At 39.6% G+C, this 144,179-nt stretch overlaps 5 protein-coding genes and 2 long non-coding RNA genes across 10 annotated transcripts; 3 read left to right on the top strand and 4 right to left on the bottom strand.

Annotated features, from left to right (window-relative positions):
* Positions 1-30,100: 30,100 nt before the first annotated feature.
* On the bottom strand, positions 30,101-100,792 carry crppa (CDP-L-ribitol pyrophosphorylase A). 3 transcript variants are annotated; one of them, XM_085423748.1, is made up of 10 exons: positions 100,396-100,792; positions 98,173-98,446; positions 91,579-91,728; positions 77,223-77,327; positions 76,072-76,117; positions 74,007-74,104; positions 64,836-64,913; positions 64,646-64,738; positions 57,357-57,482; positions 30,101-30,809 (listed from the first exon to the last, which is right to left on the bottom strand). In XM_085423748.1, exons 1-10 carry the CDS (start codon positions 100,629-100,631, stop codon positions 30,714-30,716), a joined length of 1,302 nt encoding a protein of 433 aa, XP_085279874.1. In that variant the 5' UTR covers positions 100,632-100,792; the 3' UTR covers positions 30,101-30,713. The 3 variants fall into 3 exon arrangements, with proteins under 3 accessions (XP_085279874.1, XP_085279875.1, XP_085279876.1); XM_085423750.1 differs by lacking the exon at positions 30,101-30,809 and adding an exon at positions 53,131-57,184; XM_085423749.1 differs by lacking the exon at positions 77,223-77,327.
* On the top strand, positions 37,220-40,975 carry LOC146659630 (uncharacterized). The gene is made up of 2 exons (XM_085423751.1): positions 37,220-39,006; positions 39,046-40,975. Exons 1-2 carry the CDS (start codon positions 38,760-38,762, stop codon positions 39,579-39,581), a joined length of 783 nt encoding a protein of 260 aa, XP_085279877.1. The 5' UTR covers positions 37,220-38,759; the 3' UTR covers positions 39,582-40,975.
* On the bottom strand, positions 87,392-88,178 carry LOC146659629 (uncharacterized). Its single transcript, XR_014913667.1, has 3 exons — positions 87,866-88,178; positions 87,595-87,753; positions 87,392-87,507 (listed from the first exon to the last, which is right to left on the bottom strand). It is a non-coding gene; the product is annotated as an uncharacterized LOC146659629 (long non-coding RNA).
* LOC146659628 (uncharacterized) lies at positions 94,437-95,750 on the top strand. 2 transcript variants are annotated; one of them, XR_014913665.1, is made up of 5 exons: positions 94,437-94,673; positions 94,792-94,888; positions 94,977-95,044; positions 95,122-95,678; positions 95,710-95,750. It is a non-coding gene; the product is annotated as an uncharacterized LOC146659628 (long non-coding RNA). The 2 variants fall into 2 exon arrangements; XR_014913666.1 differs by having other exon boundaries at positions 94,636-94,888.
* Positions 100,793-101,540: 748 nt separating the features above from the next.
* Positions 101,541-104,309, bottom strand: sostdc1a (sclerostin domain containing 1a). The gene is made up of 2 exons (XM_085421907.1): positions 104,024-104,309; positions 101,541-102,683 (listed from the first exon to the last, which is right to left on the bottom strand). The coding sequence occupies exons 1-2, from the start codon at positions 104,226-104,228 to the stop codon at positions 102,238-102,240; spliced, it is 651 nt and encodes a 216-aa protein (XP_085278033.1). The 5' UTR covers positions 104,229-104,309; the 3' UTR covers positions 101,541-102,237.
* Positions 104,310-111,383: 7,074 nt separating this feature from the next.
* Positions 111,384-114,389, top strand: lrrc72 (leucine rich repeat containing 72). The gene is made up of 7 exons (XM_085423747.1): positions 111,384-111,398; positions 111,492-111,565; positions 111,666-111,735; positions 111,812-111,893; positions 112,607-112,720; positions 112,847-112,936; positions 113,019-114,389. The coding sequence occupies exons 1-7, from the start codon at positions 111,384-111,386 to the stop codon at positions 113,111-113,113; spliced, it is 540 nt and encodes a 179-aa protein (XP_085279873.1). The 3' UTR covers positions 113,114-114,389.
* A 149-nt stretch (positions 114,390-114,538) lies between these two features.
* Positions 114,539-120,854, bottom strand: ankmy2a (ankyrin repeat and MYND domain containing 2a). Its single transcript, XM_085423745.1, has 10 exons — positions 120,658-120,854; positions 120,157-120,221; positions 119,212-119,350; positions 119,007-119,105; positions 118,437-118,597; positions 117,839-118,053; positions 116,720-116,855; positions 116,400-116,528; positions 116,067-116,196; positions 114,539-115,467 (listed from the first exon to the last, which is right to left on the bottom strand). The coding sequence occupies exons 1-10, from the start codon at positions 120,722-120,724 to the stop codon at positions 115,328-115,330; spliced, it is 1,281 nt and encodes a 426-aa protein (XP_085279871.1). The 5' UTR covers positions 120,725-120,854; the 3' UTR covers positions 114,539-115,327.
* Positions 120,855-144,179: the final 23,325 nt, after the last annotated feature.

The raw sequence follows: 144,179 nt of genomic DNA, 5'->3' as shown, positions 1-144,179 counted from the left end.
TCAAGTACTCAAATCAAAATCGCTGCTAAAAAAAACCCTCAGTACTACTCTGGCCATAATTAATCCATTTCTCATCTCTGCTGTCTGGAAGAAGACCATTTCTGTTCTGTTAAAAGAGGCTCACCTGAGATCCCCCCCCCCCCCCCCCCCCCCCCCCTCCCCCTGATCTGAATTACAATAAAAGAAACCTTTTTGAAAGTCTGTGGTCTGGCTCATGCTTCAGAGTCCTTTGCAAAAGTTACCTGTATTGGTAGTGACACACATGGATCCAAATAGACATTAAAGAATATCAACTTGGACCATTCTTTTATGTTTATATAGAAAGGGGCTCTAATTTTAAGCTAGGTCTTGATATTTACACTTAACTCATTTCTAATCCAAATTAATAGACAGAAAATGCGGCATCGGCTAGTGAGCTCTGGTATTTTTTGTTGTGCACTATGCACGCTTCTCTAAAGAGAACAATATTTCGATTTCTGGCCCTGAGGAGTGGTGGAAAATATTCAGATCATTTACTTAAGTAAAAACACACCACCACTCATCTCAGATTCAACCTTGATAGCAACAAAATTAAAGTTCCTACAGGCACAATAGCCCCTGATAGTATTACAGTTCATTATTTTATCATTTAGACTGTTATTTTTCATGTACAGTTAACTGAATAAGATATTTCAACACAATAACACAGCAATATATGACCCACAATTGAGATTCTTATTCCCCTAGAATTAAATGGAATTTTATTACTTTTGTCAAATTCTGATATAATTATATTTACCTACAGATAGTTATCAGTAGCTACACTAGAATAAAGGGGTAACAATTCAAGTTTTTACAGGAAAGAATAAATAATTGTACTGCATTTCATTTTAAGAAGTCATTAACCAGGTGTTTTACAGGAAAGAAGAAACAAATTACCCCAAAGTTATTATCAGAGTGCAATCGGATAGTCAAAAATCATGCATTCCAAAATAATGCATAATTACAGAGGAAGAGTAGGAAGCTAAATCGATCCATAAGACAAAAACGACCTTATCTACAATGTGACGGGGAAATATTGTCGATTTTTACACTGAAACATATGGAAGTTATGACTTAAGTTACTTACATTACATTTTTTTTTCTTTCCTATAAAACATCTGACATTTCTCATGCTATAAAGTTATTGACAGTCTCATTTGTGTCTGCAAAATCTGAATTGTTACCACTTTATTTGAGTATATCTACCAGTATTAAGTATAGGTATTTGTATGTAAATATATTTTAATATATTAGTCATGGACCGTACTTTAAACTACTACTGAAATGTGCAATTATCCATGAAAATGACTAAGCTGGCTGACGTTTCTTTTGTCTTTCGTTTATGTTTTCAGTTTTTTTGAATTGCTTTCCTTGTTTTTCTTTACACTGAATGGCCCAGCACATAATTTCAAGTCAAGTCAAGTCAACTTTATTTGTCAATTCTGCCACATGTACAGGACATACACAGAATAGAAATTGCGTTACTCTCAAACCCTAGTGATTAGAAAAATGCAAATAAAATAATTAAAAAGTAAAAATTTAAATAAATACAATACAATTTTACGTATAACAAAAAAAAGCTATGCAATATACAATATACAATATTCAAGTAAGAAGGCATAGTGGTGCAAAATAGGCAAATAGTGCAAATGGGGATTTAGTAGTGTACGGTAAGAGATAGTGTAACAACAGAGTCTTATGAGGTCCAATGCTTAAGCAGTCCAATGCTCCACAAAGTGACTGGAGCAGGCCAGTGAGTGCGTCAGAGAGTGAGTGTGTGTGTGTGTGTGTGTGTGACAGAGTTCAGTGAGACCGTGGTGGAGAAGAGGGGAGAGGGGGGCAGAATCGGGAGGGAGTTTAGCTTCCTGACAGCCTGATGGATGAAGCTGTCCTTCAGTCTGCTGGTCCTGGCCTGGAGACTCCGCAGTCTCCTCCCTGACGGCAGCAGCTTGAAGAAGCTTTGCATTGGGTGTGTGGGATCAGCCGCTATGCAAAGGGCTTTTTTAGTGAGACGGGTGCTGTAAATGTTCTGGAGGGAGGGGAGAGAGACACCAATGATCCTCTCTGCAGCTCTCACTATGCGTTGGAGGGATCTATGGCAGGACGCATTGCAGGCTCCAATACCCATTGTATTTTGGGTATAACGATCATTAAAGCGTCTGGACTTCTTTAAGTTGCTTGAAGACGTTTCACCTCTCATCCAGGAAGCTTCTTCAGTTCTGATCCTGAATGGAACTGTTGAAATATTCTTGTCTGTATCCTACGTTCATTATTTATATAGATACCTGCCACTGTAGGCAACATGTCCAGTGTCTGTTGAAGACACTGAAGTTTAGATAGACTGAAACATTATAATTACTACATATTTTAGCATGTGAGAGCTTGTCGTCTCTGTCACAATAATATCAGTGAAATTAAAATGTGATCATAAGCCTAATCTTAAACCCATATTTTAAAAGTAAACGTTGGCTTATTCCACTATATATTTGATGTATTGGATTAGATCTTTTATAATACAATATTTATGTGAAGGTTGCCAATCACTAAAAGTGCAAATTGTTAGATGATTGTGAAGAGATATAAAACGTTCCTCCTCTGGCATCTCCTCTCCGTGTTCTGACTGAGCTGAAATTCCTCACTCTGCTCAGTTTACATCACAGATTGTTTTCTGCTGAAGGCATGTTTAAAAATTCAACACCGTTTGCTTGACATTTATCTGCCTGCAAATAAATAGCGTGTCTCCCCAGCAGCTCTTGAGTCAAGGGTTATTGCTGCTCGGTGTCAGTCTGATTTAACTCTTGCCCAATAGAAACCCCGTGACCTCTGCATATTTTGCACTCAGAGGGGTCACTGGCTGAGCCTCCCGGGAGCCGTTCTGCTCTCGGTCTCCTCTCACGCTGGGAAGTGGAGTTCCCAAGCATTTCCCCTGACTGTGGTCCAGAACAATCCCAAGTCGTCGCCCAATCAAGAGACTGGAGAAACAGCCTTTTAGCTTTGTGGACATGACGCATGGCCAGGACAATAGGAGGATACAGAGGCATGCTGTAAGGGTGCAAATACCAGCAGGGTTAAATAGGTTGTCATACAGCGTAGCATCGATTTCCTGAATTTTATGTGGTGACACTTTAAGCCAGCTGAGGTCCTCTTCATGTTTTGCCCTATTAAAAATGATGACCCATAAAAGAAACCCTGATAATATATAAAATGTGTTGCCCGTGGATCGTTTCCATGGGGAGTCACGCTATAAACTGACCAGAGCTGAGCCTTTCTGTTGCCTGCGTGTCGTGACATCTGTTGAAATCATAGCCCTGTATTCAACAGGACCCTGTCCTCGTCCTGTTTGCAGTTGCTGTGGAAACAGGGTAGTGTGCAGGAGGTAGTGCAGGGTTTGGTCCAAGCTCGCTGGGACTGAAGAGGAGGCGGCGGTTTGGACGGGATGGACTGCATTCAGTTCCAGGGCTTTCCAGAACCTCCCAGGGGCTTCATTAAAACAAAAGGAGGAGGCGGAGGAGGAGGAGGGACTTCCTGTTGGAATGCAAGAGACCAACCATGACCGCATAGGAACTGCAATGTTTAATGTGCACTGAAGGACTACACTCAACAGTAATATGGTATATATCTCTAAAGATAATGATACCTACTCTGAGCACAAACCTGCTGTAATACAGAAGTATAACAACTTTGACCTCTAGTGAGGAATAGTAAGGATTACATAATTATCAATTACACCTATTTCATCTAAATTTAAAGTCATACATAAACTAAATGCTGTGTTGGATATATATGTTGGCTCATAATCGTCTGTCTTTCTCCTTTTAAAGTAATCTCCTGGCACCTCATGCAGACTCATACGTCACCTTTTTTCACCTTTGAAGGCAGGGCTGATTAATAAACTTTTTGTCGTACAATATTTGCAAATTATTTAGCAGTTATTTTATTGTATGCTCACACACTGTTCACATGCTTTTTTTGTTGATTTAAAGCTGCTTCATCATAGCCGCTCTTAAAACTTAAAAAGGACCATTCTTTATTTGTTGTGTCACAAACCACAATCAGCTAATCGTTTCTTTACAATCTCTGTGAGTCTTTGGAAGAATTCAGTCATCAGCTTGAAGATAGTACACTGAACAGCAAATATTTATTTCAGTGTAGTTGTTATAGCAGTAACATGATACTAATTATCCTCTATAACGTTTGTCATTTTATAAACAAGAGGCATCGTTTGTCTAATGAAATGCTGTTAACATTGCATGGCCTTTGTTTACACTTTGTTTGCTTGAGAGATAAAAAGTCTGCCTCAGTGGCATCTGAGCCTAATAAATTCTGGTATTTTGCAGACAGGGAGCCAGGTCCAAAAATGAAACCAGCCATTGGAACACAATCCTGTTTGGGCCCAAGTCTTGGAAAGAGTTTTGTAGAATTCAAGTGAAATGTGACAGTACACTAAGTTTTCCACTAAGCCCTTGGCAACACTTTCTAATCCTGGGGCATTAAATTCTGCCATCCTGTTAGATGCTCCTGGTGTTGTAGGGAAACTAAGAAGATGTTAAGTAGTGCTCTGCCAAATGTAGACACTCATTGATACTGGGTCTATTTACATTAAGCCTTGATTTTACTCTGTTGTGGACTCGGACACAGACAGCTGGATGGCTGAGTAGTGATTCCTGTTATACTTCTTTGAAGTCCATTGTCTGGTGCAGCCTGCACGGTTGTTAGAGGGGTGGATGTGGGCTAAGATAAATGTTGGTGAGTCAAGCGACCATGATTTGTGTTTTGCACTTCATTTCACTGCTTTTTGCTTTTGTCATCACTTGCAGTTTATGTTTAGGTATCACAAAATACTTGGTTAGTTTGATTGGTTGAGTTAAAGTGTGGCCCTTCACAACATTAAACCTACAGGATGAAAAATAATCAGTACCCATCAAATTTAAATGGGATGCCTAGGGATCCTTTAAAGTACAAGCGTCCATAAGTGACAAGCAGAGAGTGAGTTACCTACCTCACTACAGCTCGCTTTTTGTTCACTACAGTGTGAGAATGAATGAGAACAGGCAGGGTGCGGTCACCTTGTTCCAGCGATTTCCTATAATTTATGTTCCAGTGCATTTGGTATCACAACATAGGGCTGCACAGAGGGGAACACACACATTTTAACAGTTTCTCTTTCTGCTTTTTTTCCACCTTCCACTGTGAGCTGGTTCAACTTAGACAGGTGCAACAGCCTGTAGCTGCAAGCCTTCACCAACCATAATTACCCGTTATACACTTTACATGCATTCTGAGGGTGTTCATGCTTTGTTGTCCTGCAGTATTGACCATGTCAGCTTGATAGCTTGATGAGTAGCTTGAGGGGGACAAAAAGGGATTTCATGTTGCTGTTTTCCAAAACAAAATGAGCCAGAAAGTGAGAGGCAGAAACATCAATACAGAGCATTATTTCATGATTCACTGGTGATGATAACTACATATACTCCCTGCAGATATTTTGTAGGACATTTGAGACAGAAAATGTTGCGTGCTTGTGCAAAATGTGATTACACAAAGCTTAAAATGACTCCATACTAAGATAGAAAATGGTGAAAAGGAGAGGAGAGACAGAAAGGGAGAGAAGAAGAGAACAACACCTGGGGTTTGACAGTTGCGTTACTGCAGTTCATCATCCGGCAGGAAACAATGGGGATGTTGTCGGTCTGAAGCAACAGACTCACTCAGGAACCAGAGTGGGAAGCCTGCCACTTTGGATCCCAGATAGTTTTCCATAAAATTGATTTACGTCTCTATTTTTAAAGCTGCAATGTCAAGAAAGTGTAACAAGAAAAATAAAACGGTTCACAAGTCACACTGAAATTAAAAGCAGTGGGTGTAAAATGCCTCGGCCACCGTGACCTGACAATGTTCCTGCAAACCACTGCAAAACCATCAAGGCCTAAAAAAAAAAAAATCCCATCACTGTGACAGAATTGGACATTTGGATAAAGACTGGTCTTGAACAAAAACTCACTGTTACTGTAATTTTGGATGTTCTGTGAAATGAATAAATAAACTCTGAATAAATAAACTCTTTAGTTTAAAATTCATTATGTGTGTTTGCTGCATGCTTCACAGCTATTTGCCAAGTATACAAACAGCTGCATACAATGAATTCCCTTTGAGGTAACTGTTTATTTTTACTTGTCCATCACCAGATAACTTTCTCAGCAATTTGTCCAAAATTCCGCTACATTCTACAAAGACCAAATTATTACAGTGCAAACACAGAGAGGAGGTACAGATTACATGTTGGTGTACACGACACATGCAAGATAGACTTGACTAATACTGTGAGGATAATGTGCTAATACACCATAAGACACCATGTGGATGAAAAAGCGTGCTAAATGCAATGTGAAAACAAATGTTCACCTGACTTTGCATGTGAAGTGAAGTACACTCTCACTGTTTCCATGGAAATTAAGAAGAGACATAGCAGCTGGTTGCTGATGCACATGCATCTTCATTAATTGATCATGAGCATGTGTGTGACTGGCTCTATAAAAGCAGAAGGTTTGGCATTTTGCTGGTCTGGAGCATTCAGGTGTATGGCTTTTTGCTTCTCGTCAATCTGGGAAAGGTTTAAATTTCCAAGAATTTGAAGTCTAGAAGGGAAAAAAGATTATTCACGAGTGGAAAACATTCAAGACAGTTGCCAGTCTTCCCAAGAGTGGATGTCCCTGATACTTCACCCCAAGGTCAGACTGTGCAATCCTCAGAGAAACTGCAAAAAACCCAGAGCTACAGCTCCGATTCTACAGGCCTCACTTGGCATGCTAAATGTTAAAGTTCATGACATAAAGCCCTTTTCTCTCTAAGAAGAACATAGCAGTACATCTTAGATTTGCAAAGTGACATCTGAGCAAACCAAAAGACTTCTGGAACAATGTCCTTTGGGCACACAACACCAAACTGGAGATATCTGGACATAAAGCACAGCGTCACATCTGGTGAAAGCTATCAGTATATTAGCTGATAGGCTGCCTATCAACACAAACACCTCATATGATGATGATGATGATGACGACTGGGGCACATTGCAGTCACTGAGTCAATCATGAACTCCTCAGTATATCACAGTATTCTAGAGTCTAATCTGAGATGATATGTTTGACAGCCAAAGATTTATAAGTGAATAATGAGCATTAATACAGCAGCAAACAGAACAGCTGAAAAAGAAAAGAGTCAAGTCAGTGCAGTTTGACTAGACCATTGTGTGAATGCCTGCAAAACTCAGTTAAGTGAGAGGCTGTCATGCAGAAAACCATAGTTGAAGTTAGTCCTCCCTTTTTTCAAATGTTGCTCTGACTCAACTTAATTATCACAGACATTTTGACTTGAAATGGACGGATGGGGAACTACAACCCTTTACTAAAAACATAATATCATAATCAGTTTGCTATCCAACTTGAGTGTGGGCAACACAGAGACAGGTTACCTACCCCACAAAAAATGGGCACTCTACATCAGCTGATGGCTCAAATGATCTGCATCCAGTTAATGGACACTATTTAAGGCACCTACCAGCCGTTTCTGCTCATTTGCAGGCCGCTTTGCACCGCTACCCCAGCTCCTCATGTTTATGCTGTGTCCGACTTAACAGATGTCATCACTGTCGTCACCGAGGCCCGCTATGTTGCCGTAGATTGAAACAATCTTCTTTTGACTATCAAACTTTAAGGGCTTGGTTGGCGCGGACGGCTGGCATACAAAACGCACAACTCCAACACCCGAGAGCTAGGTTCGCCTCACTTGTGTGGTTAGATTCATGCAACAAAGTCACTATAAATTTTCTAGTTTATGTCTCCATTCCTATTGATTACTTACCCTGTCATTTACAGATATATGTTATCGTGGAAAATGGCCAAAAAGAAGTCCAACAATACAACAACAAAGAAACACAAAAAGTCAGATAGTTAGACAAACGTCAAAGTTAACCAAACATATCTGAAAGCAAAAAACAAAGGCGGACAGTTAAATTATTACCCAAACTATCCAATGTAAACATCCATCCTAGTTTACAGACCAACTTCCTGCTTCACGATCATGTATTATAATAAGGAATGACCGTACTGACAAGTGCAGTTGCTTTTGTTCTGTCTCCAAATGTGGTTAAAATGTGGTTTAGATATTCTAGCTAAACTTGGATTCATTACAACATACCTGATTGTCTGTTTGTGTTTCTTTTCCTGCTAAACCATGTTTCCAAAACTATGAAAACACAACATACGACCCAGTTTATAATGAACCAAAACTATTATTATAGACAGTCTATTAGGAAAATTGCTAAAATTTTCACCCCTGAACCAGAGTGTGAAAGTTAAATGAACATTAGAAATATCACAAAGTGCAGCTGTTTGTGTGATCACAGGCTCCATTTTCTCTCCTAATGAAGTGTGTTACACAACCATGCCATGTTTATCTTCCACCTGATTGATCCTTTATAAAGCGCTGATTACATCCGACTAATTAGGGAGCGCTGAGTGGGAGGAAGATCGCACACATTCACACTCAAACTTGCAGGAACACACACAAAGTTTAAAGACAAAAGCACAAGTGCATGTGCAAACGCACACCGGCGCGCAGATTTATGAATTAACAAATAATGAAAAGTGCACAAGCGTTGCATGGATATATTTGCACTGATTCCCTGCCTCAATCTCACACCCACACAAACACTAACATACACATTCCTTGATTCTAGTTCTCCTGGGATGTGTTTACATGCCACCATCACTTCGTGGTCTGGCGTGAGGCATCGAAAGTGATCAGAAGTGGGACCAACAAAAAGCCGGGCCAAGCCAGAGAGTAAATAAGTAATAAATCTATCCCACATCAGCGGAACGTTTCACTGTAAACACGCTCTTAAAACCGAGCGTGTTGTGGCATCCCGTGCTGATGGGAAGATGGCCGACATTCCTGCTGCTCTCCACAAGAAAGAGCAGGCATAGAAAAAGAGCTGTGAGTTTACGGGGGTTTTGGCCAGTTTCTCCAGAGCATCTGGCCGCTTTAATCACAACAAAGCACAATCAGTCAACGTCAGAGAGATTGAGAGGAGGAGTGATGAGGGGGTTTGGTCCGGGACTTACAACGTGTGAGAAAGAAGGAGAGAGGAAGACAGGCTGTTGTGCCAGAAACTGTGTTGCAGCAAAAAATGTTTTCCTCTGGGATCCCTGCGATTATATTATAATGAGGGAAATTAATGTTCAGCCCACTGTAAACTGAAAGCTTCCACACATAACCAATGGATATGTGTGGTTTATAATAATATCAGAAAGGAGCATGTTTGCGATTTGTTCTGAGGAATCGATTCATCATTTTAATCACAGTTTGTGAAATGTACTCAAAATATTTTTTACTGTTTGAAAAGGGGCATGTTCTGTTTTTTTCTTCGTTTTTTTCCATGGTGACAAAATCAAAGCTCTGGGGAAACGTAAGGGGTAAACAAAATTTTGCACAATGATTTTTCCTGTTTAAAAATGAAAACCACTGATAATTCAGCTGAATTAAACATATTCTATTGAAACAGCACTATTAGTGTTTGCCGCTTCTGTCACATTAGTGAATGGTCGCCTTTTAACATAACCACCAGACAAAAGGAACAATTAGCCTTAGTTTGGAGCCACTTGATGAATCCAAGTCAATTATCCAGCTTTCTTGTGACCGTCTTTTGGTCTCTATCAACTCCTGAGAAAGACTTCTGACTCTTTAGTTGTGTCATATGACAGCTAGTGCCAAATTATTTAGTCTGCTGTGTGGCATGATGGATATCAGCTCATTTGACTCAACGTCGTATGAAAATGTTATGCAAAACATTTGCTATTTATTTAAACCCTAAATCACACGTTAACCATCTTAGTCGTGAAAATCCCCAGAACGTGAGCAAGGTTGAAGCTTTAGCCAATGAACTAAATGTATTCAGTTAATTATACATCATTTATACTGGATCTGATAGCCTATCAACTTGTCAGGAATAGCCAGCTCTAGAGCTAAGTCACATATCTGAGAGCTGTTCGCCATTACGAGGATGTATTTCCCAGCTGGTTAGCAAGTGGTTCCTGTAAATCTGACTGCTGCACCAAAAACCTCCTTACGATTGTTTCGGTCGCTGGCAGGTTGCCATAGTCACCTGCAGTTTGCATGGAAAATACTGATTTTTCTGCAAACTCTCATCAATGACGAGTAATGTTCATGCCTTCAAAATAAAAGTTGTGCCTAAGCATTGATGTCAACTGTTTTCAAAAGTTGCAGCTTGTACTTTGTACTAAAAGTCTGTGTTTCTGGCTTGTGTAGCAGTGGCTGCTAGCGACCAAAGCTGTCCCGAGGAGGTTTTTACCAACTGGTTTGGGAATACAAATTTCCATAATGACCGGTGTCAATGACCAGTCTCTAGGCCTGCGTAGTTGTGGCCTTACTAGTCCTAAGCTGACCTTATGTTGACATACAAGTTCAAGGTCACATGACTGCAAAATCTCAAAAGTGGTTTTGTACATCCTTTTGTCCTTTGTTTTTTCTGGTTTAAGGCTTGAACTGGCCAATGTGCATCAATAATCATAAGGTTTGGTAGGTCTTGGAGGCACCTTGTGTGAGGTTGATCGCACACTTCTGAAAGTGGAAACAGAAATATATCATTGTGTACAGCCAGGCTGCTGAGACAAAGATTAAAAAGCTCATTTAATCAAGAACTTTACATGTAGATTGAAGTGAAAATGATTGATTCATTTAAGAAGCGATTAAAAAGAAATATAGACAGAAAGGTTTAAAAAAATGAAGTAATAAAGAAAATGAGCTCGTAATATTAGGCTATTAACCTACGTATTATATAAAGTTTGATCAAATACAGGACACAAGTCCAAAGTAAAGCAAAAAGAGATAAATAATAACAAATGATTGAGGGAAAAGAAAAGCCTTTATTCACAATATTATTTACTGTATATTTTTTTTCTGTAGTTTGTTTGTCTATTGTTGAATCATGCAGCCTTTGCAAGGAAAGATAAAAAACTCAGCTGACTATAAAAATGTTCTGTTATTCTGTTACGGGTCCGATGTTATTATTCATTTCTTATTTTTATTCTTTACAGTCTCCTCAAAATTCAGTTTTGCTGATTAAACAAGTGATGTTAAAAGAAACCCACAAACAGTTCAATGTTGTCCTTAAAATTGTATTACAGTGTTGCTGCTATTTAATATTTTAAACAATATCATACCATTTAATTTTTGTTGTGTTTCTTTTTTTGAATTCACTTGTACCAAAGCATATTTGCACCACTGAGTACATTTTATTTTATGACATTTCTTTGTAACTGTGAGTGAGACTGTTTAGCAAAATAAGAAAATCTTGACTTAATCTGTATATATACACTTGTTTAATTCTGCCTTTTGGAAATGTTCTGGCTGCGTTTTGCCTCTGTGCTGTAGATAGATTCAAGGGGTCACATATAAGCATAGCGATCATTTTACTGGTCAACATCAGGTCCATTTAATAGAGATGGAAAGAAGCTGGGATTTCTGGGGGAGTTGAAAACTGATCCCTCTCCCACTTGTAAAAGTTGCACACTTAACTGGACGCATGCAAGGAGGTGAAATTGATCGTAGAAGAGTGGGTGTGAAATATATGCGCAGCGCTCAGCCACCTGGAGGTGCACACACATGTGAGTGTGTGCGTGCGCATGCATAAAAACGTGAGTGACATCTAAGACACCTTGCAGGCTACACACACACACCGCTGAGAGCTGGAGGTGAAGCGAGGAGCAATAACCCCAATAACTTCTACGGCTCAAATTAGAGGTGCACTTTTAAAGGGGCCTCCCACGCAGCTATCACCACGTTCACTACTGAAGACCCTAATTATCAGCTTCGTGAGCCCTGAGTTCACTCCAGATACTGAACCTCATATGTCAACAGACAGGCGACCACGCCCCCACCCTTAAGAATGGGAACACTATCATAAAAGGCCTTGATGACATAAAACAAAGCGACTGACTTTGACGTGGGAGGAGATTTTAGCTCATTTGGGGTTTTTCAGAAAAGGGAACCAGCTCTGAATTGATCTCGTGCTTTACGGCCTGCCCCCCCCCCCCACTAGGTTCCCCGGATTTATTTCTGCGTCTGTAGAGAAGGACATAAATCATCCTCGGACTCTCTTTCTTCTGCTCCCTCTTTCTTTTTTGCCCCCCTTCTTTCTCTCTGAAGCGAGGGATGTGGCTGTCTGCAGCACAGAGTCCGGCTCTCTCCCCTCCGGAAGAATTAGGCCCGCAGACATTACCACATTGTATTTTGCAGTGCATAGTTTTTCAAAAGGGGGAACCAGTCTTGGCTCCACCACAGTCCCAGTCCTGCGGGCCCCATGGGCCTCTTTCCCTCACTCTCTAATTAGATTAGCCGGGTCCCCAATCTGGCAACCCAGGGCTCCAATCTGGCAATCCGGCTACCTTTGCGGCGGAGCAATATCTGCTCTTAAGAGGAGGAAATGACCTAAATGTTGGTCAGTATGGTATTCTGTTACACCCAATGGTGTGCTGACAAAACAACTTGGGTAATGAAGACGTTAGAGGGCAAGGGAGAGAGAAGGGAAAAGAAAAAGGATTTACAGCCGAGCTCTATGAAAAGTGCTGGGCCAACCGAAGGCTTGTGGTTGGGACAGCCATTTTGGGAGGAGAGCTGGCAGCTGAGGGAGCCATCACAGGTCGGGTGTGTTCCAAAATAGCCAATTAGGTGCTTAGAAGCTGTTGCATATCAATAAATACCACCAGAGCATGTCGCTACTTGGAGGTGAACAGTCAATTCGCATGTGAAAAGCAAAAGTGGATCTTTTAGACAGGACGAATACTGAAGTCACTGAAATATTACCTTTCTGTCTGTCTTTTCTGTCTGCTCTTGCGCAAGTGCTTCAGCATCTTCAAGTGCCTGACCAGAAGGCCATAAAATATCACAGCAGCATCGGAAAGGAAGTCGTCAAGCCAACTGATGAAGCCAAAGTTAAAGCCAAGGGTATGAACAATTTAGGAGCCTGAAAGTCTTACAGGACACTGTATTTCTGTCAGTACGAATGCTTAACTCACTGCCAAAGGAGATGATTAAGAAATGTAAAGAAAACACGAAGTGAGTCTGTGCATAAAAAGAGGGGGGAAAACTGTTAAAAGCGAACGAGGACAGTCAAACAGCACAGAGCTTCCCGCAGCGAAACACATGTGCGGACAAGACTAATCCAGCAGTGCACTAAATTCCACAGGCAGCCATCTAGATGGGACGTGACAGTATAAAACAGAAGAGAACGTCTGGAGATTTCACTGACAGGAAGTGAGTGCTGTGAATGATTTGGCCTCATAAATCATTTTTTGGGGAGAGATGCAGGGAGCTTCCAAAACCGGGAGTCTTTTTCATGCACAACTGATTAGTTGATCCCTCAAAAGGTGCTGCGCAGAACGGTGTTGGGTGTGCATGTTGCAGCTCCCACGCTATAACACAAATCAAGATGTTATGGCAGGTCGCGATGACTAACTTGCTGTTGTTGTGTTTGAGGTTTTCGTTGTGGAGAAAATAGTTAGAGTCATTCACCGTGGCCCGGAGGGAGCCGAGGGAGTCCTGAGTCGGAGAGACATGTTCATGGGAAAGATCAAGGGGGAATTTGTCTCTACGGTGTACTTAGTCTGTGAATGCATGTGTGTGTGTATGTGTGTGGGAGTGCAGCTGAGTTTGAAATTATGGCTGCAGTAATTCAGATAAATTTGAAAACAAATCATTTGTTCTTTGTTTGGGACAGCCATTCACAACAAGCTTCTGTTTTAGCTTCTTTTTAAAAAATTCTCTCTCTATAAAAGTTTCATATTGTGGTGGGTTTTGTTTTGTTTTAAGCGCAGAAAAAAAACTATATTTAGACACAAATGAACAACCCTGAGACGGACGGGTAAAAGCTTGTCGTTTGCCAGGTAGCACAGATTACAAGGAGAAGAAAGAGCCAGTTTTACAGGCAAATGTTAATCAGGACAATTCAAAAAGACATTGCCGTACAGCTCAGAGTAGATAGGATGCATCCAGATAGGATGATGAATGGAAATATACTGCTCTTTATGGTTGATGACATTGTGAACACTGGAAAGGCAGAAGTCTGAATGCTTTTAGTGGGAAGTTACCAAAACGACACTGCACCTTTACCAATCTAATTTCATTTGGATAGGTTTTGAAGAAAAAGAAATCAGTATATGTGTCTTTACGTCTTTTATTGGGGTTACAAAAATAAGCACCTGATGGTCTGAAAGAGAAAAATAAAACCTATCTCCTCCTTTCATGGAGTTTTTAACACTATGACTATGTCACATTATGTCATATGTATTCCTTTTCTTCCAGATGTTATTACTGCAGCCACTGCTTTCATTCAGGCTTTCCTGTAGGACCAAATCTTGAAAGCTGCTATTTTGGGGCAATTTAAATTGGAAGGCCTTACAAAAATTAGCAGTTCTTGTCAAAAGTAGGAAAACTCTTTATTCCTAGTAGAGTAAGGCTTAGGGATAGCGGGTGTCTGCTTCATCCGGTCTGGGTGAGGGGAGAATGGAGAGAGAAGCACTGAGGCACAATAAACAAACACTGGGCACACTGATTGGGCCAACCACAGATCAGAAACGTGCCGTTTCTGAGGTGGAGAGCTATGGAAAGCAAGAACCAAGAAGAAAAAAAACACAAACAGCAGAACAGAGAGAAGACACAAAGTTAATGATACGGTAGTGTGCATCATTGGAGGTCCCCTGGAAACTGAGGTTAGGAAAGAAAGATTTACTCCTAGTCTTAAAAGTAAACACATCAAAAGAGCTGATTCAACAGGAAACAAGCAGGCCTGCAATCTCATGGTTTGTTTCAGATCAAACATGAAGTGAAGTTTTCTTTTGGTACAAATTCCACGCAAAGGCGCAGTGATGACACAAATATGGCTGTATTTTTGTTGCTCTGGGTGACAACGGCAGAAGTGAATAGAGATCTTGAGTTCCCTCAGACCTCTCTCTCTCTTGCCACGTCCTTCAGCTCTCTTGGTGGAGACCAAGGGTTTCCCAAGACAGCCAAGAGGTGTAATCTCACCAGCGTGTCCTGAGCCAAAATGGGGCCTCATCTCCCTAAGATATCCCTGAAACACCTGACCTAGGAGGTGCACAAGAGGCAGCCAAATCAGATACCTGAACCACCTCAAGTAGCTTCTTTTGACGTGGAGGAGTAGCAGGTTCTACTCTGAATCCTTCCCAAATGACTGAGCGCCTCACACCCTATGAAGAAATCTAATTTAGCCTGCTTGTATCAGCAATTTCATTCTTTCCATCACTCCCAGAGTGCCAAAGGTGAAAGTTGGAACGTAGATCAACCAGTAAATCAGCAGCTTCGCTTTCATGCTCAGCTCTCTGTTCACCACAACAGACCGGTACGCCATCTGTATCACTGCTGACTCTACATCAATCCATGTGTTAGTCTCGTGCTCCACTCTCCACTGACTCATGAACAAAACTCCAAGATAACAAACTCGTCCACCAGGTGGGCACTCTGGCCTTATCCAAGTGAAAACTGTGACCTCGGACTCGGAGGTGGTTTTGCTCCCATCTGTTTCACACTCCGCTGAAAACCACTCCAGCACAAGCTGGAGGTCATGGCTCAATAAAGTTAACAGAACCATATTCATCTGCAAAAAAGGAGAAATGATCTCTCGAACCCACCAAACCCAATACCCTCCACCCACAGGCTACACCTAGAAGTTATGCCCAAGGTCATGAATAAAATGTTAAAATTTATTTCAAAAAACTATTGTGAAACAATAGCTTGATGCTATGAGATTTTCTCATAGACTATGGGGTTTTTATGATGCTACTGATAATAAGAAATTGAGGACTATATAACTGCTGCCAGTTGCCGGCAGCTGGATCTGCTGGATTCAGTTTTGCTTTGTTATAAGAGAAAAAAGGGAGAATTTGAATAAAAGAGAGCAAAATTGTAGGACACTCTGAAAGTTTGCTATTGTTACTTAATTCCAGTTACTTAATTCTTTCCATCACTGGAAAGAAGTAGGTCACCTTTAGCTGTTAGGGCTGAACATTTGGTTCCAAAATGGTACAAAAGAAATTCAGTGACTCTGTTTGCATGAATAACACAAAAAAGCAAACACTATGCCCTCTGTCGCCAATCAGAACATAGTTCTGCTGGAGGTTTCTTCCTCTTAATAGGAAGTTTTATCTTCTCACGCTCACCTAGAGCTTGCTCTCAGGAGGTTGTGTGATTGTTATTGTTGTGTCTTTACAAAGCCCCCCGAGGCAACTATTGTAATAAACGACACTGAATTGGATTGAATTGTGTCCAGTCTGAACACACTGTAAGAACAAAGTGCTCTTTTTGGAATAACATGGTACTTTGAGCTATTTACAAATTCAACGGGGCCTCTCAATTTAGCAGTTGAGTGATTATGAGGATTCTAAAACCAACAAAGTGAAGCTAATATGGTTTCTTTTTCTAGTTCCTGTTAGTTTTCTTACTACAGCATTTTCACCAAGTTGAGCTGTTTCAGAGACATTAGGATATGTTGATTTAAAAATAATTATTGTTATATAACCACAATCAACATAACTCTGCTCCAGGATGTTCCTAATTATAAAAATATTGTGACGGTAAAAGATTTTTGCACATTTGCTGCCTGTCATAATTAGTTACTTGCTAAAAGATGAATGGGTTCACCTTTTTTAGTCCCTCTTAAGGCTGAATTGTTAAAAGGTTAATAGTTGTGCTTGTTGGATTCAAATTACCCACTGCTAATTAAACAGGCAATCCAACATTTATTAATATGGCCATGTGGATTATTACAGTGTGTGTTCACATGTGTGTGTGTGTGTGTGAGAGAGCTGTAATGGATGGACGTCCTGTCTCACCCACTGAAGGTGGGCTTGATTGAATGCCGTCGGAGGAGTTGAGGAGCAAAGAAAACAACCCAGGAGATGAATGCAGAAAGGAGCCACCGAGCCCTGCTGATATTTCATCATCTGAATCATGAACAGAGCTGCAACATGGCTGTCAGCATGATGGAGATCCTATCGAAGGGTGGGGGGGCTGAGCTCGCATCACAAAAGTCAAATCCACAGCTGCTTCCAACTAGCTCGGCTCTGCTTCAGCTTCAGATCCATTCACTGAACTTTACTGGCATCGAAAGCAACAAGAAATCACGTAACTCCAGATAAAGCATCTTTTTGTGCTAACTCTAATTCTGTTCTAATATGAGCTTGTATCAGCAAGTGTTTCAGTAGCTGAACCATAAACAATCAGTTTCTTCCTTCATTCTTTCTTTCTGTCCTCACTGTCTTTCCCCCCTTATTCCTTGTTCCCTCTTCTTTCTTCCCATCATTTCCTTCCCTTTATTCTTTTGTTCTTTCTTTGTCTTTTCTTCTTTCCTTCATTGCTTTTATCTGTCCCTTCTTCCCAGTTACTTTTTTCATTCTTCTTTCTTTCTTCCCCTCTTTCCTTCATTCTTTCCTATCATCATACTTTGTTACTTTCCTTTGTTGTTTTTTTCACTGTTGCTCTTAGCGGCCACCCTCATATGTTTTTTTCCTTCATTTTTTTTTATTTTGTCTTCACTTCCAAATGTTATTGCTTTTCTTTCTTGCCTGCTCCACCAAACTATTAGTATTTCGTGTTTTTTCTTTCTTTCTCTGTTCCCACTTTCCTCGCATTTTTTAATCATCTTTCTTTTGTTTCTCTCTTTTGTGTCTCTTTTTCTTCCCGACAAGCGTTTTTTTGTTCAATAAATGTTTAGGCTTTATTGTTCTGCCCTGGCTTATTTCTTTAGATCATTGCTTCCTTTCCTTTGTTCTTTGTTTTACATTTATTTCCTTCTTTTTCGTTTTTTCAGAAATCTCTTTATTCATTTTTCTTTTATTTATTTTTTGCTCCTTGGATTTGGCGCCACACCCCTGCTTTCTTTTCTGCCAAAATCTTGTTTTTGATTCATTTCCTTCCATCCTTTCCTTGTTATTTCTTCCTTCTTTCTGTCTTTTTATGGTTCATTAAACCTTTCTTCCTCTGCCTATAGTTTCTTTCTGTTTACTCTGCTTGCTTATTATTATTTTCACTACCCAAGCCTTTGCTGTCCGATCACTATTTCCTTTTCCACCCTTCAATTGCTCACTTCACTCATTTTAATCCCTAATCCTCTCATCTCTCTTCTAAATAAATAGTTTTCACATTCTTTCATCTGTCACATTTCACCTGCTCACCATTCTGGACATCCTTGTTTATAACATCAGACCCAGAAGAAACCCTACAGAGATGTACACAGAAGATGAGTCATTCCCTCCTCTGATGGAGCACCCATTAACCCACAGCACCCTCCGCCTCCAAACACAAATAATCAGTGCTGATGTGCGATTGCGTCCTCCCACTGCCATAATTGAAGATAATTGTTGGACCTAATTTGGACCAATTCTCCCTATTGCTAAACTCTTTCTTACATCTAATCCCTCTTTCTGGCACTCGTAATATACACAATGTTTGGATGTCAGACCTGCTGACTGATAGAGTCTGCAAAGAGCACAAGTAAACACTGGATAATGCCAGTTTTTTTGCTTAGTTTAGTTAGAAATGACAGGATCTAAAGATTGTGAAGATTAATATAATCTATTCACGAGTATATGCAAATATAAAATGGAGAAATGGCATCCTAAGAAGCAAATGAAGTTGCACTCCCTTTGTTTGTGCCGTAATCTGAGCCTCTCTATGTTTTGGTAGCTGGTCCGGCCGCCCATGCATGCAAATAACCTTCGCCATGTTTATTAAGAGACTGAAGAGCAACTTTCTACTGGGTCAAATAAATAAATCAGTCAATGCATGTGCACCATTTCTCTTTCTGAGTGTCTGCTGCTTTGTTTTTGTATGGCCGTGGTATGTGATGAGCAGAGGAGATTCAGATGATGGGATTACATTACTATACATGAAATATGAGCTTCACAACAAATATTATTTGGTCTGTCAGCCAGGCGGACACCGAAGGTTTGTGATTTGTAACAAATCACAGCCTTTGAAGGTACTGATCTGTGCTGGTGTGGACTAATGGTTGGGGATGGATTTTAAGCATACTGGCACAGGTCTACACACACTTTCTGGCTGTAAATGAAATGGAAAACAAAGTGTGGTTGATATGGATGTTTCTTTTGCCCTGATGTGCTAGTGCACTTATGTCAGAATGTTGCACAAAAGCAAAAGGCACTCGTCTTTGCCCTTGATGTTTGAACCAATACCAGTATCGGGTCATGGAATTTAGTATTTGTGCTTTTTTTCAAATAAAAACCTGTAATTTTTCTCTCACATCTGTGAGGTCACTGTCACTGTGTTTCAATATACACAATATAAAATAGGAATGTTAAATGATTAATTTTTATGGTTATTTACTAAGGTTTTGGATAGAAAATGTTTGTTTGCTGAAGTGGCGTGCTGACTAGAAATGTCAGTGCAGTCAGCTAAAAATGTTACGTTAAAATGTCAAACAACACAGTGAAAAAGCCTCATTTCTCTGACAAGCTCTCCAACTACCTAATTAATGATCAAAAGAACATATCAATGAAGCTGTTGATGTCTCATTAAAAGTTTCATCATCATCCTTGGGTTCGATTTCTTATATGTTGGTGATATGCTAAAGTTAGCTGCAGGTCCTTCTAGTAAATTTGGCTTCCAGGTCATCAAATACGGAAGATTCTCAGCTTTTAGATACACGTGTGTTTGACAACAGCTTCGAGCTAAATAGCCAGATATTCCCTCCAGGAGTTGGTTGAGGCCAAAACTGAAGCCAAATAGAAAGTAAATACTGAATTTCATCCACTGGACATAAAAAAAACCCACACAAACAAGTGAACCAGGTGAATTTTGTTTATAGTTGTGGTTGGTTTTATGGGTGCTCTACAAACGTTATGCTGCTTTAGAAACACAGGTGGAGTCAGTTCATCTCAATGTCAAGCGCAAAACATAGGATATGCTTTTTTTCAGCTTCAAATAGTTGACATTAGTGGTACATGATGTGTCGCAAACATTAGCAAATCAGTTTGTGCGCTTGATTTAAATATTCTCCTCCCCATCTGAGCCTTGAGAAGGAACTCCTATAAAATACATATGCAACAGGGTCAGTTACAAAAGTAGCAGAGCTGCTACCTCTCACACACAATCTTGGCCTTGTGCTTTTTTTGTTAAAACAGATAAGACTTCTTTTTTTCTTTTTTTTACACCAACGCCTAGTTTATGCTTGTAAATACGGTTTTGTGGCCAAGACATATTTCTGCCCTCTAGTAGTCAAAAATCCCTTTAAAACAGCTTTAAGTACAGACTGGAAATAAAGTTTAGTATTACCTTTTTGAAAGACTTTTCCTGTAAAACATGGTTCAAAAAATTGTTTTTAATTTAGCACAAAACAATCACAGTCAAGTTGCTTATGTTGGAGTTCAGGATTTCACATTCAAAACACACCAAAAAAGGCTAATATCATCTCTCTTTCCATTCTTCACCTAATGTCAAAGAAACAATACCAAATAGAACAAACATCAATTTACAAAGAACATTCAAGTACATTTTATTCCTAGCATTTTACAAAAAGTGTTTTTCCACTCTGCCATCACACACATTAAACTGCAGGCTTTGAGTGAATGCTCCAGTAATAATACTGTAGGACATGACTCAGAACTACTTGTGAATCCAATTTTGACTTTGGCTCTTTCTTTCTTTCTCAGCATTGGATTCTGCTGCATTACCTCTGTGGCTAAGAAAAAAACCTTAATTTGAGCATACTAAGTAAAACGCTCCCTTCATCTGCAGCGAGCTGTGGCAGATCTTCACAATATTGCCACTCAGCACCAGGTGCAGTGGTTCACCACAGCACCGCCATGCAGCCCCAGACCTGTCCACATTCGTGCACCCTGGGTAGCTACTCGAGGCTGCATCGAGCAGAGCATCAGATGAAGCCTCACAGTGACTGACTGAATCTCCATTTCCACCAGGTTGTTTCAGACGTAGCTGTCAGCGAGATCCCACGTCCTGCTGAGTCTCATTTTTAAGGCGAGCCTCAGCTGTGTGTGGAGCAGTGACAGCTCGGAGGGGGAGAAATGTGGAATTCATCTAGCCCTCAGGAACAGTCATCTTGGAGGGATGGAGAAAATATGTAGGAGTGGGTACGGGGGCTGGAGAAGACAGCACAATAAAAGAAATACAATAGAGCGAAACCTGCCAAATTCTACTGTACGGTAACTAAAGACGCAAGACTGAGTGGAAGTTATTCCCCCGCAATGCTGATCGCTGTCACCACTTTTTAATGCTGCAGCATTTGCTTGTTTGCATTCCAGGACAAAGAGGATTAAGATACAGATAATAAATTTCCTGTGAAAGTGCTGAAGAAGATTAGAAAACATTAAAAGACTTAACTCGATTTTTTTATAGTGACCAACAGATCCAAAGATTTCCCTCTGTTCTGCTTACTGAAGTCTTTAAACTAAATTACCAAAAAAATAAATTAACTTAGACTAAACTCAGACTAAATAAATTAGTATTATCTTTTCTGTTAAAGGTTTTGATGATCCTGTAAACGTCTACTCTTCACTCATATTTAAGGGTTTGTTTTTTTATTGCTACATCCATGTTTTTAAAAGGATTTCTTGGCCTCAAGAAAACAATGTATGTGCAATTTTTACAATTAGGAACTCAACAGAGATCAAAATATGTCTTGAAGTGAAACTGTGGCACTGAACAAAAGCAAAAATAAACTCAGAAAGGTGATTTTATCATACACAGGAGAAAAATACAATGAAACAAAATTGCCTAACCAACTTTTTTTTTTAACAGTAATATGCTTTATTATGATATCAGCTGAATCACAGGTATGTTAAACACAAGACAGCATTCATTAAACATTTTCAGAGTGAATTTTAACAAATGAAATACAGATTTTTCTGTTATATGAGACATTGCTGGACATTGGGTGCACAGATATAGGCAATTTGCACAACACCCTAACTGAAAGCTGAATTTGCATCTTGTGCTTTAAAAAATGGGAAAAACTTAAACCAGGATGTCCAAAAGACTTGAAAACAGCTTTGAAAGTGCAACATAAATGCACAGCAATAGTGTCACTGAATTCCCCCGTTCTGGAATTTCCCAAGATGACTCTTTGATGTCTGTAAGCCTCCCCTCAGAGCACCAAAATCACAGCTTAGCTTCCCGGTTTCTTTATAAACTCTCTCCATGATGTTTACGCTGCAGTGTCTCAGGGGTGGATTGTTTCAACATCCGTCTGTTACCGTAGTCTGATGACTCTTTAAGGGAAGCATAATCTGAGTATTATAGCACCTTTTATTGCAGCTTGAATGTGACACAACAAACTTGCATGCAGTTGTTTGCATTTGGCGGTTTGAGCAGGGAGCATTTGTTTTAAATCCACCATGAAATTGAAACATAATATCCAGCAGATGGCACTATTGTCCACAGATGTTCCTCTTAGGGTTCAGGTGCTCTAATGCGAAGTGACTTCATGTGCCTCTAATGTTGGTGTTGCATGAACTAATGGGAAGAAATCAAAGTGCTGCAGCTGCTGCTTTAGGGTTTTTACTACAGCAAAAACAAACACATGTTGAATCCAACAAATCAGAGTTTGCTTTACAGTCCAGGATGCCAGACATTGTGGGTTTGCAGTGACTTAACAAGGTCCAGTTCTTGAACACATTCATGCCTGCATTATTTTACTTGGCATCTCATCTCACGGAGCTTCCTGACCTGTCCAAACCCCTCATATTCTCGGTCTGCTCTTTTGACCTCCTCGCTCTGTTTGTTTTCGAGTATCCAGGAAGGAGAGCTTTTTTTGTACTTTTTCTCTCTGTCTCCGTGGCCTGTGCTTGGATTTGCGGAAATACAATTGTCACTTTTACTCTAATCCAGATTTGGGAATCCTTTGACTGGGATGAACTGAGACACCTGGAACCTAAATTTACAGACGTCCTATTTGCTGTCACACACTGTACAGGCGTTAAGGGGGAAAAAATCTGGTTGTTCAGACGGGTACAAGGCAATAATCAGAGCTGTGGTTGGCTCAGCTGGCTGACCTACAGACAGCCAAACTGTGGGATCTGGATTTGGTCTTCCTCTCTGTAGCACCAGCAGTGGCGCTATCTAAACAGCTCCAGCCAAGGTTTGTGTCTCTGGTTAGCATTAAGTTAACTGGACACAGACAGAGCACATTACAGCAGCTAAAACAACCAGAACTCATCCAGTCTGGCAGCACCTACAACCGTAACACTGTAGGTTAGTCACAGGCTGAAGAAATTAAAGAACTGGATATGTTTTCTTCTCATTTTAAAAAATAAGATGCAAAGGAAATGTTAAATGGATCAAACTATTACAATCTCGATTCAAAGAAGTGTTTTTAGCCTTTCAGTAAAGATTTGAAAGTAGAGAGGGGAGAGCTAATGAGGATAGCTTTTCTGTCCACTTAGTAAAACATCTTTATGAGTTTCAGTTCAAATATCAGCATTAAAATATTGAATATAAACCAGTCAGAGAGACTTAACACAACTGGGACTTAGGTCATATACTAAATGCTAAATTGCTGCTGCTGTTGTTAACTTGTTCTGTTTTTCTGCCTTATCCCTTGTCTGCATCTTGTTTTGCTAGTAGTAATTCATCTCTATGTAATTGTGTTTGACTGTAGTGAAACATATTTTTCATTGGCCTGTTCTTCTTCTTATTTGCAGTTATTTAATGGGCCGTTATCAGAATCAGAATCAGAATCAGAATACTTTATTGATCCCTGGGGGAAATTATTTTTTGTTACAGTGCTCCATTTTAAACCAACATTAAGACAAGACAGACAATACACTAACTAAGAATAGTACAATATATACATATATATACATACATACATACATAAGTCACTTATAAATAAATATTTGGAAAAGAAACATGTGTAGTTGTAGCAGCAAACAGTGTGTTAAGTGGATGCGTTGTACAGGGAGATGGCCACAGGCAGGAATGATTTCCTGTGTCGTTCAGTGGTGCTTTTCGGTAATCTCAGTCTCTCACTGAACGAGCTCCTGTGACTGACCAGCATGTCATGGAGTGGGTGGGTGGTTATGTTTTATATAGTCCATTTAATTAAAAGGGACAGTGGTCATCAAATAACACCCTGAATTAGCCTGCAGGGTTTTTAACTACTATTGTAAAAAGATACACTTAAAGGGCATTTATTCAAGTATTTACACAGGACAGATTCACCAAGTAAACGGTGTAAAAGAATATGCAACAGCTCTCCAACACCATAATAGATTTTATCTGATAAATGACCAAAGTACAGTACAGAAATGCCACAAAAATGTGCAGTTGCAAGTTTAAATAACTAGAAAATCCTCTTTCACTATCACAAAAGTACAGGTTTGTAACAAGCCTGACCAAAAAATCCAGCATTTCTCAGTGAAGGAGGTACAATCTGCCTTTCTGCAGACAGAAAAGTAAATCCAGTGTCTCCCTCTAGTGATGGAAGTATGTCTAAACACCCAGACTGAACTGGTCTTCAAGTTTAATCGCTCTGTCCACCAGGTGTCAGCATACTCAAACAAATTCAGTATTTACACATTAGTTATTCTGTCATCCCATCCAGCTTGGCCTTCTCTCTCCTGCAGTTTCAGTCATTCAGACTGATTTTTCACACTCGGCCTCACCCACCTTCCTCCCACTGTAAGATCAGACCCCCCCTTTTTTTCCACATGTTTCACCACAGCTGAATCATGTGGCCTTTCTCAATAGTTTGATCCTATTGTGTGTCTCTGTTTCAAAAGAACAAAGAAAGTATCCTTTTTGTTTAGGGACTGAACTGAAATTAGGACAGCATGTCTCCTGTGAAGGTGGGAAGTGGTGGCTGTATTAGGAGGAGCCAAAGCTGTCAGTTGTTGAAGTTGATGTAAATGTTTCACCAGCTTCACATCAAAGCATCATTACAGAAAATGCATGTTTTACATTTTCTGTAACAAAAACTGAAGAACTTGATCAAAGGTAACTGATTTTTACAACTAGGGAGAGACTAACATGGTAATAATCATGTAATAAAGTATTTAAAAAAAACTATAAATAAAATACTATTTATAGTATGCACAGCCCTTTATGAGGAAGTGTAGCCCAGGTTATTTGTTACAACTGAAATATACGTTCCCATGAACACATCACATGCAAGCAATTAAAAAACAAGACAGCTTTAAAAACACACACTTGCGTGTGTGTGTGTGTGTGTGTGTGTGTGTGTGTGTGTGTGTGTGTGTGTGTGTGTGTGTGTGTGTGTGTGTGGTTATGTCTGTTAAAAACATGAAGATTGTGGGCTGCAGATTTCACCAACAAACAAGACAACAACAAAAAATACTCACCCAAACAACACAAGTGAAACAGGAAACCATATGTTCTAACCACATTTTTAAAATTAGTTTAAATTAGAACTAGGTTCAGATTATTGTAAGAAAGTGGCATTTGGCTGTGATGGTAAACTTTGGGGTAAAAAGCCTGGCAATACTTTTTGTTTGTCTGGCACACAGCAGCAACGCATGGGTGAAGAACCTTTAGTCAACATTTGAAAACTGCTCATTCAAAATGACAACAAAGTCAAAGCTGCACCTATCCAGGCCCCCGGCAGATAACCTGCCAGGTCTGAAACGCTGAGATAAGTGAAGATAGAGAGTTCTTGAATACTCAGGAGTGCACCATTACTCTACTCACCCAGCACTTAGAGGGATTTCAATTCTACTTCTGCCGCTTCTCTGGATGCAGATTTTGTCTTCATGGAGTTTGATGGTTTCAGCTTTTCAGTGAAAAAGGCTGCCTTCTCCTGCTGGTGGATATTAAGTTGATTGATGAGTGGAAGCTGGAGTGAACCAACAGAATAGAGTTAAGAGATTTAAAACTAGAACAATGAGCCATTAAAAAAGTAAAAAAAAATCTCCAAGAGGCTCAACGGTCCAAAAGAAAAAAAGAAAAAAGGTAAAAATTCTTTGAGGATTAACATTTAAGAAAAAAGAGGGGTTGGTACCTCAGTTTACATGTATTATACATCTTTAGACAAAGGTTTAAACAAGTTAGTGCAGCCATGCAACACTTTAACAATCTTTAATTGGCATAAGGAGAGAAACTCTGTGAACGGGTTCTTTCTGTTCATACATAAAATAATGCTAATCAGGCCCAGATCTCAACACATTAATAATGCATGATCTCTCTGCATCTTTAAAAACATTCTCCTCCACCAAAACACCAAAAAGTGAGTAACTGCCAGAAGATTTGTGTTCATCCCATAATATGAGCTCCAGAGACAAGTCTGGGTTTTCGTACTTTTTGCACTTTACATATTGTAGCTTGCAGCTCTCATCACATGTCACTGCGGGTTACGGTTGCCACTGAACTGAAATATAAGTATATGTTTTGAGGAGTTCATTACAGGGATCTGAACGCAAAGACGGGGCTTCTCTCGCCTCAGGCGACTCTCTATCAACAGCTGGAATTCCAGCGAGCTGTAGAGGAAGGAGAAGTGCAGGAAACTGGAGATGCCCTGGAAGTGTGAGAAGTGTATGCAAAACGGCCAGGTCTTTGTGACGACCTTAGGAATGTTCCGGCTTCGACAGTCTTTAAAGGCTCTTTGATGTCCAAGGTTGTTTTTCCTTCTCGCCACTCTGGTGACAGAGAATGAGCCTGAGAATGACTCACATTTTATATACACATGAACATCCTCTGTGCTTTAGCACATGCACATGAAAACTTTAATGACTCATTTGTTAAATAATCTATTAAATAATATAAACTGTGGTTACTGTGTTTAATATTTTCCATTTAACATTCATTAGTAATGTTTTTGTGCTGTTGCTTGGGGTCCACCGCATTAGGTGCCCTTCCAAACCAACTAGTCTTAAGTGGAGGTGGGTTTAAAGTCCAATGAGGAGTATGCACTAATAACCACGATCCGAGAAGATGCAGCGCCTGTTTTGTGTCTAGTTTAGAGAAAAGTCCATGCACGTGGAAAAATTAATTAATTCAGGATGGTTAAACTAAATGCAGATATTAAAGAAGCACAAGATCAGATTTTGCATGGTTGGATCTTAACACGGTTCCAAGTAGACCTTCAACATGCAACAAGAACAAATGGGAGTGAGAAGAACATTTTTTTGAGCATGCAATTTATTGAAAACAACCCTTAAACTGAAACAGGGTGTTTTACAGTTGTTCAAAAATTTAGGGCCACACCTCCAAAACCCCCCGTAAACCCCCCAAAACAGAAACCAAAGTTCCAAACATCAACTCAGTAACGCCACCATTATTGTTGATCACTTCAAAATTTGCTGCAGCATGCTTGATGCGAGCGTTTCTATGAGGTGACTGGGAACATTTCTCCAAGTGGTGAAGACGGCCGCACGAAGGGCTTCTAATGTCTGGAGCTGTTGTCCATTTTTCAAAACTTCCCTTGCCATCCATCCCCAAAGGTTCTCAGTTGGATTTAGATCAGGGGAACACACAGGATGGTCCAAAAGTTTGATGTTATTCTCCTGGAAGAAGTCCCTTGTCCTGCGGGCAGTGTGTACTGTAGCGTTGTCTTGCTGAAAAATGCAGTCATTACCACACAGGTGATGGCCCTCAGTCATGAGGGATGCTCTCTGCAACATCTGGGCATCGCCAGTGGTTGTTTGACGCACCTGCTCCATTGTTCCACTGAAAGAAAAAGCACCCCAGACCATCACGGCGCCCCCTCCACTGTGGCACATCTCAGGTGGGATCTGCTTGTCATGCCAGTAATGGTGGAAAGCATCAGGACCATCAAGGTTAATTTTTTTCTCATCAGAGAATAAAACTTTTTGCCACCTTTCAATGTCCCATGTTTGCTGCTCTCTTGCAAAGTCCAAACAGTCAGTTCTGTGGCGTTCAAGGAGGCGAGGCCTTTGAAGACATTTTTTGTTTTGAAGCCCTTCAGTCTCAGATGTCGTCTGATGGCTATGGGGCTGCGGTCGGCACCAGTAACAGCCTTAATTTGGGTCAAGGATCGTCCAGTGTCTTGACAGACAGCTAATTGGATCCTCCGGCTCATTGCTGGTGAAATTCTTTGGGTCTTCTGCTTGACTTTTTAGTTCTGTAACCCTCAGGATCATTAAAGAAATTCCAAATGACTGTCTTACTGCGTCCCACCTCAGCAGCGATGGTGCGCTGCGAGAGACCCTGCTTATGCAGTTCAACAACCCAACTGTGTTCAAAAAGGGAAAGATTATTTGCCTTTACCACCAGAACGTCGTGACAGTGTGACTACCTGGCAGAAAGTGACAATGAATCCACATTTTTATACAGATTTGGCCTTTTAAAGACATGTGGTCTTAACTTTCGATCAGCTGTAAAACAGCCTGTTTCAGGTTAAGTGTTGTTTTCAATAAATTGCATGCTCAAAATTTTTCTTTGTCTCATTCCAATTTCTTCTTGTTGCATGTTGAAGCTCTACTTCAAGCCTTTTTAAGATCCAACCATACAAAATATGATTTTTTGCCATTTTTCAAATGGTCTTAAACGTTTGATCGGGACTGTATTATAGACAGTAACTGTATTAGATGTACAAATGTTAAAACTGGACTGTGAAAAGGTGAAGTAAGTAGCCTGGCATTTTTCTTTCTTTCTCTTGTTTATCTGTGGGAAGGAAAGGCAGTAGGATGCACTATAGAAGACATCCTGCTGGGAATTTTTGGGTTCTGGCTTTCATGTGGCTATGACTTTACATACCAGCTACCTGAATGTTTCTTTTAATTGTGCACCATCCTGATGTGAAATTAGCCTCCTTCAGAATACTAACACACTCTGATCCACTATAAATATTGGTCTTTTGAATGGTTTGAGAAACATTACACAGAAAAATGAAGGTGACGACTTAACCTCCAAATTTCCCCGATATCAATCTGATGAAGCATCTTGGAAAACATGCTGGAAAAACATGTCTGATCCATGGAAGTCATACCTAGCATCTCAGAGGATTTAAAGGATCTGGTGGTTACTTTTTGTTGCTTCATATCAAAAGTCATCTTCTGAGGATTTGGAGTCCATGGCCTAACAAATCTGACCTATTACAAGGGCTGTGAGGTGGGGCCACAGGTGGTTTTAATGCTGAAGCTGTTCACTATAAAGGCCGGTGTTTCTGGTTAATCTTGTTAAGGTATGATTTCAAATGGATTTAAGAACAAAGCAAAGATGGAATGAAAATGGAGCAAAGTCAGGGAACATTTTTATGGTGTTTCAGGACAGAAGCCCAGCATGAACACTGCAGCACAAACAAACCCCCAAGATAGGGATCCCAGTACATCTTAAGAGGCTGTGACTCTATTACTGTTCTGTCCAAGAGACAAAATTCAAATTGAATGGCTTTGGAGAGAAGAGGACCTTCACAGATGCACAAAGCAATCTGTCTGAACACAGAAATCAAGACATAAAGATTTTTACCAGCTACAGTATTAACATTACCTTAACTTTTCAACCATTTTGAGCTAAAGAGAAAATCCAAAGGATCCTGTAAGATCTTTTTTTTTTTTTTAATTTTACAGCCAGTAAAACAATACATCCAGGCAGCCTGTATGATACTTAGATGATGAAAGGTTAAATATAAAGAAATACCAATCTGCTGTCATTGATATCTACTCTGTTCTTTATTCCCTGCTGTCAGTTTTCTGTATATATCCATGGAAGAGCAGGGAAGCTCCAGAACAAAGCTGCACTGCATAATAATAACATACTTTTAATGAATGCTAATTATTCCAAAGTCTCTCCAAGAAGAACATGGGATTCCACCAGCTCACCAGAGTTGGCTCACTGAAGGAAACACGAGCTTCTTCTGCACTAAGCGGCTTCACCGGAGGGCGTCACTGATGCATGTGGTCGTAGGCAGACTTCACGGACTTCAATTACCAATCAAGTTTCTCTGAAAACAGTATTAGTAATATCTACTCTCAAATGTTATTTTTTTTCCTGACATCTTTGAATGACTTATGTTCAAGAAAGACTCACAGAACAACACAGATTTGACATATTCATTGTTTTATTCAAGTACAAAAATATTAGCAGCTCCGTGTTCATGTTTCAGTCATAAAAAGCTTCATCCAGTGGTAAAGGCAGCGAATTTGACACCCAGCTTTTTTGGCATACGCGCTGCAGTTCACATTTCCACAGTAATAATTCAAAGCGATGTGGCCTGTTATTGCATATCTGTGACAACCGCAGCAAAATAACTCTTAAAGCAATTAAAAACCAGAACTGAACTGATCCGACAACAAGAATCATCTGCAGCCAAAGCGCCACATATCTTAATCATCAGTGCGACAGAGCGACACTGTTTGTCTGGGGAACACAAACTCTGAAAAATAAAAAATAAGCCAACTGATGACATGGTTCTTTTTTACTATGATGAACCACAACAGTTTTTTTTTTTATATACACATGCACACACGCACACACAGATAAACAGGCCAACAACAGAGAAAAAAGTCTCTTTTTCAGTCTGCTTCTTGATGATCTATACATTTACACATTTAACCTTACAGTAATTGATTCAAGGTTACAAAGAAAAGTCTCAGACGATCTCATCCCAGGAGTGTTCATGAGTCACAGCGTGGTTTCCAGTTGTGCTGATTCCTTCATGCCTGCAGAAGCTGTCCCACCAGGGCAGGGCTCCTCTCCCGAATTAAGGCTGACGCGATCTCGGCGACCCGCGACGCTGACCTCTCCCAGTGCTTGGTGCCAGAGAGACAACAGGAGGAGAAAAACAAAAGACAGTGAGGTCATTTTTTAAAGAACATTCAATTAAAACAAGACAACAACACACTGCTAGTGTGAATAAAGTCCCAACATAACAGTTCAAATAACCATTTGTTCACTTTTATGTCTCTTCTCAGGAGACATGAGTGTGTTTAAGTCATCACAGGGTTTGTAACCTCAAAACTTCAGCCAGAAGCATCCAGTGAGCATTAGCAGCCAATTCAAAACAGTTGGAAACAATGTTCAAGCACACCCATGTTGTTCCAGTTGCAGTAATGACAAAAGAAAGAAACAGATCTGTTAGTTGGATTTGTAACATCAGTGGCTTGGCTGTGCTCTGCTCTACACAGACACGAGTGACAAATTCGATGTTTAAAATTTACACGCACGCTTTCCACAAGAATTCCCCTAACGAGAGAAAAATCTAAACACGGCATGAAGTGCGTGGTATTCTGAATTCACCACTTTAATTTGATATTAACAATCGCAAATTCTGGTGGTGGATTTTCTCGACTAGCGTGTCAGTTTCACAGCTTGTTCAATCAACAGCCGAAAGCAATTTTCAAAAAAGGGCGAAAAGATCAGAACGGAACAGAAGTAAACCAGTTTCTTTTTTCAGAAATGTGGTCAAGCTCTCTTAATGTGAACCGATAAGATCTCCTTTGATATTTATGGTGCATGATATTGGACAGATCTGCAGTAAACCACACGTTCAGACAAAAGGAGACCAGTTTGGCCCTTTAAGGCGGGCTCCACTGTTGTGGTTGTTTTGCTTTCGTGATTCCTCTCGTCTGTATCTGTTTCTTTTTTCTATGCAGACCGCCTGCGCAATGCACTTTAAATGGTTCTCACTCCCCTGATTTCATTCCTTTTAGGCTGCATTGACTCCCTACTTTGATTTAGTTTCTTGATGACGTCAGTGAGTGACCTGTTTTCCATTTTTTCAAAGGGAATGGAGTTCAAGGAGCTTCGCTTTTTTAAAACCATGGCTTGTTTCCTTACACAGATTTATGCTTCATGCTCAACCTGCCCTTTTTCATATAGAAACTGTGGACTTCATTATGGCTTTTGATGTAGCTGATGTAGCATTAAGCATTAAAGACAAATGTGCAACAACACGCAGCAAAGAGTATACTCAGAACACAAAACAGCACACACAGAGAGAGAAAAAGAAAAGCAAAGGTCTGGAAAAGATTAAATTTTTGTAATGCAGTAAAATGTTTTCTACTCAAACACCAAAAAACATTCATGTTTTTTGTTTGCTACAGCACCTGCAGCTTATGGCTAAAAACCACCTCCTTCATATTGCGCAGCTCGCCCTCGTGCTGACAAATCAGCACTGAACTGTTGAGGCTGGGGGTGGAGGCACACGTCAAGACCCCAAAGGATCCAGTGTTTCCCAGCAGATAATTAGACTGTAATGAGATCTTTCAGCTCCTCACTTTAGGGACTGCCACTGCCTTAGTTTCACCAACATTATCTCAAGCGTCACCTCCTGTCACACTAATGCTTTGCATTAATCTTCTCTGTTGTCTTCCTCTTTTCTTTGCATGAAGCTTTTTTGAATTTTTTAACTATTGCCACCATCTATAAACCATGCATCATCCTCTACCTTGACTACCTCTTCTCCTTGCATCTTCACCTTTCCAACTGTACTTTGTCTTGCTTCTACTTTTGTTCCTCTTCTCTCCATTGCATACCTTCAACCTACATACACCATGTTACCATGAGTTGAACAAAGAACAAGATGGCTGCTAGGGTGCAGACACATGGCTTGGCAGGTCCTGTGCGTTTGCCAAAAAACCCACCTAAAAACCCATCTAAAAACCCCTGGATCTTGACATCAACTTGTCTTTTTGTTTTTATACATTTTTATCTTCTGTGGAGTTCGACATGTCCAAGAAAGCTGGATAATTATACCACTTTCCCAGCCAAATGGAGTCAACATCTTTTGTTCACAAGATTCTTGGATTTTGGTCATGCCAGACCACCCCCAGGTAAACATGAACAATCAGATATACCACAACTGTCGCTGGAGATTCTGAAACTTGTTCTGATGCTACTTTTGGCTGGTGATATAGAACTAAATCCTGGACCTAATTCAAACATCAGTGATTTGGACTGGCTACAACTAATTAGCCTAGTTAGCCTAGGCCTGCCTGGGCCTCCATTTCAGCTTCCTGGGCCTCCATTTCAGCTAGCTGGGCTTTCACCTCAGTTACTCGGGCCTCCACCTCGGCTGCCAGGGCTTACACTTCAGCTGCCTGGGCCTCCACCTCGGCTGCCTGGGCTTACACCTCAGCTGCCTGGGCCTCCATTTCAGCTGCCTGGGCCTCCATTTCAGCTAGCTGGGCTTTCACCTCAGTTACTCGGGCCTCCACCTCGGCTGCCAGGGCTTACACCTCGGCTGCCAGGGCTTACACCTCGGCTGCCAGGGCTTACACTTCAGCTGCCTGGGCCTCCACCTTGGCTGCCTGGGCTTACACCTCAGCTGCCTGGGCCTCCATTTCAGCTGCCTGGGCCTCCATTTCAGCTGCCTGGGCCTCCATTTCAGCTGCCTGGGCCTCCACCTCGGCTGCCAGGGCTTACGCCTCAGCTGCCTGGGCCTCCAACTCAGCTGCCTGGGCCTGCATTTCAGCTTCCTGGGCCTCCATTTCAGCTGACTGGGCCTCCACCTCGGCTGCCTGGGCCTCCACCTCGGCTGCCTGGGCTTCCATCTCAGCTGCCTGGGCCTCCACCTCAGCTGCCTGGGCCTCCACCTCAGCTAGCTGGGCCTACACTTCAGCTGCCTGGGCTTCCACCTCAGCTGCTCGGACCTCCACCTAGGCTGTCTGGGTCTCCACCTCGGCTGCCTGGGCCCCCATCTCAGCTGCCTCGGCCCCCACCTGCTGTACCCAAACTACAGTCTCCGGTAAAGGGTTTCTCATCATTAAATGCTCATAGTATTGTCAACAAAAGGACAAGAAATCCTGCTATTAAAATTTACAGAGGAACAAAGATCTGCAAGACATTTAATCAGGCTAAAGTAATCTGGGACACTAAAAATAAACCAAAGGGGCTTCTATGTGGACACATTAACATTCGCAGTATGTTACCAAAGCATGAGCAACTGGAACATATTCTAAGCAATTCCAATATTTCTATTTTGGGTATCTCTGAATCTTGGCTCACAAGTTCTTCTCCTGAGTCTGCGGTTGTCTTTCCAAAGTACACAGTATTCAGAAGGGATAGAATTGGAACAAGAGGAGGAGGAATACTTGTGTATGTAAAATAAACACCTGGATTGCTCTTTACTTAGTTCACCAATAGATGTCGAAATAGAACATATTTCTGTTAAAATCACTCTTTCCCCAGAAATGTCATTTACGTTGATCTGTTTATATCGCCCTCCTTCAGCAAAGAATATTTTTTATGAACAACTACAGATATTACTTAAATATCATGCTATAAATAATAAGTCTAATGAAATAATTGTAATGGGAGATTTTAATGTCAACTGGGACTGTGAAAAGGACAGAAAAACACTCAAGGACATAATGGAGACTTTGAACTTTACTCAACACATTGAACAACCCACAAGAATAACAAGACACTCTAAAACTAAAATAGATCTGGTTTTCAGTAATAAGCCCGAGCGAATTATTAAATCTTATAATTTTATCACTGGTATTTCAGACCACAATTTTATATTATTTTCTAGAAAACTTATAAAATCACAGGTTAAGAATGACTTTCAAAGTTCATCTAATAGGAGATCCTTTTATGAATTCATACCAAGAAGTCAGCGACAAAATGTAGCAGAAGCATTAGCATCAGTTAACTGGGAGCCTTTATTGTGTAGTGATGATCCACAATTCTGCAGCAGTCACTTCACTGACATTGTCAAGGATGTTATATCAACATACTCCATTAGAGCTCGACAAAAAATAAAGACAACATCTAATTTGCCCTGGTTAAACAAAGAGTGCAAGAATTTAATGAAAACAAGAGATCAATTACTAAAGCAGTTCCTGAAAACAGGTCTAACTCTGGATAGACAGAGATTTACTTCAATGCGGAATAAAGTAACAAGAAGTTTGAGACAGGCCAAAGCAAAATTTTTTATAAATATAATTGAAAGAGCCAAAGGTAATGGTAAAATTATCTGGCAACACTTAAATAAATTACTTGGCCGTCATTCAAACAAAAGTAAAAACACAATTGAACTTTATGTAAATAACTCTATTGTTAGAGAGCCTCTATCTATTGCCAGTAACTTAAACACTTTCTTTATTTCATCTGTTAAGGAGATCAGTCAGAGCTTTGACTCAGTCATATGCTCTGATAATGTGAATGATGTTGGTCAAAATTTGTTCACCATCACTCATATTTCAGACACTGAAGTTGCTAAACTAATTACAGGTTTAAAACAATCAAAAGCACTTGATGTATATGGTATTAACACAAACTTCCTAAAGGAACATATGGATTTTCTTGTACGTCCAACAACTCATGTTTTGAATATGTCTTTCAAACACTCCATTGTTCCAACAGATTGGAAAATTGCTGCAGTTACACCAATTTTCAAAGCAGGTGTGAAGACTGACATGGCTAATTATCGCCCCATAAGCATACTCCCGGTCGTATCTAAAATAGCTGAGAAGTGGGTGGTTAAACTCCTCACTGCTCACCTAGAAAACACCCAACCCTCATTACATCCATTGCAGTTTGGCTTTCGGGCACATCACTCCACAGATACTGCCCTGTGTATGTTAGTGGAGAACTTGAAGAGCTTGCTGGACAAGAGTCCCTGTGTTGGAGCTGTATTTTTAGATCTGAGGAAGGCTTTCGACTCTGTAAACCATCAGATATTGTTATCCAGATTGACTCGGTTTAATATCTCCAGTCAGGCTCTTCAGTGGTTTGCCTCATATCTCTCACACAGGAAACAGTGTGTGGTGTTGGATGGGGTTAAATCTCCATATTTAGACTGTGATACAGGGGTTCCTCAAGGATCTGTTCTTGGGCCCTTATTGTTCTCTCTTTTTATCAATAACTTACCTGAAGTCTGTCCAAATATATTTACTCAAATGTATGCAGATGATGCAGTTATATATACGCAAGCAAATAGTGTCCAGCAGGTGGCAAAAGATCTTACAGCTGCTTTAGCATTAATGCATAGCTGGCTGGAGGACTCATGCCTAATGTTGAACACCTCAAAAACTGTCGGTATGTATTTTTCAAAACGCCCCTTAAACTTGAAGCAGTCAAACATATTCCTGGATGGAGTAGAGCTTGAATTAGCTCCAGAATTTAAATATCTTGGGGTCATTCTAGACCCAACATTGTCCTTCAAGAGTCACATAAATAAAGTGTCCCAGGTACTTAAATTAAATAATCTAAATTTTAATCATATACGTAATAATTTAAATATGAATGTTGCAAAAACTTATTTTTACTCAATGATCATCTCTCATATGGACTATTGTTTGACATCCTGGTCACTTGCTTGTCCAACAAGACTTAAAACTATTGAAAACATTTATAAAAGAAGTTTAAAACTACTTGACAAAAAACCGACTTCCCACCACCACTGTCATGTGTTAAAAAAACATAAATTACTGAACTTCAATAACTTAGTGAAACTTAAAAGAGTGAGTTTAATATATAAAGTCTTACACTCCCTTGCTCCACCACCACTAAAGCAGTTCATTAGGCATAAAGAAAGCTCAGACAGGACCACTCGAGCTACAATCCGAGGAGACTTGTTTATACCCCACAGACGGACAGCATTTGGGCAGAACGTCCTTTCTGTCCAGGGTGGCCATCTGTGGAACAGTCTTCCTCAACCCATTAGAGAATGCTCGACATTCAATTTGTTTAAGGCAAAGGTTAAAAACTGGTTATGGACAAATCAAGTGTGTGATCATGTATAAGTTGTATAGTTTTAATGTTTTATTTGGGAACAGAATGGTGTGTATGTGTAAGTTTGGTGATGGAGTTTTTATTATGAATGAATGATGAATTTTTATGAATTATTATGTCTATTTTTATGCTTAAGGACAACAGATGGAAATTAGCCCTTGGCTATAATCTGGTATGTTTACATTCATGTAATTTTTTTTTTTTTACATTTATGTTCATTAAACTGCACTGTCCTAAATAAATAAATAAATAAATAAACCCCTCCATGTTCTCTTCCACCTGCTCAGATCACAATGTTGTCTATGAACATCATAGTCCACAGAAACTCCTACCTGTCCTCAACTGTTCACCTGTCCATCACCATCGCAAAGGAGCTCAGAGCAGATCCCTGATCGAATCCTACTCCCACTTTAAACCCATCTATCACTCCTACTGCACACTTCACCGCTGTCTTACTGTGACTTCCTTGTGCAGTATCACAGTTCCTCACTTGGCACCCTATTATCTGTGCAATTGATTCTGACCATCTCTATACCTCTCAAATACATATCAGATCCATCTATCACTGCTTATCTGGGTTTAGGGGCAGCAGTCTAAGCAGAGACATCCAGACCTTCCGCTTTCCGGCCACCTCCTCCAGCACATTTAGGGGGACACAAAGGCACTTCTGAGCCAGCTGAAAGCATATCCTGGGGGTGTCTCAGGTCCTCTTCCTGGAAAGGACACGACTGGAACATCTCAAATACTCGGAGGTGCCCAGGAAGCTCTGAGTCCCAAATGGCCAGCTCCTCATCCCATCTCTGAGCCCAGACACCCATAGGAGGAGGCTAATTTCCAATGCTTGTATCCACAATCGTATTCTTTCTGACACTATAGTCGAAGCTTATATGCAAACTTTCAATCCATCAAAGACTACATAACACAGTTTGAACAGCCATTCAATGTGATAGCCATATCGGAGACCTGGATAACTCCTGGAAAAGAAGAAGACTTTAAAATAAATGGATATGAATTCCTTCATGTAGACAGGATCAACAAGAAAGGAGGTGGGGTGGCACTTTACATTGATAAAAACCTAAAGTACAAAAGAATGGGAAGAATGACAACTGTTATTGATGGAGTGATGGAATGTTTATCAGTGGAAATAATTATAGAAAAAAGGAAAAACCTAATTGTCAGTTGTATATATAGAACACCAGGATCTAAGATTGAGATATTTAAGGATAATATGGAGGACTTATTTACAAATATAAATCAGAAAAGAATGTTTATTTGTGGGGACTTTAATATTGACTTATTGAATCCAAATCATAATAAGAGTACAAAAGAATTTATTGATTCCATGTACAGCATAGGTTTATTTCCACTGATAACAAGACCGACCAGAATAACATCTCATTGTGCAACTCTATTAGATAATATATTTACAAATATAATAGAAGGAAAGATAAAAAGTGGGCTGTTAATCAATGATATAAGTGACCATTTACCAGTCTTTGCATCGTATAATTGCCATTATAAAGTGAACAACGATGGACATAAGATTATTTACAAAAGAATAAGAACAGAGAAGACCTTAAATTGTCTTAGAAATGAACTTTTAAAGCAAGATTGGAATATTGTATATGAACAAACAGAAGTTAATAAAGCTTACGAAGGATTTTTAAGAACATTTAACACATTACTTGATAAAAACTGCCCAGTAATTGAAATCAATAGGAAACACAACTATGCAGGAAGACCATGGATGACAAAAGGACTACAAAATGCCAGCAAAAAAAAGAATACCTTTGTGGTGGGGCGTGGTTTGCGGTGCCGTGCGGACGCACCTGCACGGCATCCGCAATCACGCCCGCCGTGTTAAAACACGGGGATTCAGGGGTTGGTGGGTGTGTGGTGTGACGTGAATTAAAATAAAGTTGGTTCTGAACGTTGCTCCGTGGTCCCGCCGTGCCTTATTCACGCCACATTGGTGCCGAAACCCAGGAGGCGGCACGGCGGGTCCGTATCGGAGCCAGGGAATGGAGGAGCTGGCCCGGAGGGTGGCCGAAATGGCGGCCGCCCAGCGGGAGCAGGCGGCGGAGGTGCGTCGCCAGCAGGAAGAGCTGCAGGACCGGTCCGAGCGCCACCTGGAAAGGATTGGGGAGCTGGTGGCGCTGCTCTGGGCCTGGGCGCCACCCCCACAAGTGTGTCCCGAGGACAGTGAAGCGGTGGAGGAGCCGTGTGGGGCACCTCGGCAGCCGGAGGTGGTGGACGAGTCACGCGGGGGTCCGAGCCTGCCGGAGGAGGAGGAGCAGCCGGGTGAAGGGCTGCTCCTGCCGGGAGCGGTGGAGGAGCCGCTCCAATCGGAGGCGGAGGACGAGGCGGGCGAGGGTCTACACCTGCCGGAGGAAGAGGAGTCGCTCCACCCAGAGGTGGACGAGGGGCTGTGCCTGCTGGAGGCGCAGTGCGGGGAGCCGCTCCAAACGGGAGTGGCGGAGGCGGTGGCGGAGCAGCCGTGCGAGGAGACGGAGGTCCCTGCTCCAGAGCAGCCTGCGCAGCCGGAGTTGGAGGCAGAGGAGCGGGACAGCCCCGCTAAGCCGGGGGTCGGCGGGCTGGCTAGTCCAGCCTCGCTGCCACCAGTCGATTCTGCGCGCCTGACGTCTGCCCAGCCGCCTGTGTACAGGAGCTCACGGCCATGCCTGTGGGGCCGTGTCCGCTTGCTACGCGGCCGACCTCCGGACCAGCTTCGCCGTTGCCGCTGGATGCGCGGGCGGCCACCAGAATGGACGCTTCCCCGTCGCTTGGGCTGGGGCGCCGATGTTTTGGGCCGAGTCTCGCCCCAGTTCGCGGGGGGGGAGTAGGTTCGGCCAGATTGCTCCCCGGCCTCAATCGGGCGATGGGGGTATGTGGTGGGGCGTGGTTTGCGGTGCCGTGCGGACGCACCTGCACGGCATCCGCAATCACGCCCGCCGTGTTAAAACACGGGGATTCAGGGGTTGGTGGGTGTGTGGTGTGACGTGAATTAAAATAAAGTTGGTTCTGAACGTTGCTCCGTGGTCCCGCCGTGCCTTATTCACGCCACAACCTTATATCGAGAATTCATAAAAAAGAGAACAATAGAAACTGAAATGAAGTATAAAACTTACAAAAATAAATTAACTAATATAATGAGATCCTGTAAAAGAGAGTATTACATTAAAAGGTTAGAACACAATAAAGATAACACAAGAGATATATGGAATGTATTAAACAGAATAATCAAAAATGAATCAAGGAATAATGATTACCCTGGGTACTTTATAGAAGGGACAAGAAGTATTAATAACATGGAGGAGATAGTAAATGGCTTTAATGAATTCTTCGTAAACATAGGGCCAAAACTGGCAGAAGAAATAAAGGTTGATGGAATAGAAAGGGACACTGGTGAAAATATTGAAAGGAATAGTAGCTCAATGTTTTTAAGAGCAGTGGAAGAGAAAGAGATTTATGACATGGTTAGAGGACTTAAGAACAAAACCAGTACAGACTGGAATGATATTGATATGGTAACGGTAAAGACAGTTATTGATGGTATCGTAAAACCATTAAAATATATATTCAACTTGTCGTTTCAAAAAGGAGTTTTTCCACAAAAAATGAAAGTTGCTAAAGTTATTCCCATTTACAAAACCGGTGAAAGACATAATTTTACAAACTATAGACCAGTGTCAATACTCTCCCAGTTCTCTAAGATACTGGAAAAACTCTTCATAAAAAGATTTGACAGTTTTGTGGAAAAATATGAATTAATGACAGATAGTCAGTATGGGTTCAGAAACAACAGATCAACAGCTTTGGCACTGATAGATTTAATGGAAAAGATAACGGAATGTATGGATAATAAGAGGTATGCGCTCGGAGTTTTCTTAGATCTAAAGAAGGCGTTTGATACTGTTAATCATGAAATTCTATTAAAAAAACTGGAAAAGTACGGGTTTAGGGGAGTGGTTTTGGAATGGTTAAAAAGCTATGTAGGGAATAGGCAACAATATGTACAAATAAATGAATATAAATCTAATTTGATGGATATAGCTTGTGGAATACCTCAAGGTTCAGTACTGGGTCCAAAAATGTTTATTATGTACTTAAATGATATCTGCAGAGTATCGGAGATTTTAAAGTTTGTAATATTTGCAGATGACACAAATATACTGTGTGCAGGTGGGGAATTGCCACAGGTTTTGGAAATGATCACACAGGAATTAACGATATTAAAGAAGTGGTTTGATATAAATAAATTATCATTGAATCTCGATAAAACCAAATTTATGTTGTTTGGAAACCAAAAGAAAAACATCGAAGTAGAAATATGTGTTGACAATGTATATTTAGAAAGAGTAAATGAAATAAAATTTCTTGGGGTGATCATTGACCACAAGCTCTGTTGGAAGCCACACATTACTTATGTTCGGGGGAAATTGGCACGGGGCATTGCCGTCCTGGGAAAAACAAAGCATATGTTGGATCAGAAAGCACTGCACATTTTATACTGTGCTTTACTACTGCCATATATGAGCTACTGTGTAGAGGTCTGGGGAAACACATACAAAAGTAACACACAAACAATAACTATAATACAGAAAAGGGCCATTAGATTAATAAATAATGTAGGGTACAGGGACCATACAAATGCACTCTTTGTCAAAATGCAAGCTATTAAATTCCAAGACTTGGTGAAGCTTAAAACAGCGCAAATAATGTATAAAGTCAGAAATAAATTGCTTCCCAAAGAAATCTGTAAATTGTTCATAGAAAGAGAAGGTGGGTATAACTTAAGAGGGAAATGGAATTTAAAAATACAAAGTGCTAGAACAACTTTAAGAACTATGTCAATCTCAATTGCAGGAGTTAAATTATGGAACAGTCTAACAGAAGAAATAAAAGACAGTCAAAACATAAAACAGTTTAAAGTAAAATATAAAAACCTAATTTTAAATAAGTATAAGAATGAAGAAAACGGGGTTAACCCAGGACGGTAATGTTGCTGGTAATGGTGTTGCGGTTCTTTTTTGGTTGTTTTTTTGTTTTTTTGTTTTGTTTTGGTTTGTTGTTTTTCCATAACTTGTGTATCTGCAAATATACACATTCTGTATTTTTCATATGAAAGAAACTATACTGTGGTGGGGCTTGCTAATTTCTTGTTTTTGATTTATGTATGTTATGTTTTGTTTTACTTCATATGTTTATATGTTTCATATGTTGTTTGTTTAATTTAAGACAAAAAAAAATTAAATGAATGAGAGGTAAAACTTGAGGGGGTAGGGACAAATAAGTAAATACTTCAGCCTACTCCTTTTCAAACAAATAATGGAATGATATTTTGTAATGATTGTGAAGGCACATGTTTGAAATGTTTGAAATAAAAATGAACTGAACTGAACTGAACTACCGCGAGGTGAGTGTAGGAGCAGAGCTCAACCAATGAATCGACTGTTTTGCGTTCGTGCTCAGGTCTTTCTTCACCGCTACAGAGTCCACATCATTGCTGACACTGCACCAATCCATCAGTCGATCTCCTGCTTCACTTTCCTCTCACTCATGAACAAGACCCGGTGATACTTAAACTCCTCCAGCTGTGGCAGTAAATTTGTTTTTGGCCTGAAGTGGGCACATCGAACTCACAGAGATTGCAATAAGAAGACATTGTGAGATATCGCCTGGATGTTCCCAAGAAAATATCAGAGACTATACTGGGTCCAGATGTTCTTCTTAATCCTGGTACTCAACTCATGCATAGTGCAGAGGGAATTTTCTGCCTTGGCAGAGGTATGCAACCCTTGTTATAATAAGTAATCACTAGCTCAGCCCTTCAACCTTTAGTTACTGTCTGTAAAGCTTTCCAAAACATTGCACATATTTGCAATGTTTGCAGTGGAAGACATACCACCAAAAGCTATATAATCCACTCAACATATTGTCACTTAGAAACCCACCATGCTTTGTTCAGGAAGTCTTTATCATTATTCCCACTTTCGCTTGTCTTGTTTAAGATCCAAAAACAAACCTATCAAAGTGCAATACTGTCAGACAAAAAGAATGGTCAAACCTACAATGCAGAATCCAGGTTTTAGTAATGGCAAATTATCCCTTACAACAGATTTGAATCAGACTTGCAGTATTTCAGCAAAATAACACCAACCAGGCTGACAGCTATTCTCCTGGGTCTGCAGCCGCTTTCATCAGCCAACTCTCAAAATGAAGGGTTTCTTAGAAAGGAATAAAAACATTTAGGAGGGCTTTTCACAAAGCTTTTAATTTTCTAACACCCACATAGAGGAAAATAAAAATATATTAAAAATATATCCTGCTAAAATGACAAATCATCTGTGATTTGTGATCTGGAACATCCTGTTTAGCACATATTTGGACCTGGCTTCTAAATACATTTAGTATTACAGATTGGTGTCTGCAGTTTAACGCATCTGGAGCAGAAAATAAGCTTTCTGTCACTCTGTCCTTTCTTGACCTTAAAGCCTAGCTCCACTAGCCAGCTTGTGCAGGGCCTGGATGGGAGTGCAACGAGGTGTGAGAGCGATGAGCGTGGAATTGGGCCTGACCGTGGTTAAAGGGAGCAAGAAAACCTGGGATCCAGAGCTCCTAGAGCACTCCTCAATAATCAGAACCAGCAGGAGGAGGAATCAGATGACATTGATTTTCCACACCAAGAAACTGAAGGGGGAACTGAGGTATTGGAGTACAGATCACCAATTTTAGCTTCATTGATTAAAGTAACATAGGTGAAATGGAAGAAAATAAATAAATAATATATGGAATTAAAATATGATGAATGGGCTCCAGAGCCATTCTGTCATATGCCACCGCTTCTTAGTATGCCTTTTGATTTTTCTGAGGAATAAGATCAAGGGTGCCATTTTTCTTTATCGTGTACCCAAGCCATTCTTCTGTGGTTTAATCAATGGTACAATGAAACGAGGAGATTGGGCAGTACATCTGTAAGCAGTCAACAGAATGTGGCTGATAGCACAAAGTTACTCATATAGACTAAGGAATATGCACTGGTTCATCAGTGCGAGAAACCGAAAGTTTTGGTAAATGTGATTGCGTCTTTTCATTGTTTATTAGATGAAAGCATTCCTTCAGTTGTTATCTAAAACCAATTACATGTTCACACGGAAGGTTTTTGAAATGTTACATGTGTTTGGATGATCTGAAATACTGTGGGTATGATAAATGTGATGAGCACGATTATCAGCTGATTACCACCCAAGTGTACGGGACGAGGACCCTGGGAAAGTAGCAAGAATGCCGGGTGTCTCTTTGCAAATGGAAGACAGCTACGGCTATTAAACCACAACTAATCGCTCAATTATAGAAGTCTGTCTTCTAATAGACAAGCAAAAAAAACCCCAAACATTTTAATTTGAACACAAAAACACACAGAAAAAAATCAAGTCAAGATCACCAAGGAGGATCAAAGTTTTAAGCCTGCCTAAGACCCAGTGCTGAATTATTTCCACTCCAGATATGCAGCCTTTGAAATATGAATCACGCTTCATAAAACATCATTATTAAATCCAGTAGTTTTCTTGCACAGTGGAACACAAATACGACTTTAGCTCTTCACTGACTCGTGGCACAGCTTTAAGTAGTCACAACTGCCACTCAGGCTTCAAATGCGGTTGAGGAAAAGGCATAAGAAAAAGGGTAGAATTACTTACTACAACAACAAACTCCAAGCCCTCAGAGACATTTGCATATTAAACTGCTTTCAGGCTGAAATCTATATGACTTAAGTGTGAGGAACTTGCAAACTGATGGAAGAGCCGCAGTTTACTCCAGCAAGTAGATTTTCTTGACATACAAGAGCTGGTATGTCTGTTTAGCTGCCGCTGGCGGGGGTGCCACAGCTCGTGTCTCCTCTTTCCACTGTGGACCATACAGGATGAATAAAGCAGCTCACTGGCTCATTGTTATGGGCACGCAAACATCCATGAGAGGGATTACATGTGTTGGGACAGATGCCTACAGAAGACTGAACACATGCACAGACCGCATAGACACTTTAGTGTGCATGAGCCTATGCATGCGCCCACATACACACACACTAGGAGGTGGAATGTGATCCTGGAGGATTTGCATGTCTCCAGATCTTCATCATCATCAGAACCCATGTCCTCCAGCGTTGACTGAGATGGTTTTCCACTGTTTCAGACCCGGCCTCTCCAGTCGTATGTAGATGAATAAACCAGTTAACTCGAAGCTGAATTTTTCTCACTGTGGCAGAGCTGAGATAAACAGACTGGGAGTGGGCATTTGGACTGACATGAGATGAAACCTCAAGCCAAAGCATAACTGAGCCCCCGTGAGACGAAACCCACAAGCAAATTAGTTTGATTGATGGTCCTTTATGAGCTAATAGGCACTCCTCACCTGTTTACAATGTGGAATTAATCATCAGATGTTCCAAAGGCAGAAAATCCACATGTGCCAAAGTCTAAGTGCAGACAGCAGGAGGGTATTTTATTTTATTTTAAAAGGGCTGGATTTTACGAGATTCACTTTATTATTATTATTCGTGAGGGAACCTCAATTTCCACTTCATAATGATTAACTGCCACAAATCCTCACTTAAAGCCAAAAGTATCATCATTTATTCACATTAGTGGAAGGACGATCGCTAGTGTATGTCATATTAAATAGGAAAGCAACACATTTACATTTTGAAACACTTTTTCCCCCCAACACTGTCTGCTACATCCATTAGTGACACGTCCAATCTCTCGGTGGCCAAAATGGCATTCATGTAGTTTTTCTTCACAGATTTTATATTTTAGAACAGAGAGAAAACAATATATGAACTGGTATCAAGGGGAAAATACCACTGGATACAAACCACAGCTGGAGAGAGTTGTGGAGAGCTTAAGGGTTTTCTTTTAATTTTTAGGCTTGTGCTACAAAAACGCGGATTTCAGCTGCGGCAAGCAGGCCCATTAGAAAATTAAGTTACAGCTTTGTTTTGACACATAAACAATGCGATCTACTGTATAATCCTATGACGGTGCAGTAACTAAAGGGAAAATGTTCCCAATCATTCCCATGTGTACAAATGCAACACATGCAACAGGCCTGTTATTCCACACGGCAACCGCAAGTTTACAGAATGGAACTTCAATCATTAGCTTCTATTTTTGCTTACTGTTTGAAGGAAAGATTTTGACAAGTCGTGAGGTGACAGGTCTTTGAAATACATGGGGAAGAATGGGGGAGGAGAGCATCAGTGGACCACACAATAAGCGATCCTCAAACTCTCTACTTCTAAATGCCACTGATGCAATCAACCTTTCCATCTTAAAGAGCACGCAGCGGCACTTCTGCCACACAAGAAGGGCCAGCTTTGATGCAGAAAGGTTTCAGGCAATTAGGGCTTTTAGCTGTGATAATTTGCACATCTCTGTCATTCTCATGAGAACCTGGGCCCTCTGGTCCACTCATATTCCCTTTATAAAATGCCAAGAACCAGGTCCTAATATAAAAACAGCTTATGGAAAGGCTTGGCACTGACCCCAAGCTAAGAGAACTGGAAAGAGTTGTTAGAGTCACACTAGCTACCATAGCTAAAGTGGCCAAGAACATCAGGAGAGTTTTTATCACCTCTTTTCATCATCCTAATATTTTACTGTCTCTGCATTTTTCTCTGTGACATAAAAGTGCTGTAGTACAAACGGCTGTAGGATCCACTTGAGGGCAGTATCATTACTGGCATTGTGGCCAGACAGCGTTCTCCACTCTGGGAGTCTTAAAAGTCAAAACCATCACCTAATGTGAGCCTCGGTGAGCAATGCTCTTTAATAGAAGTCATTTCTCAGGAAAACTCTTCCCAAACGACCTGCCTTACTGAATCCCAGTGATATAATACTGCTAAAAACACCCAGTGCTTTTAACACAGAGAGGATAGTGTTTCAGGGCTTCTGACAGCTCGTCCCTGAGTGGGTATTGTGGTCCTCTTGCTCTCCCTCCTCTCCGTGTATCATTGAAGACAGGCAGTAGCTAGGGGCTAAACTGAGAAAGGAGAGGGGGATAACAGGTTCAATTACTGGTCAGTCTGATTAGAGCCCTGAATGTTACACCACCAATGTCCTGTAGAGATTCATTGATGTAATCAGGAGCTGTGGCAGAATGACTAACTCCCTCTACTGAAAGCAGCACCAAGCAATACACCAGTACAATACATTTTATCTTATTTTTTATTCTTTGGTGTCAAGTTAATTTTGGAAACTTTGGGATTTCTTTTCGGATATAATTTGACAAAAGTTTCTGTGGATTGGTTTAGTGGATTTGTTTAGCAGCATATAATTAGCGACACATTGAGCCAATAGACTGGTGGGTTATTGGGATTAAAAAAAGTAGATGTAGATGAGAATATTAAAACAGTTAAAACAGTAATAGTGAAGAACTGTGTTACAGAATTTGCATGAAGATTACAGAGCAGTTCAAGAAAAGAAATGTAATGGGAATGTGCACAAAGCAGGAAGAAAACTGAAACGTTTTGCCAAAATGGTAAACTTATATTCAGCTCTAGCTGGAGCATTAAGAGTACTTTTAGTCCAGGCATCAGTATTAAAATGTAGTTTTAGTGTAGTTTTAGGCTACACGTCATACTTTTTTTCTTCCATTTAAACTACTCCCTTTGTTTGATCAACATAACCCACAACAGAGAGTATTAAAAGTCCTGGCATCGTTTTTGCATTCTGTGCTTAAAAAAACAACATAAATCAATTATGAAGATTAATTTATTTTCTTGCACATAACATTTCAGATCCATGGTAAATTTGTGCTCTACAGGAAGTTAGAAATAATACATGGAAGTGATAGAAGAAAGAGCAAGGAAAGGAAATGTATATAATTGTGATCTGTACCAAGACGTGCAGTTTTATGTGAAAGCTAATGTTCAGTTTTGCTGCTTGGAGAAAAGATAGTAAATCTAACTGAAAGACAAAAACAAAATATGCAACGACAGGAGATAAGAAGAAAGGAAATAAAACTAAAAATAAAAGTATTTCATATCAGTAAACATACTTTCCAGATATGATAATGACGGGGATACTGACCGCAGCACATTATGGGACAAACGAACAGAGGCTCTATCTTCAATCTACTGAGATGGAATGAATAAAAGATGACCAATAACTGCCAAACTTCAGTCAGGCACTTGGATTAAAGTGACAGGAGACAGAGAAGAAAGAAAACGCTCACACACATACATCCAAATATTAGATTTAGATCCAAACAGTGCTAATATTTACTGCTGAGCTTCAGGTCTAAACAACTTTCAGAGTATATATCAGGCTTACACTGAAAGTTCAGCCATAAATTTAAAAGCCGTCTGTATCCAAGCTAAGAGACTGGGACCTAAAGCTGACAGAGATGACAGTGACATAAGTATTATTTCGTACTTCTCAGAGATGAAGCGTCTCTAGGGAGTGTGTTTTTATTGAATTTTGCTGAGGTATTTAGTGTTGCTGCCTGAATGTCTGTATTTTAGATATTCCCATCATTCCCATTCTGCCTCACTTCATCTGAAAGGGACTATAATGTAGGAAAAAGAATAAGTCTGTATCCCGCCCTACTTTTGTGAGGCTTCCTCAGACTTTCCAAAAGTCCAAAAGAGCTGACAGGTTAAAAAAAAGAACTTTTGTCCTGATAACTGCCTTTTGAGATCACATTGAGAGAACAACTGCTGCCACACAACCTTTTCACGGTACACTGGAAAAGCTCTTTCAACAAGGGTTTCCAAAATATCCTGTCTAGGGGCATCCGTCGGGCAAACAAAGCAGTTTGTTAGTCATGTTCCATGTGCGACTTCTCCTTCTGTGTACCCTCCAGAGAAAAGGAAAACTCTGCTAAGAATGGGACACTGAGGTGGTCTGTATTTCCACCGGAGCCCTTCAGTGAGAACTTTTTGAACAAGCTCTGGTGAGAGATGACTTTGTTTGAATTGAACTCACCGAAAGACAGACCTCAAAACAGTGTGCAAGAACAATGGATCCTTAGTTGAGGAGGTATGAATGCATGAAGGCATGGGTGGGGAGTTATGAACTGGGACATACCAAATCCTCCGTGCGCTGAGAGAGAAGAACAAGCGCACACACACTCGCCACAGAAGCCTCATTTACTGATCACATTGTATCACTTACAGAAACCCAGGGAGGCTAAATACACTCCATATCGCAGGTCATCTGAGGTCAGCTGCAGGTGCAGGCAGATTTTAGAAAACAAGACATTTATTACTACCTGGGTTTTCAGCAGCATCCTGGCCAAGACTCGGTGCCCTCACTTCCATCGCTAATGCTAAACATGCAAACATAGGTGCAACACAATGTTTTTATACTCCTGTCAAAATACCAGTGTGCTGCAGACTAAACAACAGGGGGATGCTACCCATGTGGTTTGAGAGATGAAGAGTGAACAGAATTGCTACAAGAAACTGTTAAGAAAAATGTTTTTACACAAGGCTTCGTGAGAAAACTCTTGGAAAAACTCATTTTGCCGTTTTAACCAGGCAAATTCAACATGTCAGCTGTGGAAAATCGTCGGTTGGGCACATAGACTGTATATAGAGGATGGCTGCAGATCCAGAGACATAACATCATAGTTTGTGGATTTGCATTTTGATGCTTCAAATGGCCACTGTCATCTTGAGGCTTTGTAGCCAGAAGTGGCCGTATTTTGGTGAGTGGGTTCAGTGCTAGCACCAAGAAAACTGCATCAATTGACTTCATGGGTGCACACAGAGCTAGGCAATAAAACAATAACATAATTATCATGCAAAGGTCTTAGCAATATAAACATAAGTTGTACAATGTTGCAGTATATTTATCATATTTAACTTCTGACAGGAAAAAAATTAACCTTATGTTTATATATCAAATTAGGTTTAAAGGGGAACCTTTAGGGTTAACAGAAATAGTGATTTGATTTATATTGGGATACATATCGATATCAGTTTACATGAGAAAAAGTATTTTTTATTTTTCGGAGGAAAGCAATATGGATTTTAATCCTCGTTTCTAATTTTCCATGAGGACTGATGAGGACGGCCACATTTTTACCAACCTCTTGGGGCTTTCTGCTCTACTTTTTTTGGTCTGAACTTGTTACGTGCTGTTCTACAGCTATTTTCAACCATAAACAGCCACGCAAGCACGTGTGCCAAGGTCTCTGCAAATAAAAGCACGAGTAGAGTAAGAAGGTGAGTGGCACAAAAACAAACCTTGATGAGGTCCGTTAACTGAAAGCATAATTTCAGCAGAGCTGCACTTCCCCACCACATAACTGGAGGTAAACTGAAACCAGGACTACCGTGGGTGGTCAGAAAGGCCTAAAAACCAAGTGGCAAAACAAATATACATGTATGTTCGGCTCTTTCTCTGCGTGACTGAATGTTTACAAACTCATTGTGAAGAACTGGCTTAAACCGATCTTCCATAAGAATAAACTCTCTGTTTCAAATATATTCCCTCTTGGAATGTCATTTTCCAATTGTCTGCAAGATTCTCCCTGATTCAAGACACATCAACCCAAACACAACGCTGCTGGTCTTTTTAATCTATGAAATCAAAGCTGAGTAAACACCGCTTTGGTATGTCTAATTCTTTGAGCCAAACTCCAGCGGTCAAGTTTCACACATACCAACACACATCTGGAGCACTCAGCGTGGAAGATCAAGCTTGATATTCTGCACATGTCAAGGCAGTGAATGGCTCGACCCTAACTCTACAAATACATTACTAAGAGGGGAGTGATCCCAGGCTTCTGTCTTTATGGAGATGTCAGGATTCAACTGAGGGAGCCAAGTGCTCTCATCCACTTTTCCAGAAGGATCTTAAAGTAAAAACGACATAATTGTCAGAAGAAAGACAAGTACTTAGACAACAACAGGGGAAAAATTATGTGAAGGGGCAGGGTGGATACTGAACTTTTACTCTCTGAACCCACTGAAAGACCTGCCAAATGTGTCTCAGAAACATTTTGGTAACAATAAACAGATTTGTGTAATGCCACGTCATTTCTTATCTGTGTTGTTTTCTGCACTGTTTGGATTAAGTTATATGATGTTACTTAGTGTTTATTATTTTAACTCACAATTTATCTCTTATTTTCAACTGGACTAAAATATCAGAGGAGACTACTGCATGCAATCGTAGGTTATAATTGAATACATTTATTAACGTTCCAACAGAAAAATTAACACCAGACACCAGTCACATCTAACAGAAAGGTTAGCAGTGAGCGGAGACAGCAACCATCCTTGATTTCTCTTGACCCTAACAGCAGGCAAACACAGAGATGTCACGAAAAGAGCTTCACTTGTTTGTTTCTAATGTCTGGTGATCCACTTGCTTCTTCTTTTTTTAAACATCAGCTGTAGTTGCCATCCAGTTATTTCAGTAGGACTACTATTAGGCTGGTATTTGTACTAAAAAGTACCAGTAAGAACCAAAGTAGTTATAATAAAATTTGGTATATATTGTGATTTACTGATCTCTTAACTTTTCATCAAGTCAATTAGTCCTGGGTAGTATTATGGCATCTAGCATAGCAGGATTTTTAGAAAACAATTTTATCTTTAAAACCTTAAAAAAAAAAAAACTTAGACACTGTTACTAATGGGCGAAAGTAGGAACGTTTGTGTAGTAAAACAACCCTGCACATTCCTGGCTACATTTACTTCATTTTTTTGACAAGCATAAATACCCTTGTTTGCATCGATCATCAATCATAATAGTTCCTAAACGCTTTGGCTTGATACCAGAGCCACTGCCGCCCCTCAGATTTATCTGAGGGGCGGCAGTGGCTCTGGCGGAATTTACCGGCAGTCATTCTTAAATGATTTTTTCTTTAAAAAATCATTTAAGAACGCAAAGATTTTGTGATATGTGGTTAGTAGAGATATCCAGTTCACTGAACTTGTTTCCTTTTATCCAATGCTCTGCATCGCCATGAAAAACCATTCTTTTATTCGGCACAGAATAACTGTTGGATTTAGGATGTGAAATAGTCAGGAGTGAGCTGAAAACACAGAGACAGCAGCCTTCCCTAATCTCCCCCCGACTTCAGCAGGAGTACAACTCCACGGGCGTCACAGCAAGATTTTCACTTGGTCGTGTACGGTTTCACCTGTCTGCCTTTCAGACCCAGATCTGAACAGGTAGAGGAGAATAGGCCTATAGAGTCCTCTTCTTTTCCTCTTCCCTCCCCTCCCTCTTCTCCTTTCTCTCCCTCTCTTTTCTTCCTGGCCGGCTAATCTCTTCTCAGGTTTAGGGTTCCCGGTTCGGGCTCTTTGAGGAGGAGGAAATATGGGGTTGGGTAAACATCAGGGCTCTCACTGCAGGGATTACAACACCCATATATCACTGAGACAACTCCCTTTTCAACAAATGACAAGTCACCAGGACCCTGTGCGAGAAAGGATCCAATGACACTTCCTATCAACACAGCAGACACCGATAGCATATACCGTCACCGTTTTCACAACATCGTGTTAGTTTATGAGGATCCGGTGTCTTCGCATTCTCAGCCAACGTCTTCAGATCGGTTTGAGGTTTTCACACATTGTTGCACCTGATGTTTGGCTTGTGGGCATCTTCAAAGAGGCAACAGCACAAACGGAAAAGAGCTCTAGAGAAGCTCTTTGATCCTTTCAGAGAGAGTGCTGTTCATTGCCCAAAGACTCCATTTCACTCTCTCCTGTTGACAAAGCGAAGTACCATGCATGGCAACGTGCTGCTGGATGCATTGTGCTTCAGCGGCTGGGTGTTATAAAGTAAAACCACAATCGGGCCTCATTTAAGAAAAACACACTTTTTATCCAAAAAGACATCACCGAAGGTCAATGAGGTGGATCAGTTTTCCAACCTCACTGGGACGAGCACAATTCCATGTGCTCATGCATTTTAGCTGTCAGAAGGTTAAAATTCAATTAGCCAAACAGCTTTTCTTTTCCAAAGCAGCGGGTGCGTCCAATAATTCCTCAGTGCGATGCATAATGAGAAGTGAGGGACACTTAAATGCACTCCCCAGTTGTGCTTTTCACTTGTGTGCAGTTGACAACGAGCAGTCATGACAGGGTAAAGGATGAAATCATTTAGGGAGGAACAAAAGGCACCCAAAATTTATGGACGATTAACAATGATGCGTGTAAAAAAATTGGAAAATAGACACTGTGGTGATGCTACACATGTTTTTACTATTGATGGCAAATTGAGAATAAAGCTACAACATCTTAAATTTATAAAGCGTTGTTACGTTTTTTGTAAAGTGTTTATATAAATATTTTCACTGGAATGTGGCTCTAATATTCACATTTCTCACAGAACAGTATTCTGGTCAGCAGTATACAGCACCACGTTACTTTGTAGTAACATCCTAAAGGTTAAACTCCACTGAAGAGAAATTATAACTAAACACATTCTCATAATGTACCTGTTCAGTTTTTCTATAATGAATCCTTGATATTTTCATTATTATTTTTAATTTTCAAAACAAGCATTAGTGTTTTAACACTATGTCCTTACAGATTGTTTACTTTAAAGGATTTTTTTGATACTCAATGATAATGCATTGAGGAAATTAATGACTGGTTGCGCCACAATTTTCTCCAACTAAACAAAAACAAAACTGAAGTAATAGTCTTTGGCGCCAAAGAAAAACGATTACAGGTCACCAAAGAACTTCAATCCATACATCTAAAAACCACAAACCAGGCGAGAAATTTGGGTGTAGTGATGGATGCAGACCTAAACTTAGAAAAACACATTAAGACAATAACAAAATCAGCTTACTATCACCTCAAGAATATTTCAAGGATAAAAGATCTGATGTCTCAACAGGACCTGGAAAAACTAGTCCATGCATTCATTTTTAGTAGGCTTGATTACTGTAACAGCATCTTTACAGGTCTACCTAAAAAATCAGTCAGACAACTACAGCTCATTCAGAACTCTGCTGCTCGAGTCCTCACTAAGACCAAAAAAGTGGACCACATCAGTCCAGCTCTGAGGTCTTTACACTGGCTGCCTGTCCGTCAGAGGATAGACTTTAAAGTTCTGATGCTGGTCTATAAAGCTCTGAATGGTTTAGGACCAAAATACATCAGTGACCTCCTGACCCAGTATGAACCTTCCAGATCCCTCAGGTCATCTGGATCCGGTCTTTTATCAGTTCCCAGAGTCAGAACCAGACACGGAGAAGCTGCATTCAGCTTTTATGCTCCTTATATCTGGAACAAACTCCCAGAAAGCCTCAGATCAGCTGAAACACTCAGTTTATTTAAATCCAGGCTGAAGACTCACCTATTCTCAGCTGCATTTGAATAAAGCACCAAATCCACACTTTTAAGCTTAAATTTCAAAACTTACACTAACTACTGATCTTATCTATTTCTGATTTTATCTGTTTTGATTTTATATACTGTTTTGTTTGTTTGTTAAGCTTAAATTTACAAACTTACATTAACTACTGATTTTATCTATTTCTGATTTTATCTGTTTTGATTTTATATACTGTTTTGTTTGTTTGTTTGTTTGTTTGTTTGTTAAGTGGGTTTAGAGCTCTGGGTAGCTCCCCAGCTGGGTCTAGACTGGGTCTAGAGAGTATTTTAAATTCAGGGAATTTAAAATAGAAAGTAGCTCGTCCACAGAAGGACTGGTAGCTCTCCTTACGATAAGGGTTCAGATCGCGCGAACAGGTGTGAAATGTGTGTGTTTAGTTAGTTTGTTTGTTTGCTTGTTTTAATCAATTTTAAATCATGCTTTTTATTTGTTTTTGTTTCTAATGTCTCTGTAAAGCACTTTGAATCACCTTGTTGTTGAATTGTGCTATACAAATAAATTTGCCTTGCCTTGCCTTGCCTTGCCTTACTAATTGCAGTATTAGCCTGGCTAATTATCAAGTAAGTAAAACTCAAATTTTTGCATAGAATAAAGAAACGTGTTGACCTATGAACTTAGACTTTGCACTTTGAGCTTTAGAGTTTAGTCATATTTCTACTATTAGGTAAGCTAAGCTAACCTACTCCTGGCTGTAGTTTTAGACTGAACACACCCCTTGTGCTGATCTTCTTTCAGTAAGACAACAAGGAGGCAAAATTAAAATGAAGTAAATTAGTGGTTTTTAGACACCAAAATGAGCCCAAACCTTAAAACAACAGGTCAGCAAAAAAGCATCAGCAGTTTTGTAGTTTTTTCCCCTCCGTGTATATATGATTTTTTTTTACACAATAATTTATTCTGGTTGATTTGCTGTCCCCTAGAGCAGCTATCCATCTTCTCCAGGAACACCTCAGTGCTGATAATACAGGAGTATAATCCTTCATCATTACTGTTACACACATTAACAGTAGTCATAGTTCAAATTGTGACAGATTGTGTATCTGATTTGTACAACATGACCTCATAATACTGCACAGGAAAGCACCAATTGTGAAATTTTGGGTTGAAATCAATACGGATGTGTAAAAATAACAATTTGGACAGTGGCTGAAGAAATACTAATTTTGTTCATCTTAAAGATAATAAAGGACGAGACAAGTCTTTTGGGTCCTTATGTGATTTACTTTGGACATTTAATCAGCACATCAGCCCTACTTGCAATAAGCTGATTATTGGTTACTGGCAATAGTTTAATAAGCAAGATAACCTCCATCCAATCTTAGGATCCAGGACAGCCAGGCATTCTCTTAGCGAGATAGAATTTAGACCACTGAGTTGTTTTGTACAGAATGGAGGGAACTCTTTAGAAATTGCATGGTAGTGGTGAAATTTCTACACATACACAGAGTCATAAAAAGCAAAAAATGCACACTAACTATGTTTAATAATAGAGAGCAAGCTATCAAGTGTCACAGGGAAGATATATGTATAAAGCTGTAGACAGAGGCATAACTAAATGTTTGCAGTCTGCACTGGCTTCCCTTACAAAGACATTCTGAGAAATCCAAACAGGAAAACTTGACCTTTCTTTGCAAGGAACAGAAAATGCAATCCAGACCATGTTGTCATGGGGAAAACACAACATGTTCGTCTTCATGCGACCAAACTGTAGACATCATAATTCTCTGGATGACAAACTTCTGAAAATCATGGCAAAGATACTAACAATAGTTACATGTTCACTCATGTGAATTCATGCCACCCCAGCTTCTTTTTTAATGGCTCTGTTTATTTAAAGACTAATAATCCACGTGGAGCTAATGAATCTTTCACTAATATTAAAATCAAATTAACAGCAATGTTAATAGTGGTGTCTGCTTTCAGTCAAAGACATGCAGCAAACTTAGGTATAAAAGTAATATTCATATAAGGTGTACGGCTGATGGAGCGTGTGTTGGCAGGCATCGCCGCAAGTATGAATAAGGACATCTGGGAAGAATTATCCTCATTATAACAAAAAGCTATCAGTGATTTATAGGAGGTTGTATTCTGTTGTTCCACTATCTCATAACGATAAGAACTTTATCATGGCGAAATGCGCATTATCTCTGTCACTCCCTTTCCCTTTCCTCTTTTCTCTCTAAGGAGTTAAACAGGATGACTAATTAACAACTTTACTCTTCGCAATTCTCAGGAAAACCATGATATCCAACATCCGATAGTAGAATCAATCTCACATGTGGGGCAGCGACATTTTGCATGCCTCACTACCGAGAAAACAAAACATCTCTTTTTAATTAAACAACAGTGCAGTGTCAAGACCTGATGCGACATACCATCTCACTGACCACGAACAAAACCAGCTCACCCATCACATTTTTCTTCTTCTTCTTTTTCCTCTCACCAATGTGAACAAACCCGACATGCTCAAACATCCTCTTGCCTGAGGCAAAGAGGTTTTTACCATTTATTTGTGAAGTGATGCAGCTGCCAATTTGTCAGGAACATGAATCACAACGAATGTCATATTTAAGGCCAATAACGCCATGAATATTCATTTATATTGTCTTAGGTTTGCTTTACACATCTGGCCCAAAAACAGTGATTTGATTTGATGGCTTTAGTAGCATGAATCTTGATATTTCTCACTGTGGGGGAAGAATAATTTCTCCTTATATAATCCTGCAATAAGTAAGAAGTCAGATATGGATTTCAGATCAAGTCTGACAGTCACATCCATCCTAATGACTCCAGTACACATTTGGAGGGCCTTACATAGGATCCCTACATCAGGTTAACTGTTGTGACTTGGCCTACATGTACTTCATTCGAACTGCACAGTGCTTTGGACCTAAAGCACCTCTGCATATTTTTCATCCCTGTCATTCAGTTCAAAAAACAACTCATATAACAGAGGATTTAAAGTTTCTATCCATCCTCTTAGTCGCACTACTGGGCACATTTATTCCAATGCAAATGAGGATGTGTGTGCATCCTAAAATGTACAGATGGCTGATATAAGACAGCAACATTACCTGAAAGACAAAAAGTCAGACAAGACATTGGAACTACACAGTTAAAAATTACTTTTCCACTGCTTTAAATTTGGCCTTTCTTAGTTGTGCATTTCTCAATAACTCTTAAGTTCACTTTAAAAAGAAATAAAAGGAAGGAATGGAGAAGATGGAGAAAAGACAACACTCTTACCTTTGACTGTTTAAGCTGGATGCCATAGATGAGAATATTTCTGTGCTTGGCTGTTGAGGCCAACTCCGTGATTGCCGTGGGTGCTCTCTCGCTGACAGGGAGCTCATCAGTCCTGCTGAAGTGCACCTATCAAAACAAAGACCACCGCACCCAATCAGAAAACAACTGCCAATAAAGAATAGCAATTACGCCCCATTTTGGAGCAATTACAGGACATTGTTCAAGCAGTAGTTTAAACATGTTGCAGCTCAATAGGCTTATTTGTTTAGGGCTATGTTTGGGGAAGTTCGAGGAAGCATGAGCGTCTGCTTAGAGTAAACAGAGGTTGGTTGATACACAATCCTGTCTGAGGATATAATGACTCTAATTGAGTTGTAAATCTTATGGACCTCTGGGGTTTATTTTCCTCAATTAGGGTAGCATAATCCAGATACAATGGTTCAGGTTACTGTGTCATCTCTATGACCAGCTAAACTTTAGTCGATTTCCATAACCATACTGCTGACAGCAACTTAAATGGAGATTTATTCCTTTCAATTATTCTGTCACATATCGTAAAAAACTGCGGCAGTGAGATGCAATAGTCAGGAGAATAGTTTCAAAAATGTCAAGACATCTGCTTTAAACGTACAATTATTGCACTCTCCTTGAATATCAATCAAATGTTGGTTGTCATCAGCTGAAGTTCCAACTTGAAAACTGATTATTCAGCACATTCGCAGGGGTAGGACACCAAATTGTCTTATTCGGGCCAAGAATCCTCAACGGTGAGCGAGCTCATGAAGAATGAGAGTATTTGTCCTTATTAGACTGGATTTTACCAGAAATTAAAAAAAACTTGAACATAGACACTATTGTTATTGGGCACCTTCCATAATGACTTAGAGGGGATGCTAAGCTGATGTAAAATATACTTGAAGAGCCCCCAACAACCTGACAATCAATCAAGTACAAGCTGCTTGAGTGATAATTATACAATAATAATATTATTGATATTAATGGTAATAAACTTCAGGCAAATGTTTATCATAGATTGGTGATTTCTTATAGCGTAAACTCAACAGCAACATTTTTTTTCTTTGAAATGTCTTGCTCAAGGCCATAACATCTTAGACTAAGTAAAACAAAGTGACCTCCATTATCCGGTCTCCTTTACTCCCCTTGAGGCTACCACCATCACATGGATAACACCAACACTTGAAACTCTATGATCCCTCAGTGATCACTACCATGTGATCAAGCCTGGGATAAATAACGGGGTGCATATGCAATCTAATAATAGCCCCAGGCAAACCCCCCCCCCAAAAAAACCCAGACACTCTGGTGCAGGATCAAATCGCTTAGGAGGACTGCCTCATGTTTTGCCGTATTCTCAACTTTCCAGGCTGAGTTTATGCACATTTGAATGTTGACGAAATTAGGTTAGGCATAGATGGGGGGAAAAATGACAGATGTGATTTACTTTAATAGAATACGCTTTAATTCTCCCTTTTGGTTTTCCCCTGCAAATTTCTAAAGGCATTTTTTATATTCCAATCAATGAATCAATCCTTTAAATAGCAATTTGGTAACAAAAAATAATCTGAAATCCAGCGTGGTTTTATAATTCACAGTCTCACTGTAGATCAGAGCATCACTGCATGTTACATAAGGAAGTACTAGGTCTATATAGACTGATAGAATACAATTACAGGAGCAATCAAATTCTAATAACTTCTATCTTCTTCATGTAATAAGAAAAGGACACCACTCATTAATACAGCAGCATAGAAGACAACAACAAAAGACAAAAAAGTGACAACAGAAATATGCAGCAACCAGGCTCCTTTAAGCTGCCAACAGAACTCTGATCTACTGAACCACAAACTCTGATGTTTGGAGCCCAGTCAGCAAATTGGGCTGTTGTTTGTGTTCTGCAGGTCCTTCTCATTGGGCGACAGTGCTACAGTGCTGGAGCAACAGAGTGTCACTCCACAACACAAAAGATGGACTAGTTTGGGATTCAACAATTTCAATCCTTAACTCTAGTTTTTGTCCATAGTTGTGTTTTTTGTCTTTTTTTTTAACCATTTTTGTGCAAAGGGGGGGGGGGGGGGGGGGGGTGCTAACATATCATCTAATGCTAGAAGCTTGCAAATTGCATTCAGCAGTAAAAAAAAAAAAAAAAAACCAGATGCAGAAAGGCAGACAAGTAACAAACTGATAAAACACTAGAATTTCTCTTTCAAATCCCAGACTGCTTGGACAGGCTATATCACACAGTAAGCTTTGTGTCTTAATTGTTTAATTAAAATTCAACCTAAAACTACCTAGGAGGCACAAACAGCACAAATATGGTGGCGAAATCTAGTTCAGCGATTTCACCACCAAGAAACAATACTGCTGTTTATGGATGGATGGAGTTACTAAAAATATCCGCCTCAGTAGAGTTGTTGGAAGGTGAAAGCTATCCATAGAGTCTCCAAAAGTTGATTCTGTTCATCTGGACGTAGCGTTTTCAGTGGGAGAGACGTTTAGTCACTCAACCAAGTGACTTCTTCAGTCTCAGCTGACTGCAGGTTTCCCCAATCTTATAAACGGTACATTTGCATAATGACTGAAACCAGCACCACTGAAGGAACAAAGGGCTGGGAGGTCAGTTCCTTCATCATAATTATGAAAATTCTCATGACCATTGATCAACAACCACTGATCAATGGCCATGAGAACCATTCACAGAGAGCTGGGCAATGGCTGCAATCACATCACTGTATGATGGCGAAAGATGTACCCTTAGGCCCCCTCCTCAATTCAAAGATGGTCTTTCCCTTTTCACGTAAATGGCCTCCTTGACTCCGCGCTCAAAACAGCGTTCCTCCCTGTTTATAAGATTGGGGAAACTTGCAGTCCGCTGGGACTGAAGAAGTCACTTGGATGAGTAGTTAAATGTTTCTCCCACTAAAAACGCTACGTCCAGATGAACAAAATCAACTTTTGGAGATTTACTTACCTGGATGAATGAGCATGCATCAAGACCTATCCATAGAGTCCTGAGTTCAATTCCACCTGAGTTCAAACCTGCCTTTCTGTGTGCAGTTTGCATGTGGGTTCTCTCCGAGTACTTCAGCTTTCTCCCACAGTCCAAGGACATGCAGTTAGTGGGGGTACGTTAATTGGAAGCTCTAAATTGCCCATAGGTGTGAATGGAGGTGTGAATATGAGTGCGAATGGTTGTCTTTGTCTATGTGTTAGCCCTGAGACAGACTGGCAACCTGTCCAGGCTGTACCCTGCCTCTCACCCCAAGACAGCTGGGATAGGTTCCAGCCCCCCCCCTGAGAAGGATAAGTGGCAGAGAATGGATGCATCTAAAAATGTTTTAATTGCTTTAAAGTTTGGCATTTAAACAGTGCAGTCTACAAGCATTGAACCTCTTTATGAGATAGCCTCAAGTGGCCTCCCAAGGAACTACAGTTAATTAATTGGCTTAATTTTTCATCCCTGGAGGTTGCAGTTTGGTGCGCAACAATCTTTATATGGGTGGTATACGTCAAAGTAACATCCACATAAATCTCAGGACCCAAGGCTTCGCAGCAGAACATTGCATTGTAACAAGATGATCGATGTTATTCACTTCGCCTGTCAGCAGTTTCATTGTTGTGGCTGATCGGAATAAATGTTAGAACAGAATAAGATTAGGATGAACTAGCAACATTTACCAGTGAGAGTTTTGTGGGAACCTGGTTTGTTCTGATGTGGAAGGGAGTCAATCCCATTAAACCCCACAGCTTCAAACCGAGTGTTTACACCTCTGAATCTATGTGCTTCAATCTTTATTGAAAACTAACACAAGTAAGAACAGGGGCTTTAGCGGAGCAATTCTGCATGACATCTGGCTTGTTTTGTCACAGAAATCAGCCTCTGTGGGTTTATGTTGTTCTCATTACCTGGCATTGTTTTTGATGCTGGCTCTTTGTTTTAGATGAAGAGTTACATTTTCCAAATTAAAAAAAGTAAACAAGCCTTTCACAAACATTTAAATGTTTCCCAGAGCAGATTAAAGCAGTTTGTTCTTTTTTTCCCTCAGTGAGCTCTCAGGTTAGTGTAGCTCTGGTGGGATCAGCCACAGTTTGAAGGAAAGCGAGCCGTAAGAGAGGTCGTGCAGAGGTGCTTTCAAGGGAGGTGTAGAGTTTCCAAATAGCTACAGAGCTCCAGAAGGGACGTGAGGTGGACCACAGGTTAGATTTTTACAAGCAGAAAAAAAAAAGAAAAGGTTTTCAATGCTATGCAGTACATGTACCTCAATGAAACTTAATCTGTGCTGCACCAGTTGTGTGGGGAAATGACACTGAGACATTATATGCACAGACATACAGTAGTTTATATACTGTATGACTTTAAGGACATGTTATAGATTTATGAGCTTTTATTTATATATTAAAGAGACAAACTTGTAACCCTTTAGGTGGCTTCTCTAACAAACACACAACTGCAAATAACACACCTTTAGTCCTCAAATGGTATTAATAGCTCGTTTAAGAAAGAAAAAAAAGAGTACATACTGAATACACTACATATAAAAAAGAAAAAATGTTTGCTTAAAGAAACGTCAAACCTGTGTGCTTTGAATTACAAGTGAGTTGAACTGTATGTAGATATCCAAGAAAAGAGAGTGGCGATGTATAGAAGGCTTGAGTAGTATCAATTATAACAGTTTAAACTCCCAACGGTATGAATTTCAGTACTTGAAAAAACAGAACCCCCTAATGTTAATGTATCACAGTTGATGTATGCAGTTTTTGTGAGTTTGAGACTTTACATCATTGGTATCATTTCTTGGATGTAGCAAATATGATACAAATTAAAACATATATGAAAATTAATATTTAATTGGGTTTAAAAAAACTTGTTAAGATGCTACGTTTGAATGCTTCAGTTTAAAAAAAATGCTATTTTCTGTCAATTTCATGATTCAGGCTTTATTAAAATGGTGTGGAAAAACTGTATTGTGGCACTGGAGCAGTTTCCACTGGTCCGACAGGAAGCTGAGCTCAGTGAGCTGGGAAAAAGTGAGACTGCGAGTAGTTATTTGTAAAAGGAAAATGATTCAGTCCCATTTGGATCAATTTTGGATTGAATCATGATGATAACAGTAAGTCAACACAACACAAAGCTATGCTGCAATAGGCTCAGGCTCCTGTGGGTCTTAACATGTTGCACAGACAAATTTGTTCAGCACTCACCTCTTTCCATTCACTGCGTGTGTATATATAACACTAATCCACGCTGTTAACTTTTGTCTTCTCGTTCGAATAGTATGTTTTTTGTCCTCATCTCTCTATGCACTCTCTCCCCCCCCCCCTTCTTTTTCCCTTTACCTCTCAATCCAGCCATAGTAGACAGCTGGCAGAGGTCCCCTCCTGTTAAAAAGAAACTGAACTAAGTATACCTAGAAGCCTTTTTATTGTACTAATGCACTGGTTATAACATTTGTATGATATAGCCTATAGCTTTCATTCTCTCCATCCATCTGTCCAATTTAGTAGCCTAACATGGATGTCACTGGACAAGTTCTGACAGTTTGTTGGTCTGGGGCTTTCAGGTATATATTATAACAATATGTCAAAATCTTCCAAGGAGTGGACGTCTCAGCATATTCTCCCCAAGGTCAGATCATACAATGTTCCAAGAAAATGCTAAAAATCTCAAGAGCTACATTTCAGACACTAGAAACCTTGGTTTGCATGTTAAATTATAAAGTTCATGACAGAACAATTAGAAAAAAAGACAAGTACGAACAAGTATGCATTTTTTGGAAGGGTTGCTAAGCCTCTTTTCTCAGAAAAGAACATGGTAGCACAACTAAGGTTTGCAAAGCTGCGTCGAAACAAAGCACAAGATTTCTGGAACAATGTCCTTTGGACAGACAAGACCAAAGTGGAGATGATGCACAAAGCCACATTTGGAGAAAAGTCAGCATATCAGCACAAACACGTCTTGGGGACCTTAAACTCTGTTTACCAAATTATTTAACAAACAAACGTGAGGCCATCTGTCCAAGCTAAGGTTTGGCATTCCAACAGTACAGTGATCTCAAGCACAACAGCAATCTACAACACAATGGCTGATTTCAGTCCATCACACTGAAGTCCAGACTTCATCCAGATTGAAATGCTGTGATAGGAACTTAAGAGAGCTGTGCATGAATTAATAAAAAAAAAAAAAGTGGGACAAATTCCTCCAAAATAATATGAGAGACTGATAAAGTCAGTCAGAAAATGATTACTTCTAGGTGTTGCTGTTAAAGTTGGTTCTAAAAGTTACTGAATCATGGTTGTTCCAAATGTCATTAGACCTTCTTCATGCCTCGCTGGCTTACAACATCTGAGGCAGCAGAGATGGGAGAAGGAAACTATTGTCTAGTTTCAGTGAAGCAAAAAATCATACAGGCAGCAGAATTGACTGTGTAAATAATGCTTGACATTGATAAAATAAAAATAACTTGTTAAACCAACTAGGATTTTTTTAAGTTATGCCCATTTATTTTATATGTCTATTGCAATAACTAAGCCAGTGTGCACACTTCTTATGGATACTTCCTGTGGATGCTTTCAAGGCAGGACTGTACATAACAGAATCAAGAGCAGGTTTTCCAGGTTCTGTTAACTAGATTCCTGAACTGTATTTTGTTTTTTAGGTACACAGTTTGTAGGAGTTAAAAAGTTGAGAATGGCAATGATGACTTAAAAAATGATGCGTTTTCCCCACATAACTGCATGCAAGAGCTGCTGTGCTGTCCCTGTAATTGCCAGCAATACATTCTTTGTCTTTTAATGGTTTACAAATCTGACAACAACAAGAATACACGAGGTCCCAGCAAGGAATGGAAACAGAGTTGTGGGGGACGTAGAGTAGATTTGTATGTGAAATCACAGTAAGGATGGCTGCATCTGTCAGTGAGTGCACCACTTGGGTCCTGACTGAAATATGTTAATAAGTTCATGCCCTGAAATTTGGCATGAACACTCGTGGGCTCTAGAGGATGATTGTTACTGACATTTTCCTTTAAAACCACCGAAGCCTTTGACTTGGGTGGTTTTAGTCAAATGTGTCAACAACATTTGGATGATTTTTCATTAAATTTTAGAGGCTTTAATTTCTCCTTGGGTTTTTCATTACATCTCAGTTTTTACACCCCCCATAACTTGTCTTCCAGTCCAGGAACCTAGAAAAATGCCACACTAAGATGATGGACATGGATTAGCACTCTAACTGTGAGATGTACGGTTATAGGATCTACATCTCAACTCACCCAAATAACAACCACCGGGTGGAGAAGAGCTCGATTTTCTGCCTCTAAAGCCACAAGTATCGCCTCCACTTCAGACAAGCATGAGTGACTGACCTAAAGACCAAAGACAAAAACAAAAAAATTCATGACTACTTACAGCGGCATATTTTACTTTCACAGAGAAGTTGTAGAAAATAGAATAAGAACTTACAGAAACTTGGATGAAGTTCCACTCCTTTAACAGACACCTGGCGTTGTCTCCCATTAGATCTGGGACGATGTCCAACTCCTGTGAATGAGAGATACCCTCATGTTAAATATTCAGCTGATGTATCTTGCTTGACTGATAAGATTTAAGGTAGGTCCACCAGTGCCAAGGTCCTAATGCATTTCATATAGAATGACTGATCGACTCCAACGCTCAAAGGTCAAGAGGCTTCTGGTTTTTGTTTCAGCCACTATTTCAGTCATCTGTTGCGAGAGTACATCCACCTGCTTTTCTGCCATGAATCATTCTATGATTACAGAAAAAGGTTATTAAAAAAAGGAAAAGATTTGTGCCTAAAGATCACATAACTGAGTGGCTTATTTCCATCAACTGCAGTCAGAAACTTATTAGAACAAATGAGACAGGGTAAAAAAGAAACTATTTCTGGGCTTCTTATACTTCTGAACTGGCAGAAAAATTCTGTCATACGCAAAAAACGGGAACAGCAATCATACGTAAGCCAACTTAAATTTCATTATGCTGCAAATTGAGTTGAAGCCGACATGCAGCCAAGAACTGTAAAAGCCTTTTTACTTAGAGAAATGAGACATTTACGTTCTGATCTTTTAATTTTGGCTCTGGCACACAAATAAATTGAGGCAACTGGATAGCCCACAATGTCCATTTTGAATTCATTTTTGTTGTTTTCCCTTAAAAATATAACCTGTTACTATAGTGTCAAACATTCAGGAAATAAACACAGAAATAAACATTCAAAATCTATGTTTGGCATTGAGATGTCACTGTTCTCCTCATTAAAGTAACTGAAAGTAAATGAGAATGTGAAATGGTTATGGGAACCATATGCTCAATGGTTAATTGTTCTTGAAAGATAACTGCCCCCAGCTTCAGGAGGAAAATCTTTTTGGTCCGACATGCCGATTTGCAGGGTTCTAAAAAAAAAATCTGACATGATCTAAAACAGGTTGGCCATGAAATCGCAGAGTAGACGTGTTTATTTTAGTTTAGGCCTAGAGAGCCAAGAAGCCACAGAACCCCAAACACCAAAAAGACCAGTTAAACAAACCAGAGACATACGGTTAATACGGAATTTAAAAGTGTTAAGAAACTATTCTCATTTTTATACAAATAATAAGGCATATCATACACACACACACACACACACACACATATATATATATATATATATATTTACACACACACACAGTGGGGCAAAAAAGTATTTAGTCAGCCACCGATTGTGCAAGTTCCCCCACCTAAAATGATGACAGAGGTCAGTAATTTGCACCAGAGGTACACTTCAACTGTGAGAGACAGAATGTGAAAAAAAAAATCCATGAATCCACATAGTAGGATTTGTAAAGAATTTATTTGTAAATCAGGGTGGAAAATAAGTATTTGGTCAATAACAAAAATACAACTCAATACTTTGTAACATAACCTTTGTTGGCAATAACAGAGGTCAAACGTTTACTATAGGTCTTTACCAGGTTTGCACACACAGTAGCAGGTATTTTGGCCCATTCCTCCATGCAGATCTTCTCGAGAGCAGTGATGTTTTGGGGCTGTCGCCGAGCAACACGGACTTTCAACTCCTGCCACAGATTTTCTATGGGGTTGAGGTCTGGAGACTGGCTAGGCCACTCCAGGACTTTCAAATGCTTCTTACGGAGCCACTCCTTTGTTGCCCGGGCGGTGTGTTTTGGATCATTGTCATGTTGGAAGACCCAGCCTCGTTTCATCTTCAAAGTTCCCACTGATGGAAGGAGGTTTTGGCTCAAAATCTCACGATACATGGCCCCATTCATTCTGTCCTTAACACGGATCAGTCGTCCTGTCCCCTTGGCAGAAAAACAGCCCCATAGCATGATGTTTCCACCCCCATGCTTCACAGTAGGTATGGTGTTCTTGGGATGCAACTCAGTATTCTTCTTCCTCCAAACACGACGAGTTGAGTTTATACCAAAAAGTTCTACTTTGGTTTCATCTGACCACATGACATTCTCCCAATCCTCTGCTGTATCATCCATGTGCTCTCTGGCAAACTTCAGACGGGCCTGGACATGCACTGGCTTCAGCAGCGGAACACGTCTGGCACTGCGGGATTTGATTCCCTGCCGTTGTAGTGTGTTACTGATGGTGACCTTTGTTACTTTGGTCCCAGCTCTCTGCAGGTCATTCACCAGGTCACCCGTGTGGTTCTGGGATCTTTGCTCACCGTTCTCATGATCATTTTGACCCCACGGGATGAGATCTTGCGTGGAGCCCCAGATCGAGGGAGATTATCAGTGGTCTTGTATGTCTTCCATTTTCTGATGATTGCTCCCACAGTTGATTTTTTCACACCAAGCTGCTTGCCTATTGTAGATTCACTCTTCCCAGTCTGGTGCAGGTCTACAATACTTTTCCTGGTGTCCTTCGAAAGCTCTTTGGTCTTGGCCATGGCGGAGTTTGGAGTCTGACTGTTTGAGGCTGTGGACAGGTGTCTTTTATACAGATGATGAGTTCAAACAGGTGCCATTCATACAGGTAACGAGTGGGGGACAGAAAAGCTTCTTACAGAAGACGTTACAGGTCTGTGAGAGCCAGAGATTTTCCTTGTTTGAGGTGACCAAATACTTATTTTCCACCCTGATTTACAAATAAATTCTTTACAAATCCTACCATGTGGATTCATGGATTTTTTTTTCACATTCTGTCTCTCACAGTTGAAGTGTACCTCTGGTGCAAATTACTGACCTCTGTCATCATTTTAAGTGGGGGAACTTGCACAATCGGTGGCTGACTAAATACTTTTTTGCCCCACTGTATATATATATATATATATATATATATATATATATATATATATATATATAAACACAACTAGCTGAGATGCACTGTGTATTCTGACACCTTTCTATCAGAACCAATTTCCGCAATTTGAGCTACAGTATCTAGTCTGTTGGATCAGACCACATGCTTCACTTCCGATATGCATCAGTGAGCCTTGGCTGCCCATGAGCCTGTCACTGGTTCACCACTATTCCTTTAAACAACAAGATGGTGACCACAGAATTGCTCAGTTCCAAGATTTAAAAGAGGAATCCAACTTTTATGAATAAAACGGACTCCATCTTGAATTAATACCTGAATTGGGTTTTTTTCTCTAAGGTACAAAAAGAACAAGGTACTCAGACTTACAATGTGAATTCTTTTACAAAGCTTTTACTTTGTAACATTATTGACTGGTTATTTTTACTGTCTTTATGATACTTATGTCCAATTCTTACATAATTTTTTGTGTAAGAATAATACATTATTTATTATTTGTCTCATATGTCCAAAGTGACTTGTATCGCATACTCTTATCATTTTCTTTTCTTAAACAAAGTTTATGTGCTTTAAGTCCAGATTCCAGCATGAAAGGTAATTATTATATCAGACACAGGTACTTACATATACATATACATATTTAAGCTTGTGTTTGCATCAAGATGAAACATTAACAACATCTGCAAGCTACAAATACTGCTGACAGTATGAATATGGTACGTTTATTAAAGCTACCAGACACTTTGGCCCTAAAATATATTCAAAGATCAATCATCTAGTCTAAAAAAAACAACTTGTTGGCAAATTGCAAGCAAAGCTTAGAACCCATTATTTAAAACTATCTGTGGCTGACAGCCAAAAAAAGCACATTTGCTGGCACACTGTCTGTCCAATCATACTACTTGTTTTCTGTCTAAATGACAAATTCTCTTGAGTTGAAAGTAATTATCAAAAACCTTTACTAAGCTGATATGGATCTGAGGATTCCCTTTGATGTGCACAGCATATTAAAATAACAACATGTGTCAAGATTAAACGATACCAGGGGGAAGAAAGAGGAGATAATTTGATTTGAAAAAAAAAAGTTTAATGTGTTTTTTCCTCCCATAAAACATCTACTTGTCTGTGTCAGTCTTTGTTTCGATTTTACTCCAATCAAATACTGAAAATGTGTTTTTAATAAAACAAGAAAGCAATTGTCGGGTATTTAATGACACTGTTCAATGCAGAGTAATTTTCTTGGAAGAGGTTAAGGTTTTTATCACAATGTTAACTTTTTTCAGTGTATTTAGATGTGGTCACTTGAAGGAAACAAACACTGGATATACTAGACACAAAAATATTTGTTTCATATTTAGTAAAGTAGGTTAACCTCCTAGGACCTGGTGTCCACATATGTGGACATCACATTTTGGGTTGTCTAGACCAAAATACAAAATTTTGCTCTACAAGGGCCTGATATCCACTTACGAGGACGTTATACTACCACTGTTCTATCAAAATTTAAAACGAACATCCTCATATGTGGATCAAATTTTTCTCGGAAACAAAAATCAGGTAAAAAAAAAAAAAAAAAAAAATAGTAATTCTTTGCTTTTACATTCATCAGGTCCCAATCAGCCCAAATAGCAAAGAGAAAAAAAAATGCATGCCATGAAAGAGTTTGGGTCTTAAGAGGTTAAACAAAGGCATGTGTGCGCTGCATATCATGTCAATGACAGTATTAAGTATTTATAATGACAAAACCGTTACATTGTTTGGCCAAAATAACCACACTAGTGTTCACCAATCCAATGTCACAAACGTGGGTAAATGTTAGTATGGAAAACAATATCTGGGAATTTAAGAGCAAGTGCTTCTATTAAGGTTTTAAACATATTCACACATTGGTGGTGGTACGGTATTTTTAGGAGTTAACATGAGAGAATCTTCTTTTATACATTTTTTTAGAAATTTAAAAAGGAATATTTCACTCCATAACTGAATGCACATAATTGTCCTGTGTCCCTCAATAAAACATATACATTGTATGCAGACTGTTTTGGTATGAGCTACCCAGTTTTGCATCTGTAGAGATATCAATCCTTTTCCTGAATTTAATTTTGAAAAACTCAGCAACAATGTCTCTTTTCAGAGCTCGTGGCTCATAAAAATCTGAACATTGCAATGAGCAAGTTCATGGGAGAATTATTTTTCATACTACCTACAGCCACCACAGCTAGATAAGACTGTGGCTCAGGTGTGGGGTACACTGCAAGTGTTTACATTCTATCACACTGTCACAACCACAAGCTTCTCGTCATGGTTAGGTGCACGCTTCATTCTTCACTCTTTGGTTTCCACATGAGATTACTCACATCAAGGTTTACCACAAGGTACCACTGAGCTCCATTATATTTAAGAGATGCTCAGTTTTGGACATCTCTACAGCCAGTAAAACTGGGCAACTAACACTTAAAACAAATCTAGAAAGACAGATAGCACCACAGGCCAGTGGAAAATCAGTAAATGTGATTTTGAGGTGAACCGGCCCTTTAAACTGCATCAAATTGATCTCTTAGATAATATCCTGCTGAAAGAATCTCTAATCATATTTTTACTTGCACGGTCTTTGTCTCTTGTGCACACATGCTGCCAAATCACCCACCTGCACACACATATCCCACTTATCCCTGTATTAGATTCAGGCAATGGCACTGGGACAAAGCTAATTCTTCATCTTCCGCTTCTTCCACTTGCCTTTCATCTCCCCCATTTTTCTTCCTCCCTCACATACTCCCTGAAAAGGATGTATCTGGTTCCGAACACGTGTTCCGGAAAAAAACACAGCCTCACTGGCCACCTAAGTACAGACTGGAATAGGTCTAATCAGCCGATCCAAGGAGGAGAAAACATGACCCCAAATCCATCTCTGGGGCCCATTCCAGCACCAGACAGCAAGATCCGCTCGTTCTGACACCAGCTAAGGAGGGACTTGGAGCAAGTTTAAAGGAGGATGAACAGTTTGGATCACTGACAAATATGGAATCATGACTTGCAGCTTGCTGTGCCACTGCACTCCATTGTCTGCAGTAATGCCCAGCGAATATCTATACCACATCAAAAAATACAGGAAAAACATTACTAAACATGTATAGATGTGTAATAACTGATGGATGTGAAATTTCAGTGTATAATAAACACTATGAAAATACATTTGATGTAAATACGCACGATTCATAGTGTAAGAGAACTGATGAGTCAACTCTTCTTCTTCAACTGCTTAAAGCACGCATGGATTATTTTATCCTAAAAAACTACTATTTTTTTCATTCCCAGCTGCTGCAACTCAAACAATGTGGGATTGTAGAGCCATAATTATTTGCTTATGTGGCAGAGATGGAAATCATCTCAAACCCTGCGATGTAATACCAATACAGTACTTCACTCATGATACAGTATAATTGGGATTTTTAACATTCTGTGATATTCGAGTATTGAAAAAACATATATTTCTACTTGTCAATATCCGTTTTATCCAATAAGATACATTTATTTCACTTCAGTTATTTTTTTGCTACAAAATGATATTGTGAACCATATCAGTCTGATATCAGTGTGTGTCTGAAAGGGGTAAAGCTGGCAATTACCTGTAGCCTGTTTATGATAATATTGCAATTAATTGTGATACATTTTTGAAAGTCACAAATTTGTTGTAGTCTAGTCCAATCATCTTTCTCCTGGCCTTCTTCAGTTCAATCAGCGTTCACACTGTGTACTTAAAATCTCACTGCGCGTCTGCCATTTTTTTGCCCTCAGCACCCGTTTTGCTCTATAGTTATGTAACTAGAATACCATATTATATTTTACAAGTATTCATACTTTTTAAAATTATACGTTTTTTTCCATCTTTCTCTTGCTTTAAACAAAATATATTTTATACTAAATTCTTTGTAGATTTGGAATCATAGTGTATTTTGGTTTCATGTAATTGAATGTTGTAAATTTGTTTGTGTATTGGGAATGTAAAAGCCACAAGAGACAAGGGTTGAAAATTAGCAGCAGCTCTAAACTGTGCAGAAACTAATGACCGCAGATCAGTTTCATGCTCAAAACTGGAATATGTGAAAGTGCATTGCCTCTTTTAAATAAATAAATGAATTGAAACCTACTTTGCTGCATCAATTTTTCCCGCAACACTATTTTGTGCTATATTAACAAAAAAGACAAGGTATGGTACGCAGACAATGTAGACTATTTTTAAATTGAGTTAATTAACTCTTGCTTGCTAAGAAGACATTTACATTTCTAATTTATTAGGCAACAATGATTTGTTTTCAAATCAACAGTCGTCCATTGCAATTGTTAATTTAAGGTGTTTGTTGGGATCAAATAAGTCAGCTATTTAACTGACCACTTTGTTAGATATATCTGTTCAATTGTTTGTTCAATTGTTAAATTTTATTGGGTGACATATCTAGTCATCCAATAAAATGGAAGCCAGTCGGTGTAGTTAGTTCAATAAAACATGTGGACATGGTCAAATCGGCCCACCAAAGTTCAAATTGAGCTTGAGTCTGGCATAGTTGATGGTATCAGAGCGGCTGCCCTGAGTATCTGAGGAACAGTTGATCTACTGAGATTTTCCTACAGATCCATCTCTGGAGAAAATGGTCAGAAAAAGCCACTTCTCTGGATAAAAATACAATATTGAGGCCAGAAGTCAGAGGAGAATGACCAGACTACTTCAAGCTAATGGGAAGGCAACAGTAACTCAAATAACCACTCATTACAACCGAGGCATCCAAAATATCATTTGTGAAGCAATTGGATTAAAGCAGCAGAAGACCACACCAGGTGGGACTTCTGTCAGCTAAGAGCAGAAAACTTCTAATAATTGAAGAATGGAAAAGCTCTGCTTGTTCTGATGAGTCTTGATTTCTAGTGGTAGGGTCAGAATTTGATGTAAACAGCATGAAAGCATGGATCTATCCTCAATTGGATCAACAGCTCAGGCATAGGGATATTTTCTAAGTACAATTTGTGTCCCTTAGTTCCACCTGAGCACTGCTTAAATGACACAGCTGAGCATCGTCGCTGTCCGTGTCCATCCCTTTATGACCAAGGTGTACCCATCTCCTGATGGTTGCTTCCAGCAGAATAATGGACAAAGCTCAAAAAGTCTCCAACTGGTTTCTTGAACATGACAATAAGTTCTCTGTACTCAAATGGTCTCCACAGTCACCAGATCTCACTGGTGGAGAAGCAGTTTCTCATTAGTAATGTGAAGCTGACAAATAATTTGCATTACTGTCAGACCTGCCGACAGACCAATAACAGTCATCAGTGGCTATATGCAGACAACACATCCCGATAATTAATAATAAATAGGTTACTGTTTATAGGCAAGAAAAAGCAGCGAATAACCGACGATACAGTTCGAAATATTTGGCTTTTTTAACAGTTAGGTAAGGCTAATCAACTTTTTACTTTTTATCCCTGAATATCACTGCTGGCGAAGACAAGCAATAAGTTGAGTTCACCGTCAAAGTCTTCAAAAATTCATCTGAACTCATTGAATTGTTTTGTACAATAAACAAACTAAAATTGTTTTATGCTCATTTGCAAACTATGCCTATTAGTACAACAATGTTTAAAATGTTTAAAATGGTTGACTGTAGGTTTATTACAGTTGTTTCCTACTGGATATCCCTCTAACTGGATACTAAGAACAGTTTATTTTGATTAAAAGTAATTTGCCACATTTGTTTATTTGCCTTCTTTTCAAAATCCAGGTTGTTTGAGTTACCTGTTACGTGGCTTCCTCTAAGGAAACCCAACGGTTGTTGAGGTAAGAGGAGAGTAATTCATATTTGGAGCCTCTATGTGGTCTGTGCTGTCAGATGTCCCAGATTGTCACTCTTTTCTGTTTTGCACATGGACACTTTACTCATTGTCTATCAGGAACAATTTTACAAATTAAATAAAGGATGTTTGCTATATGGACTGAAGGCAACGTGGGAATTTGATGTGCCCACAAAGTGACTACAAGTTAAGGAGAAGGGGCATCTGCTCTCCTGCGTGCAGAGTCAGAGGAGGAGGCTGGGGCTGTGGGGAGGAAAGTTGCAGGGTGTGGAAGTCCCAGACAGGCTCCATTAGAGGTGTGACCACAAATGGCAAGTTTCACCACTGGGCCACCCAAGTGGAGCTCGCATAGAGTTTATGGGGAGATTTGAGGTATATGACAGGAGACGGATACGGGTGAGATAGAGGAAAACATAATGGTAAACTGGTGAGGCTCTACAGTTTTGTTGTCATCACAAACAACACTTGAATTAGCTGTTACTGCCCCGTACGTACCATATCCAGAGCTCCAACAGCCTTCCGAAGAGCATCTGCCAGGTTCACAGCTTCTGCCAATCCACCTGTGATAACGCATGCTGATCGTGATAAAGTCTCTGAAAGAGAAGACGTGTGATTTTAAAAACTCCTCCACATAAACAAAAAATGGCAAAACTCTGAACGACAAATAAATCAATCTTGGCACATTACAAGAGGTGCACTTGAAAAATTAACATGACTGCACCACAACCTGGCTTGCCTGGAAAACAATTAGAATTTGAGATTGAATATAAATTATCAAAACAGCATTGACTTAATAGTAGCTACAAAAAAAACAATCGGTACAGTTATCAGTGATGTGTAGTAAAATATACATCACTGATCATTTTTTCTCGAGAGTTATTTCTGTAAATTTACATCTTTGTTGTCAGTTTGTGTGGGAAAACGTAGCTTATAGACACCCAGACCCTCAGCTACCCTCCATCACCCACTGGACATGGATAAGCAGCAGTTACAAATAGGCGGCAGTCAAGAGAGAGACTCGCCCCCAGCTTTTGGCCATTCCTGTGGGGAAATGTGGACTGACAAGCAAATCGACAGCTTTAGGTTTCACAATCAAACAAGTCTTCACTACAACAAACCAAGCCCTCACTTTTGCTGATATTGCACCAATTTCTCATCTCCTTCCCTCATTTGTAAAGAAAAGCAGAAGATACCTGAAATCCTCTACTTGAGTTGTCTGAATCAAACTGCACTAAAATAAGGTAGGATCCATACACTTTGCCATAGTTTCAAAACAAGAAAATAAACTTACTCAAAGTCAAAGTTCTTTCCTCAGTATGAAAATGAAAGATACACTTGCAAACTTGTTCTACTTTAAAAGCTTATCAGGAGAGGCGAGCACCAAATGTAATACATAGCTAATTATGACATTACACGCTGACACAATACTGCGCTTCTTCAGGTGACACTTTATGTTTGGTAGTAATATGCAGTGCTCCCTTATTCGCAAGGGTCTGCCAGCCCGGGGCAAACAACATATTACTTATATTGCACGCTCAAAATGCTAAAAATAGCTATAAAAATAGCACTGTAGACAAAGCCTGATTCCTACTTTTCATAGTTATGACAATTAATTTATAGAAAAAAGTATTTGTGAAGTTTTATTATTTTTCCTGAATTCATTAAAGTTAAAGCTAACAAATACTGAACAGCAGCAAGTCCAACATGACTACCTCAATTTGACTTTTATCTTAATTTTAGTGATGGCAAACAGCGTCACCTACTGTGTTGTGGGCCCTTTGAGGATTCAAAGGAGGACTACAAATCAAAATTAAAAGTCCATAGATAGAAATAACACAATTTCACTGTGACATTCATCCCATTGCACACTACTGCTGCAGCAAAAAAAAAGGAAGACTAAATATATTGTTGTTATTTGAAAGCCTTCTGTAGAGTAGCCATAAATGTTCAAACAAACACACACACACTCTGTGGTGGCTCTATGCAATCACACAGAAATGCAAACACAAATTGAAGCTCTCGTCAGTTTCTTGTACTGACAGATATGAGAACTTTTTTCCACGTCCTTTCTAAAAATCAAACAATGAATTCATTCACTTCAGAGGCTCTGAGAATAATCACTTATGTCATCATCAAACAGGTACTTGTTGGTCCAGGTGCTGGCGGGGTGAAATATAGTGCTGTGTTTATTTCCATTTCTCTGATTATGATAGTCTCCCTTGTCCTGACTTGCTTTCTATAGTACTCACTGACTGTGTAAATCCACAGTGTTCATCCCAGGCTAAACAATACTACAAAGAATTTCTTCCTTTGAAAACAATAGCCTATTTTAATTCAATGTCACCTATTCACAACTCCAGACCACACAAAAAGAATGTAGACACTCCTACACTGCTTATTTCTGACCATTTAACCTGTGTGAGAAGACCTAGTGGAATCAACCATTCATGTCTACCTGTCAGCATACACATTTTATATAAGTAAGAGGATGAAAAACTATTGTACTTTGTACTGTACATACAGGAAGTTCTATGAAAGCATATCCACAAAAGAAACTCACCTTTGATAATGGACTCTGCGGCAGCCAAATCCCGTTTGTAGGTCACCTGGAGGACAAAATAACTTGGGTTTATCCAGTCAGTTTACCCAAATGAGAGAAAGGAACGTTTTATTTATGGAGATCTGTGCACATTGTTTCAGTTTTATGTGCAGAGATTTTCAGATATCTGCTCCCAGAAACTCGCTGGAATCTTATCTGTGAGCTACACTGACAATTGAGCTGATTATGTTGCTTTTTAAAGGTTTTCTCAGATTATTAGAAATATTCTCTGAGTAAAATTAATGTGTTCATCAAATACAAAACAAGCCATACATGTGTTTTTCCAAAAACAACAACAACCCGTTTAGCTTCAATCAATGATTTGGACCTCAGATTTGGACTTTCCTCCAGTTTTTATGTCATGATGCACTTTCACATCTCTAAAGATTATTCAAATGAGACAATATGATAGTAACTCTGTAACTTCCAGTGGAATAAGCAGCATTTTAAGTATTTAGAAAATTTATTTGACTGAAGAAGATAGCACTTCTGTTAGTTTGCCATAGAATATGTTCCTACTTTGAAAGTAAAACTGAGGTGCTCAAACAACACCACAAATGTATCCCTTGTGCAAAAACAATATCATCTGAGACTACACTCTGTTTTGTAATGCATTATCTCACAGTTTCATAACACATGTACGATTCTTGATTTAGTTTTTGACTCCATAAATATTCAAACTACCTGCTAAAAAAAGGGTTAGCGATCCATCGTAACTCTGACTCAGTGGGTCACTGTTGTGCTGCTTTGAGCACCGCAAAGTAAATTCAACCTGTTATAATGGAGCAGAGCCTTCAGCATGTAAAACCAAATTGCCTTCATATCAAGTTAACATTACGTCTAACTAAAAAAACACACGTCATTAAGAATGGATCACACAGAAAACTGAGAAGAAAACATTAATACAGTAGTTAGCCTAATTTCTACCGGTATATGCTTATCCTGGATGTCACAGTCAATTTATGTGTGTTTCCTTTTTTGCCAGCACCCACAAACTTTCAATTCATGATTTATCTTTACTCATTTGATAAATCAGTGGCGTGCAGTTGTGCTAGCCAAAATGTCACAAAATCCTCGATCCCAAACCCAAAGCAGGCCCCTGGCGAGCTCACCTTCCACAGTGTTGGCGGACCCTCAATGAGCTTGGCATTGGTGCCACAGTACTGCAGAGCCAGATGGAGACACTCTGTGCCAAACTCGAAGTCTGACTCACTGCACTGCAGAGGGGACACAAGAGAGAGCAGATGCTGTGGACGGTCGCTGACACCAGTGTATTTCCATCAAACTCAGCGGAATGAAGGTACCACCACAGTGTATGCTCTGCTCTGCTCTGCTTACTAACAGATTTTTACAAAAGTTTGAAAATGTTCTGTTTTGTAATCCTCCTTTTACCACAATCTGAGTTGAGTAACAGGACGATTACTCATATTTAAAGAGCCAGTAAAGGACAAGCAGAAACCTCAGGGTTGAAAAATGAATCCAACACATAAATGTCAAAAACTGCAATTCCTCCAGCTGGACACTTGAGGCTGCCTGACTTAGTTCCCATAAACTACCAGGTTAAAATGCCCAACTTTAGAGCAGAAATAAGCAGGTTTACAGGTAGGTATGGGTAGTTTCCTACTTCATAACATTTCATTAAGAATATTTCAGTGAGTAAATTATAACTCACCAGTCTGAATGTTGTTAAGGTCTCTATTTTTGTTAGATAAGGGTGTGGACCACTTTGATTAACAGTCGTACCCACAACTCTCAGCCTGTGTTTGTGGTGCTGGGGCCTTTGGAAGCTTTCTTAATTGAATTAATATAGTGTGCTTTGAAGTAGAGAGCATCCAAATAGTATGTGCTCGAATCTTGCACCAATTAGCAGGCACTGCCAGCAGCAAAATATGGTCATCTCTACCTTAAAAAAAAAAAACCCACGGCATTGTTAAAACACACACTTATCCAGTCCTTTGATGAAGTCATCATGGCTACATCCATCTTTTAGACATAATCTATAGTAGAGGGGCTAAAAATATTAGATTCATGCCTTTGTTGTGAAATCTCAGACAGTGACTGCCAAAACCGTTTTCACCATGCCAGCTAATATCAGAATTATACCAGACAAGAGCCATTTTCAAGCAGTCTTTGTGAAAAGCAGCCCATGCAGAAAGCAAACAGCATTACTTTTCTTCATTGATCCAATCTTCAACACCTACAGTAAAACAAATGTTGCCTAAATCAAAACAAAAAGCTTGAAGAGCAACCACTGAGTGGCTTAATCAATCACTTGTTGTATTGTTTGGAGTTTTAAATCATATGTGCTGCCAGAGAGAAATATCTTGTCTTGGGACATCAAAAACACATCCAAACTGTTTATCCTCTGAGGAACGTGAAGAATTAATTAACTCAGTAAATTTCACATCAGCCAGAAAATTTGATTTTTGGCTTCTACTATTGTTCCCAGTATTTGTGGACATGTGGTCATTATACCTTGAGATGCTTGTCCATGGCCTATGGGGAACCTAAACTTGATTATACCAATTACCAAAATCATAATAAACAACCCCCTGGAGACATTTCATTTCCAACCCAAATTTCCTAGAGATTTTACATGTAGTTGTTGAGAAAGTTCATTGTGCACCAAATTCTTAAACTAGCGAACTAAATGATGACTTCTACGATTTCTACGCTAAGCAGAAGCACCAAATGTGAAACAGTTCTTATAGATACTTCTTGCGTTGACTCTTTTTATTGGTTTGAAAGATTTTAGTTAACTTAGTGCACCTGTGTTTAAGAATTATCTTACATTTTTATTACTAAAAGACTTCAGGTACAATCTAATTTATTATGTACTGCTGGTATGATGTGCAAATTGCTAAATAAGGTACTTCTTTCCTCTGGGCGCTCCTCAGATAAGTTGGCTTTGTGCAACACAGGTTAGACGTTCAGCTGAAAAGATTTCCATATCTGGAGCCTTTTATTTCACTCTCCATACTGTGACAATGTTTACACAGTAAAGGTTTCATAAAACAAAGCTGCCGTCACCACATTTTTCAACGGATGCTTCACAGGACGTTGTTTTCTTTGGCTAATGCGCTCTTGGAATTGTAACCCTCTTGTCTTTCTGAAATAAGATTTAAAATGTGCAACACTGGTTTCATCAGGTTCATAAGACATTTTCCCACATTGTTGTGGGAGATGTGAAATGTTTTATTTGCTGCTGAAGATGTGGTGTACAGAGGTTTTAGAGGAGCTTTTTTTGGTTATTTTGTCGAGGTTAAAAGGTTAGCAGGCTCTGAGGTTTTCGCCTGAAAGAAATTCCTATAACAATAAATAAATTGTTAAAGGAATGACCAAAATTGTACGTCTCACAACTGTATCTTTTTTACACTGCAGTGTAAGGACTTCAAAGACTGGTGGATCTTAAAAGTAACCTAGTGAATCGGGTTTTTTGGTTTGAGTTTTATAGTTTAGGGATTTTTTGTTTGCAATTCAACTTAGCTTCCAGAGAGATTATCCCTCTTTCAATTTAGTTTTCATTGTTTTGAAAGACTTTAGCTTTAGTTTTACTCTTATATGTTACAGCGTGAGTTTTAGTTTAGGTTGGAGTATACGCTACATGGAAAAAAGCATTGGCCATCTACACATTACGCCTACAGAAGCTGCTTGACAATGGAAACCCATGCCTTGAAGGTCCCTGCACACAGTTTTATGCCGATGTTAATACCAGTGTAGGATAGGATCTCTGCAATTACAGTGTTACCAAAGTCTTTTATTCCCTGTATGCTTCAGCACTCAGTCACTCTGTAACTCTATGTGGTCTGTCACTTCACTTACACAATATATTACAGTACCACACTCAGATTTCATGAACTCTGTAGACCAGTGGTTCCCAAACTTTTTTTGCTAGGCCCCCCTTGGTTTTACAATAAAAATGTTCGCGCCCCCTCACCTTTCAAACTCCATTGTGGTTTATTTCACACCTCAACCATTTAGTAAACAATTAAGCAGATACAAGTAAACTGCAATAAATTAGAGGTAGTAATAAAATACATTACTAACTCTTACAATACGTCCACACCTACATGGGTATTTTTAAAAACGCAGCTGTTTGGGTCTTTCGTCCACACGTAAACGGCGTTTCGAATCACTGAAAACTGAGATTTTTTAAAACTCATTTTTTGCGTTTACGTGTGGACGAGGAATACAGAGTTCATCACGCAACGTCAAAGGTATGTGCCTGTTTCTACTCTGGTCGAAAGAATCCACGCTTCGTACTGATGTCCACAATTCTTTTATTCCTCTCACAATCATGGAGCACCGTGAAAACTAGAAACAAGTAAAATAATATCGATAGCACATATGATATTCATCTCAGCCACTTATTTCCTTTCACAAGGTGCACAAGTGTTAAACAAATAACAGCATAATGATTTTTTACCGTGTACGCCTTGTAAAACCAGCAGTAGAAAAGTTGTATATTCCGAAAAGTCCGCCGTGTTACCGTTCTGTCTTGTCTCTCCCGCGCACAACTTCCGGTTCCCGCAACTCACAGGAAGTGACTACTTCACAATAATATTTTAACAGAAACATTTCTTATAAGCAGGATATATCACTGGATTCATAGATTACCTTTCCTACTGCAAATGTACACAAGCATGAGAAGCAAATAAAGAAAACAAATAGAAAACAATAACGATCTCAGATTCACTTTGGTGTTGTCATGGCAACCCACACAAACATTTCAGCGTCAGCTACACTCCCACCAATTACCTTTGATTATTACAATTGAGAACGTAAATACACTTGCATTTCTCATTATATCAATGGTAATTCCCAAGCACCATGTTGTTGTTTTAAACATTCTTGCATTGACATAAACAATATTCTTTTCTCAACAAATGAATTCAACAATATGAACAGTAGATTTTACATCTCCATAACATGTGCATGAAGTACAGCATAATGACAACTTCTATTTTAGAAGGGAAATCTAATCAATGAATGACATTTTTCCCATTTAGCTGTTTTTCACCAGGACCACTAATTTCTGAATGGGTCTCTGAATGATTGAGGGTTGGACGAGGCGTTCGCCTCCCTTTCCTAACTTCCGATCACCAGTCTGGATTGTCACCTTCCGTACAAGTCCATCATCATCCTCATGTGCTTCCACAACCCTAGCAAGTTTCCATTCATTGCGAGGAACATCTTCCTCTTTGAGAATCACAATGTCACCCACCTCCACATTACGTCTTGGTGTATGCCATCGCTGTCTCAGAGCAATATTGGCCAGGTATTCCTTTCTCCATCTGTGCCAAAATTGCTCAGTCAAATACTGTACCCTTCTCCACCGTTTCTTAGCATACAGGTCCTCCTTGACGAATTTACCTGGAGGTGGAAGTGGGACTGAGGATTTCATGGTGATCAAGTGGTTCGGTGTGAGTGGCTCCAAGCTTTTGGGGTCATTGATGTTATCAACAGTGAGTGGGCGGTTATTCACGATGCACATAGCTTCATAAAGGAATGTCCTCGATGAAGCATCATCCAACCTTCCCACACTGCAGGCAAGGACTGTGCTCAGTACGCTTCTCACTGTCCGGATTTGACGCTCCCATGCGCCTCCAGCATGACTAGAGTGGGGCGTATTCATCTGGAAGTCGCACTGATTTTCTGCTAGGTATGCAGTCACTCTTTCCTTATCAAGTTCTTTCAGAGCCTTTGCCATCTCGTTTCTTGCCCCCATAAAGTTAGTTCCCTGATCGGACCTAATGTGCCTAACAGCTCCACGAAGGGCAATGAAGCAGCGCAAGGCATTGATGAATGCGTCAGTCGTCAAATCCTCCAACATCTCTATATGCACTGCCCTTGAGCAAAAACATGTGAAGAGGAGGCCGTACCGTTTTTGATCTTTGCGACCTTGTTTGGTGTGAAAAGGACCAAAGCAGTCCATACCACAATAAGTGAATGGTGGTGTGGGATCAACACGGTCACTAGGTAGATCTGCCATCCGTTGCTCCTCTGGTGGCGCGCGGGCTCTCCTGCACTGTACGCACTGCCTGATGTATTGGGCTACAGCCTTACTTCCACCAGTGATCCAGTAACCATTGGCTCTCAGGGCATTGAGGGTTTGTCCTCTGCCTTGGTGTTGTATCTTGGTATGATGGTGTGCAATGATGAGGTTTGTAACAGCACCATCTTTAGGAAGGATCACTGGGTGTCTTAACTCAAGAGGCACAGATGCCTTCCTCAGTCTTCCTCCTACTCTCATTATGCCATCTTGGAGAAATGGGTCAAGCTGAAAGAGTTGGTGGTTGCAAGGCAGCCTTCCTAGTTTCTGGCTGAGTGTGTTTAACTCCTCTTGAAAGGCATCTTGTTGTGCAAGCTTGACGAGAGTCTGTGCAGCTTGCTTTCTCTCTTCCACGCTTAAAGGCTCAGCGGTCCTGATCCTCTTTGCCAGCCGCTGGATACGAGCAATGACGTTGACAGCTGTAGTCCATCTTGAGAACCGCAGCAGATGCTTCTGGATGTCAAACTGCCTTGCTACATCAACCTTCAACACCTGAGTAGTCCTCACCTCTGGGTCTCCCACCAGCAAATCTGAAGTAGCCTGTTTTGTGGCTATCTCTCTTTCCCATAGAAAGCTGGGACCAGAGAACCAATTTGACTTGATGAGGTCAGCTACTTTGAGGCCTCTCGAGGCATGATCAGCAGGGTTTTCTCCTGTGTCAACATAGTACCATTTCCGTGCATCGGTGGTTTCTCGAATTCTCTGCACGCGGTTTGCCACGAACACATGGAACCTTCTTGCTTCATTATTGATGTAACCAAGCACGACCTTTGAGTCTGTCCAAAAATATTCGTCATCAACCTTGAGTTCTAGCTCCTCTCTTAACATGCTGCTCACAGATGCCGAGGTTACTGCTGCAGTTAACTCAAGTCTCGGTATGGTAACTATTTTGGTTGGTGCAACCCTCGCCTTGCCCATGACCAAGGAGCAGCATACCCTTTCTCTGCTTACCACTCTGATGTAAGAGCACTGGCCATACCCTTGACTGCTTGCATCAGAGAAATGATGAAGCTCGACTCTTTGAATCTCGCCAAGGCTGTCAGGTATGAAGCATCTTTGAATTTCAATTCTTTCCAGGTTCTCCAGATCCTTCATCCAAGTCTCCCACCTTAACTTCAAGCCTTTGGGTAGTGGCTCATCCCACCCTGTGCCTCTCTGACACATCTCCTGCAGCACTCTTCTCCCTTCAAGAATGACTGGGGCTAGAAACCCCAAAGGGTCATACAAGGAGGCCACAATTGAGAGAATCCCTCGGCGCGTTGCTGGTTTCTCCTCAAGTGACACCTTGAAGGAGAAGCTATCATTTTCAACATTCCACCTTATACCTAGCACTCTTTGAACTGGTAAATCCTCGTGATTAAGATCAACATTCTTTACCTCCGTAGCACGCTCTGCAACATCGACAGAGTCAAGGACCTCTCGGCTGTTGGAGAGAAATTTGTGAAGGTGCAGCTTTCCTTTGGCACACACGGCTTGGGCTTCTTTGACCAGTTCAATTGCCTTACCCACCGACTCTACACTTATGAGACCATCGTCGACATAGAAATGTTTCTGGATGAAGTTAGCTGCGGAGGGGTACTCTTTCTCACATTGGCTGGCAAGGTGCTTCATGCCATAATTGGCGCAGCCAGGGGATGATGATGCTCCAAACAGGTGAACCTTCATGCGGTACTCTCTGGGTTCAGAGTTTGTGTCTCCATTTTCCCACCAGAGAAACCGCAGGTAGTCTCTATCATCCTCGCTCACATGAAACCTGTGGAACATTTTCTCCACATCACACATGACTGCGATGGGATGTTTACGGAAGCGGCACAGCACGGCTGTTAGGCTATTTGTGAGGTCAGGTCCTGTTAGCAGATGGTCGTTTAAGGAGGTGCCTTCATACCTTGCAGAGCAGTCGAAAACCACTCTGATTTTTCCTGGTTTTCTGGGGTGGTAAACTCCTTGGTGTGGGATATACCAGACTTTCCCCAGCTCTGCTTGGTTTTCCACTTTCTCTGCATCTCCATCCTTGAAGACACCTTCCATAAATCTCACGTAGTCTATTTTGAATTTGGGATCTCTGTCCAGCTTCCTCTTTAGATGCTTCAGCCGTACTAACGCCAGCCCTTTGTTGTCTGGGAGATGCGGACGTGCTTTGAAAGGGAGAGGCATCTCCAGGTGACCATCCTTATTTTGTTGGATTCTGTCTTTCAAGATCTGCAGGAAGCAAATATCTTCTTGAGATATGCTTCTGTCACCAGGTTTTGTGTCTGCAAAATCAGACTCCAGGGCCTTGATGACAGCAAATGGTGTTATGGGTGGCACCTCTCTGACAGACACTCGATGACAAAAACCAGTCACATCTTTAGCCTGCACACGCTGTGGTGCGCTTCCCACAATGCTCCAACCAAGATCCGTCTCAATAGCATAAGGCTCATAGTCACCCCCAGTGACGACCCTTCTTGGAATTAACGCTCTGGAGCAGTTGTATCCAATCAACAATCCAACACCACAGTCCATCAACGGGGGTATCTCCTGGGCCATGCTTACAAGGTGTTTCCATTTATTGGCTGTCTGGCAAGTGGGAATATGTGTGCGGTCAAGGGGAATGAAGTCCCTTGTGTAGGCTGGAGGCAAACTGATGGAAACATTAGAGGAAAATCCTCTAACTTTGAGCTTGCATACTCTTTGACTCTTCACGACTGAGTCTCTCCCCATCATGGTGGAAAGTTTAAGTTTCACTGGTTCCATTGTTGCTTGTAGCTTTTCGCACACCTCCTGATCAACAAATGTGTGACTGCTTTGAGTGTCCAATAGTGCATACACTAGGGTTTCAGTGTCCGGAGCACTAAGTGTTGAGATCCACACTGGGACTATCATTGATGTACTCCCACCTTCACCTCCACTCACACAACATGATAATGACAACGTACTTTCTTCAACTGCGCCTTGTGTTGATGCTGCTGTAGAACGATCTTCATGCAATGGCGTTGGGTGACTCTTTCTGCATATGCCACACATGGCCCTGTTCCTACAGTCTTTAGAATTGTGACCCTTTCTTAGACATGCAAAACACAACTTATTTTCAAGTATGCATTTTTTCTTATCCTCTACAGACATGTCCATAAGCCTCTTGCATTTATGTATGGAATGGTTCTCACTACAGCAAATACACTGGCCATTATTGGAATTTTGTGTTGGTGTGGTCCATTTCTTTGGTTTCCCTGCATCTCCCAACTTGATTTCACCAGGGTCAGATTTGGCGGTGGAGCTTGATGGAATCGGGGGTTTCACATTTGTGGCAAACGTGTTTGCTTTTGAACGCTTCATCTCTCTTGCTGGTGCCTCTGCAGAGTGCCTTAAGGCATGTAAGGATGACACTGGATTGCATGCGATGCGTGACTCCTTAGAGATAAAGGAAGCAAACTCATGAAAGCTTGGATAGTCGTTGCCCCGATCTAGCTGCTCTGTGACATAACGGTTCCATCTAGATGTCACCCAATCAGGAAGCTTGACTAGTATTTTCTGATTCTCCTCACAGTCGTTAAGAACCTGTAAGCCCTTTACGTGAGGCATGGCATTACTACATGTTTGGAGGAAATCACTGAAATCTCTTAACTTGAGATATTCCTTTCCACCAATCTTCGGCCACCCATTTAGCTTATCTCTGAAAGCCCGCTGCACTACAAAGGAATGGCCATATCTAGCATTTAACCTATCCCATGCTTGTTGATAGGCTTCTTCATCTTTTCTGTAGAAGCTGCCTTCAAGAGAGGATTTTGCCTCACCTGCTATGTACTTTTGCAGGTAGAATAGCCTGTCTGCAGGGTCAGAGCATCGTCTCTCTATGAGGGCTATGAAGCTTATGCTCCATTCTGTAAACTTCAGAGGATCGCCCGAGAATACAGAAGGTTCTGGAGTTGGCAAGCGAGTAAGAGCTAATGACTCTTGTAGCGATTGGACCAATGATGTCTCGTTTTGCACAACCTGCCGTTCTTGATCTGGGATGTGGTGAGCGAAGGGGTGTGCATCACTCACTTTGCTGAATGGAGGACTGCGTGTCCCATCCCTTCCCTCTTCTTCAGTGTAGACATTTAGCTTTGCCTGAATTACATCAATGTCCCTCTGATTTTCAAGTTTTCTCAACTGCTGACGTTGAGCTTCGATGGCAGCTTCCATATCAATTTCGGCTTTCTTTGCAGCCAGCTGAGCAGCCACTTCCGCTCTCATAGCTGGAATGCTAGGTGACTCTGAGAGATGGTTAGAATTGTGACAGCTGGGTGCAGTAACTCTGGAGGCTGTGGATCCATATATGGACCTAGCATATTCATTATCAAGTAGCATGCGTAACCTTGATCTTTCCGCCACCGTGTCAAACTCACCTTCATCTTCAGTCAGACGTACTCTCATCAGCTGCAGCAAGTCGGCCGTCACGGCTGAGCATGCATCGATCTTTCTTCGAAATTCTTGACTTGGTGAGGTTTGGAGTCGAATTCTGTCATACTGTTCCTTTAATTCAGACTCAAGCTTCTCAGCCTCATCCATCATATCATACATGTCACTCTCAGAGCATACTTGCTTTAACTTTGTGCGAATGTCTCTTACGTTGCTTTTCCATTTCTCGTATGTTGCTTTGAACCTCTTCTCCTTTTGAGTTAACTCTTGATCTTTCAGTTCCTGCATTTTTGGCGTTAATCGCCTTTCACGAGAGGATTTTCTTGTTTTTGTCTCAGATTTCTCAGACACTACACTTTTTTCCTCTTCCAAATCCCCTGCATCTTGTACTTCTGACATAACATCAGGGTGACTATGACCATCTTTAGACATTTTCAGACTTTAAAGGGGGTATCTTATGAAGAGGACAAGATAACTAAGGTAATTACAAGAATGGATGTAATAGGCGGAGAATTATTAAAATTAACACAAAGGAACCTTAGCTTAGATTCTTACGTATGACAGCAAATAAATTTTCAGTTTCAGCCTTCATGAAGCTTGCAAGCAACAGGTAAGAAAACAACAATAATTTCCAGAACTTCAACAGATTGTCCTTTTTTTTTCTTTTTTTTTTTTTCTTTTTTTGTTTGTTTGTTTGCTTGTTTGTTTTTTTTGTTTTTTTTTACACAATCCGAAATTTGAACACTATTAATTCCTTGTCCATTACAGCAAATTTGTAGCTCATGTTCTATCCATCAACTCATGAGGCATAATAACTGCACAATATAGCCTGAGGACTCACGCTTTAGCCTGAAACCGCTTCTTGGAGTGTCCGCTGAATCTGCAGCTCCCGATTGGTTGTCACAAAATGCAAAGCAACGTGTCCACTGAAGCCTGTAGCTCGCTGCAGGATGAGAAGCAACCGAGACCTGTAGCTTGCTGCAGGATGAGAAGAGCTTTGCACACCGAAGCCTGTAGCTTGCTGCAGGAGGGGAAGCGCGTTTGCAAACCGAGACCTGTAGCTTGCTGCAGGATGAGAAGAGCTTTGCACACCGAAGCCTCCAGATGGATTGGGACACGTTTTCACTGTTTCTACTCTGGTCGAAAGAATCCACGCTTCGTACTGATGTCCACAATTCTTTTATTCCTCTCACAATCATGGAGCACCGTGAAAACTAGAAACAAGTAAAATAATATCGATAGCACATATGATATTCATCTCAGCCACTTATTTCCTTTCACAAGGTGCACAAGTGTTAAACAAATAACAGCATAATGATTTTTTACCGTGTACGCCTTGTAAAACCAGCAGTAGAAAAGTTGTATATTCCGAAAAGTCCGCCGTGTTACCGTTCTGTCTTGTCTCTCCCGCGCACAACTTCCGGTTCCCGCAACTCACAGGAAGTGACTACTTCACAATAATATTTTAACAGAAACATTTCTTATAAGCAGGATATATCACTGGATTCATAGATTACCTTTCCTACTGCAAATGTACACAAGCATGAGAAGCAAATAAAGAAAACAAATAGAAAACAATAACGATCTCAGATTCACTTTGGTGTTGTCATGGCAACCCACACAAACATTTCAGCGTCAGCTACAGTGCCTTTTTTCACGTCACGCTGTGCGCCACGTTATTGTTTACATGAGATGAATTGCAGAATGGCAGATAGAGACAAAATACTGTTAATCTGACTATCTGCAGGTTTTATATACACATGCAGTTACTGTTCCTCCAGACTGCATGGCTAGGTCACTGAATGTATACACCTGCAGCAATGGGACTGAAAAGACCTGAATTCAGAGATTAATAGGTGCTGTAATTTTGTCCATGTAGTGTAGTTTTCAGCGGCACAATTTAAGTGTCTGAAAACATGGATTACATTAAAAATGACCGACTCACAGTAATGTAAAGGTCACAGTTGCAATAAAGATAATCACTAAAGCCTCCTCAGGATGGTTTTCTTGTTTTGACTAAATTGACCGAGACTAAAACTCAAGTCATTGTCTATACATACATTTAATTTTAATTAGCTATCTTAAGAACACAGTACTGTTTTACTTAGTTTTTATTATTTCAGTTTAAAAAATAAAAAGTTTAGCTTTAATTAGGCAAAAAAGACCTTGGGTTATAGCAAAGAGTTGCTTAAGAACACATCCAGCAGATACGAACCAACATTAAACAGCACTGAATAACAATATCAACTCCAAGGAAAATACTTCCATATTTAGCTGCTAAATTCTTCACTAACTGTGTCTGCTTGCTGTTTGGGTCAAAGCAGGTAAAGTGCAATGGGTTTATATGAGATTTTTTGCTGTCTGTTGCTGGAAACTATGCTGATTAGAGCAATTAGACTAATGTTCTAGTGTTTTTATGTCCTTGTTACTCTGTGTCATTTCCCTCCCTAAACTCATTAGAGTTAATTTTACCAATGAATATTTTATTTGTGCTTTGCTGGCTCCGTTTCTGAAGATCACATGCAAGTTTGGATTGAGGCGATGAGGTTTTCTCTACTACAAAGACAAATTCAGGCTACCTGAGATTATAGCAGGGTAATATTTTATCAAGCTATAAAAGAGAGGGGAGTCTTTTATATCTGGGACCATGGAACTGCAGAGAGAAATTACAGCAGAAATATGCTCTTGGTTTTGTGGTAATTTAACCTTTAGCATTTTCTCCTGGTACAAAGGCTCTTGCTGGGGACTGGATAAAGTGTCCTCCCTTTTGTCTTTTCAGCCCTGAGTTCTTCTGCTTTCAATAGATGTCACGCTACAAATGAGCAGCTCTAGAGATTTTTCATGTGCATGTCCTAGAGTCTTAACCTGACAGATACCTTACACTTTCCCTTCTTTTGAAAAGTTTGAAAAGGAGGCGAGGGGGACGCAATCTTACTCGACCTCCTTCTCCAGTGTGCCTTGAAAATACTGCAGAAAAGTGAGCTCATTTTCTGAGAAGGCCAAAGCCAACAGGCCTCTCAGAGCAATCTGAAGATCCATGTGTGCCAGGAGTAAAAATAACTGCAGACACACGGCGCTCCAATTTAAGGCATACTTAACGTCTTAGCTCAAAGTTTGCCGTGCCCTTGAAAAAAGTGGCTATCGGAAGAACCATCTAATGAAGTAAAGGTTGAAATAGCAAACTGGAAGCGTCTGAAAAATAAATAAGGTCAACTTCATCGACTTAAGTTTCACATTTCGTTGGCCCACTACGTTTTAGCAATAAACTTCTGCTTTCAGAGAACAATTAACGCATTTACAGTTTACGTCAGCGTATAATTCTTTCCATTTTTCAGGTACACATAGTAAAATAAAACACCCTATACATGCGAGAACATTAATCTGAATCCACCTAGACGTTCCGTGTAATTTCAGTCCTATGTTACCATTTTTCCAACTTAGCCTTTGTTCACTTTTGTTCCACAAACTAATCTTCTGCACTGTGGCAGAATATAATCGTGTGTGATTTCTTTCCTAGATGCAGATGAGGCCAAGAGAAAGTGATAGCACCCATGCCACAAGCTCTTCAAAGTGAAACCCTGCAGGTTCTGGCATATCAGCTGAACCATGAAGGACTATAAGGGTCCGTTATGATGTATGGGAATCATAAAGCCCTTTGTCATCCAACTCATGTAAGCTTTAGTGCATAAATCTCAATATGTCATTTTAGAAGATTTCCCAGATGGTTTTTAGTAATTATTTGACACCACAAATAAGTCACACATGCCTGCAGGACTTAACCATCTATCCTGTGATATGTTTATACAAAATTTATACAAAAATGTACTTTTACTTTTTTCATCTCAGGCAACAAGCTCCGACTGGGAGCATAGAAGGACCACTACTTTCTATTTACATGCAGCAGCAAATCAAAAGGAAGTTTCTTAAAAGATAGGGGAATCCACTGGAAAATCAATGAGGTTGGGCTAAGGAAATTTCTATTGTTATTTATAAAGTTGCGACAATTCTGTGGCATCAAGTAATATTTTCTCTGGTTGAAAATACCATTGTACTAACAGCTAAAATTAATCTTTAGCAAAACAGTCTAAGGACCTTGGAAAGAAAAGTGTCTAGACTTCTTCAGATTTCTTGAAGACGTTTCATCTCTCATCCAAGAAGCTTCTTCAGCTCTAAGAGCAATTGGTAAAGAGTCCCAGATTTTAAGCCCTATGGGAGTGTCCCCCGAGAGGGTCATGGACCCCCTATTGATCCTCTACCACACACAAGCCAAGGTCTGAAGATCACAATCAACCAGGGTTTCAAGTGAACCCATTGTGAAGTCTAGCCCCACCCTATCATGTGATTTCCTGAGGTCAACAGGCCCAGGATGTGAGTGGACATTAAGGGGTCTGAGCAGGGATCTCAAAACTGGATTATAGATGGCAGACAGTTGGTGCCGTAAACCACCGCCTCTGTTCAAAGATGGCCGTTCACAGTGGACATAGATGGCTTCTTTCACTCGTCTTTCAAACCATATTTCTTCTCTGTCCAAAATGTGAACGTTGTGTATGAAGTACAAGGTGGAAAAACAAAGACCAAAACTGGAAGAGATAAACTGTGGTTAAACATCAATATTTAAACTGATGTGTACCCTCAGTCACCTTTGAAAGTGGGGTGAGGAGCCAGCCTTCACAGAAAAGAGCCAAATATGGTGAAAAAGGCACACAGTTACAGACGCTCTGTCCTGAAAGGAATTACAAAACAAACTACAAGAAAAAGAAAAGCTCAAATCCAGCTTGTTTTTCCACCTCCCACACTTGACCAATCAATGTGTGAAGTGGGTGTTACAGAAATGGTCGCACACAGACCTGTGTTTACAGCAAGACTTGACAGCCAAGTATTTCGTATTTTCCTTTTTGTAAACTGAAATCTTAGCTAAATACAGAATGTCAGGTTTCTTTTTATCGTGCATATAACTGCATCAAACCAGAAAGACCCAAAACAAGATGCCTCAAACAGCCCATTTGTTTGTTAAAGATACATCAGAGTATAGGTCCTACCCTCTGATAGGCCTGAGAGATGACATCATATGTAAATCCTTGAGGCATCTCGCTGGCTCTGTACTTGGCTCTCTCCAAAGAGTGGTCTAGGTAGCCCTCGGATGTGGTGGCGATTACTGTGGAAACAAGAGGTCGGATAGCTCCCGCTGCCTGTTTGGACAAAAGACAAAGCATTTAGGTTAACGTATTTGTGCTCAATAGTTCACAAGGACAGAATGTATAAGAGAAAAAAGAGAACAAGAAAAGCTCTGTAAACAATGAAGTCAGTCCCAAACTATCTTCAAAAGAACATGAAATAATTTCATGCTATAAAAGCAGTGTTATCTTGAGCTCTGGAATGTAATTTCACAGTTAGCATGCATATGTATGGAACATTTCTGCATACATATATACCTGACTGCCATAAAGCTCGCTGTAAAAACTATCACAGATGCTTCTAACAATTTTTAACTCATTCACTGCCATTGACGTCTATAGCCGTCAATGGCAGTGAATGAGTTTAACAATGGGTTTAACTCATTCACTGCCAATGGCTGGCAGTGAATGAGTTAATAGTTTTTGAAGGGAGACTAGAGAAAAAACAAAAAGCCTTTTACGAGAAAGCATACTGGGAGCACACTGATACATATCTATCAACATATTCATGCAAAAATACACAGAAAAATTAAAATATCTAGACAGGAAAATCCTCAATAAGACAAGGATCACATTTGCTTCCAAACGCATAAGTAAGGCACAATTAAATCCAAATATTTAAGGTAAATGTCGTGAATAAGTACATTCACATGTACACATACTTAGACACACTCAAGGGAACCAAAAATATTCACACAAGGCAGTGTGCAATGAGCTGATGGTGCCACAAATCAGTCTGACCAAATACTGTGTGACTATACAGTTCTACAGAACAGAGAGAGGAACAGACAGAAACACTTAAAAGAGGAAAATCAGAGTTTTTCTAGCACATGCAGTTACCTTCCATCAAAGCAAAAGTCTATAGTGAGTTAATGTCAACGCTTTAGTATAACTTTTGCCCTTTATGATCAAAGTGTGACCTTTAAAACAATATTACTAAACATGTACATGAATCATGAAATATTACTATACAAGTAGTAAACTGGCCTTCACTTCAGATATTTTCTCATCAAATAATTCTGATTATTTTTCAGCCAAGAGTGAAAATTTCGAGGACAGAACATTTCCTTGATCACATGAGCTGGCAGCTTCACGGTAACAATAAATCCATCGTAACCAGAACAGCCAGAGTACGCACTACACACTCTGCACTTCCTCCCTTGGATATTTAAAATAATAACAACTTCTGAGATAATATTTTCATCTCTCTGTGGCAGATTGAAGACAGACTCCAAGAGTAGGCATTCAGCAAGCCTGTGTGGAAGAAACAAATGAAAGGAAAGCAAACATGTGTTTCTGCATGTTACACACGCTGTTAGAATCAAAATTAATCTGTTACGTTTTAGTAGAGACAGGCTTTCTATCATGAGCGTGGACACAGGCAGGATAATGAAGACCAGATCGCCCGCTGTGAATGCACGTCACATAGCACGCATGGACTCTCAGAAACACCACAAATGTTTGACCTGTGTAAAGGAGCGCTTGCTTTTTTCATAACCTGTGTGACCTCTCTCAGTTTGGGTTCTTCAATCATGACTCATAATGGAGCTAATCTGTGAGTTTCTTCATCAACGAGGCCGTGGCTTCGGCCTAAATGTTTTCTGCATGTTACCAGTGACATAAACACCACCGCCAAGAGCAATGGAGCTGTCGGTCTCATAAACAGTTTATGAGAAGATGGATTCATCTGGCTTTAAAGGGGTGAGTGAAAGGTGCAATCAAAAACACTTTGGTTTTTCTTTGACGGGAGAACTTGAACTTCTTGTATTTTAGTGTGTGGCTAACTTTCTTGTACTCCTCACAGAAAAATAAAACAGCAGGATGTCTGATGTGTTTACACCATGTGCTTTAATTGGCCTTCTCTGGTTTTCTGCTAAAGCACAAGAAAAAATGAAGTATGCACTAAAGTTGCAATTTCATTTAGGTACGCTTTCCAAGCGTGAGGAACGAGTGGCTTTCGTGGTTTTTCCTCTTTTTGCAGGAGGATTAAGATCTTTCTCTCTCCTGTGATGAAAACAGAGGTTTCCTGAATACGTACCAGATTTTTCATGATATGACAATTTCTGAGATTTAAATACACAACTATGCACCAGCAAAGTGAAACTTGCCGAAAGAAATCTGTGTGTTTTACCTTACTATAAAGATTATTTAATTTATTCTGACTTTATTCTGCCTTTTACTATATATATATATATATATATATATATATATATATATATATATAAATAATTTTTATTATACAACATTAATATTAACCATATTAACATTGCAGTAATGGACAGGATTACATTTGAGAAGGTTGGAAGTTGTTTGTTGTGGACGCTGGGATTTGTAATGAGTTATGGGATGTGTCGTTCCTTTACTGTTAAACATAAATATGTCTTTTTTAAGTCATAAGTCACCTTGCAGTTGTTTTTTGTTGTTGTTTTGGTTTAAGACTTAAAATTCATAGATTTATAAATTTTTTATGTTTCAGTGAAGAAAATCAATGGGAAATTCACCTCATTCATTGGGGAATTCAATTAATGGGAAATTCAGCTAGAGCCACTAATAGTCGTTCTTCTTCTAGGGCCCTGTGCTTCGTACGTCGCTTACTACATCCAAGATCAAATGAAACATCCAAGACCAAACCATCGCGCTAACCGTGAGCGCGCTAATCCGGTTCCCCGAACACACCTGCTGTTGACGATTAGTACAGCTGGATGAAGTAATGTGCGATCACTGGGTGCCGTAAAAGGGGATACGCATCGATAGCAGAAACAGTGATCGGCAACCCTCTGATTGGTCGGCGAAAATGTCGAAGGAGTGCGCTCGGCTCGGTATTTTTCGGCAGCAGAGCAAGAACTCCTGAGTGAGGGATTTCAGGAGTTTCAGAGTTAAATCAGAACGCAAGGGAACACTGCAAAGGCTGCAAAAGCAAGGAGAGAGGGCTGGCAGAAAGTTGCTGACAAATTAAACTCGTAAGTAATTTAATAATAATAATAATAATATATTGGATTTATATAGCGCTTTTCAAGGCACCCAAAGCGCTTTACAATGCCACTATTCAGTCACTCTCACATTCACACACTGGTGGAGGCAGCTACAGGTGTAGCCACAGCTGCCCTGGGGCAGACTGACAGAAGCGAGGCTGCCATATCGCGCCATCGGCCCCTCTGGCCAACACCAGCAGGCGGTAGGGTAGATTTATTATATTACACTATATTATCCAATATTATATTACATTATATTATATTGTTATATTATATCCTCTTTCACATTAGAGCCACAACAGGACCCACTAGAACATGGGAACAAGTAAAAGTGAAATATAAGAATATTCTATAGAATGGTAAGATTTATCACTTATATTGCTTTTCGTCTCTTGGAAAGAGAGCCTGAAATAATCTGTTTGTTTGTTCATAACAGCAACCAAGAAAAGGGCAGAGCAAAAAAAGACAGGTGGTGGTCCTGCACCCCCTCGTCAACAAGTTGGTTAAGTAAATAATACCCTCACGGGAAAATCGATATCTCTCAATGAGCACACTGTCGCGCTGAGCTAAAGGATCCTGTCTGTCCCGCAATATACGCTGAATTCTGAGGACTCTCCTTATCAATCTTGCACCTTCCGCAATGGGTTGCTCGCGTAAACGGACAGGACATGGCTGCGACAGGCTTCCCAAATCCACCTTGGCTTTTATAGCCGTGGTCTCTCATCTTGATTACACGAAGTAATTTACAATTACTACTCTGAAATATGAATTACATCTGTAATAATCACATACATGTAATAGAATGTTAATAGTACATTTCCCTTTTTTAGGAAATGACCTGTATGTATCTGTGTGACATCAATAAAAGGATCAGGTGCTGCATTATCTTTAGTTACATTGATGTTATTTATTTATGGTGAAACAGTGGTGGAATATCGCTGTTGCTTTCGTATAAATGAAGCGGACATACCTGCGTGGCCGCGATCTAATCCTGTTTACATAAAGTGAACCTGCTCCCGAGCAGGTTTACGCTTACGGCTCTGTTGCTATGACAGCAAGTCCCGGATGAGCTTCGGGGACCCGAACGATTCAGGATCACGCGAAATCGTCAACAATCTAATCCAGCTAACTTACTTAGCGAGGTACGAAGAACAGGCCCTAGGTGTGTTGTTTACGACAACAGAGAACACGTTTGTAATGAAAATAACTGTGTATGCTCAGCAGACACTGGGTTTCACCGCAAACCCAGTGTCTGCTGAGCACATAGCAGACACACCAGTGGTGTCCAATCCTGCCTTCAACCTGCCATCGCTGTTAGATACACTCTGCTGTTTTGTATGCGTTTACAGTCATGTGGTACTTAACCTTCACATCTAATGACATCTGTCCTAATGATGCCACTATTATTCAAATCAAATCAAAATGTATTTCCATAGCACATAATAATACAACAAAGTTGACCAAAGTGCTTCACAGTCGGTCAGAGCAATAGCATAAGACAGAATACAAAAGAAACAGTTAAAAGGAGGGCAGGAAACAATATGACAATTGTTTGAAACAAAAACTAGCCACGAAATAACATACTAGTTTGAATCAAAAGCCCGACTAAAATAATACGTTTTAAGACGCAATTTAAAAGACTCGGAAGAACGAATATAAGGACGGAGGTTATTTCAGAGTCTGGGAGCTATGACTGCAAAGGCCCGATCACCTCTGGACTTCAGACGAGACCTCGGTTGCGTCAGGAGCTTTTGATTGGAAGATCTAAGTGCCTTGTTAGGGATATACAAATGAAGGAGTTCGCATAGATAGCTGGGAGCCAAATTGTTTAAAATTTTAAAGGTAAGCAAAAGAATTTTGAAATTGATACGATAATCAACGGGGGGCCAATGTAGGTTGGCTAAAACTGGTGTGATGTGGGCAGAATTTCTAGTACCAGCTAAGAGACGCACAGCTGCGTTTTGAACTAACTGGAGCTGGTGAATAGAGGAAGATGGGAGGCCCGAGTAGAGAGAATTAGTAGTCTAATTTGGAAGTGATAAGAGCATGAATGAGCTTTTCAAGGTCCTTCAAAGGAAGTTATGGCTTTGCTTTAGATATCTGACGCAGCTGGTAGAAACTGCTTTTTACCACAGAGGAGATTTGTTTCTCGAGTTTAAAAGAGCTGTCCAACCTTACACTGCTATTAATGTAATGGCAGTGTAAGACTCAAAAGTGGTGGTGGCAGGACGGGTAGAGAAGATGGAAACACCATAGAAAAATGAGGAAGTTTTGTTTTAGAACCTAGCTTTAAGTAATGACTCCTTCCTAGTTGACGGTAGCACCTTCAGATATCCTGTTTTTGTCATTGTTTTTTTGACGTGATTTATGTTTGACTGATGTTTATTTTTAAATATAACATTGTTTATATGTTGGTTTTATGTATTATACTTTCCCAGTGGCTCTTGTTTGTGTTTAGCTGATTATTCAGGACGTGCAGTTTAGGTTTGTGGTTCTATGGTTGGGTTAGTATTTACTTTACTATTCTTAACAGTTGCTGTTTCCATTCTGTTCCTCCAGTCTTGTCTCTGTTTTCTTTTGCCTTTTAGTGTTCCACTGCCTTGCTGTTTCCATGTTTAGTTGTTTTATTTCCTGTTTTATTTTGATAGTGGTTTGTTTGTATCTTGTGTACATCTACTGTATTGTGTTTAACCTTCCCCCTGCTCGTTGTCTAGATTGCTTTCAGCTGTGTTTAGTTCCCCATCTGTTTCTCCTTCCCTCGTTACCTCTCATGTATATATTGTTACAGTCTTCCTGCCGAGCTGTGTGCTCCCTAGCTCTGTATTCTTTTCCCTATAGATAAGCGAGTCGAGTTAGGCCGAGTACCTTTCCTGTATACTTTGCCAGGTTTTCTCCTGCAGAGGCTCGGTGGTGGACAGAGTCATTCCACTGACTGATCTGTGCAGGGTTTGCATTATACCTCAAGTAAGCCTGAGCGTCATCTCTCTCTACCTCCTCGGAATGACACCTCCAGGTTTCCATTTGTTGTTTGCTTTGATGCCCAGACCACCTCACTTACACTTCACTTATCTATGCCTCCATGCCACGACTTATACCTCTGATTCCTCAGATGTCATGTTTATTATTTTTTACTTTTGTAAATTAAAGTATTACTGGCATCACAACCAATGTTGTCTTCCCTCTTTTTTACTGGCTATGAGCCAGCTTGTGTACATATTAACATTTGAAGATATTTTAAGAACAATCATTACAAGGCAGAAGCAAAAGAGGAACATACACACAGAGGATGATTACATGACCATGTAACAGATTACTCCAGGAAAGGTCAGATTTGAGGTGCTGGAAATAAGACAATCTAAGGATGAAAACTCTGTTCCAAACAACACACAAAATAAGCACCAAATGTAACAACATGTTGGGTGGATTTCAGGTCAGGTTCCAATACGTGATTAATCTTTTAAATATGAATCATTTTAGTCACACTAACCCCTTGTTCCTTGGCAGCCATTGCTATCTTGCACAGAAAATCCTCCTCCACAAAAGGCCGAACAGCATCATGTATGATGACAACCTTCGGTCTGCCCACTGCTGGCCTCTCCTCCTCACCCAGAGCCAGGACTCCATTACATATCGACCTGTGACGCGTCGAGCCTCCTGGCACCGCACGAACCTTTCTGTGCTTAAACCGCTGGATGATGTCCGTCATCAGGTCCATGTTTTCTTTGGCAACAGCGACCACAATGCTTTGGATCCATGGCATACTGCAAGAAAAAGAAACATCAGCTCAGAAATGCCTGATTTGTAAACTGAGCCCTCAGATGGAGAATTGGGACTGCAAGTACTCAAATATTTAGTATTTTTTAGGCTGTGTAATGTGGAAAAAGTCAGGAAAGATTTGAAAAGTTCCCAAAACACTGGATGACATTTTCTGACCACTTAAACATGTATAATATAAATATGTATAATATTTATATGACAATTAACACGCTAAAAATGCTTGTTTTAATTTTATTTTAGCTTAAAGTACTCTTATTATTTAGTAAAACATATGCATTTGGGTAAAAAATAGTATAGTTGTTTCTCTTGCAAACAGTTTACATTAAATTCACATACTTGACTTAAATAGGAAAGTAGCCCCAAGAGACCGTTAGCTTAGCATGGAGAAGTGAAGTGGGGGGACTAGTGGATGTCCACTAGTTCAAAAATCTGCCAGCCAGCACCTTTGTTTTATAACTATAATGTATCATCTCATCTTTTATAGAAAATTAAAAGCTTTGGATCTTAATGTTAAACCAAGCTAATAAGGTACTACCTGCAGCTGTAGCTGATTGTAAAATGCATGAAAAACATGAACAAAATAAAAGTTCTGGGTTCAAATAAGCCACTTTTTACCAGCAAACTGGCAGCCCCTGACCCCTGGCAGCCTCCCTGTAACCTCGAGGAGGGGCACACAGGCTGTGTCTTTTCTGCTTGTTAATTTTCTGACAGGCACATAAACTGACAACAAGCTAGGAGACACATCAGATTTCAAAAACCAGCTGTCTTGGTATTGTTGTAATGGAGGTCAAACAATGATCACAACACAGAGTAGCTCCATCTTTTCATCACTTTAGTTACTGAGCCAAAAATCTGTAGAAAATATGTTTGTTTGCTGAACAAAAATACCCTAATGCTTTGACAATCATAAATTGAGTAAAATAAAAAAATTGAGTGAGCAGATTTTACTCCTACAAAGGTTAATAAGTCACAAAAATGTCTCTGGTGTATCAGAATGAGGCACCAAATTGGACAAAGCATGTGAAAGGGTACAAACACTTAATGGACTGTTATAGGTTGAAAAAGAAAGGTAGAATTAACATGCTAGAAAAGCTGAAGGAGCATGACAGAGAAAAAGTTATCAATTGACCCCCTCTGCCAGTTGTGCAAAATTTAGCTAATCCCAATATGCATGCAAAGAAAAATCTACTGGAACAAAAAAAAATATTATGCAACTTATTTCCAAGTAATTATTTTCCTCATACTGCATCAGTACATAGGGCTGTTCAATATAACGATATATATCGGATGACGACATAAAAACTTCTATTGTAAAAATAGAAGTTCTACAGTACACCTGATCTTAGGGTTCAGTCGCCTGCAAAGCATAACATGTATGTATGCCACATCTGCACATCAAATAGAGGACTGCGTAAAACAAGTGACCAGATTTAGATTTTTTCAGTACAGCTCCTTTTCAAATGGATAGGGATGACTGCTGTATTAGGGCTGAAAATGCATGAGTGGGAATGAGATATTTTTCTATTTTAAATTATTTTCATAACTAATGGAAGCCAGGAAATGTACTGAAAATAGAAATGATCCACAATTTTTGTGCATATGTCACAAAATAGGAGAATATGCCCACCATATTTGCTGAAGCCAAAGCAAATACTCAAATTGCCAAAGCTGTTTTCTTTTGAATTAGAAACCAGGATTCCCCCCAATTTCAGTATTTATATATATTTTTAATATGATTATTAATGAGCAATCAGATATTGACTGTACTGTGCACTGCGGGGGCCCAACGATTAAATATTGCCCATGGGCCACCCGAGCCACTAATCCGGCCATGGTGGTAGTAGCTGAGGCATTTTTCCTTCTGTTTCCGTGTCTCCCTAATAACTAACGGGGATTGAATCTTGTCGCCTCTCCTATCGTAGACGTTTCCTACCTCTCGAAAGCCTGAATAGTGTAGCTTATGAGCGGTCTGCCAAGAAACGTGCAGAACTGTTTTGGTGTCTGTAGTCCCGTTCTTTCTCCGGTGCCTCCGGCAGGAAGAACCACCGATACAGGGAAGTCCACGCAGCGTTCTGCCGAGTGGTGGTCGCTCTTCCCGGCCTCGCACATTGTGAAAATCCGGGGATGAGCGGGCCTGTGCGGTTCACAGTTATCACCCCGCGTGTTCATATTACTGACCTCAATATGTTTACAGATAGGGGTGTGAGGGGTTTCACTGTAGGTTACTTTCCAAAGCTATCCATTCCCTTCTGATGGGCGGGGTGGGTAAGATACCGAAAACGTGGATGGAAAAGAGGAAAAGGGGGAACCACCGCTGTGAAGCGGGCAGATTATCGATGGCGAACACTTCCGGTGAACGCTTCAAAATAAATATAAAAGCGTTTGAAAGTTGCAAATGTAAAATTTATGAACTTACAACAGCTCGTAGAGTATTTATTTTGATTTTAAAAAGTTAACTACACTTCACAACAGAGGATTAAAGGTAACAGTTTGTGAACTTCGCTTTGTGAAGTTTATGTGACTTGAAGAAAAGTAAGAAAACAGTGTTTTCCCTTTAATATGTGGTCCTTAAAGAGGAAAACGCAGGATGTAAAAGAGAGAACTTTTAGAAATACTTACATTTGTGCACCTATAATGTACTTTTTATTCGATGCATTCATTTGTACGTATGTCTTTCTGGTTTCCAAAAAAGTCCAGGGGATTTTTATTTTTGATTAACACAATTAGCCCGGTAATTCCCTAATGTTAACAATACTCAAACTATTTAATTGAGTCCAGAAGCATCATAATCAGTTTCATCTACTGTTCTTTCATTTATTGTTTGTATTAGTATAATTTAAACGTTACGGTGTTTAATTTCCCATTTTAGTAAAGTAGTAATTCCAAAAAAGAATTATGGGAAATATTTGCTCCTGTCCGCAGGACCACTGGTCAGGACTGGGAGGTCCTAATTCCTGAGATGTTTCAAGACCATTTACACTGCAGATAGGTGGAAATGTGTTTATGGCAGAAATCATGCTATATGCCAGTGCTGAATCCATCCAGCTTTCTTACCTGAAAAATATAAATTTATTGGTGCATTTTATGTCCGAGGCTTTTTAAGTTTTAATGAGAGCCCTCTTGAAGATGAAACACATCAAACCAAAAATTCCTACTAGAAACAACACATATGATTAAAAAAAAAAAAGGATATTTATTTCATACAATGTTATTTTTACACGACTGATTGATGACAAAGCTTTTTCCAGAGGATTCACCCACATGCTGACTGCACTTAAGCCACACTTATCAGGTTCGCTGCCAAATAAAATATATTACATCATAAATCTTACATGGTAAAATTTTATACAAATGGACATACTTTATAAAGCATGAATTTTATATATGTACATCTATTTACACAATATTATTTTAAGATGTTGGGTAGTGTTTATTGGTGTTGGCGCTTCGTTAGTTAAAGATCTCCATCTGCATATCAAATGACTATATGAACACATGCACAGGGCTAGAGGACAGTCTATGCATGGTTCATGGCTGGAGAACATTCTGCAGACAAGTCCTGGTCATATTAGCTTTAAGCATGTGGATTAAAATGTCAAGAAAAGTTCTCAGAGTCCTGCTTGGAGTTCTTCATCATGGTGAGGAACCAGTTCACATAAATCAAGTCCCAGTCACACACATATAATCCACAACTGCTGTTTCTGGATGTCGTGTCTTAACATCACTGAGACAAAACTTCTTGAGGTTTAGAGTCACTCTGCATGTTCAGTGTCTCTCAGGGTTCAGTCTCGTGCCAGTTTTCACTCAGCCTGTTCTTCCCCGACCTTCTCTTGCTCTTAGATTTGTGTTTGTGGAGAAGCCTCGGTGGCGACAGGGCCGACTCCTCAAACTTGTTTCCGGATTCATTGTGTTGTCTCGAGTACCTCTTGCACTTGCAGGAGGTGACCACTGTAATCTTGTAAGTTCTTGTGCTGCCATCCTGGCACTGCAGCTGGATGCGCTGGGTACGGGTCTTGTCATTGACGCACCGCCAGTCCTGGTTGCTGCTCCGTCGATTCCAGAACCTTCTGCCATGGGTTCCGCCAATCCAGTTTTCCAGCATCTGAGCTGGGAGACACTCGCCTGCACACACCAACTCCTTGATGGGGTTGATGCTGGTGCAGTGACCATCAGAGATGTACTTAGTGGACCTCAGTTCTCTGCATCCAATTTGACTTTGCTCTGTAGGCAGAAACAAAGACGTGTGAGAATATGAAGAAATATATGTAGGCAGCTAGACAGAAACTGGGCTGCAACAAATTATTTGACTATTAGTTACTTCACAGATTTCTTTGTGTACTCTTTTTGAAAGTGAAAAATAAAAGCAGAAGATTCTCACAGTTGCAAAGCTCCAATCAAGTGCTATACTTAGAGTTTTTGCTTTCCTTGCAGAACAATTTTGCATCTCTAGTTTTTGGTCTGATTGAAGATTACCCCCATTGTACTAGTCATAAGTCCTTTTGCAGCCTCTGGCAAGTCACACGATACAAGAGGAGCACCCTGACATTTCTACTTCAGTAATTACAGCACTGTGAAACAGAAAAACTCTCTTCTTTAAATCTGGGAAGCGGGTCTACTTCTGTACAGCAACATTATTCTCCCGTAGGCTACAAACAGTGTCCCACTGCTCTCCCCTCTGTCACTGTAACCCAAGCTTGAGTCCATTGAAACAACTCCATATACAATGCCCTCCCTTCTCAGTGACAGTGTTTGATGAATGAAGGAAGGCTCCAGCCTGATCTCTCCCTCCCTTTTGCCACTTCACCCCCTCCCCCTGTTTAGTAATCCGCCACAATGGTATGGGAGAACACTTTCATCCAGTCCGCTGCTCGGCCTGATAGAGCCTTGCATCCCTGTCTGGACCCCAGCCAATCAGGTGTGTGTTACACTGAGCAATATATCACTGGGGAGGGGGGGGGGGGGTTGGTGTGCTCAAATTCACTGCATTCACTGCCCATCTTTCCCTTTTATAACACCCCTAAATTTGCTCCATGTCTTTCCAGTCTAGACACTCCGATAAGCTTCCAGTCATGTCTGCAAACTGGTGATGATTTAGTGTAAAATAATCCCTTTTAAGAATGTAGGAATGTGTAAATGGGAACAGTATGGTGATGATGGGATTAAGTGCCTGATTAAAAGACATTTGATCTTTGTGGTTTAAAAAGCATTATAACCTGATCTTCATAAACTGGTTTTAGTTGTAGTTGCAAACACCTTTTCATAGAGAAGAATAACTAGATAAATTAAAAACGTTCAAGCTTCTAAAGATGCAAAAACAGTCTACAATGTGCTAAAGGCACACATGGTAGGATATATTCGCATATCATGCGAAACACCTCCAAACATCAGAAATTTACAATAAGCAATTTTAAAAAAAAACAAACATTCTGCAACAAAGCAGAACCTTTTTCTCTAAAGTAAGTTTAAAGCAGAATAAACTTCATTGCAAACTCCAAAAATACCAAAGCAGAGGAGCATCCTCTGGTCCTCTGAAACAAGATGCGTCCCTTCACTCCACTCACCGCTTCTGTCGTGCGCCGCGCTGCCCGCTCCTCTCCCGCCGGTTCGTGGACGGTTCATGGAGACGTTGCTTTGGACCTCCGGCACCGGGGCGCTCACGTGAGAGAACAGGAGCTCCGTTGCGTCGTTCTTGAAGGCTTGGCAACTCCTCAGCAGGATGCAAAACAAGAAGAGGGAATGGCAAGACTCGTGCGCGCTGAGATGCATGGCTGCGTTTGGGGACAGAGAGAGTGTGTAACGTTGGAAACGAGAAGCAGTCGCCTCTTATAAACGAACCGATGCTGAGGGACACATGTGAGGGCAGTGGGTTTTATATAGCCCGCCCGCCTCTCGCTTTGGCAGCTTCTCAGGTGCGTTTCATCGAGAAGATTTGATTGGTCGCCAAAAGTATACCCCAGTAAGACAACCCCGCCCAGTTTTTTATTTTTCATTTTGGAGAGCTAAACAGTATGCAGAAAGGGTGATGAGCATGATGGGATTATGTGAGCAGTTGGCACATCAACAGGTTTTGCTGGTTCACTTAAACATTCAGATTCAGTTTGGGCTAAATTAACAAACAGCAGTAAACAGAAATATAATGCTCCCAAGTTTCCACAGCTCTGACCTTTATCGGCATAAAAACTAATTTCTGACTCAGCCAAATAAGAACAGCAATTACAGGCACAGTGTGGGTAAAACTATCTTTGGGATTTCATTAAAGAAATTTCATCATGATTCAGAATAATTCTTTATAATCTCATTTGTCATACCAGAATCGAGTGAATGGAAACAAGATTACAAGTTTGCATGTATTCTTTGGAGACGGCGTACCAAAATCAAATATCAGAGAGCTTAACCTTTAATTTAATCTGCTACAGGAGGGCAGAAAAGCCAAGAAATGCTGATTAGATTGGAAGTCCATTGCAGTTTTTTGTCTGAATTTGAGTTAGCTGAATGCAATAGTTTAGCTATACATCTTAAATACAGAGAATAAGTCAAAACAGATCAATCATATAAAACTTTTCCATTCTCGAGAAAAGGCAGCTGAGTAGTCAGTCCTTTTTTATTAGAGATCAGGAATGATTCTGACTTCCAAAACGTTCTTAAATCAGATTTGTTCCTCTGCTTAAGAAAAAAAAAAAAGGGCTCTATTGTGTGCCAGTGTTTTGAAGTAATAGTTTCACTGAGGTGTCATACAATAAGACTGACTGCTACTGGGTTCCCATAATAAACAGATTAGCTTTTAGTGACTCCTGCTGTTGATATTATAAAAAAGCAAAGCTGGTTTGTATTAGTGTATCCTTTAAGTGGCATGAAGGGGCATAAGGTGCTTAAAAAGGTGTATGGGCCACTTTAAAGGTGTATGGGCCACTTTAAGTCCAAAGAGGAGGACAAAGTATTGATTTAAATAAACATTTTTGACCAATCAAAGTCAATTATTTGCTGCTTATTCGTACAGTTATAGTTTCTAAATCAGTGGTTGCATTTTATTCCAGATTACTTCAACTCTGAATACCATGACTGATTTCTGTTTGCTCTAATTAAATATTATTTACTAGATAATAATTTCTCAGCAACACAAATATTAAAATATTCCAGACCTGCACTGGATATACAACATAACAGAGCAGTGAAAACCCAAATTGGTTAAATGCGCTTAAGTGTGAGCATCATTACATAAGTTCTAAAACACATATAAATAGTGTACCGTTAGTAATTGCTTATGTTGGCGGAAATGCATCCTGGAAAGCAATCGGCAGCAATGGTCCTTGTTGGGTGAAAGTCTTATACCTTAAATTCTGAGGCTTTTTTTTTATGTCAGCTGAAAAAGATGTAGAAATAATTCATGAAACTCTTAATGCACCTGTACAGCTTATATGGTGCTTCCTGGGGTCATTGGTTGTTCCAGATCTTTTATCATCACACAGTGTTTGGGAAGCTTCATGGCTCCCCAGAACCAACCAAAACCTCTGCCACCACACTGCCCAGCTTAACAGCCCCTGCCTGCTGGCCCCTGTGGATGGCTGGCTCATTAACAACAATCCTCCTCATGAAACAAATGAGCGCCATGTCTGACCTTGAAGTTGTTTTACCAACTTTGACTGTAATTGCTTCTCCAGGTCAACTTTCAGCTCCCAATATGGTGCCATTACTGCGGTCATGGCAGCTGATATTGGCTTTCCCAAGCTCTTTGGAAAGTGGTGGATTTCTTCAGTGCAGAGCCTCTTCCCAATGTATGTGATATCTGCTAAAGCCATCGGGACTTCACTTCAGGCCAAACCTGCTGATTCTTACCAAGTACAAAAAAGTACCTTACACGAAGTGGTCTGTATAAGGATGGAAGAAGAGAAAAAGCAACAGTTTTGATAGTAGCTATGGGAGGCTCAGGAACGTCTGTGTTTTCAACACAAACACATAAATGGTGGATTCCAGTTGATTCCAACTGCGCCAGCAGGGCGCAGCTCATCTAGTCATGAAAAGACTCTTTGGTAGAGGTTCATGGGAAGATGGCCTGTGATTTCCTCAAAGTTGCTAATTACTCCTAAATGTGATGATTACAAGTGAACACAATGGCAATGTAAATATTAGCTTATAAACATCATTACTGATTTGACAAATTAATAATTATACCTGATCACATGGTACTACAGCGAAAGTTTTAGGGTCATCAAATTTTAGGCTCATCCTGGGAAGATCATAAATGTCTGTGCTAAATCTGTTCGCCTCTGCATATTAAATGAGGGTTGCAGGAAAGCTGGAGCCTATCCCAGCTGTCATAGGGCAAGTTGCACGGTATACCACCTTCACATAGAGACAGATAACCATTCACACCTAGAGCAAATTTAGGGTCACTGATTTACTCAACCTACATGTCTTTATACAAGGAGGAAGTTCAAATAACTGGAGGTAACACAGGCTGGCCAGGCTCCACACATAAAGGCTCAGTCTGGATTTGAACCCAGAACCTTCTTGCTGTGAGGCAACAGTGCAAACCATCACACCATCTCCATGCTATTTCATGGCACTCATACAACCTCAATTGTGAACTTAATGGTGGCACGAGAGAAGCAGGAGTCAGCAAAGCAAAGTCAGTATAATTCACAATGTGGCATCCATCCATCTATCCATGTGCGTGTGAATTTGATTTCCTAAATTACAGTGAAATTTAAAACATGAGACAAATCCAAACTGCATGCGGCTGAAAAATATATACTCTGTCCAGAATAGGTAGAGTCTATAAAGTGGACCTCATAATAATGAGGTCTGTGTATGTGCAGAGTCCCTGTGAGCCAGAATCTCGAGATTCAAACTGCTCTAAACTCTCAGTTTTACCCTAAAAAAAAATTGCTCTTGGCTATTTATCATGTCAAAGAGTGGATGTCCCTTATATGATAACCTCAGGCACACAGCCTCACCCACCTGCTGTTCAAACCTTCTTTTTTGTGAGGAGTAGCCAAAGCAGGCTTAAAGGAACGGTGGGCTTAAAAAAACATGAGCTAAAACAGCTGGCTTCAAACTGTGCATGAACTTAAGGACTGAACCAACATTCAGTATAAGCTACATAAGAATGGTGACTCATGCTCGTCTAATGAAGTCCAAGAATAAAAATAGAGTTGAGCTGGAAATGAAAATAATGGATTAATTATAATAATATGCTCTTTGACTCTAAATAAAGGTAAATATGACTGAACTATGAACAATTTTACAGCATGTTCTTCAAAATAAAAGAAAAATCTAACCTCTCTGACTTTCTGTGTTCCAGACCAATCGCAGAAAGTTTAAAAAAAAAAAATGCATCACTCATGACTAAACCTGATAATTATAAGTGCAGATGAAAGTGCTCATCTTCAGTAGTGATACTAGAAAATTAACTGCAAACGTCTGCAAGGCTGACGGTTAAAGACACCGGGTTAAGCTGTACCTCCTGCTCAGTTTGTCACATTAGACATACTCCACGTTGGGACTTGCCTTGAATTCAGTGATGAAAGCTGATACTGTGTGTGGGTAATTTGCTGTATCCTCCCTCTGCCGACCCCTCAGTTCCTGTCAGTTACACGTCTAATGATTCAAGTGCCCAGACTAACTGGAGTCTTTGTATGTTCGCTGTACAAAACAACAAGAGATATAATTACTTTTGTGGGGAACACTCAATCCAGGCTTGTCTTACAGATATGAAAAGCGGTGTCATGCACAGGCACTAATTGTTGCTCATGTGAATGAAAGTTGATATGCAAGATCTCTTACCTGTTTGCTTTTATTATAACACAAACACTTTTTAGGGCTGGTCTCCCTTTTCAGGAGAGACAGCCTGAGGATGTCATTCTTCTGCTGAGTGAGATGGAAGAAATACTCAGATGGACTACGATGTTAAAAATCAAAATTTTCCAAATTTGTTTAAAAATTAATAAGAATTGTCAAAAATTTAGGAAAGAAGTGGGTTAGGATGGGCAAATTAAAGAATGTAAGAAGGCAGAAAGGCAGAAACAAAAGGGAAAGAGAAAGAAGAACGATAAAATGGAAAGGAAAAAGGAAATTAAGAAGGAAAAACAAATAGAAACAACATTAGCAGGATGAAACGAATATCAAGAGACTTGAGAAAAACAAATTAAGTAAAGTAAGGAAAAATAGAAATGGGAAAGATAAAAGGAGAAAACAATGAAGGAAAGAAACAAGACAAAATAAGGGAGGAAAGTAAGAAAAAAGTTTGAGTGAAAAGAAAAATTTAATTGTGCAGGAGAGAAAGAAACGTTCATAATGAAATGGTTTTCCCAGTTTGTGAGAAAGACGTTGACTGGCCTGCTCAACACCTTTCAGGATTTTCTAACATGATCAATGCTACTGACTACATACAATTCTCAAGACAGATTAATATGACTTTGGAGATGGACATTAAATTGGAAGCTTCATTCATAAGTGGTGTTTTTGCAGTGTAGTACCACACCTGCATAAATGTAATTCCTTTCTATCCCTTCCGCAGATGATTGGTTTCTGTCATTAAGCTTGACACTGAGCTTCTGTTATTGTTTCCTCTCTCTTTTGTTTTTCCTCAAACAGGAACACCGGGGGCTCATTCACTCTACTTCCGAGAGAAAATAAAGGACAACGTGGCCAACTCTTCTCAGAGGACTATTTACACTTTGACGCCCCTCTGAGCTTCTTATGGGAGTGGGTGAAAGCCGAAGGATAAACATGATAGGCTCTACCTTTTGTGTCCTCACCATATAAAAGAAAAAAAAAAGGTGAGAGCGACTCCCTCTCTGCACACGCTCTAACTCAGCAGCAGGAACACGCTTCCCCCAACCCTCATGGGAAATGAAAGGTGGCCGGGTTAACAGCATATTGACAAGCAGGAGTGTGTGCATGACCAGGAAGTGCCCGTATGCAGTAATGAGAGGTGAGGCGAGGGCAACCGGAGGGGTACAAAAGGTATGCACAACACCTGGAACAAAGCCAAGAAGGAAGGGTCAATGTGGCAACACAGTTTGGAAAAGTTCTCAGCAGAAGCTGAACAAAACGTGGCTGGTGTCTCAGTCACTGCTGTTCTCTCCCGAGTTTACCTGTCTGGTATTTACACTGTTATTATTAGCAAGCACTTGGCGACACTGGGAAGAAAAAAATTCCCTTTCAAAAGGAAGAAACAACCGGAAGACCCAGGCTCAGGGAGGGGCAGTCATCTGCCATGACCGGCTGGGAAGACAGCATAAAACACACACTTTGGAAGACGGCAAGAGATGAATAATAACTAATGATTAAATGAAATGATGTTGAAATGAAAAGAGTTGAGTGAGCACTCAGTCCATCATGGGAACTCCCAGCAGCCTAGGCCTAATGCAGTGTAACTAACGGAGGATTCAGGGTCACCTGATCCAGCCCTAAATTTCAACATCATAATCCCAGATTACACAAAAAGATAAAAGAGAATGTGACAAACGAAATTTATGGAGGAACACTGGCAGGTCCTCCGAGGTGCTTAGAACAACAAGATTTCATGGTGTCATAGTGGAATCCAATACAGAGTTTAGCCAGTTTGCTTTTTACACTTTTGAAATGTTATAGTGAAAAGGAAAGGTAGAAAACGCCAATGTAAGGCAAATAAATGTGTTGTTATTTGTGAGTTTTAGAAATGCTGCTAGCTGTCTTAAGTTACCATTTATAACAAGCTGTTTTTGCATTTCAAGCATTTGTGGTAAACAAAGCTAGTCAGCTTCTGTATGTATAATACAAACAAAAGAGGGGGAGTGGTATCACTCTTGTCATCATCATGCTTCCCACTGACAGTTTTCATTTTTATGCAACCACTTTACAATCAGCCTGTTCCAGCTGATAAAGAAGATTATGAAATGTGATTGAACACCCATCAAATTGACCGCAAGCTGAGGCTATTTACAGTATATCAGTACTTTGATTAATCAAAAGCGATTAAGTCAATTAAGATTAGATTGAGAATAGATGTGACCAAACACAAGTTCCTCAAGAGCCATAATTTCAGTTTTATGTATGGAAGTCTATGAAGGACTTAAATAAAATAATAATGTAAATATTTGTAAATGAAAATGATTATTAAAACTTTACATAGACATATTTTCTATTTAAAATATTTATGTAATGTTGAAGATGTAACAGTGTAGCCTGATTTTACATTTATGCAAGTAAAACTATTTCCAACAATGTGAAGACGAGTGAGCCATGACAAAGAAAGAAATGTAGAACAAGTAACTTAGCAAATTTTCCCGTTGTCAGTTTCACAAATAGGTTTTAGTGCTCTGTTTCATGCCCAGTCACATTAAATAACAGTTAACTGTCTGAGAGCATAAGAGACAGTTTCTACTTATGACTAACAGACACTAAACATAGTATCTGGGGTCAAAAAGCCATCCTTGTTGCACACATAGTTCATGCAAGCACGTTAATAAAAACAAACAGTCAAATTTCAGATAAAGTAAATGGGAAAAAAGTACTTTAAACATGACTTTCCACATATGGAGACTTAAACTGTTGTTACTTAAATGTGAATCACTGCACTAAGTGGCTGAAATGCAGCTGGCGATAATAGAAAAATCTGACTAATCATTTAGGTTGCTGCATGTACTGTGTTAACCTAAATGAATTCTACTGACTTTGCCACTCAGGTCTGGTGAAGCATTGCCCTCTGCTGGATCTCTGGCTGTCCTGCAGATGTTACAAACATAAACTCTTTAACCTGTGCAAAAATGAACAAAAAGTGCGTAAATCTCCCACAGCCCTATGAGAGAAAAACCAACAACATCACATATCACAATCACATGTTTTTTTTGAAATAGAAGAGCAACTTTTGTGTTTGTTGTGATTTCAACAGGTGTATCCTGGCAACAGGTGTGCCTTGGTCAGGAAATATAGCAGAAGATGGAGGTGGGCAAGGTGAATCGGCTTTAACCTCAACACCACTCACAACCATTTCACAGCCATGAATGTAAGTTTTACCCCTTTTTTTCCTTTTCCTACTACCCACAGGTCATCGAAGACTCTCTCCAGAAGCGTGGAATAAGAAGGGACTGCGATGTTTGTCAACTCAGCCTTGCCACAAAGTAAGAAAAGCATTTACTTTTCTAAAATATATGTATATCTTTAACTTACAGAGGAAAAATTTCCAGAGATTATTTAGACGGTTTGTATTGTGTTAAACAGAAAACTCACCAGTGTTCCTGATTTATCAAGATTTCACTTTCTGAGGACGTTGTGGCTGAACAACAACAAGGTAATCTACTTACAGCTTTTTTTTTGCATACAGGATGGAACAGACGATTAAATTTATTTCTCTCTAATTCTTACAGATTAGAGAGCTGAGCTGCCGTTCCGTCAACTGTTGCTTGACTGAGCTTTACCTTCAAAATAACAACATCAAGTCTGTCTCAGGTTAACCTCTCATTCTCCCCTGAATGAAAAAAGAGACAAACAAAAAACAACAACAACAACAAAAAGAAACACAAACTCGTAATTTTTACTGGGTCAAAAGAAAGTCTAATGGTAGATTTTTTTTAAATATGCGTATAATATATTTTTCTATTTTTACTCACAGTTTGCAACATATTTAGTTAGGTACTTTAATTTTTAGGTGTTGAAACAAGTGCTGCAGTCTTTCTTTTAAGAAAGAGCATCACCTGAATTACAAGAAAAAATCATGTATATAAGGTCCTTATTAAACTAAATTCTGAAACTCCCTGAAATACTGGGGGAGGCTACAACACATTTGTGGCAAACACTTTTGTACTTTTATTTTGAAATAATACATAGTTTCCTCTGTTATAACACAGTCCCATCTTTTTAATGATTTAACATTTAACAATTTATTTTCTTTCATATATACTTACTTATGTATTTTTAGATTAGTTATTTGATTTTTTTTTTTAAAGTTACTACACAAATCAGATGAATATAAAGTGGTGAAAAAAACATTTTACTCTAATGTGCTGGAATTAATGCTTAAATTATTTTTAATTATTAAAAGTAATTTTTCACCTCGACATGCACATTTGTGCATATAGATATGCTGTAGGGACCTGAAGAAAAAGTTCTAGAAAAGAAGACTTATGTAGTCATGACTTTTTAAAACTTTCTCTCCCACACAGGTGCTCTAAGTCATCTGACCTGCCTGCAAATCCTGTTTCTTCACAACAACTTGATCAGAGGGTTGGAGGACACAATGCACGAGCTCAGGAGGATGCAGCAGCTCCAAAATGCCAGTGAGTCCTGAACCATCAACCACACCCATCACCGATCAACAACCTGGCCTGAGAAATTCTGTTCATGCTTTAAAGATCCATTTGCAAATGTGGATGTTTGACTATACTGTGTATTTTAAAATGCAGCTTTTTTCCTCAATCCCATCTCTCATGAACTTGGCTATCGCCAACATGTAATCCATCGCCTGCCCTCACTCCAGATCTTAGATGGAAAAGGTAAAGATGTTGAAATGTTCTGACATATCAGACACGCGGTTTGTCATTACAAACACAGGAACTGTCTCTGTTGTGTTATTAGAAGTGGAGCCAGCAGAGAGGAAGACGTCGTTCCAGATTTACAGTCAGGATTGTCACCGCATCCTCCAGTCTGTGGCTTTTGGAAGATGCCAGTGATAGCTTCCTAACTTCCTATGCAAGTTCAGTCATTACACAGTGCAAAGTTTCTCCTCCATTCTCATTATTTCTGTGATATGTTCAAAATAGAGCAAAAGGTGCACTGCAAACGTAAATTTGAATAGCCTAAAGTACCAGTAAACCAAAACAGTGAAGGATTGAGACAAAAAAAAGAGCTACAACTGAAGATTTCCCCCAAGACCAATAACAATCACAGGAAGTAAAAGTAAATCACTTTGTGTCAAAATGTTATTTGACACAAAGTGAGCCACAGATGACCCCAGAGATGAAAAGAAATTAAAACAAATGTCAAACAGAATAAAATGCAAAATGAAATGATAGATGTAAACTGGCAGTAACAGTTTGTACAGTCATCTTAAGTGTGCACTAAACAAGAGAGTTTAATGGGTTAATGGACAGGAGAATGTGGTTTATGTCTGCTGAACAGGATATACTCAGACTTGATTTCAAATCAGTAGGAAGCGTCGCATTTTAACCAGTTCTTTCCTGGACAACATACTCTGAACTACAGATTCCTTGTAAAAGATATTTCCATGCTCTTTCACATGCGTCACTTCTGGATGTTAAATACCACCAATGGAAACCATACAGTAAAGTTACAGCAGCACAAACAATGTGAGTCACATATATACTTGATGTTTTCATGCTTGGTCCTAATTAGCAAAGTTAAAGCTAACAATTACAGAATAAAAACTGATTTATAGTCCAGTTATCACTCAGAATATATCATACATACATATTTCCACTTTATTCTGACCAAAAAAACTCAAAGTAATACACTTGATAAATAATACCAGCACTCAAAGAACTTCTCAAATTCACCCGTTCACAAATTTGCACATCAATACAGCTCATTATTCTATTCCTTGAATGTCTTTACCCCATCATGGACTCATACCTAGATCCATGCATTAGGGGGAATTTGAGTTTTAGTATCTTGCTCAAGGACACTTTGGCATGCATACTGGATAAATCGAAACACCTTCTGATTAGCAGAACCGCTCTGCCTCCTCGTCCATCGCTGACATTTATGCTTATGCCAAAATGATTTTCCACGTCTTTACTAAACTATGAAAAGGTGTCAAGTCCCAGAATGCATCTTGGTAACTTTTAATGTTTATAGGTAAAAGTTTAAAGTGTTAATTGGCATTTTGAACAATAAAGGAAAGCTATGCTGAATATGTTTGTCAAGGCCTCAGGAAGACTCGAAACAAATCAATAGGGCACATCGAGCACAGCTGGAAACACAAAAGTAATGTGCAGTTTGTGATGATTTGTGATCAGGGGCAAGTGTGTTTCACAGGATTTACATGCTATCGATTGCACTAAACACACCCTGATAATTTCAGGAGTGAGTGAACAAACATAAATAAATACACTTAAAAAATGAGAATCTACAGCATATTTCAGTGAAGTTGGTCTCTGTTTAATGTATTTGAAGTCACCAGCTCTCAGAACAATCACAGCCTTATTGAACTTGATATTTTGACTTCAGCTTCTCTAATAATTCATGGTGCACAACAAATGAAAGAACATCAAAACTAAAACAGTGAGATCTTTCAAGACAAACTGACACTTGCCATCCTGACATGATGTCCTTGTTCAACAGTGGATGCTGGAGTAAATGTTTCCATTTAGTCGGAATTTGGAAAATCCTGAGAATTAAAGTCACATCTCATCATTCACGAAAAATAAACTGATGGCATTTATATTTAAAAATATACATTTTTGGTCAACATTTTTCAGCCATGCCTTTCACTCACAGCTCCCATAATGTTTTCAGTACAAAAGACGTCCCAGAAATACATCAAATAACTGCAAAGAAACAACTCTGATTGGTTACTTCATTCCCACAGTTTGCTACAGTTTAAGGCAGAATTGCTTTCCATAATGGATGTGAGCCATTACGAATCCCTCCCAGTGACGTCTACCAAAAACACTTTAGCCTATGCAGTGTTCACATTCAGATATTATAACAATTCCATATGAAAAGTTAACTTAGAAAAAGGACACAAAGACTGTGGCATTCCTCGGATGTGTCTTGCCGTTATGGTGAGAGTCTTAGATTGTTAATAAATATGAGTCCTTCTTCGAGTCTTTATCTGGCGTTTATTCTTATGGCCAGTTTGCTCTCTGTGGTGTGTGGATAGACCCTAGAGAAGATGGTCATTGTCTTCAACTGTCAGATGTTCATCAGTTGCCAGCAGCTGGGGTGCTTGCAGGGTCTGATGTTACCGTTTCTGCTGCAGTGTTTGAAGGGGTGACCTCACTGCTAGTGTCTACTGAAAGCTCCTGCATGGAGTCTGTGGCATCCTGCACAGCTTTACTCTCCTCTGAAAGACAAACAAGACAAGTCATTCAAACCTATTTTAATCACATGCAGCTTTGTGTTTTATCCCTGATCAACTCTTGATGACCGTCAGTTAAAATTCTATATTAAACTGATCATATTTTAATATAGTCTTTCACAGCATGCTTTTACTGTGAGTTTATTTAAATATGGGAGAAAATTCAAATGAGCTCTTAATTAGTGATGTTATTTTGTATGCCTCCCTTTTTTAAATTTTCTTTTTTTAAGAATGTAAAAAGAAAAGCATAATTTTTTTTAAAATTTGAAAATATTTTTTGTTGTAAATCCATAAGCAGAAAATTAGAGCTTTTAAGGGTTTTCTCAAAAGTGAAATTTAAAGAAAAATATTGAAACATGATGGCTCTATTCACACTGATCCTGAAGCAGACGATTTTAAGTAAAAAGTCAGATATTGATGCTAAAATGACCTTAAAATGGAACTGATTCTACTTTAATAGAACGCTGTCATTACACACATTTTGTAACATTTAACACAGAAGCTACATTTAGTAGCTTCTGTGGGACAAATGTTTGCGTTACTATTTTGTGTGACTTATTTTAGCTTTCTAATGAAGAAAATACCTTTGTTCTGTTGCATCCTCAGTTTGGCTGCTTCTGCTTCTTGTTTCTCTCTCTGCTCTTGGAGCTTCTTGCAAACTTTCTTGTGGGTGAACCAGTGCATCTTTTGGCAAGCTTGGCCACAGTAGATCACCTGGTGAGAAAAAAAAAAAAAACAACAACTTTATTTGTACACCGTTTATGTCAAAAAAGGTAAACAATCCAAGCAGTCAGTTAAAGAAAGGACTCTCAGAAAAGGTCATAATTAAAAATTTCACATCAAATTAAAACAAAGAAACAACAACAGGCTTCATTGTTGAGGTAAAACCGACAATCTGTTGTAGCTCTGACGCTCACCATTTTACAGATGGAGCATCTCTTCTCGGCTCCTTTCTCTCCACAGGTCGTGCAGAACTCTGCGTCCATGAAGCCGACCTGACCGGTGATGGCCTGAGTCAGCACTGACAGAGCTGTGGGGTCGTTACCCTGCAATGATGTTAGAAAGAAAGACACAAATCAACCACCACACACAGCTAATTATAAAATACATTAAGCTTGAATGAAACCTATTCAAAACAAAGTTCTGACTTTTTTTTTTTTTCATGAAAAGATACACATTGCTTAATTTAGCCTTTTGATCCATTTAGCTTTCCAGTGAGTTGGATTTGCAAACTCACAATCTCTACAGGAGCGATACTCCGCACCAGCTGCTGCAGCAGAGTAGCATCACAATATGGGAATTTGCGAATGCATTCTCTGATAAACTTCTCTTGATACACGGGGAAACCATCAGAGTCCCGACCCTTCAGCAAGCTGGAAAACAAGGATTAGAGGCATTTATAACTGTACAGTGGATGTCATCTCAAAAATAACTTAAAATAATAAAATTCACTGCATTTTGGAATTTTTGGTTTTAACAGACATAGCTCCACTCAGGATCAGGCTTGAGTGTTAGGCTACGTTCACACTGCAGGCGAAAGCGCATCAAATCCGATTTTTTTGACCCTATGCGACCCATATCCGATCATGGTGTGACAGTGTGAACGGCACAAATCCGATATTTTCAAATCCAATCTGGGTCACTTTCGTATGTGGTACTGAATCTGATACATATCCGATGTTTCAGAAAGCGACTGCTGTGTGAACGGTCATGTCGCATTAAATCCGTCTTTTATGTCACTGACACAAGACAGACGCCAATTATCAGCGCCGGAGAAGCGCCCGAGAAGAAATTGCGAATGCTTCCTGGCCATCCGGTGAGACTGCTGGGAAGACAACGTTGGAGAAACGTGAACATTTTATTTGTACTGCATAACCTGCAGATTCTGACAGAAATCTGCAACTATCCTTTGAAGCACCGCTCCTCTAAAACAGCAATAAGGATCATTATTAGGTTATCTACATTATTATGTAAATAACAAAATAGCTTAAAGCAAAAATTGGGAAACATGAAGTCCGAAGTCTTTATATTAAGGGCCAGCAGTCAAACAATACGGTTTGCTCTGGGTCTAAACAGAGCGCGTTGTGTGTGTGACGTCTTCTTTTGCGCATGCGGGCCGCTTTGAGCGTTCACACTAGAGCGCGTTTGCTGTCGCATTTTATTTGTAGTGTGAACGAGCAGACAAAAAAAATCGGATTTGATCAAAAAATCGGAATTGAGCTTTAAGACCTGCAGTGTGAACGTAGCCTTAGAGTGGGTAGAATAACCAACAATTCTGTCACCATCAGTGTTGTTACGCTCCATATTGGTCACAACACTGACTAACACTAACAAAGATCATTTTTAGATCACACACCTCTTAAGGAGACCGTCTAGCTTGTCCTCACGGTCTTTGAGGAAGGAGGCACATTTTCCCAGCACACAGCTGATGTAGTGCATCTTCATGGCCAACACCTCGTTCATGTCCTGCTGCTTGATGCACTTCTCACAGATAAGCTCCATCACCCGGCGACATTTGTCCAGCGCCTCCACCTCCGCCAGTAAAGGATTCTCCTTCACCAGCATCACCATCTGGAAAACAAATCAAACACCGAGGTTCTTCTTAGTAAAAGAAATGCAGTTTACATGTCTTTGCTCATAATCTGTGATGTAAAAATCTGTTTTCAGTTCCGTTCATAGCTCCAAGTGCACCACAGGACATCCCTGCTGTTGACCAGTCAATCAGAGCTAAACCAGTATCTGGCTGTTTTTAACTATACCCCATTGCTCAGTGACAAAATGTATTTGAAAGTTTGCTGCACAATGCCCATAACCAGAAGAAATCAGAGTAATATTTGCAAATGAATAAATAAAGACTGCAACAGCACTTTAATCTGTATCAGTGGGTAATAACAATAGCTGCATCAATTATATATTTTTATATCATGACCTTTTAGAAACCAGGGAAGCTTTACCTTGACAGGGTTCAGGTTGGTGCTCATGATGACCTTATGCAAAGGTCCAGCAAGTTTGGGTGGTAGCTTGGGTTCCTTCTCCAAACCCTGAGGCTTAGTGTAGTAATCCAGTCTGGCACGGGAGAAGAAGTTGTTGATCACTGTGACACAATCATGTTGCCCTAAAGAGAGAACAAATTAGTTTGTTCATTTGTTTTAGCACATGTACAACAAATGACCAGTCAAACGGAAATACTAAAGGCAATTCTAAGATTTCTTCAGTGTGTATGGAGGGCACGGATGGTGGAATGTACCAGCTAGCAAAAAATGAAGTGATGTAATCAAAAAAAGTGATCATACCCAAGATCAGTCAGTTCCAATAATTTGTATCTAATGTAGGTCAAGTAGGTAGGTAAGGGATGTTAAGAAAAAGAAATACATAAAAAAAAACTGAAGCTAATGCCAATCTCTAGTTTTTTTTCCCATGCAAAAAGAAGAAAAAAAAATCTGACTAAAAAGGTTTTGTCTCTGTCTTTTTGTCTTTGTGTGTAGACCACTAGACCTAAAAGCTAACCGTTACTCCAAACGTACCAACAAAAGCTGCCATCTGTGCAGCAGTCCTTCCGACAGAGTTAACTACGTCTGTTTCTGCCCCTGCGTCCAGCATCATCCATGTGATATCAGTCTTTCCTGCAGGCACAAAAGAAGGAAAGTCACAACACTTAATAAAGAAACAACTGATTCTTCAGTGATGCTGCTGGAGCGATTAAAACCAACATGCACACACAGGTTTTACCTGACAGGCCAGCAAACATCAGCGCTGTGTATCCATGCTCATGCTCATTACAATTCACATCTGCACCGTGTTGAAGCAACAACTTGCACATGTCTGCTTTTCCCTTGTAAGCGGCGTGCATGAGAGGAGTCATCCCATACTGTGGATAAGACAAAAAAGTTAAGAAAAGCTGCTGATATTTATTGCATTTAAGCAAAGATTAGAAATAAGGAAATATTTACAGAAAAAAATTCAAAACTAATAGATTAAAAAAAAAGGTTACTACAATTGCTTCTAAACAGTTAAAATGCTTGTTTTTATTATCTGTCTGTACTTACCTTCACCATCTGCTACAGGTACAGTAAAGTTAAAAACCATCAAACTACAACCATCTGCTTCTGACAGGTGGACAGGACAAACGTCCTCTAAAGTCCTTCAGAGTGGTGACTTATAATTTGTCCTTTTATTCAGCAACACATGTGTTTGACCTTGTCTTAAATAGCTCATCATGTGTGCTCCACAAATACACTGCAGTCCTGAAATGAAAAGACTTACTTTTTAGATGAAACCACAGATGGTGTCTCAGATGTAGTTATTTTACCATTTGAACCTTTTGGCCTGATGATTATATCGTAATTAGAGATGAATGCGATTTTTGTCACAAGGATAAGACACAAGAAATAATATAAATCGATGCCCCCGCCCCCCTGACCCTTGTAAACGAGGTAGAGAGGAGCTTTTGAAAAATGTCCAGTAAGTTGTCAATTTATGACACCAGATTTAGTATCTGTACTCAAAAAAAGAATTATTAGTGCATACGCTGTTAATATAAATTAAACGTAACTAAAAATTATCATTGCAAGTCAACATTCGATTAAATACGTAAAAGAGACGAGACAGATAACGTGCTTTGTTACATGTGCATGTTTTGTTTTCTCGATATTGCGATCAGACATACTCTTTTACCTCATCCAAACAGTTGACTCGAACATCCTTACAGCCCAGCAACCTTGAGGCCTCTTGAACGTTTCCTAAAGACAAAAAACCCCTCAGTATTATTTCAGTACACACAACACTACGATTTACAGCTACTAAACTATATTAAATTAAGATTTTTTTTCTAAATTAGTCTGCCATAGTCCAACTTATACACTGCATAATCATTCTAATCTACCATGTAGTTCTGTCCACTTAGATCACGTTTAAAACTCATGTTATCCTGCAAGTTTGCATTAGTGAGGTGGGACTACATTTTAGCCTGAATGATTAGCTTTGAGCTAACATCAGCTATTCACAAGCTTTGACACAGCTAATTTTAAAGTCAACTGCTATTAATAAAGAAGCTGCAAACATGCATCACGGCTTTAACTGCGGTTCAGTTATTTAATTCAGTCACATTTTCTCCAAAGAGCTAACAAGAGCTAACTGCGGTATGGTGTTTTCAGGGATTAGCGTTAGCCAGCTTACCTGCAGTAATAACCTCAAACAACTCCTTTTCACTTGGTGACAAGTCTCCTTTCTTTAAAGCAGACATTCTGGCCAATATTAGCTTCAAACGAGACGATAATGGCACAAATAAACCACCGAGTTTTCAAATAACTCTACACTGTCCGTGGCTCCGACAGTATGCTGATGCTCAGGCATGAAGGCTAGCTCAGAACGAGCTGTCATCTGGAACGTACCACTGCCAACCCCTAGTAGGGAGGATATGTGTCACAGTCAAAAATACGTCAACGTTTAATCCACCGTCTGGACTTTTTGACTTTTTAGAACAATGCAACAAAAAAATCTAAGAAATATGAGGATTAGATATAATGTCACATTTTCTCATCATATGTCACAACAGTGAAGTGCAAGAGCTAACACCCCTTTAAAAAACTGATGAGTTCCACAGAAGTCTAGAAAGTTTTTTTTTTGTTTTTTTTTTAATTGCACAGTACAACAATTATGGCAATCTCTACAAAGATTCTATTTTCCCAACATGAAATATTATCAGAACAGGCTGAATTCCAACATATAGAAGATAGATAATGAACAGGAAGTACAAACAACAACAAATAAATAAATAAAAACAAACCCCAAACAGAATCAAAGCAAACAAACAAGCAAAAAAAAAAAAAAAAAAAAGACGTTATACCTTAGGGGTTTTCTAGCAGATCTAATTCAATAATCATATGATTCAGAACCAGAGCTTGTTTTTTGTCCATAAATTTAACAGATGAGAGGAAGAGGCAGAGTTCTTTGTGAAAAGTACAAAAGGACAGCTTTGTTTTCAGAAAACGACATTTGTGAATGAAGAATTTGCCCATAATAATTATTACATTTAGAACACTTTCAAGCTTCTTTTCTTTTCTTAGAGAACCAAAGATAATATCATTTTTAGAAAATTCAAGTAAATTTGGAATCTTTGGGAAGAGCCAGTAGTGCACATCGTTCCACAGGGCTTTACAGAATATACAATTATAAAATAAATGTTCTGTTGATTCAATATCCCCATCACAAAAAGAGCAAGAATTACTATCAATAGCAAAGCGACGTCTGAGAAATTCTTTGGAAGGGTAAATACCAGAAAGGATTTTGTAGTGGACCTCCTTAGCTTTGAGGAATGGGAAGTTTTAGGTAATTGTTTCTGATCTCTTTCTTTTGATCACCAAGGAACAGATGTGAGATGGAATTTGGATTGGATCTATAAGGGAAAAAAAACATTGGTAAATAATTCCCTAATTTGGGAGTTTTTTTAGACTGTTAGCTGTAATGTTATGCCCATTTACCAAGAGTTCAGGGAGGTCAGGGGATCTATAGTCAGGGTTTTGAAAAAGATTATATGCTGTACATAGAATGTTTTGAGGGATATGTGCTCCAGTCCATCAATCCTTTAAAGTGCTGGACACCGATGGTAAATCGGCATCAGACCCTAAATAAATTGTCCTCTGCTGTTATCCATGTTGCTTCAGTCATTCTTTGGTGAGTAGACGTATTGGTTACATAAACACAATGTGAGCTGTTTTTTGTCTTATCTCTTGTTTTCTCTTGTCTTTCTTTTTTGAACATTTCTACTTTTTTGTGCTTATGAAGAAGTACAATTAGAACACAAATAAAAGAAGAAAAAAAGACTTGTTCTCATCAAATTGTAAGAAATTGTAAAATAAGTTGCACACACTCAAGCAACATGAATAAGATAACAGGCATATTACTTCAGCACAGGGGATTCTTTGGAATGCAGCAACCATTTATTAGATTTGTCCTTTATTTAGGGTATATAAAGTAGAAAAACAAAAACCTTGTTTAGCATTTTAATCAATTTAGTATTTTGAATGTAATGTTACATTTATTTAATGTAAAGTAGCACAATAGTTAGTATATACTTCGAAGATAAAATAATATCTTACAAATGTGTATTTTGGGACTCTTTGATTCACAGCTGTTTGCCATTCCAGCAAAAATCAATTTACCCTTTAAACTTTCTCTGATATTTTAATTTAAAATGATAAAATAATAAAAAAAATTAAATAACTGAAAAGCAGAATATAGTTCAATGAAATTAAAAAAAAATCAATGAGAAGACAAAAGAGTTAAAAAAAAAGAAGTCTAAGTCTACACAAATAAAGTACCACGATTAAAAAGACAAAAAAGAAAAGAAAAAAAAAAGAAAAGAGAGAAGTAAAACAAGATAAAGGGAAATAAAATACCTCAATTAATCAATGTTTAAATGCAATCCAATAACAAGCTTAATGTCTGAAAATCACACAAAAAAGTTTTTGCTGTGATGTGTCTGAGGTGACAAAAATATTATTTATGTAGCCCCTCATTAAAATATTTTTTAGATTTGTATGTATTATAGCCCAGTGTTTCCGAACCTCTGTGCCGCGGTACATACGTGAATTGGTCTGTTTGATTAGAATTCTCTTTGCATTTCACTTTATATGCATTTTGTTGATCATTAAATAATATTGTCTTAAAATCTCATGATCATATTTAGGCAAGTAGAGCTAGACGACTGGAATGAAAGTAAATACATGTAATTTCCTCTGAAGAGATTGAGCCTGACTATATGCAAAGTCTCCTGTCTGGATTTAGGTTTGTGACATCAGCATGCAAAGAGCTTCAGGAGAAATCTTGGCACATCCTAGCTCTTTTTCGGGAAGTCCTGATTTAATAGGCTATTTTAGAGGTCATAAACAAGTGCTGAGGCAGTTTTTTGTCTAAGATGTTAAATTCTCCAACCCACGTAGATCAGCCACAGTTCAAATTAATGTTTTTTTGATGAGCTTTCACAAAATAATAAGAATAAAGATACTAAAGACAGGAGACCGATGTGTGTGTTCTTTTTTAAATTTGAATTAAATTTTTAATTTATTATGTATGTGTTTACTGATGTAGTGAGGTTTATGGTGTATGAACTTGTGATGCGAAAGCTTTTTAAGAAAGTCAAAATCTGTAGGCATTTTACTTTTCAGCCACAGTCATGTTAATGGCAAATATGCTAGGTTGAAATAAATTTAGAAGGCTTCATCAACTTGTGGTCAAAAACACTGACTTAAAACAAATGTTGAACAGTAGGTTCAAGGTTTCATTGTCATCCAAGCGCATAAATTAACAAAATAAAATAAACATAAAAATGTGCCACGGTATACAAGAATAAAATGAGATAAAATAAATACAATAAATTACTTGAGTAGATGCAGTGACAGGAAAGTCTGTTCTGATTTGACCTGCTGCATTTATAATAATTTATTTTTGCAAAGATTTCATATATAGAGACTACGTAGTGCTACAAGTTACATACCAGCTTTCACAAATAGGTTCCAGTGGAAAGCTGTTTTATTCTGTTTTTTTAAGGTAATATTAAAGGTAATCAAAGAAGAAAAAAGGGCATTGGCTTTTAAAGATTTTACATTTTAATATACATATCAGTTCACATAGTTAGGATTTACTCTTATTATTATTATTCTAAGACTCTGAGGGACTGTGAAACTGAAAATTCAGATGGTTCAATTTGACTGGGAAAGCAAACTGTAGGAAAAGATCTTGGATGTTTTAATTTCAGCTTTATCGTACATGTGTCTGTTTTATATACAACTATGATACAGGGTGTGGGTAATGTAAAGGATGTAAAACAGTGTTAAGGGTTCAAATACTGAGGAGGGATATAGGAGGAAATCCAAAATAACAACACTGGTCTGGCCGGGTTAAGTCAAACGATGATTTTAATGAACACACGTGTGGGAGATGAACACTGTACGCAGACAGCATCGATCTCTCTCTAACAATACACAATCAGTTGTTTTTATATCATCAGGGAAATTTATGACGCCCCCTCATGGGTCATCACATGCATAAGTTTCAAAACCACAATGACTTTTAACACAGTTTGAAAAAGCAACATCGCCTCATCTCCATGCCAGGTGTCTTCCTGTCGCTGCCGGATGCTGCCTTATCGTCTGGAACATCAGGCACACATTCTGCAACAAACTGTTCTTTTGCAGGCACAGTTTTGCAGTCACAAGCAAAATATGATTAACCTCTCACCTATAAATGAGTAGCATCCTCCCAACAGCTCCTCAAAGTAACTTACACTTAGACTCTGCTTTAGTTTCACTTTCACAAGCACGCTCTGCAAAAGCCTGCGATCCCTGTCTACTTTGGCACAGAGTGTACTCAGAGTTAGGCCTTTTTTTATAATGCAATGTAATCTACATATAAACATTTAAGATTATGAAAAGCATTCCAAAGCATTTAAGATTATAGATTTAACTCAACAGTTTAAAGTGGTTATAACTGCACCTGTAATAAAGGCTAATTGGGTGCCAATATGTTTAAACATCTGAATACAATATCAGTGCTGTAGATTATGTTATTAATGCAATGATAATGATGATGACCATGAACAATAGCAGTAAAATATTTCTCTGATCTCCACAACAGCAGATTCTACACAGAACTTGCTTGGTGGGTGTTTACATGGAGACAAAATAAACTCTTATTAGATGCTTGATTGACTCCTAAGAAAAAGTTAATTCTTGGATAAATACGATAAAAATATAATCTAACTATAAGATGTTAATTAAGCTGAACACAATCAATAAATACATAAATAATAATTCTTTGTAGGCTATACTGTTTTTGAGGAAGCAAAAGTGCTGCACACTCATTTTGAACACAATTAAAAGAAAGATACTTTCATTAAAATATCATGAAAGCCAAAATTACAAATATATATTCAAATTAAGCAAAACTACAGTCCTGAACGGTATGTTATTGCAAACTTATCAGGAATTCTTATCAGCAACATGAGTTGTTTACTTGCAGAGTTCCAAACAGGAATCCTTGCACTACTCTGTGAAGTTGGCAGACATGGATACCTGTGTGGATTATGTAAATTAGGAGAAGATGAAATGAATGACATTTCATTCTGTAATGTCAGTCCAAGTAAGGAATATATATATATATATTAGGGGTGCAACAATACTCGTATCGATATTGAACCGTTCGATACAGTGCTTTCGGTTTGGTACGCATATGTATCGAACAATACAAGAATTTTAATTTATTTTATCAACTTTTCTTCTGACGATGCTGTCTGTGTTGAGCGCTCAGTGGATCTGCGCTCGACAGTGCAGCCTAGGCGTAGTCGAACGCAGATTCACTGAGTTAGCACATGATTGTCCTTATGGGGACCTGATATGTTTAATATGCTGCTGAGAATATAGCCCAGAAGAAGCGTATAGTATAGCTTTTATTTTGGAAAGAGCCATTTCTCTGTAATAAACTCTCTTTTCCAAAGATGAGTGATTTGTCGATCAGATAGATAAATTTTTTTATTACTTTGTTGTTTCAGCAACATAAAATTGAAATCTTGTACTTTTGAGTTAAAATATATATTTATAATTTTAATAAATGACAAATTAAAAAGGCATGAACATTTTTTTGTATCGAAAAAATATCGAACTGTGAATTTTGTGAATCGTTGCACCCCTAATAAATAAATATATATATATATGTATATATATATAAAAATCCAGAAATGTTTTGCTGTTCAGACAGTGTCAAACAGATCTAATTTTGGTGCTTGTAAGATAGTTGCCTATATTTATTAAACCTGGAAAAAGTGTCAGTTTGGATTATTTGTTTTATACTCGTAGGTTATGCTTCTACACTGCCTCTGTGCTGTTGGATTTAGCATACTGTTATATGTTTGGCAAAATCATCAAATCAAACCAATCAATAAATAAGAAAACTGGTGTTAAGCGCTCAGCCACTTTAGGGAATCTCTTTGATGAAAACCTTTCCACTGGATTGCTTTCTCCACTTCAGATTTATGTTAGCTCCAGTTGAAGCCATCAGCTAGAAAACAGAAAAAAAACAAGACCTGTTTATAGGATCATTTAGATCTGACATCTTACACAAAATGTTCTAACAGAACAACAAAAAGCACATAATGTGATCTTCAGATCTTGTAGATACATCAGATGTCCAAATTTTCTGTGATCAACTATTTAACTTGCCACGTTACCAAACAACAACAACAACAGCAAGTAAATTATCATTAAAGGAGTGCTATGGTAAATGGACTGGTTCTTACATAGCACTTTTCTACTCTATCTGAGCACTCAAAGCGCTTTATTCAACTAATTCATTCACCCAATCACGTTTTGTTAAGTGCTTAGTATCTAACATTCATACTCAGATGGATGCATTGGAGAACAACATAGGGTTAGTCTCTTGCCCAAGGATATTTGGCATACAGACTGGAGGAGCCTGCATTGAACCCAGCTACTACCTTGCAGGTAGGACTGGACAACATGTTTTGGCCTGGTTTAAGTAGGTCATTAATACTGTATTTTCTTATTCTCTGAGCAGAATGTAGGAGGCAAAACACTTAGAGCAAAGATCTGCAAGACTTACTTGCTTCAAGATGTTCTCTTGTATGGTAGGGTTATTTAGATCCAGCCCAGAGTCTTGCAGGCTGATTCTCAATTTAATCACTTTGACTGTGGTTTCTATTATAAGTGGAAAGGAACATATAAGCAGAAAATTGTTCATTCATCATTTCTGTGTGTTTAGTTCAGATATTTACACAGTAAAAACAACAAGAGATGCTGTAAATTAAGTACCTACCTTTGACCTTACAGACACATAAGAATGGGTATTTGTTAGAACATGGCAGTTGCCCCCATTTACCAGATTCATTCTTCATCAAAGCACCACAGTGCTCAGTTTCTTCAGTCCAAATTTTCTGCTCTACTGGCCAGTATCTCAGTGAGGAGTTACTCTGGTCAGACCACTCCCAGGGGTCTTTGAAGAGTCCAATCCAAACATCCATACCATTAGCTAGACTCTGAATTATCTGATGCTCTGCATCATTCCTCACACTGGTCAGGTCTGTGTGGTTGGTTCTGCAGTAGTTTTGAGCCTCACTCCAACCCATTGTTGCTGAACTGAGAATATACTGCTCAGCACCTTTTTTCTTTCCTGATAAAAAGAAAGGAAAATTAAAGAAAAGCAAACAAACTTAATATACTTAATTTGTATATTGGTATATTGTAGCTGTGGTACTCTCTTACCGTCAAAGCATAAAAAATTTTTGGCGTAATGACAAGGGTCTGAAGACAAACTCCTATTTTCATATGTACCACAGTTGTAATTTGTGTTGGAGCCCCAAGGCAAATAATTGTAGAAATCGTTACTTGGCATAGACCAGTGCCATCTCTGAGTCTTGCCTTTCCAAAGCCCAAACCACACAGCATCATTGTATTTGTTCTCAAGAAAATTAACAATTGTTTCTATCTGTTTCATGTTGTCAAAGGTGAGCAGGTCAATGCATTTCTCTCTGCAGTAGCTTTGTGCCTCATACCATGTTTTTGGACTATAGAATAAGACGTTTTGGATCTGGTAGGGATACAAAGGTAGAAAACACATCCCTGTGGAAGAAAGGTCATAATTTTACGCCAGCATAACACATTGCTACTTAATTCTGAAATTAAGACAACAACTAATAGTAAATTTTATCATTTGAGAAGGTGACAGGGATTTGCTGTGGGAGATACTGCCCGAGGAGAAACAGGGCTTTCAGAAATACTGGGAGTTCACTGACCTGCAAGTAGAATTAGGTGTGTTTCCAAGACTGTAAAGACATTCATAAGAATAATGTAAGAACATTTATTTCCTCATATTTTAAATAATCAAGATCCTTTAAAGCAGAACCTTTACGTACTGCCTTAAATAATATCCAAGCTTTCCTAGGGGTACACCCTGGAAAGGGTTGCCAGTCAACTATCTATCTCTCAAAAAGTAATGTAAACATGACATGAAAGAAGATAATGAAAGAATCTTACCTAATGTTAACTGCTTCATGATCTGTCCCAAAATTACATTTACGAGCAAATGTGTCCTAAATTTCTGCAGTTTGCACTGCAGTTGTTACTATGCTAGAACTGATTCAGTCTTTGGACCTAAATGTGATACTGACAAGGGTTTATCAGAAAGAGGTGGTAGTGGTTGACACATTTACCTGTATGCGCAAATAATTCTTCCTCAGTATGCAAAGCCTGTGGAAATCTGGACTAAGTAATGCAAATTATTCTTCTCCATTTAAAGGAAAAGTCAAAGTCAAGGCTTTAACCTGACCCTTAATATTGCCAGATATAATGGTAGTACCAATCCACAAATACCCTCTGGACACATACCTGCATGCATTGTACTTCCAAATATGGCACCATACAGAGGGAAAATAAGTTTTCCAACAGTATAAGATTTATGGCCAACATGAACAACAAAGAAATAAGCAAACGAAATAAATTTCCTTACTTTTTGTGCTAAGTTTATATGCTTTAGGCATTAACCTGTCATGGTCCTGGGTGTGTTTTGTGTTTTATTTATATTTCTTGATTATTGTTATTCGTGGTTTTAGTTCTTTTCGGGTTATTTCGTTGTAGTAGTTTCTAGTTTCAGTATCTGTACCTTCCCTGTGTTCCATGTGTCATGTTCATTCAAGTTCAGTTCAGTCAAGTCTGCGTCTCTGTGTCACTCCTGTTTTACTTTGAAAGTCCATGTCTCATGTTAGTGTTTCTAGTTTTGCTTTGCTCCCAGCTGTGCTCCCAGCTGTGCTCTTCTCCTGTGTCTCAATCGCCGGCTTTTCAGTGTATTTAAAAAAGTGTGTTTCTCTTCGTCAGTGTTATGTTGTACCCTCATCAGGCTGTGTTTTATGTCTGCCTTTGTGTTCCTCAGTTAGGTTAGTTTTCACTGGGTCCAGCAAAAAGGCTGTTTGAGTTCACCTTCTGCCTCCTGGAGTCTGCATTTGGGTCCTCCATTCCTGACTGCTGCACACAGCTAGTGATGTTCGATTCGTGAACGAATCGTTCAATACTCGAGAATCACTTTACTGACTCGTGAATCATGATTCACAAGCCCAACTGACTCACTGACTCATCCCTGTTTTTGTTAGCAAACTAATTTGCTTAGTAGAAATATATCTAGCTTATAATTAAAATTGTGTGTGTGTGTGTGTGGGGGGGACACAACAGCCAGTTTCTTAACAAAAGCATTTCTGCTCTGAACTGGAAGAAAAAAACCCTGAGTAGAAGCTCACATCAAGAAAATAGCTCCTCGGTTCACAGTAGCATCGCTCTGCTAACATGCTAACAGCACATTTGAGCTACTCACTCGCTCCCTTCCTGTGTTGAATCGTAAGCATAAGCAACTCACTCAGGACTCGCTCACCCCCTCCCTCCTGTGCTGAATCATAGAGCGAACGAACGAATCACTCACTCGCTCACTCACTCACTAACCCCCTCCCTCCTGTGCTGAATCATAGAGCGAACGAATCACTCACTCACTCACTCACTCACTAACCCCCTCCCTCCTGTGCTGAATCATAGAGCGAGCGAAAGAATCACTCACTCACTCACCCCCTCCCTCCTGTGCTGAAACATAGAGCGAACGAACGAATCACTCTCACCCTGTCACTACCCATCCTGAGACTGTGCAACACCTCTTCTGGATCTGTTCATACGCTAGAACATTTTGGAAAGACTTCAGTAGATTCATTGCTGGACATCTCTACAAAGACTTTACTGTGAAATGGGAAAATGTTGTATTTTGTTTCTTTCGAAGGCAAAAAAAAAGAAGACGTTTACTTTATAATAAACTTGTTAGTTATCTTAGCTAAATTTTATTTTCACAAATGCAAATACAGTAACAAAAAACCTAATTTTAAACATTACTATAATGATGTTTTATGTTACATAAAATTGATTAGTGGATCACTTAACAAAAAGGCTATGAAAACTATTACTATTTGTAGTAATTACAAATTATTTGAATGTTTGTAATTCTTTGTATTACACCCCCTGGCATATGTTAATTTTGTTCTGATTGTATACATGTTCTGTATACTGTTTCTTAATAAAGTTAAAATTTTTGGAAAAAAAAAACAAAAAAAACCCAGCTTCTTCTTCTTCTTCTTCTTCTTCTTGGTTGGCAACCAATATTAAGGTGCATTACCGCCCCCTGGCAGCTCAGTGGACATTTCGATGAGAAAATATATATTTAACACATTTAAGGAAAATACTAATAAAATAAAAATAAACAAAATAAATGTTTATTAAGCAATTTTGATAGGAAATTGCTTAATTTTAGAAATGTTTTTGCTCTTTTTTTGCTCTATAAAATAGTTGGGTTTTTTTTTTTAGAATCATTCATCTTAGCAGTGGGATTTACATGAAAAGAGAAACAAATTAAGTTTGAGTGAAAATGTAAATTTTTTGCACTCTCTGGTCAACTGACTCAGTGAATCAAATGACTCAAAAACCCCGATTCACTTTGGTGAGTGACTCATTAAAACTCGATTCAGTAAAAAGAATCGAATTTACCATCACTACACACAGCTCATGTCACAAGATATAGTTATGAGCATTATTCACTGAAGAGTGTGGAGATCAGGGAAATTATTTTGCTGCTATTGTTAATAATCATCATCATTACCATTGCATTAATAATATAATCTACAGCATTGATATTGCATTCAGATGCCTCATGATAATAATGAAAATGTCTCAGTTGTGTTTCTTCAGGGGCGAAACAGACCTGGATCAATTCTCCACATGCAGTGGTCGGAAGAAACTTATAGGTTAACATGACTGGACATGTTAAGGCAAGTTTCTGGTTGAATTGTTCACAGCGCCATGTGTCCCTGTCCCTGAACCTCACAATCAAACTCTGACCTATGTTTGAGGACCAGGAATGCTGTTATTTAAGGTGGGAACTTAAAATTTGGGTTAGCAAATTTTGGGAAAGAGAAAACTGACTGTTTAAGTGGAGAATTGTGGAGGAGTCTGAAACACTGCAAAAAGCAACATATGCAAATTCACATACATAAGCAGAAAATGCATTAACCTTACAAGGACAAGCTCATGAAGATTAATGCATAGACATTGATTAAACCTGGCTAAGAACACAAACATACGCAATGAAGATCAGCTTGCTATTTGTATGAGTGACAGAATGCTGTGAAAGTTTAATAAAATACACTTGAGTTTGAAGTTGAGGAATAGCCCAAAAGAAGCTTTATGACAAGGGAGTGAGTTATGAAAAAAGAAAAGTGATTGAAGTAGTTTTAAAAGAGTGACTTAGGAGTGCCCTGGTACTGAGTGATCAAAACCAGTGATCACTGTAGAAAGAAATAAAATAATTTAATAAGTTGGTAATGTTTAAACATGTGTTTCTCTTGTTACGGCAACTTCTTGAGATATGACTCAGTATGCAAATTAGCTGGAGTAAGTGGTGACGAAGAAGCTTCCTGTGTGTGTGTGTGTGTGTGTGTGTGTGTGACTGAGGTTTTCAGGAGAGGAAGTATAGCAGACTGTTCAGGAGTGCAGATTTGGATAGGAAATTTATAGTTTAGTGATGATATGTTGTTGTAAGGGGGTTAATATCTTATGCTGAATCTAAGTATGTTAAAGTGCATAAAGGGGGTGATTGTTGTGTGCAAATATTTGAACCTTAACAAGACGACAACTGTTTCTTTTAGACTTTTCCTTTTCTTTATAAAGACTTTTATATTGAATATGTGAGTAGCTTAAAACAAATTAGGGTAAAAAATAAAATGTGATTTTTCCAATATTTGCTGCTCAGACGACTGAGCTTCTTATTCCCAGTGACAGCAGCAATACGCTCAGTAATCCAAATGACTCTATACTGAAATGTTGGATGTCTATCTTGAAAATAAATCCCACACTGATATTTAACAAGTGAAAAAGACAAGAAGACAGTGTTCATTTCTGTTTGTCTCCACGTTGAGCCAGCCACCACACTCCCTGCTGGTGGCTGGCTCACTTGCAGTGGCTGCTTGGCGGGGCCTGGCGCTCATGGCTTGGTCAGGCCCCTCCTGAAGGGTGGGGGGCCCCTTCAGCCTCTGGTCCCGGGGCTCAGTCCGCTCTGGCGCAGCTGGCAGAGCCTGCGGGTACATTGCCGCAGCTCCCTGTAGCTTTAGCGCCGCGGCTGATGGGTGACGCCCAGTCTGAGGATCTCCTCAGGCCGTTCCAGGAGGGTGGCGCGGCCGCCCCTCCAGTGGTCCTCCTTGGGCTCTCGCGCTCTGGAGGGCCTTTAGATGTCTGGGACCTTTTCTTGAACTTCTCTTGTCTACATCTTTCCCTGTCCTATCCTCCAGCCATGTCTGTTCCGTTTGTAAAAACTTAAAAGTAAAAAAAAAAAAAAATCAAACAAATAATTAAGAATTTGGAAAAATCTTTTCTTGGCTTTCAGACAACAATTCTGATTGCTACAGTGCCGAATGGGACAGGCAAATAAATAAATAAGTAACAAGTGAAAAAGACACTTTGCAAAGCTCACAGAACCACAGCTGTGTATGCAAGGTTAATTAAGCTGGTGATTCACTGTCCTTGCTACTGTTCTGCTGGGTCTCTATGCCCAAGCCAGCTCATCACTAACAACAGATATGGATACTGATTCAGCAGTGAAGTGACTGTCAGTCCCCTCCCGTACATGGATGACGGCAAACTGTATGCCATGAGTGAATGACACACCAGCTCACAGATCCACCTCACCAGAATCTACAACTAGTTGTTCTTGGACTGGATAAGTAAGGAGATTTGCACTGAAGAGGTGGAGCTCCTGGGGCTCGGTCACTCTGGCACAGCTGGTTGACGGCGGAGCTCACGGGCACGTCACAGCAACCCCCCCTGGCTTCTGCCCCGCGGCTATTGAGTGACCCCTCATCTGGGGCTCTCCTCAGCTCTTTCCGGGATAGTGACTTGGTTGCCCCTCCATTGATCTTCCTTGGTCTCTTGTGAGAGCCTCTGGATGTCTGGAGCCTGGATCTCCTCCATACCTGCTTCATGCCCTGGAGGGCGGGACTATGGCCCCCCACACCCTCTAGCAGATCATTACATGAAGGAACCTTTTAAATACAAGTGCGCTCATGCTCACAGGTGTACACACAGGTGCTCACACACACAAACTACACCCTTTTTGGCTCCCACCTCAAAGCACACAGTGCCCTGTCAATCCTACGTGCTGCACAATAATAGTCAATATTTAGTATTTACTGTTATATTCACATAGATCCTCGCGATGATGTTGTTTATTATATTGCTCTCTCTTTTGCTTGTTTTCTCTTTTTTCTTTCTCAACAGGTGATCCAGGTGATTTATATATGTATTTTTTTTGTCTGTTTGTTTTGTTTGTTTTTGTTTTTTTTGCCCTTCATCACCGTTCCTCTTCCCCGCTGTTTTTCTTTCCCTCTTTCTTTCTTCCTTTTCTTTTCCCCAGTCAAGTCTGTCCCGTGTTTAGCAAGGGAAAATAAAATAAAATAAACAATAAAAGCAAAAGTAAATCTAATAGACCAATACAACAAGGCTGGGATGGTCCATTTGGTAGTAAATCCGTTCTTTGCCTGTAGACAATAATTCTGATGGCAAAAGAACCAAACGGGACAGACGAGAGGAAAAAAAAAAAGAGGTGGAGCTGATTGTTTTAGTTTATTATGGAAGCTTTAATTTTAAACACAAGCACTTATAAAGAGTATCTTTAAAGAAAAACAGGGCACAGTACAATGTAAATTCTCTTAAATATAATCTTGTGATATATTGTATCCTTAAAGTAGATTTTATAATTTCAAATGTTGCAATTGTGACGCCCACAAGTGTATGGTCACAATTGTAATTTTGTTGTGAATTGTTTTTGATGTAAAAGACCTGATTTTATGGTGGTATTGCACTTTTCATTTAGCGTTATGGACAATGTAATTGCGTGGCATTGCCACAAGGGGGAGATAGTGGTGAGTGCGATAGGCTGTTGCAACGCGTCTCGGCCTCAGACGAGGAAGAGCCTGCAGACCGAACGCAACTGATGTCTCCTGTCTCTGCTTTTCTGTTAAAAAAAACAGGTCAGTAGTTCAAGTTTGCTCACCACAATGTACATATAAAGGCAAGAAACTTTTTTCTGTCTTAGTTTAAAGACCGCAAATGTTGTGAGAGAGTGTGTTTTCACTGATTGAGAGAAAGCTAACTATACCGCCATTTGTAATGGCAGCCGCCATTTCACTCGTAGTCTAAATAGGCAGCTGGTCTTATTACCTGTTTTATTTTGTGACAAATGGAGCTCTTAGACACTTCTTTTATCCTGGCATTATTGGAAGTTACAGTTGATTAGGACCTACCCAGTTCTTATGTGTCAAATGTAAATAGTCTGATGTATACTGTTTGTGGATGATTGTGAACTGTTTGTGAGCAATGGAAGAATATTTTTGTTTATTGGTTACAAATGTAATATTGTTTGAATCTGTTAAAGTATAAGAAAAGTATAAAGGTGATATAAGCGGGTTAATTGCAGTGTTAGTGGTGCTGCACAGAAATGTTTTGATGCTGAAATGCAGTAAAATTGGTTACAGATTTATTGTAAATAAGGACGTTCATATACAATGATTATTTTGTAAGTTTATTCTTGTGAGAGTGCAAGGTAACCAAAAGGGTTTGAGCTATGGACCTAATTGAATGTTTGTGTTGTTAAAAGCGAAATGTGTGTGTCTAAATGAAAAGAAAAGGACGTTGTTAAACTCTGTTAATAAATGAGACGAGGAAGAGCCTGCAGACCGAACGCAACTGATGTCTCCTGTCTCTGCTTTTCTGTTAAAAAAACAGTTTAAAAACAGACCCCATCGAAGGCCTGTAACATAATACCAAAGTACAATAAGTATAAAACCAACAAGATTACAGCCAGTCACTTCATTTTCCTCTCTGAGACTCAACCCACCTCAGTGGAAACAAGAACTCATGTGTTATTCACCTGCCTGCCCACTCTCCACTGACCCATCTTTGAATTTCCTGAATTCCAGCCTATTCCTCCAACACCACCATTTTCAACAGGTGAGGCATGAGAATTTCTTATCAGCACACCATTAAGACCTCATGAATGGGTAAAAAGGATGGAAATCACATAACTAGAAGCTGTGCAGGAGTGGTGTCTTGGTCTCCGTGTCTCCTTGGCTGATATAGATTCAGGTCTTGTGTTTTTTGTTATTGTTGTCATCTCTTCCTTTCTCCTCTCTCCCGTCTGTTTGGGTGGAGATCATCACGGGCTCTTGCCCTTAGCCCACGCACCTGGTCTAATCAACCACCTGCCTCTGATCTGTCTGATTGCTGAGCTACTATATAAGATGGCGGCTCAGTGTGTCTTGTTGCTGGATCATAGAGTAACCATAGTCAGTACAGCCTTGGTGATCTCTAGTTATGTAACTCTAGAGTGTTTTCTGATTGTATCTTTTTTTAAAAATTAGGTTCCTGGACTTATCCCTGTTTCCTGTCCTATCTGAGAGTCTGGAAGTCTGGTGTGGAGTTTTTTGGAGTGTGAGCACGAGTGCGTGAAGAGGAGTTTGGAGAGGAGCAGAGATGGGCAGTAACGCGTTACTTGTAATGCGTTACTGTAATCTGATTACTTTTTTCAAGTAACGAGTAAAGTAAGGGATTACTATTGCAAAAACGGTAATTAGATTACCGTTACTTTCCCGTAGTAACGCTGCGTTACTGCGTTACTAAAACCGTCACAACAGCTGTGTGCAGATCAACAATGGATCACATATCGATTGTGGGAGAGAGTATGAGCGTGCAGCGTTTAAAGCGCGGAAGTACTGACCTTACTTTGAGTTTGATTCCATAAAAAGTGACAAAAACATTAGTGTCCGTTGTGCGTGGGAAGAAAACTTATTTTTACAGCGAAAAAAAACCCCTAAACTTCCAAGCAAGCACCGAGTGCGCAACGACGTAATGGGAAATTCACAGAGAAACTCGCGGATTCTTCAACTGACCGTGGCACACCTGCACCAGGGTAAACCTCCGCCTACCGCAGTCCTGGTTTACAGGTGAAAATAGAGCAACAGGACCGCTGAGTCTTTGACTTTATTTATTTTCTGCTGTGTTTTACTTGCATCTATTTGAAAGAGTGAGTGTAAACACAAAAAATATTTTATTTTATGTGCTGGAATGTGCAGAAAATAGGTTTAAATGTTAAACTAATTTAGTCAAGTCAGAGAATGTTGCATATAATTAAGTTTTGCTTGATGCATAAAGTTAAAAGATTAAAACTGATAAAACAAGTTAAAAAAAGAGACTTTTCCATTTGATTACATTTTGTATGATGGATTATGTAGAAAAAGTAGAATTGGGCTGAGAGATCTATCGCTTTATCACCTATTCAGGTTGTAAATCGGGTTTTTAAAAAGTAACTAAGTAATTAATTACTTTTGAAAATAAGTAATCAGTAAAGTAACGGGATTACTTTTTTGGGGAAGTAATCAGTAATTAGTTACTGATTACTTTTTTCAAGTAACTTGACCAACACTGGAGAGGAGTGTGTATTTTGGACCTGTTTCCCTTCTGTTGGGTCTAAACTCAGACCCCGCTGTATCCAGGACTTATTCCCGTGAAAGAAAAACAAGGCAACAGCGATCGATCGTTTCACTTGCAAAGGCCTCGTTGATGTCTACCATGAAATGACCCCAAATCCGGCCTCCTCTCGCTGCCTTTTATTGAGAAACAGTTCACACAAAACACATCACAGCAAAGCAACGCCCACATGGTTCTAAGACAAGGCATTGTATGTATATGTGTGAACTTCTGTATCTAAGTAAGAATGTGCGTGTGTCGTCCTGCTGACCAAAGGGTCGTAAACACAGGAAGCTTACATCAAAAAGCACAAGGATGTGTCTGTAATAAAGGACTACAACCCCCCCACCCAGAACCTCGAGATCTGGGGAGGGGGGCAGTGGAATTCCTTTCATCAGAGTTGGCATGCATAAAATGACAACATTTAACAATTCACTCTAACACCTTCCTTCCCTGCATCCCTGGAGCCCCTGATCCCTCGCACTGTATATATCTTCATCTGGTGTTTCTGTATAAATAAACTAGAGATGGACCGATCCGATATTACGTATCGGTATCGGTCCGATACTGACCTAAATTACTGGATCGGATATCGGAGAAAAATAAAAAATGTAATCCGATCCATTAAATATCACGAAAGCACCTCACAAAACTTGCAACACGCCGTAACTCACCTCAGAACGTTAGCACGTCGGAGCAGTATGCATCACGTGATAGAGCGGCTGTGGCATGCGGGACCTGTCGGTGGTCTGGATAGCATGTGGAGCTTCGCTAGCAACCCGGCATTTCATCTCCGACAAAGTTATCCCGAGAGAAGTAAAGCAAGTGTGTAAGTCCATCTCTGAATGTTTGTAAAGCATTCCTGCGTTAAGCTTAACAAGCGATATATGGAGCGACTGCCTCTTCTTGCTGCTACTTCAATCATGAAACTGCTTAACGATCAGCTGATCGGCTTTTCTGTCGCGAGTCCGTGTCTCTAGTTTGCTTTTGGCCCACTTTGCACCAGAAAGAGGAAACCAGCGGCTGAACAACAGCAGCACGTTTAAGCTTGATCAGCTGTTGTTAGAATGTATTTAATATTACTTTCTACTCGAGGATCTTTTTCTACGTAGCTGACGGCTGGTAACTGTGTAGGGGCGGATCTAGCAAAGTTTAGCCAGGGGGGCCGATAGGGCATTAACAGGGAAAAGGGGGCACAAAGACATACTTTTCTTTCTTATTCTCATTTAAAATGTCTAGCTTTTAATAAATAATTATCTGACACCCAAAGTTTTAATTTGATGCAAAATGAATAGAAGTCCATTACTGTATATAGTAACTATTAAGTCTAATATATATACCCTAGTAAGCTATAGTACTTTTTCCTTTGGGAAGGTACCATCTGTGCAGTCTGCAATTTTGTTGAAGAAAGATGTTGAATCTATTTAAAATTTCTTGAAAAATAATTGATTTCTGTGCATTTTTTTTCACACTGCATCAAATTAAGGTTGATTACGTCGATTAAGCATCATGAGGTGGCGCGTGAGGGGTGGTTCCCTATTTTTTATTTATTTTGTTGTTGCTGGGAGTTGGAACCCTATTAGTTAGGTTGCTTAATATTTATGCTAAGTACTCTTTAAAATACCAGAATAGGGAGGATGGTGTAGGTTTAAGTTTATTAGATTGATCAGTATTGCTGAACTATGAAATTTTTTTTGCATACAGGTATAACAGAATAGCTTTAGTGTAGTTGTTGTTTTAAACTTGAGTATGAACTTATACAAAATGCAGCAAGATATTTAAAAAAACAGTTTTGTTGATTAAAAAACACTATATCGGATTCATATCGGTATCGGCAGATATCCAAATTTATGATATCGGTATCGGTATCGGACATAAAAAAGTGGTATCGTGCCATCTCTAAAATAAACTATTGACTTTTTATTCTGAACGCATTGGTCTGTGTCTGAGTCCATTCCATCCCCGTGACACTACTGTAATGAAATGCATTCCCAACTGGTCTGTAATTTTACTTTCAGCATCTATATGGATGTTAAAATCACCCCAATTTATTTTATCTGAGCTGAGCACTAAATCAGATAAAAAACAAAATGTAAAAACTGAAATCTGAGAGAGTCTCTAAGTAAGAGGTGATAAATAACAAAACTGTTTTCTCAGTTTGCTGATTATGGTGAAAAAGGCTAAGAGTCAGGCTTTTAAATTAATTAAAACTGTCTGGGTCTATGATTGATTAATATGTTGGAGTGAAAGATGCTGCAATGGCCCCTCCTCAGCCTGTGATTTGGGGATTGTGACAGTTATTGTGAATCTGAGATTGTGACTCATTTAAACTAACATAATCATCCTGCTTTTCCAGGTTTCTGTAAACAAGGTTTGCTGGGTTGAGCAGCAGAGTTGAGTATGTGAGTGGCACCAATTAAAAACTTTGGTTGATTGATGACTGAAGGCTAAAGAAACAAGACAAACTTCATATATTTTTACATTTATTCATTTAACAATCAGCCCTTCAGTAGAACTGGAATAACAATACACAGCCACGATCAAAGCAATAACAAAGAGAGTGTACAAGGTTAAAAACCTACTTAACATGTTGGTGTCTTTTAAATTGGTGTCTGTGAACTACCGAATTTGCTATGTTTTCTCTTCAAGCAATGAAACCATTAAACAACTCTGGAAGGATGGTTTGCTTTATTCTTTCGCTTTTAGTCTAGGTTTCTAATTCCAAAAAAGTTCAGGCAGCTTGGGTGTGTGTTTGTTGCAACTATGTAAATAACTTTTCCTGAGAATGTAAATTATATGAAAAAACTGTTCTGTCCCATCCTGGCTACCTGCGCCTCATTTTATTCCACAGCAGTGATCCCGAGCAGCAGCCCAAAACATGCTTTGTGTTTTAAGGATGTACTGATCTGCACCTTGTTTTGTTGCTGCAAAGTAAAGTAAAATTAGCTTCACTGCATTTCCACAATATTAACAGTTAAAACATTTGCTATGTAGCAGTGGTCCTCGGGTTTCAGCCAAGAGTATGTCCTGTAGTATTCCCCAGAATCAACGCAAGACAATTTTTATGTATTGACGAGCTATTTGACTACAGCTTATTGTTAAAAATAAAATTATTTTTTAAATTGATTTTAAAATCTATCAACAGAGATTAGGGCACAGACTACAAAAGAATAATTACCCACATAGCAGACAGGTCTGGGCTGGATCTGGTGTCAAGCCGGCACCGCTGGCTGACTTCTGGCATGGTAAATGGTATGTCATCCATATATGGGCCAGGCCTGGCGTAGATGACACTGTTTAACAGTGATTAACAGACTCACTTTCAGGTGACTCTGTAATTTGGCACTATACATATAAACCTGATAAGGGGTCCTCTCATGGACAGTGTGCAATGACACACAAATAATGACATTTCACCATAACCCTTAATGGCGAAAGGCAGTTTGGAAATTTAAATGAGATTACAATTGTTGTACATTACTCTAAAATCAGTGCTATGTACGTGACTTTATGATCACAACCTGATTTGAAACAGGATCTAACATAAACATTCTCCCCCTGGAAATAGCTCTTAGATATTAAGAGAATATGTCACATGAGATCACAGGATGGCAAAAAATGTACGTTAAAATGAGCTCATTTGGGCTCTTTTCATTGGAACACTAAAGTACCACAACAAAGAATAAGTGCACCTATATCTCTGACACTCTTAAAACCTTTCATTGTAAAACACTTGTGAATGCACACACGGACAGAAAAAAGATAATGAGAGAGAGCTGTTGTATAACTTTCATCATCATAATGCACTTTTTCTAACACACAGTTTCTGACAAAAAACCCAGCACCAAAACAAAAAAATCAAAACACCAAATGTAAGCCACAGAATATACTGCTGAATAAGACGAAAGTTAAAAAGCTTTAATTCCAAGTCATGCAAGGTAGTTGGCAAATGTCTGTAGCGTGACTTTGCTGTGACCTGTCAATATTTGGGATGTTTATAGTTATTAGAAAATGCTTTTTTAACCTTCTAGGACCTGATGTCCACGTATGCCGACGTCACATTTTGTGTTGTTTAGACCACAATACTAAATTTTATTCTATAAGGGCCTGATATCCACTTATGAGGACATTATACTGCCACCTGGTGATGGCAGAAGAGTATTTCTCATTACACGTTAGATTCAAGATGGCCAACAACACACCCAGAAGTTCAGATGGCAACTCCTGAGCCACACTTCAATCAGGTAAAAAAATCCAATCACATTTCTTGGCTGATTCTTGTTCAGATATGTACAAAAGTGTTTAATGTGTGTTATGGAAGTCAAATTTTACAAACGTTACTAAAGTTGCTAAACATGTGGTACGCGTATGTGGACAGAGGGACTTAGTCTTGTTAGCTTTGTTGTGTGGACAGAGGGAGTTATGTTGCTAACAACATGTGATAATGAAATTGTATTTTTGGTTGATTTAGGTAGAAAACAACAGGTTACTACAGTTCAAGCAGATATAGCATGCTTTATAAATAAAATCTCCATAGTTTTTTTTCCCAGAGTGTTATTCTCTCACAAGAACAATGGCGTTACTGTGGTGGACAACTTGTTAGACATTGACGATCCCGTGGGGGATGCTGAATATCAACCCCCACGACAGGGGCTAAGCAGCAGTGAGGAGGACAGAAGTGGGTGTGAAGACCCCATTCCACGGCCCACTCAGCTTATCAGGGGACGTAAACATCTCTGTGATGAATATGAAGGATATCGTTCAGATTGTGACATTGGCAGATCACGCACTCCCAGATGTCACTCTTGGAAGAAGAGACAACACCAGGACCAAGCCATCAAGAGCAGTCTAAGAAAGGGCGTGGGATGCGATGGAAAGCTTCTCCGCTAACACCAAATCAAGACCACTTTGAGCAAGAAACTGTGCAGGACAGAGAGGGCTGGACCCCACTGGACTACATAGAGCAGTATATTGATAAAGCTCTGACAAAAATGATTCCAGATTGTTCTAATGCTACGTCACTGGCTAGAAGTGGGAATCCACTCAACACATCAACTGATGAAATTGATAATTTTTTTCGGTGCCTGTATTTTGATGTCTTGCGTACCATATCCTACAATCAGGATGGACTGGTCCAAATCCTTGAGATTCCTTGCCATCACTGAAAACTCTTGACAGATTCTTCAGACTGAGGCAATCGCTCAAAGTGCTCATTGACAATGTTCCAGAGGACCTGAGAGAGTGTAATAAATTCTGGAAGGTGAGGCCTTTTCTGAAACGCATTCTGAAAGGCTTCAAATCTCAGGCTCGCCCAGAATGCGTTTCAGTTGATGAGCAGATGATTCCTTTGACAGGGGCTTGTCCATGTCAACAATATCTGTCAATGAAGCCAAACTCAGTGGGCATAAAAAACTGTGTTTACGCAACAGCAGATGGTATTGTGCTGGACTTTAACATTTATCAAGGGGCAGCTGCACCCCTTGAGCAGGTTAAAGAACCAGGGGATCTGTTTTTGGGAGGCTTGATCATAGATTGTCTGTCTCAAATACTGCATCCTAATACAAATGTTTACTGTGATCGGTTCTTTATGTCCACCCAAGGTGTGGAACACATGATGAAGAAGCAGATTCTAAAGTTATGAAGAATCAGGTCGCTGCAGCAGTACAGAAGTGACCAACTGACAAAACAATGAAAAAGAAACGAAGCTGGACCTCAGCACAAGTTACCACTGCGGATGGAAAGATTTGCATGGTTAAGTGGTATGATGTCTACTGTTCATGCTGGAGAGCCAGACGACACCTGCTGGAGATGGGTCAAACAACTAAAACAATATGTGACAATCTGACGACCAAGTATTATCCCTGAATACAACTCCAAGATGGGTGGAGTTGACCTTGTTGATAGAATGATGAGTTACTATCGCATGTGTGTCCATACAAAGAAATGGACACACATGCGAATGCTAATGCACTTTATGGATCTGCCTTTAGCCAACAGCTGGCTACTGTACCGCAAAGACCTTACTGTATGTGGCACACCAAAGAAGAACAGCATGGAGTTCCTTGAATTTCGCATGGAAGTGGCCATGACTTTCTTGGCTGAGCATGCCAATGACAGCTTTGACTTTTCAGTGCAGGAAGAAGACCCAGATGTGTAAGTCCAAGGGAAAAGCATCCAGTGAAGGCAGTGCCCCATGTCTCATTCCGCAGGAGGGCTAATGCACATCTGTCAGGGGCGCCGAAAGTGAAGAATGCAGCGTGTTGCAGAGCAAAAGACCGCTCAGGGAAAACTCAAGAGAAGTGTGTTACATGCAAGGTGTTCCTCTGCTTACAGGCAGATCACAACTGTTACACAGCCTTTCACACATAGGTGTTCCCATATTTTGTTTTGTTTTTTGTTTGTTGGGTTGTTTTTTTTAGCCATCAGAATTGTTGTCTGAAGGCCAAGAAAGATGCCCAACGGATTTACTTTACCAGGTGGATCATCACGGCCTTGCCATATTAGTCCATTTGATCGAACTTTGTTATTATTTATTTTATTTTATTTTAGTTATTACAGACGGGACAGGCATGACTGGGGTATAGGAAAAGGAGAGAGAGGGGAAGAAAAACAGAGGGGAAGAGGGACAGTGAGAGAGGGCACTTAAAAAAATCACCTGGCTCACCTGTAGAGAGGAAAAAAAGAGAAAACAAGCAAAAAAAGAGAGCAACACAATACAGAGCATCACTGCAATAACCTAAATAAATTTAAGTAACAGTAAATACTAAATATTGTATGTATTTATGCAGCACGCAAAACTGACAGTGCACAATGTGCTTTGATGTAGCAGCCAAGAAAGGTGTAGTTTGTGTCTGTGAGCACCTATGTGTACACCTGTGCGCATACCTGTGTGAACGGGCGTGCCTGTATTCAAAAGGTTTCTCCATGTAACATTCTGCTGGTGTGGGGAGCCAAAGCCCCATCCCCCAGGGCATAAAGCAGGAATGGAGGAGATCCAGGCCACCAGAGTGCGGGAGCCCAAGGAGGACCAACGGAGGGGCAACCGTGCCACCCTCCTGGAAAGAACTGAGGAGAGCTGTTGTGGCCATTTTT

The sequence above is a fragment of the Rhamphochromis longiceps genome, linkage group LG11, assembly GCF_057381845.1.
Source record: "Rhamphochromis longiceps isolate RC_006_pf linkage group LG11, R_longiceps_female_GT1.1, whole genome shotgun sequence".
NCBI lineage: Eukaryota > Metazoa > Chordata > Actinopteri > Cichliformes > Cichlidae > Rhamphochromis > Rhamphochromis longiceps.
The sequence above is the reverse complement of the archived record's forward strand: the minus strand, read 5'-3'. Positions and strand labels throughout refer to the sequence as shown.

What these genes read in the sequence shown, in the direction of transcription:
- LOC146659630 (XM_085423751.1), top strand. Translation starts at nt 38,760, where the DNA reads ATGGAGGAGCTGGCCCGGAGGGTGGCCGAAATGGCGGCCGCCCAGCGG. An exon ending in GGTGGACGAGTCACGCGGGG is followed by an intron (nt 39,007 to 39,045) that starts GTCCGAGCCTGC and finishes AGCCGGGTGAAG; the next exon opens with GGCTGCTCCTGCCGGGAGCG.
- crppa (XM_085423750.1), bottom strand. Translation starts at nt 100,631, where the DNA reads ATGAACACGCGGGGTGATAACTGTGAACCGCACAGGCCCGCTCATCCC. An exon ending in TCTCTCAGGCCTATCAGAGG is followed by an intron (nt 77,328 to 91,578) that starts GTAGGACCTATA and finishes TCCCCTCTGCAG; the next exon opens with TGCAGTGAGTCAGACTTCGA. An exon ending in CTGTTGGAGCTCTGGATATG is followed by an intron (nt 64,914 to 74,006) that starts GTACGTACGGGG and finishes TCTCATTCACAG; the next exon opens with GAGTTGGACATCGTCCCAGA.
- sostdc1a (XM_085421907.1), bottom strand. Translation starts at nt 104,228, where the DNA reads ATGCATCTCAGCGCGCACGAGTCTTGCCATTCCCTCTTCTTGTTTTGC. An exon ending in CGCGGCGCACGACAGAAGCG is followed by an intron (nt 102,684 to 104,023) that starts GTGAGTGGAGTG and finishes TTCTGCCTACAG; the next exon opens with AGCAAAGTCAAATTGGATGC.
- lrrc72 (XM_085423747.1), top strand. An exon ending in CAACTCAGCCTTGCCACAAA is followed by an intron (nt 111,566 to 111,665) that starts GTAAGAAAAGCA and finishes TGTGTTAAACAG; the next exon opens with AAAACTCACCAGTGTTCCTG. An exon ending in CCAGATCTTAGATGGAAAAG is followed by an intron (nt 112,937 to 113,018) that starts GTAAAGATGTTG and finishes TTGTGTTATTAG; the next exon opens with AAGTGGAGCCAGCAGAGAGG.
- ankmy2a (XM_085423745.1), bottom strand. Translation starts at nt 120,724, where the DNA reads ATGTCTGCTTTAAAGAAAGGAGACTTGTCACCAAGTGAAAAGGAGTTG. An exon ending in GATGTTTGCTGGCCTGTCAG is followed by an intron (nt 119,106 to 119,211) that starts GTAAAACCTGTG and finishes TTGTGCCTGCAG; the next exon opens with GAAAGACTGATATCACATGG. An exon ending in CCAACCTGAACCCTGTCAAG is followed by an intron (nt 118,054 to 118,436) that starts GTAAAGCTTCCC and finishes TTTGTTTTCCAG; the next exon opens with ATGGTGATGCTGGTGAAGGA.